The 144,179-nt window shown below is 33.2% G+C and overlaps 6 protein-coding genes, 2 long non-coding RNA genes and 1 other non-coding gene across 25 annotated transcripts in view; 4 read left to right on the top strand and 5 right to left on the bottom strand.

Annotated features, from left to right (window-relative positions):
* Nucleotides 1-1,978, top strand: part of LOC132602984 (bHLH transcription factor RHL1-like) — a 6,917-nt gene extending 4,939 nt beyond the window's left edge. The window contains exon 8 of the mRNA XM_060315822.1: nt 1,081-1,978. Within this exon, the coding sequence (XP_060171805.1) occupies nt 1,081-1,410 (330 nt within the window). The 3' untranslated portion in view covers nt 1,411-1,978. The remainder of the gene's footprint in view (nt 1-1,080) is intronic.
* Nucleotides 1,979-28,214: 26,236 nt separating this feature from the next.
* Nucleotides 28,215-31,324, bottom strand: LOC132602077 (uncharacterized). Its single transcript, XM_060315097.1, has 3 exons — nt 31,168-31,324; nt 29,250-29,387; nt 28,215-28,634 (listed from the first exon to the last, which is right to left on the bottom strand). Exons 1-3 carry the CDS (start codon nt 31,249-31,251, stop codon nt 28,503-28,505), a joined length of 354 nt encoding a protein of 117 aa, XP_060171080.1. The 5' UTR covers nt 31,252-31,324; the 3' UTR covers nt 28,215-28,502.
* A 22,125-nt stretch (nt 31,325-53,449) lies between these two features.
* On the top strand, nt 53,450-75,457 carry LOC132602982 (uncharacterized). Of its 9 annotated transcripts, none has more exons than XR_009567910.1 (6): nt 53,450-53,684; nt 53,919-55,989; nt 56,126-56,193; nt 58,840-58,954; nt 73,006-73,070; nt 74,949-75,457. It is a non-coding gene; the product is annotated as an uncharacterized LOC132602982 (long non-coding RNA). The 9 variants fall into 9 exon arrangements; XR_009567914.1 differs by adding an exon at nt 57,872-57,921 and having other exon boundaries at nt 53,451-55,989; XR_009567913.1 differs by having other exon boundaries at nt 53,452-54,195; nt 55,185-55,989.
* LOC132602983 (uncharacterized) lies at nt 66,221-72,129 on the bottom strand. Its single transcript, XR_009567918.1, has 3 exons — nt 71,103-72,129; nt 67,259-67,718; nt 66,221-66,390 (listed from the first exon to the last, which is right to left on the bottom strand). It is a non-coding gene; the product is annotated as an uncharacterized LOC132602983 (long non-coding RNA).
* Nucleotides 75,458-82,774: 7,317 nt separating the features above from the next.
* Nucleotides 82,775-82,877, top strand: LOC132604681 (U6 spliceosomal RNA). The gene has a single exon (XR_009568795.1). It is a non-coding gene; the product is annotated as a U6 spliceosomal RNA (small nuclear RNA).
* A 21,645-nt stretch (nt 82,878-104,522) lies between these two features.
* On the bottom strand, nt 104,523-106,298 carry LOC132602981 (CBL-interacting serine/threonine-protein kinase 6). The gene has a single exon (XM_060315821.1). The coding sequence runs from the start codon at nt 105,959-105,961 to the stop codon at nt 104,660-104,662; it is 1,302 nt and encodes a 433-aa protein (XP_060171804.1). The 5' UTR covers nt 105,962-106,298; the 3' UTR covers nt 104,523-104,659.
* A 5,900-nt stretch (nt 106,299-112,198) lies between these two features.
* LOC132601199 (uncharacterized) lies at nt 112,199-112,984 on the top strand. The gene has a single exon (XM_060314308.1). The coding sequence runs from the start codon at nt 112,199-112,201 to the stop codon at nt 112,982-112,984; it is 786 nt and encodes a 261-aa protein (XP_060170291.1).
* Nucleotides 112,985-113,836: 852 nt separating this feature from the next.
* On the bottom strand, nt 113,837-119,360 carry LOC132602979 (protein PHOSPHATE STARVATION RESPONSE 1-like). 9 transcript variants are annotated; one of them, XR_009567907.1, is made up of 6 exons: nt 118,108-119,342; nt 117,774-117,984; nt 117,582-117,658; nt 117,446-117,485; nt 115,572-115,679; nt 113,837-114,385 (listed from the first exon to the last, which is right to left on the bottom strand). XR_009567907.1 is itself a non-coding variant. In XM_060315816.1 (5 exons), exons 1-4 carry the CDS (start codon nt 118,141-118,143, stop codon nt 115,587-115,589), a joined length of 417 nt encoding a protein of 138 aa, XP_060171799.1. In that variant the 5' UTR covers nt 118,144-119,342; the 3' UTR covers nt 113,837-114,385; nt 115,572-115,586. The 9 variants fall into 9 exon arrangements, 5 of the variants coding, with proteins under 5 accessions (XP_060171799.1, XP_060171801.1, XP_060171800.1 ...); XR_009567905.1 differs by lacking the exon at nt 117,446-117,485 and adding an exon at nt 114,623-114,658; XR_009567908.1 differs by lacking the exon at nt 113,837-114,385 and adding an exon at nt 114,549-114,765.
* A 10,545-nt stretch (nt 119,361-129,905) lies between these two features.
* On the bottom strand, nt 129,906-130,806 carry LOC132601198 (5'-3' exoribonuclease 2-like). Its single transcript, XM_060314307.1, has 2 exons — nt 130,556-130,806; nt 129,906-130,452 (listed from the first exon to the last, which is right to left on the bottom strand). The coding sequence occupies exons 1-2, from the start codon at nt 130,804-130,806 to the stop codon at nt 129,906-129,908; spliced, it is 798 nt and encodes a 265-aa protein (XP_060170290.1).
* Nucleotides 130,807-144,179: the final 13,373 nt, after the last annotated feature.

Genomic DNA, 144,179 nt, shown 5'->3' with positions numbered 1-144,179 from the left:
GTAGTCCATGATCACTTGAGTTAATATGAATTTAAACTTCTTTAATCATCATCTCAATATTTGATCTAAGATAAAATCCCCCCCCCCCCCCCCAAAAAAAAACCTCTACCCCGCAACCCCGCACCCCCCGCCCTCCAAAGAACCAAAAAAATCATACCCCATCCTCCCTTGATCTCCTTTATGAGATGTCTCTCAAAATTCTCTGTCAGCATAATGCGACAAAAACATAAAGTATCACGCGTGCCTACATATGTTCCCCCTTCCATAGCCCTTTTCCCCATCTTAGCCAAACACCTTTCCACTTTTCTTTCGCAATATTTAGTAATAAAAAGTAAATTTTATTTGCAGTATTTATACAATACAAGTAATAGAAAAGTATACATCTTAATAATATATTTGTCAATTACATCATGATTAAGTGGTGATATATATTTTCTCTTTAACTTTAATTGTTAGATTTGATATAAATATCAAGTACGGATAATTATTTGCATCCCTTTTTCATTTTATATAATACTTTTTTTTATTTTTTTACTTTTGTAAAATCCGTTTGAAAACTTCAATTTCAAATGAAAAGCTTTTATGTTCACACAATGGGGGATCTTGGGGGTTCGAATTCACCTGCATGCTTTTTCGATCGAGTTCGTCATACGGGGCTTGTCTAGTTTATCTCTCCTGTGTGTTTGCGGGCTATTACATTGGAGGGGGTTTACTTTGTGCGCACCCAAAAGATAGGAGATGCGGGTTCACTTGTCATAAAAAAAAAGATCACATATTTCAAAAAATGTTTGACCATACGAATATTATGACATGTTTAAAACTATAAACTTTAAAAGGATTTTCTGTAGTCATATGAAGTTGGAAAGAAAGAAACATGGAGGTAATATATAACACAACATTAGACTATCATTTTGTGTAACCATTCGTATAATTTACCCTATAGTAGTACCAAGTTTTGTCTGCTGAGAGAATTAATCCACAACTATTATTTGAATTGTTTTTTAACCGACCTGCTTATCTTAATAGTAATATTTGCACTGGCAACTATGGAAGTTAAACTCATGTTATTGCCTTATACAGGGAAGAGGTAACGGAACGGCATCCTCATCTAACAACGACACTATGACGGTAACGGAGCACCAGGTAGCTAAACTGATGGAAGAAGATATGGGATCAGCCATGCAGTATCTCCAAGGAAAAGGCTTATGTCTCATGCCTATATCCTTAGCTACAGCTATCTCAACTGCCACGTGTCACTCCAGGAACCCCATGATCCCTAACGGCAACAACCGAGGTGGTGGCGAGGCTGGTGGCCCAACCTCTCCTAACATGTCGGCTTTGACTGTCCAGTCAAACACGATCACTAACGTCGGAATTGATCCCTCCGTTAAAGACGCTACTGAAGCTTAAGCTAGCGTTTGGTCATAGATTTTATGAAACCTGAAAAAAAAAAAAAAAGTTTTTGATGTTGTGTTGAAAAATAGTTTTTTGAAAGTTATGTTTGGAGATACATTTTATCTGGAAAAAAAGTTAAAGTTTTGAAAAATCATTTTTGGAACTTGAAATTTTTTCTTTAAAATGTTTTCTAAAACTTGGACAAAAAAAACTTTCAAAATCTATGGCCAAACAGGAGCTAAGAGTTTCTTTGGAGTTCTTTTAACGGCGTTGACTGTTTCACTGACCCGTTATCTACGGAGAAGAAAATGTGAAAATAGTGCTGATGGTTTCTCTTTTTATCAGCCGTCAAGTCTACCAAAATAAGGGTCTTTAGTCTTTATCTTTTTTTTTTTTTTTTATCATGTAAAAAAAGAGAGAAAAAAGAAAGAAGAAGAGAGAACCAAGAATGACATCGTATTTAGGTAGACTTGGCTTAAGTAAGCTTAGCTTAAGCTAACAACAGGAATGCCAATGCTCAGTGGCAACTAAGGACTCATGTTTCTTTTAATATTTTCTTCTTAATGATGATCTTTTTTATTTATATTCTTTTGTTTTTTCTGTTTTACTTAATTTAGTATTTCTACTTGGAAGGGTTATATTAATTATATATATGTAATGATGAGTTGTGATGATGGTATTATGATATAGTAGGTTATATTAATTATATATATGTAATGATGAGTTGTGATGATGGTATTATGATATAGTAGATGATTATGAATGATTAAATGACCCAAACCATGAAAAAAGATGAATAAATTTACGGAATTCAAGCATTGGAAAAATTGGGTTTTGATTCTTTCTCATTTCATGGAAAAGGTTTGACAGCTTTGAGGTTTTGCTTTATCCTTTTCTTCTTTTATGTTCTGATTGATCTCATTATTTTAGTATCACTCTGTCTTTAGTACTTTTTGGGGAATTCGATTGCTTTGCTTTGTGGTATTCTATTGAATAATTTACCATCATTTCGGTTAATATGTATTTTGTATAATAATTCCAATAAATAATAGGCCCTCCTTTGACTTTAGAAAAAGAATTAGTTCCACTTTAAAGAGGTCTTCTTTTGCTTTTATAGGAAGAGAAGAAAGATAGAATAGGTAAGTTTATTGTATCAAAGGCATTGAAAAAGATTGGACTTTTTGGAACTTCTTGATGTTTTTCTTTTGGAAGAAAGAAGTCAAGGAACTTTTGCTTTCTTATCAGACAAAAGAAGGAAAAAAATAGACGAGAGAAAATTGACAGAAAGAAAAGATTAGCACTAATCTTTTACCCCCCCTCCCCCCTCCCCCCGCCCCCCAAAAAAAAGGTTAGAGTGCGATTGATAAAATTTCTTCATCATTACGTAAAGGTTTTGGATTTGAGTTCTAGAAATGATTTTTTTTTTTGATAGAGTACAACCACAACAACATATCCAGTGAAATCCAACAAGTGATGTCTGGGAAAGATGGTGTGTACACAAGGGCAGATCCAGCATTTAGGATGGGGGTGGCATGACACCCCCTAGATTAATAATTTTTTATATACTTTTTTGTAATTTGCTTAAATTAAGTTAAATATTTGATCCTGCCACCCCAGTCGTAAATTAGACAAAGGTACCACGGCTGGAAGACACAAGTTTGAATCTATATTGAACATTTTCCGACTCTCATTTTTCTTTGTGCTTTTTACCTCCTTTGTACTAGTAATTCTCTTTTCGGCTCTCCCAATTTTTTATTTATCTTTTTATTATTTATGTTGCCTTTCCTATTTTCTATTATTTTATCTATGGTCTCTAGCGAGAACACACAAATAAAAACTTCAAAATTTCTTAAATTAAGCATTTCTCTTAATCTCAAATTTGTGAGTATTTAAATCGAAAAACTTAGCTCTCAATGGGAATTTTGGATTGAGATCAAAATTCAATTTTTTTTTTAATATAATTTCTTTTGTTTATACTCCTCCGTCCATGTTTACTTGTCTATATTTGACTTGGGACACTCCTAATAAGCAATAAATAAAATGAGAAATGAATTGGAGTACTTAATAATAAGGTAAAATTGGTATAAAATGGCAAATTATGTCTTGGTTTTTCAAATTATATAACTTGTAAAAGTGGACATATATTTTTAGTAATGGACAAATAAAAAGGATGGAGGAAGTGTATTATAAAAATTTATGTTATTCTATAATTGTTAAATTCAATTTAAATTACTTTACTACTTAAATTGTGATGGAAATTTCGTAACCACTGCTTAGAAAAAACATGAAATTTATGATTTATTTTTGAGAACTTGTAGTTTATCTAATTCTACATTTACTCATGGGGTGTATTTACCTATTGAAAAGTTTTTCTATTATTTTTCTTATTTTGATTGGTGTAATTCCCTTATTGAAGATGTTATTTTACTTGTGCAGATTCATTTTTTAATATACACAAGAGAGACAAGTCCCTTGATGAAAATCTTAATTTTACTTCTGTTGTTAATGGGTGTGATTCCTTGTTTAAGATGTTAATTATATTTGTTTCTTGATTTTTGAGATGTAATTTTCATATTTGCAAATAAAAAAAAAGCCTATTAAGTTGACCCGAATAAATCAAAAAGAGATGGACCCGATCCAAATACACATTTCTAACAAGATATACATTGAAGAAAACTGTGACACCCGCTATCTTCAAATCCTAGATCTGCCTCTGTGTGTACACAACCTTATCCCTACCTTGTGAAGGTAGAGAGGTTGTTTCCAATAGACCCTCGGCTCGAGTAAAGCATATCAAACAGGTATGAAAAGAAAATATAGTAAAAGAATAATGGAGAAAAATATAATAACAACAACAAATAATACAATAAGCGATGTAAAGAAAACAAAAGCTAATATCGAAGAATCAGAGAGTAGGGAAATAATAGTAATAAAATTGGTAAAGGGAACTAAAAAAGTGCATGACTGTCCATTAACCCTCTTCCCTAATCCTAGTATACTTTCCCTTTTTAACGAGTTAATCTAAATGAATTCAGATTAGTTAAAACTCCAAAACGTATATAGGAAATAGAATATAGTAATTCTTTGAATTTGTAAATTAGAGACTTTTGATTAGGGGTGTACATGGACCGAGTTAGTTCGGATTTTTTAAAGACTAAACCAAACCAATTGCATCAGGTTTTTAAATCTATACACCAAACCAAACCAACAAAAGTCGGGTTTTTCAACCTCGGGTTTTCTCGGTTTTTTCAGGTTGCTCAGGTTTTTCGAATTTTTTCCGGTAAAGTTTTCATACAAAACATATAACTTGTACTTCAAATATTTCTTTAGTCTTAGTAAGATACGACTATCTAATTAAGATATTTATTAAGAAAATAACACAAAACGTGATGAGAGATGACATTGTACTAAAATATTCAACGAAAAAAATTAATGAAATTGCATAAAATAAAATTGTCATAATCTAAAAGTACTAAATCATGCTACAATAAATACAACTAATTTATAAGACATGTAGAAAATGATCATAATCTTAAAGTACTAAGTCATGCTAAAATAAGTACGGTCAATAACTATTAATTACATGACTAGATATTAAAGAAAAAAATAAAATAAAATTAAGATCATAATTTTATTTTATGTACGGTCTACTTTTGATATAGAAAATTTTATGTACGGTCTATTTTAAGTCTTTGCTTCTGTCGGCAGGAAAACATGTTTCTCTTGCTTAACGTTCATGCAAACGTGTTAATTTATGCTTTTTTACACCTCTTTTTCGTGTTTGTAGACTCGTATTTTAAGCTATTTTCCTCTTTTACTTGCACGTTTAAATGTAACTTCTTTTATGTTTATTTTCTTTTCCATAAAATCAATAGTTCAAAATTTACCATAACAAATGCTCCCTATTAGTGAAAAAAATCAGGTTTAAACTAATCAAAGGTCTTGGGTTTCAACTATGTGAATGGAATCGCTTTTAGTAGGGAGAGCTTTATCGTCAAAGTGGACCTTCCGGCACGACTATATATTAGTCGGGCCTAAAGTATATATCGAACACTGAGTGATAAATAAAAAAGAATTCTGTAAATTGTTTAAACGATGAGGTGAATATGTTAGGGTTTGTCCGAAATTTCCTACTTATTTGGATTCTGCCATAATTATGTTTTATTTCAAAAAGGTTTTCTTGATGGAAAAGGCTTTCTTGCTGGAAAAGATCTCTTCCATATTTGAATAATCTTTTCTTGGAGGAAAAGTTTCGGACTTATATAAATTTCAAGATCCGTCTCATACAAGAAAACACAATAGCATCTACAATATAGTCATTAAATAATCTTGTTTAGGGGGAGATAATTCTCTCAATAAATTTTATGATTTTTTATATTAATTTTTTCATATGTAGGTCAATTGATCAAACTCTATTAGAATATTATGTCTTTTTAGTATATTTTGTTTAGGTTTACAGTTGATAGCTTGCGCATGACGCCATCTTCTTTCGAACCCAACAGAATATTCATAATCTAAAGTCATTGAGTTCATAATGAAATTGATATTGTTTCACTTTCAAGTTCTAGAATACTTACTTTAGTTGAGAGAGTATGAGAGATTATTAGGCTCGCCATTGACAAAGAACAAATTATTTAGTTGAAGTTGCTTCGTAGTTTATCCACTTATTAAGCTGCCTATCGTTAATAGTTAATACCATAATTAACTCTGTATCACGAATATAGAAATTATTATACATTTATTATTATGCTTATTATACGTTGAATATATATCGATGATAATATGAATTATGAGAGTTAGACGAGTGAATTCCTTAATACTCTGGAAAGGGAACGCAAATCTAACCATTACTTTCTCTATTTAACGAAAAAGAAAAAAAGAGTGCTGGTCAAATCTGCATCTCTATCAAGTGATGATGTGTTCGATACATTTTGATCAATGACGATTCTCAGTAGCATATGTAAGATCTCGATGCTTACTAGATGAGATTCAATAAAAAATAAAAAATAAAATTGGATATTTTTTTTTAGAAGGAGGTAGAACTGAACTACCTGTAGAATTCCACAAGTGGCATGGGACAAATTAAATTTGTCTATTTGAGCAGGCCACTTCCCAAAATGGAATATGAATTCGACAAACAGATGATTCCAATTTTATGAATTATATTGAATAGACTTATTATGTTAAATTCTAGACCAAGTAGGTGAAAGATATAAGTTGCTAGCGATATAGTCAAATTCAACAAGTTTTTCAGTCAACAAATATGATAACTTGATCACTTTAGGTCTTTGGCTTATTTACTCACTCTTATTTTCAAATGACTAATAATTGACAAATATGATTGACATGATTGAATTTTTTGTTTCTATTGGGTAGTTGGTCATATAAGCAAACACAAAATTCCACTACTCACCTACTAATTTAAATTAAAGAAAATATGAACACGTATTTATTTTTCTCATACTTTTCTATTGTCCTTTTTCTTTTACTCATACCATGGAATATAAAGGTCCGGAACCAAAATGACCCAAAAAAAAACATTTTGAACTAAAATACTCCAATAAAAAAAAAGTTACCGAACTACCTTTAGCGCAGTAATTTACTGCGCTATAGTGTTAGTCTTTTTTTTTTCGGCCCTTTTGGTTAACTCTTCTTCCATTACACTTTTTAACGTACTTTAATCATAGATTAATCATGCTTCGGGACCCCGAAACCTCAATATTTTATATAGAACCCTACTTATTTTTGTGCGATTAATAAGGTAGGATCAATACATCAAGGATACACAAAAGTTCGGATGCCCGTTTTAGTGGTTGAAAAGTGCTCGAACGCCATTTTCATTTGAAGGCTCGGTGTCATTAGCTTGAAGTTCTTTACGAATACTTAAACTTGTTCATTAATAATTAATCAAAAGTCAGTCAAAATGGCAGCATTCATACAAAAAAAAAAAAAAAAAACTTAATTAAATTGCATCATTCATAACCTTGAGTAGATGAAAATACTTAAACTTGTTCATTAATAAGAAACCCAAACTTTTAAAAATACAATCATCAAAGTAAGAAAAAAACTTAAAAAACATTCATCAATTAATGTTCTTGAGTTGATCTTCCGCCACCACCGCGAGATGTGCCACCACCACTAGATCTACCACCACGAGAGGTACTTCCACTGCGAGATGTAGTTTGACCACCATGCCGTAAGGGACACTTGCGCTTATCATGACCAACATAATTGCAAAATGAGCATTTTCGAGTGTATCTCCTCGGTGGAACATCCATTTCATTATGAATACGCGAGTATGCATTCTTTCTGAATTTACGGATAAATGTTTTATTTGCAACCATTGAAAATGGATCTGGTGGCTAATAACTCTCACTACCAAGTGGGTAGAACCTTCCAGCATATGTTCTTACATAACATTCAACTGTATATTCCTCAGCCATGTACAGGGAGACGTTCTTTCCCATTGCGACAAACCACTTGAAGGCATGAGAACATGACATGTGATATGATTGTCACTTGCCGCATGTGCATGTTCTTGGAATCTCACAAATTGTGTGGACGTTACCTCATTTACCTTGGTGCACACTTGTTGTGAGTTCAAATATGCGCTCTGCAGAGTTGTACTCTATCCGGTCATGTTTCTGAGCCTTATATTTGTGGTACTCGAACAGTTTTGACGGTTTTGGCATCCATCTTAGACCTGCTGCTGCACGTGCTTTGGCCTCTTTTGATCTATTGACGAACCGCTCCACAACCTGCTTAAATGTCATTCTGACCATTGCGGTGATGGGTAGTCCCCGTGCAGATTTTAACAAGCCATTGAATGACTCAGAGTTGTTTGTTGTCAGCATACCCCATCGCCTACCTTCATCCTGGTGTAATGTCCATTTGTCTTTATCAATTGCATTCAACCAGTGGAAGGCTTCCTCATTCGCCCGCCTAACAATGTCCATCTGCAGGTTAAACTTTTTCTTCTGATGCTCTGTTGCAGCCGCCTACATCCAATTGCAAAGTTCTGGGGTTCGATATGCCTTTTGGAAGTTGTCCTTCAAATGCCTTAAACAATAACGATGGTAGGCAAAGGGTGGTTGCCACCCCTGCAAATTGAACATATTGTGCAATATGCCAACATTTATGTTTGATATCACACATATTCCCATGCGATCCTTAATAACGTGGTGCCTTAAGTTGTCCAAAAACATACCCCACGTACTAATGCTCTCATTATCCGCAATTGCAAAAGCTAGAGGGAATATAGCTCCATTTGCATCCATTCCAACCGCTATTAGCAGCTTTATGTCATACTTCTCGTACACATGTGTTCCATATATTGATATTACAGGCCGACAATGAGCAAAACCATCAATGCATGGTTTGAATACCCAAAACACAAAATCAAAAATATTACCGGGCACACCAGGCTTCGATTTGAGCTTCCATTCAACAACAGTACCATGATTGAAGTGTTGTAGAGCTGCCATGTATCTCGGCAACTTCTTGAAAGAGCCCTCCCAATTGCCATAGACTATCTCATATGCACGCCTACGCCCAAGATACGCCTTCCTCCTAGTAACAGTTTTGCTATATACTTTCAGGACGGCTGTAATACAATCTTTAATAGGGAACCTGAAAAAGTTGAAATATCAGCATATAACAACGAGGAACATTATATTAACACCAAAAATAAAATAAACTTAGGCGAAGGGGATACCTTGGGTTTTTTCCAATGTCGCCAACTAATACACGCGCAATCAAATTAGTATCTAGATTGCAATGATCATCTGGGAGGTCACTCGTATCACAAGTGTGCTTTGTCTATAACTTTGAAATAGTCCACATCTTTTCAGCAGTTGCCTTACCACGGAGCATCCATTCGTAGCCTTGATATTTTCGCTTGCAGACCAATCGCCAAAGTTTTCGTGTGGAATCGTCAACTTTAAACTCCTTCATCCCCTGGATGTAATAAATCTTAACAGCCCTTTGCAATGATTTTTTCGAGCTGAAAATCACGCCATTTTCAATATGAGCCTTTTGTTTTAAAAGATCCACTGGCTTTTTCCACAAACTTCGCCGAATATGATCATCATCCCTAGTAAAGACAAAGGCATCTGGGCGATCTTGAAGATAATCAAGATAGGGGATCTCATCGGAATGCCACTGAATCGGGTCGACTCTTGCTGTTGAAATTGGCTTTGCGGCTGAACCAGAGTCGACTCTTGTTGTTCAAATGGTTGCTGTGAATTCAGTTCCTCCTGGTGTGCCGGACTGTTCATCATGTCTTGTAACAGTTCTACTTGATGTTGAGGATTAGTTCCAACCTCAATCTCATCGTCACTTTCCTCCGCATTAGGTATTTTCTCACTATCGCTGGATGATGTCACTATATAATTCGGATAATCCGGACCATCCATAGTAGGCCTTTGCCTATAATTTGGTGCAACCACCACATTCTCCCTACATAAGAAATTAGGGTATTTTAACTACTACACATCAAATAACACTATTGATGTTAAAAAAAAATAGACGTACCGATAGTAATCAACTGCACCGAAACTTGAGAAAGGACCATCGTTTTGAGTTGTTGGATAGGCTGAGGATGTTCCAACCTGATTCATCCATCCCGATTGAGGTCCGATATGATCCATATCAGGTGTATAGCCCCTAAATAATATAATTGACATCATTAGTAGCATTCAAGTGCCACCATTGCCCATCAAATTGCTGACTTAAACTATCTACAGGCATTTGGCTAGTCAAAATGCTTTCATAAGTACTCATGTCAGGGTAATTTTGTTGATAAGTAGGTTCCGCTTGAGTGACTTCGGCCTGAATTATAGACGGGGCTTCCCGACGAGGTCTATTTCGGGCTTCCCGAGGAGCCCTACCCATGAATTCAAGTCGATTAATGGGGACCTTCTCTATATACATTTCAAGGACATTTAAAGTTATGCATTGCCTATAATCATAAGGCGCCTTCAAATAATTAGTCAATGAACCATCGTCTTGAATGTACCACTGTCCATAACTAGTTACACCTTGCGGCGTAAATGACATTGGATATTTTCCAATTATATTTAGATCAAAATCACTTCTACTAACTTTTAGTCTATTATACAAGGCTTGGAGTAGTTTTGAGAATTTTAAGTCAAGTGGAAACTTAACATGGTGTTTTGGGGGAGAATCATAGCGCAAATTATTTTCCTCAAATATAATTTGTCCGTCCTAGAATAAAGAAACTCTAATTTTTGGAACATCTGCCATATTTTGAATAATTTAGGAGGAATACAAAATGCAAAAACTGGATGAAACTTAGAATTTTTTCCCTTATACGAACTCGGTATTAATAAGATTTGAAGTTTGAATATAGAACTAACGCATGCATGCAATTAGTGTGTCTTGTAGTGTTACGTCAAATCAAATTAAGTACGGAATGTCGCATAACGCATGAATTAACTGCGCTATGTCAGGTCTCGGTAGAATAACGCGGTAAAATAATGCGTTATTCTGTCACAACGCAGTAAAATACTGCGTTATTCTGCCACAACACAGTAAAATATTGCGTTATGACAGAATAACGCAGTAATTTACTGCGTTATACGGTCATAACGCAGTATTTTACAGCGTTATACCGCTGTAGTGTATTGTCACCTCAACTGTCAAACAGAAAAACGTCATAATTCGAATCAAACTTTAAGTGTTATATAACGTAATTTGACGAATAGTTGTTACCAACCACACAAAATTGAGTTACTATGTCATTTTTTTGACCAATTTAGAGATATTAGTCGTGTTATATCGTTCACTCCAGCAAACATATTTGAAGCAATGGGTAGGACCTGGGAACTAGATGATGATGATTTTTATTACTCAAATAATCCTAACGACAGATTCAATCGAGAATACAATAATAAAATGAGAGAGGAGTGGGATTGGCGTGTTAGGGAGGCTACAACACTGGGGATCAGTAGGGCTTAAACGCCCAAAAAAACGTGCTATGTCAATGCCTCGCGGAACTCCACAAGAGTTTAATTTTGCTCTTAATCGTTTTTGCGAAGAGAACAATCGGATGGAAATACGTTACCATAGGGTAGAATATGGTATGCATGGTAGCACAAGATTTAGATCCAAGTGGGATTCGGACTGTGAAATGTCCGATGAAGATTAATATTTTTCTTATAATAAGGTAAGTAGGTAGGATCATAAAGACCCTCCCTCCCCCCCCCCCCCCCCGAGGGTACTTGGGGGTTTGCAACTATATAAGTAGCCCTTTCTTTTGTTATTAGACTACACCATATTCAATGTCGAGTAGTAGAAACTCAACTTGGTCTTTACTCCTTTCAAAAGAACCAAATAGCAGTGATGATGAGAGTTCAAATCATAGCAGTTTTTCGAGCGATACAAGTGATTTCAAACTAGATGAGTTAAATCACCACCTTCTTATAGAGCGTAATGATGATTTCTGCAGCATGAAATATTCAGATCCGCGGGAATATTATTGCGGTTTACGCCGAGAATGGTCACATCGGCTTGCCGAATCAGAACGTCTTGTTCGTGACTTGGAAAATCTCAACGCTCCAATCCCAACAAGGTACTCCTTAACCATGCCTCAAGTAGGTCCAGAAACTTACGAGCTTGCCATGCAAAGGATTAGAAAAGAAAACAACAGAATGCTGGCAAGACGATGTAGATTTTACATGCTAAAGTTAGCCGAAGAACAAGCATCATTAACCGGTAGAGAACTAACTGTTACTGAAAAAAGATGTGTCTTAAGAAACCGCCAATATTTTTCTGAGGACGATATTGAGGACTTGTACTCTGATGATGATTTAGAATGTTGCGATTTTAGTTTTAAGTTTAATTTATGATGATGCTGTTATTTTGAAGAATATTGGTATGTTAAGTGTTTTCATCTACTCAAGGTTATGAATGATGCAATTTAATTAAGTTTTTTTTTTTGTATGAATGCTGCCATTTTGACTAACTTTTGATTAATTATTAATGAACAAGTTTAAGTATTCGTAAAGAACTTCAAGCTAATGACACCGAGCCTTCAAACGAAAATGGCGTTCGAGCACTTTTCAACCACTAAAACGACCATCCGAACTTTTGTGTATCCTTGATGTATTGATCCTACCTTATTAATCGCACAAAAATAAATAGGGTTCTATATAAAATATTGAGGTTTCGGGGTCCCGAAGCATGATGTCAACATATAATTCTAATATGCTAAGTTAATTTGTACTCTTAGTCCATCTTTGAGGTCAACATATAATTCTAATATAGTTTAACTACCATATATTTCCTATATAAAGGGGTCAAAACTAGACATATTAATTAGTTGAGGTTAAAGGTAACTAGTCATATACCATGACTTGTGTCTTTGCCCGTTTACGAACTGGTTTATACCTTTATCGGTAGCTTTACAGACGCATACACATGAAATAAGTAGTAGGCTTTGGTGGCCGTAAATACTCGATGTAGGTGACATAAATCTCCAGGTACGCTCATAAGATAATGGGACATGTACAACTTAGTTCGTGATGGGTCATGTGGAACATATTTTGAATGAGAAAATTTGAGTGTACGAACAAAGTTCCATGTTCCATATGGATGGCTAAAAAGGACATAAGCTACTTATAAGGTGTAGATATAAATTTTAATAGTATGAGACCTTTTGAAAAAATATCGCGTGAGTTTAATCTTAAGCAGATAATAGCGCTACATATTAAGAGTATCTTTGAACTCTTTTTGTCTAACAGGATCAACTGATCATGAGAAAAAAAGAGGGCAAAAAATTCAAGTCTAGAATGTTTTAATTCAGATGAGAAGTTTTCCAGTCATGAGATGTGCCCTTGGTGTTATATATGTATTAATCAGCCTTTTAAACTTTCTGGTGTAATTATAATTTACTAAACCAAAAAGTTTGCTTGTAATCAAAAGCAAAGTTTCTTAATTTGCCCCGCAAAATTTGATGAAAAAAAAATGTAGGAGAAAAGATCCCAAAGAGAATTAAATATCTATGAAGATTCCAAAATGAAGAAAACCTTTTTGAAAGAAATAGAAAAGGTTGCTTTCTTGTTGCTATTTTAACAAATAGAAACGCGATAATAAATATTAAACAAAAAAATGAGAAGATTAATTAGTTCAATGTTGGAAAGGGTAAAATTCACAAATAGCTAGTTTTTGACTTCTGTAATTGAAAAATTCGACTATCATGAAATTTTAATTTTCACAAGCGAAACTCCAAGACATTTGAGAAATAGTCGTATTGTCGTGGAGTTTTATCTGTGAAATTTAAAACTTCATCACGATGACTATTTTTTTTTAAATGAAGACGAAAAATGATCAGCAAACTCAATTTCTACGGTTGGAAATGGTTTGAGTCCCATTTTCTATAGGAACCCTTATGTTTTTAAGTTCCTAACCTAACAATTTACATATTTGGATGCACGTTCACATAAAAGGGTTTGGTAATAGTTTCTAAAATTAGGATAATGACATGCTACACACAAACTATTTTATCATAAAAAAAGATATTACATGCTATTTATGAAATTAATTAGAATTTCATAAAGATAATTTCTTCGGAATAAAGATTTGAATTTGTCTATAGCTAAAGGAATTTCAATTTCGTGTTTCTCTTAAGTCAACTAGTTCACGATGGCACGTCAATTTGGTGGCAAGTAATATAAAACCAAAAAATAATCATTTAATAAAGATCAATTTTCAATTTTCTCAAAGCTGCAGTATAAAATGTCTTTTTTTTTTTTTTTTTTGGTGGGGGGGATTGTTTGTGGGTAGAAAAAATAATATCTAAAGATTGAGAGGTTTGTAAGAATTTTACATTATCAATCATTTAAAAGATAGATTCATGTATTTATTCATGATAATAAGAATTTAGTATCTTGAAAAATGAGGTAGGTTATGCTACAACATGTTAAAATGCAAAAAGAAATAGGGAATTATTTTAAATAGCCACCCAAAAAACACTGACAGTTGTATAATATATGGTTAACTAATGTATAATTTCTACTTTATTAGAAGCACCGGTGCTTCTTTCGTCGTCCGTCTGTGGACTCCCCCCCAACATAAAAAATAAAATAAAATTGGGCCTCATATTTTAAACAGGCCCTAAAAAAATTGTAAAAAAAATAAAAAATTGTGGGCCCTATATTCAACAACATCCAGTATTAAAAAAATTGTGGGCCCCATATTAAACAACATTCAGTATTAAAAAAAAGTGGAACCCACCACATCCAAACTAAAAAAAAAGTGGAATCCCCCACATCCAAACTCACGGGAAAAAAAAAGTGGACCCCATATTAACAAAATCAAGCAATATTGAAAAAAAAAAGTGAATCTCATATTTTTGGGCCCCATATTAAACAGGCCCTAAAAAAAATTAAAAAAAAATTGTGGGCCCCATATTCAACAACATCCAGTATTAAAAAAATTAAAAAAAATTGTGGGCCCCATATTAACAACATCCAGTATTAAAAAAAATTGTAAAAAAAATTGTGTGCCCCATATTAAACAACATCCAGTATTAAAAAAAGTGGAACCCACCACATCCAAACTCACGGGAAAAAAAAAGTGGACCCCATATTAACAAAATCAAGCAATATTGAAAAAAAAGTGAATCCCATATTTTTGGGCTCCATATTAAACAGGCCCTAAAAAAATTAAAAAAAAAATTATGGGCCCCATATTCAACAACATCCAGTATTAAAAAATTTAAAAAATTGTGGGCTCCATATTCAACAACATCCAGTATTAAAAAAAAATTGTAAAAAAAATTGTGGGCCCCATATTAAACAACATCCAGTATTAAAAAAAAGTGGAACCCATCACATCCAAACTCACGGGAAAAAAAAGTGGACCCCATATTAACAAAATCAAGCAATATTGAAAAAAAAAAAGTGAATCCCATATTTTTGAGCCCCATATTAAACAGGCCCTAAAAAAAATTGTAAAATAAAATAAAATTGTAGGCCCCATATTAAACAACATCCAGTATTAAAAAAAATTGTAAAAAAAAATTGTGGGCCCCATATTAAACAACATCCAGTATAAAAAAAATAGTGCAGACTTTGTATTCTTAGCAAACACTAATATAATAAAGTTTTAGATACGGAGCACAAATTATAATGTTATATCAATCATGTTTTGAATATAGTATATATATATAAAAAAAAAATTAAAAAAAATTGGGCCTCATATTAAACAGGCCCATAAAAAAAATTATAAAAAAAAAATTGTGGACCCCATATATATTGACCGCATACTAAACAACATCAAGCAATATATAAAAAAAAAAAGTGGAACCCACCATCTCCAAACTCACGGTAAAAAAAAGTGGACCCCATATTTACAAAATCAAGCAATATCAAAAAAAAATTGAACCCCATATTCAAAAAAAATAATGTCAAAAAAGACTTTGTATTCGTAGTAAACACTAATATAATAAAGTTTTAGATACGGAGTACAAACTACAATGTTATATTAATCGTGTTTTGAACATAGTATATATATATATATGTGCATAAAATAATGCAAATTAATAATGTCCAAAAAAAAAAAGTGCACCCCATATTAAAAAATCAAACAATATTCATGTAATTTCCAAAGTATCTCATTAAGTCAATAATGATGGATTCATTACCGCGTGCGTATCAATCCGGAGCAAATGAAATTAATGTACAGTAACATACTTAAAATACTTATATATTAAAATAAGATAGAATTTAATTACTTTTTCATTTTTTTCTTACTCTAATAAATGTGAAAAAAATTGTAGGCCCCATATTAAACACCATGCATATTTGTAGCAAACACTAATATAATAAAGTTTTAAATATGGAGCACAAACTACAATGTTATATCAATCGTGTTTTGAACATAGTATCCCATATTGACAAAATCAAGCAATATATATATATATAAAAAAAAAGTGAATCCCATATTAAAAAAATAAACAATGTCAAAAAAAAAAAAGTGCAGACTTTGTATTCTTAGCAAACACTAATATAATAAAGTTTTAGATACGGAGCACAAATTACAATGTTATATCAATCGTGTTTTGAACATAGTATATATATATATATATATATATATATATATATATATATATATATATACATAAAAATAATGCAAACTAATAATGTCCAAAAGGGTGGGCCCCATACTAAACGACACCAAGCAATATAAAAAATAAAAATAAAAAAAGAAGAAACTATATAAAAGCATGGGTTTAGACCCATGCTTCATCGTCCGTTGTCCCTTTTAAAAAAAAAAAATGTAACTGACCACATCCAAACTAACAGGAATCCCATATTAATAAAACAAACAATGTTAAAAAACAAATGCTTAGAAAATCAAACAATTAAATCAATAATGATGGACTTTTTAGAATAAGGAAAAAATCAATTTCTACTTTGTTTCGTTTTAAACATGTAAAATTAATTTAATAATTTGAATTAGAATTATCTAAATCAAAATTTGACAAAAAATAATAAGTATTTTACACCGTTAAATTAATCGAATTAAAATTGAAAGTATCAACTGATGCTTAAATATTGCTATTGTTTTATCTCAAAGAGAGGAAAATAGTTTCTTTTTAAACAAGTCTTCTCTTTTAAAGAGTATTAATAAATTTTCGTAGCAAACACGAATAAAATAAAATTCTAGATACGGAGCACAAACTATAATGTTATATTAATCGTATTTTGAACATAATATATATATATATATATATATATATATATATATATTATCATTATCTAAACGCAACTACATATACATAGATACACTATAATCCGAAGTGTTGGGCCCGTGCGCAGCACGAGTATAGGCCATCTAGTATAATAATATATGTACATCGACTAACAACTAAAAATATTTTTTGCCAAACAGTCAAATGTAAACTTCCCCAAAAATGTTAAATAGGAGGTTACATAATTAACTGTTATTACTTATGATTTAGCAAGTAGAATCCACCACAAATTTATCAACTGTCTAAGACAAGAGTTCTTTTAAAAACTACGTATACACTAAAGCCACCACTAGCCATCAATTTTTGAGCTAGAAATTTGGTTGACAAAATAATATAAAACCAACTAAAAAAAACATGTTATTGACTCTTAAAATTGTATAACAGGTCAAACTAACTTTAATGGACAGAATACTCCAAAACATTATTCCATGTATTTTCAACTGAAAAAATTAACAAATAGTCACTTTTTATAGCTTGTTTGGCAAAACTTATTTTTCTCCAAAAAGTGCTTATTTTAAAAAGGTGTTTGGCCAAGCTCTTGGGAGAAAATAAGTACTTTTAGGGAGTAGCAGAAACAGTTTTTCAGAAGCTAAAAACACTTTTTAAAAGCTTTCCCAAACGCTAATTGCTGCTCAAAAATATTTTTTAAATTAATTAGTCAGACACAAACTGCTTCTCACAAAAAGTACTTTTTTAAAAAGCCATTTTTTAAAAAAAAGTACTTCTCAAAATAAGCTGATTTTAGAAGCTCGGCCAAACATGCTATAATAGCATAGCCATTCTCGTGGAATTGCAAAATCTACAAGTGAAATTCAATCATGATAATGTCTTGAAATTTCATTAATAGAATTTTAAACTCCAGAATAGTCAGAGGAGAACTAGAATTTAGCTACAAGGTCCGACCGAACCCGACAGTTTTGGTCCAAATCCAAGCCCCGCCAAGAAACGTGTGTATTTATTATTTATGACAATTGCATCAACAAGTCTTTGGCTAACTAAGCAAATATTGTTATAAATATCCCAAGTAGTGGATACCCATTAAGTTATAAATATCCCAAAATATCCCAAAATATCTCAAAATATCCCATGTCCTGTTGCTCTTATAAATAGGATGCACAGATGCAATGTTGAAAGAGCAGAAGTAATATAATCTGATATCTCTCTACATATTCTCTCTACATATTTCTCCTGTGTATTTACTTCATAGTTTTATTTCATAATATGTTATCAGCACGAGCCTCAGCCATCTTGAGCAAATACTTTGAAAGCCTCGAAGGTGCAATTCTTGGAATTACACTGAGTACAAGTCGTTGCCTCCTGGAGATAAAGTAAAGGACTTGCAGTACTTATTTAGTCTAAACAGTTCAGGTAACATGTTCCAAGTATTTTTCTATCTTTGTTTTGATGGTTGATTGTTGTTGACTTTAACAACTATGAAAATTTTAAACTGATTTTTGGGAGAAGCTCACCATCAACGTAGTAAGAAACATGGCCTTTCTTTTTTTAAATATTACTATGGAATATAGCACTTCGGCCTCTTTTTGCCAAAATATCTTGAAACCAAAGTTGCTGAAGGCCTTATGCCAATATTCTACTGGAAGGTTAGTTCGCAAATATGAATTGATTAAATGAGTTTATATCCGTGAACACCAGAAGTGGTAATATTTTTACAGGCTTATTGTGTTTATGATTGAAGATGTGTTAGAGAAAAATTCTCCACATTATATGTATGCCTCGATTTGCTCCTGAAGTAGCAATATCTTAAAAGAGGCTATAAGCTATCACGATTTGATATGCTTAAGGCGCGTTCAGATAATTATGTTTTATTCCTGAAGAATTAAAACTTTTGATAAATGTTATAAATATAGATTCATTCCCTGAAGTGAATGTGATAATATGTAGTAAAGCCTATAAATATAAACATGCATTTGATTGTGAAAATATCATGATCCATCTCCAGAAGAGGTAGAATAATTGAAAAGAAATATTCTGAATATTATATGCTTTTCTCCCGAAGTACTAAACTCATAATTTTGCTCCACGAGTAGCAAACTTTCAATTCTACTCTAGAAGTAGTAAGCCTATGTATTTTACTCCTGAAGTAGTAAGGTTTTTAATTCTACTCCTGAAACAACTCTGAAATCTACTCCCGAAGTAGTAGAATTCAGAAATTTACTCCTGAATTAGTCAACCTTTAAACTTTACTCCCGAAGTGGTAAAACTTGAAACTTTACTCCCGAAGCAGTAAAACTCTGAAACTTTACTCCTGAAGCAGAAAAAATTACCAAAATATCTGAGAAATACTTTGAAGCAATATTTTCTTGTGTTTGAGCAAAATAACGAGCTATTGATGAGCGTCGTATTTCAAGCACATTTAAATAATCAGGTTTCATTCCCCGAAGTGAATGAACAAATACCACAACTTATCTCCTGGAGGGATAAAATACAAGGAATGTAGATGTTATATTCTGGTGGTATGAAAGTCAGACATTGCTATATGTACCTGTCGTACGTCGAAACATATTTCTAAGGCAAAAGGAAGAAGAGTAGAATGTTTTCTCCTATAACCACATTAATACATTATGGTCAGTTGTTATTGATTTCCTTGAAGGAAATAACAATTAATGTATTTCTTTATGAAGGATTTGATTATTATGTGTTTGAGCTTAGATACAAAATTCTCAGTTAATGATGAATCTCCCTGAAGGAGATGTTTGAAATATTGAAGTTTAGAATTCAATGTTTATTTCATGACACCAGTAGTGTCGAAATTTGCTTTAATGGTACCAGAAGTATTTAAGAAATATTTGGTAATAGAAATTAATGATCAAAGGCTCCAGAAGAGCTAATTATTTATTTACAAGTATCATGACACTAGCAGTGTCCAAATAATATATGATTATGGTGAACAAATTGATGTCTCTCGAAGAGCTTATATATGATAGTACCATTCATCTCAGATCATAATTATTTCGATCGGAAAATAAATTATAGTAAACCTGAAGTTTACTAGCGAGAAAAATGGTCATCATATTGAGACTACAGATGATTGGAAGATTGAATATCTCCAACTTATTACGGGTCGGGTCACGTGTGTAAAGCGTTACCCGAGCATGATGAGATCGCATGTCACAATAAACCAGAAGTTTTGACATAAAATTTTATGCAATAGTAAACCAGAAGTTTATTAAAAGAAATAGCACTCGTCATAGTAAACTTGAAGTTTACGGGTACAGATAATTTTATCAGTTGACAAGACTATTTTGATCGTCCTGATTTAAATCTGATGTGCTAATTGAGTATTAAAAAACATATTGAAGAACTAGAAGATTCTTCAAGAATTTGTTTGTGTTGTTTGTTCTCATAATAAGTTGATTTATATCTAAGTTGGTTTGGCATTGGATGCCTCCATAATACAGCTAAACCATTGCTTATGAGAACAGAGTTTCAGATGTTGGTCTGAGATATGATATATTGCATACAACAGCACTTGTATGCTTCAGATCAATAAATTTTGATAAATTCTCCCCTCATATTTGGTTCAGGGTCAGGAACTAGATATTTTCATCTTTTAGCATTTGATGTGCGGTACATGATTAATGGATATACCATGATGCACACAGATGGATTTTCCCAAAGAAAATGGGGACATATGTCACTAAAATAAGGGGGAGAGAATAAGCAGCTAAGAAATATGTTGTGAATTATCATCAGTATGATCCTCAGATAATTCAAGTCAAATGCTGGAAGCATTTGCTGACCTAACTATTTCATATTTCATCTGCAAAATGCTCTTAATGTCCCTGAAGGACAAAGTCTACAGCGTGCATGGAGCATGGTAGACCAATCGGTTCCAGATATAATAATCCTTGAAAAAGGGAGGAGCAAATGATCATAATAAGGAGGCAATGTGCTCTTGAAGAGCTACGACATAACACTTCATAAACCTTATAGGAGGTTCAGGTACCTGAAAATAATGAAGTGATGAGATCTCAGTAAGTTATGTCGAATTGCGAACCGATACAACATGATATCTTGTCGACAATATGCAATATAGCGCGCAATATTGTATAAGGTTGTGAGGATTTGATTTCTACGTCTCTTAAAGCATGTTGACGTAGAATAATTACCAAGTAAAATGATCCATCTTGGTAAACGTAATGTTTATTGGGCCAGCAGTCCAAACAACAGAAGATGTCACATTAATTATACTGATGGATGCTGTCACGGCCTATGTGGCTTACTTGATGAAATTTATATGAAAATTCCTGAAGGATATAAAATGCCTGAAGCATTTGGTTTAAAGTCTCGGGAAATGTATTCAATCAGATTACAAAGATCATTATATGGTTTAAAAAAATCAGGGCGTATGTGGTATAATCGCCTAAGTGAGTACTTGATAAATGAAGGATATATAAATGATGCCATTTGTCCATGTGTTTTTATTAAGAAAACAAAATCAGGGTTCATTATACTTGCTGTTTATGTTGATGACATAAACCTCATTGGAACTCCAGAAGAGCTCCAAAAGGTGATTGAATATTTGAAGAAAGAATTTGAGATGAAAGATCTCGGAAAGACAAAACTCTGTCTTGGTCTGCAAATTGAACATTTCGCAAAAGGGATCTTTATACATCAATCTGCCTATACTGAGAAAGTTTTAAATCGGTTTTACATGGACAATGCGCATCCTTTAAGTACTCCTATGGTTGTTCGCTCACTTGAAGTGAGCAAAGATCCGTTCCGACCTCAGGAAGAAAACGAAGAGCTACTTGGTCCTGAAGTACCATATCTTAGTGCAATAGGTGCACTTATGTATCTTGCTAATGTTACAAGAACTGACATAGCATTTTCTGTTAATTTGCTAGCAAGATATAGCTCTTCTCCTACACGGAGGCATTGGAACGGGATTAAGCATATATTACGATATCTGAAGGGAACTAGCGATATGGGTCTGTTTTATACTAACAAAGGTAGTACAGATCTTGTTGGTTATGCAGATGTAGGTTATTTATCTGATCCACATAAAGTTCGATCTCAAACGGGCTATCTGTTTACATGCGGAGGTACTGCTATATCATGGCGATCGACCAAGCAGTCCATTGTTGCTACTTCTTCAAATCATGCTGAGATAATCGCTATTCATGAAGCAAGTAGAGAATGTGTGTGGTTGAGATCAGTGATACATTTCATCAGAGAAAGATGTGGCTTGAAGTGTGATACAAAAATACCCACAGTATTATATGAAGATAATGCTGCATGCATAGCTCAATTAAAAGGAGGTTTCATAAAAGGAGATAGAACAAAGCACATTTCACCAAAGTTATTTTTCACACATGATCTCCAGAAGAATGGTGATATTGATGTGCAACAAATCCGTTCAAGTGACAATCCTGCAGATTTGTTCACTAAATCTTTGCCAACTTCAACTCTTGAGAAGATGATATTCAAGATTGGAATGCGAAGACTCCGACATCTGAATCTTGGTCTTCGTCAGGGGGAGTGAAATACGCGTTGTACTCTTTTTTCCTTAACCAAGTTTTGTCCCATTGGGTTTTCTTGGTAAGGTTTTTAATGAGGCAGCTCTCAAAGCGTATTTCTAGATATGTGCACTGTTTTTCCTTCATTAGGAATTTTTCCCACAGGGTTTTTTTTTTTAATAAGGTTTAACGAGGTACATCATCTATTAATGGACATCCAAGGGGGAGTGTTATAAATATCGCAAGTAGTGGATATCCATTAAGTTATAAATATCCCAAAATATCTCGAAATATCCCATGTCCTGTTGCTCCTATAAATAGGATGCACAGATGCAATGTTGAAAGAGCAGAAGTAATATAATCTGATATCTCTCTACATATTCTCTCTACATATTTCTCCTGTGTATTTACTTCATAGTTTTATTTCATAATAAATATGACTTATTTTGGACTATTGCCATCATGTTTAATTAGCTGTTGACAATTCAGTGAACACGCGGTTTTGACCTTTGTTTTTGCTATAATTATTCTGAGAGAAAAATAATTTAATTTCAAAATCTCAACATCAAAGAAAGAAAAGAAATTTGTCCATATTGCACAATAATTTTAAAGTAAATGTGTCTTAATCCATTGCTTAGGGTTGGTGTTTAGGCTAAATAATTTAAGGTTAAACATTGGTGTTATGTTACTGGACGGAAAGGGAAAGCCACGAACCATAAATCTAATAATATTGCACTTGAATAAACAACAATGTCTAGTTTTATTCCACTTGACTTAATAAATTATAACACAGCCAAACAGTTAAAAAGGTTGACTAATACATACGCCAACTTTTGTTTTAACCTTTCTTGTTAAGTCAAAAAAGACAGGCAGTCGTTAGATAGTAGAAAACATGTAAATATGAAGAATTCGTTAACCAATTAATTCCAAAGAAGTGTTAACAAAGAACTCTTTCCTGAATTAAGTACTTTGGCATCCTTTTCACTTGTATGAATCATTCAACTTATGGTTACAGGGGTGACTCGATTATAAGGACAATAAAGTAATCACTTCGGGCACCAATTTTTTTGGGGACTCATTTTTTCCTTAAAGATATATTTTTCAAAAATAAAATTGATAAAATCTTATCTAAGATCAATAAATGTCTCAAGATAGATTGAATGGATTAGTTATATTATCAATTGAAAAAGAATTGTCAAAACACATCGATTATAAAACAATAATTAATGACTTCGCGTCTAAAAAAACTAGAAAAGTAGTCTTTAAATAAAAATATTTATGATAGTATTTCCTTTGAAAAGAATAAGCCTCTCTCTGAAGTTTGGTTTTAAGCCCCCAATATTGTTGACTAATTCTAATTTTGATGAAAAATTACTCCAAAAAATTTCACCAAGTATTCCTTTGAAACATTGCCGTTGTAGTTGTAACGTGAAGAAAACCTTGTCGATATTACAGAGTAAAAATGAGAACAGATTTTCTAGCACCAATATAAATGAAATAATACCTCTGTATTTGAAATTCATTACAAAATCAAAGATTTGCCAAATCTAGCAAGACTTATGAATAATTTAACAACATAAATAGAATGACGATAATACCAAGTCTTGTCAATCCGGCAAAACATGTGAAGACTACACAACAAGTTTCCCCAATTTGGCAAAATTTGTGAACAATTTAACAAGATATGTAGCATGAGGAGAGTATCAAGTCTTGCCTGTCCGACAAAACTAATGAACAATTGAACAACAATACAAGTTTCACCAATCTTAAAAACTTGTTAACAATTGAACAAGATAGTTAGCAGGAAGCTAGTATCAAGTCTGGGCAGTCATGCAAAACTTGAGAACAGTTGAACAACATAATATGCAAATTTTGCTAATCCTCTGGACTTGTAAACAATTAACAAAATAGGTAGAATGGAAATTCTATCAAATTTATTCCTTACACCGCGTAACTCATGAAGAAAGCTAACATTTGTCAATCCGGCAAGACTTGTACATAATTTAACAAAACATGTAGATTGATGATTGTAATTTTTTAATTCTTACGGGTGTTGGCCCTGAAGCTATTTTTGCACAAATTCTTAAACATGGACAAAATTTAAACATCAACCTTAAACTATCCTATTTGTGCAAATCTTCAGGCGTAGATATATTTGAGTGACTTAATAATGTAGCTCCATGTATATTAATCAAATTCTTTATTAATAAAGTGAAACCAAATTTTGATTCTTTCAATTAGGCTTAGGACATCAAATAATGAAAAGCTTAGAACAACTCGGCTATCCGTAAATTAAACAAACTAGGCAAATATGGCACTGTTCGAATTGCATTAGCAATTACCAATTGCAGGAGCTTGTGAAAACTAAGGTGTTTGGACATACAAAGTATTGACTTGAATATTGATATTCAGTATAAATAATCAGAGTAGAACTTAGAAGTTCCAATAAAAACATCTTCCCAAATGTCAGCAAGCATCACAATCCACAATATCACATATTGTTTTGTCAGCGATCCTCGGGTTTTGGTCTAGTTGTAAGAGTAGTGTGCACAATGTGTAGGTTACGCACACACCACGAGTCCAAACCCAGCCAGAGACGGTGAGTTCATCATCCACGGATAGACTTTCAAACCATGCACCAACTAGCCTACTAGGATTTATCAGTTATCAGAAAATATTGCTTCTCAGCATAATTAGAAGCATAAACTGGAGCAAGACTGCATCATTTTATGCAGTTGTAAAAACTAAAAACTACTTTCTGTCTTTCTTTATGTTATAGAACAAGCAACTTAAAAAGGATCTATCATATAGTCATAACAAATAAGCAGAACCTAGCAAGAGACAATGTGTTAGATCAGTGACTTAAGTCTTATAGGGAATCTGTTAGATTGAATGGCATTGCAGAGAGAGATCAGATGAATATATTTTCTAACACTGCAGAAACTTAACAAACAAGGCATATGCAAACTTACGCAGGCATATCAGAACGAGCGCGTAAGCAGGTAAAAAGGAACATATGGTATCCTCAATACACAGAACGTATGGTATCCTCAATACACATACTTCTATGAAAATGTATCGAGTTAGAAACTTCCATAGCTGAAAGATCAGTTGGATAAATGTGCAGATACTCCTGGACAAGGTTTCCAAATGGTTAAACCAGGAGTTGTCTGGGTTCCGTCCACTTATAGTTTGAGTGGAAGATTCGACCAAAAACTGGTAAAAACTGCTAAAAGTAATAAACTAGACTTAATCAAAACACTAGAAATAGGAAAAAAAAAAAACTAAAGTAACAAACAAATCTGTGATTTTTTCAAGCTTTAGATATCTGATATTGCCGAGGGTCTATCGGAAACAGCCTCCCTACCTTCACAAGGTAACGGTAAGGTCTTGCATACACACTACCCTCTCCAGACCCTATTTCTGGGATTACACTAAGTATATTGTTCTACTGTTTTTGGAGGATTGAGTAGTAAGCATATCATCATTTATAAAAGTATAAATGAGGAAAAGGCGAGAGGAGGATTGGTCTGAGTTTACTGTTAAGAGTAGGATAAACTTTGGGAAAACACAGAAATTCATCTTCATTTGTCAGAACTATGGTTAAATCCGGACAACAAATGGGAGAGAGAAGACATGATTTGTTCTCCTACTATATGAAAATAACCCATGGGATGAACCTGTGCTTACTAAATTTAACTCTGTTTATGCGCTTCAGAATTCATAAATGGAACTATAATAACAACTTGTTCATACACTATAGAGAGGCGGTTGAACCAGTGGTACAACCAGTTGGACACCTTAAAATGGAGACCGGTGGTCTCTTTAGTTCAATATCCAATCCAGCTTTAAAACATTGTTCCAGGAAAGAAACGGGACTGTAGTTACTCAGAGAGGAGAACTATCAACACAGGAATAAAGTCAAGTCCCCAGCAAATTAGCAATGATAAAGCTCAAAAGTTAGTTTACCAGTATCAGAATGAAATGGACCTAAATAAAGCGGAATGCATATATAGAGTACTCACATAGGCAGACCATATAGTTTGGAACTGACTCATAGGTTATTGATTGAATGATATAGTTTACTTCTAATGATCTGCTTAGCTTTGGTTTAACCATCAAAATACACTACAGCTTCTTAGGGTAAACGAATGTCCCATTCACTATTTCACACACTAGATACAAATAGGCAACTGTTAATGAATAAAAACAGTCATTGCAGGAAGACATTCCAAATTTAACACAAATAAATACAAGATTCAACGTATTCTCTACTGGATACTTGCTTTCGACTCTTTTTTTTTTTTTTTTTTTTTTTTAGCAGTGGTGTTTGTTCAAGCCAACTTGCTCGCACCTCGACTGTTCCATCATATACACTTTGGTTATCTCTAGATTTGATAGTAGGTTAGCGAAACTCAATACTTATATTTATATAGCTTGTGTAAAGGTCTAAGGACAAAAAAGGAAATGCGAAGGTACAGTGGAACTGGGACCAAAGCAATGGGGGGTGCATCAGTGGATCCGGTCTCTGAATGGACTGTTCCCCGAGAAGAGACCGCGCTCGAAGACCCTATATGGAAATCACTCGGTATGGACAAAAGGAATGTAATCCGTATGAGATGACTGAAATGCTTAAACTCAAGGAAGAGTTCTTTTCAGACTTGGGAGAAGTAGTTGCAGTAAATGGAATGTAGAACTAAAATACGGTGGCTCACTAATTATATTAGATGCAACATAGATGAAAGAAGAATTTTTCCACAGACAAGAATGCTTAGCAGAGCTAAATTCACACTAGACACTCCTAATAGAATCTCAATCTAAACAAATTTGAAATAGAACTTTATGAAAATAAGAGAGATTAACTTTCTTTTTGAAGTTTTTAGTACTCCAGTGTGAGCCTCCAACGTCATAGGTGTGAAATTGTAAGCTAAATTGTTCCTCTTTTGTCCCACTACACTCAATGGAAAAACACAATTACCTTCAGCTCACATAATTATTACAGGGAAGCTTTAAGATATTGACAAGGAATCAAAAAAGAACAAACAAGAAGCAAAAGACAGAAGTTCAAAGAAGCTGAAAGGGAGCTCTTCCTTCTAGGAAGAAAAAGAGCAGGTAAGTTAATCAGATTGTTGACTACATGGAAAGGAAATAGTCATGTAACTCCACCTATGAGAAGCAATATCAAGAAATATATCTTAGTAGAATGCTCGTTCTGCAGCCAAGACAAGACATCAAAACTATATATACTTACACTCTGCAGATTAAAATACGTTCCCAGAATCTCCTTAACTTGAGTTTGAACTAGGAACCCATACCAAAAGAAGCTCAAAGGGAGCTCTTCTTGCTAGGGATTCTTGCTTCGAAGTTTCTTATTGTTCAAACCAAGAATCATCAAACAAATTTACCACGACAATGATTAGCACATTCGCTTATCACTTCCTTAGGGGCCAAGCATTAAACCCCTGCGAGAAGTTCAAGCCAAACCAATTGGCGGAATTACTTCAAACCTTTTAAGAACAGTCTTTAGTCCCCTCTCAAAGAGAACTGAAGAGAGAATGAGAAAATCCAATAAACTACTAAGTTTCACTAATCAAGACTTATTACTAACCATTCACATGAAAACATAATAGATAAAAAGCCAGCGCAATAAGATGGTGAAAATCCAATAAGCATGTTATTGCTTTTGTAAACCACACATACACAATTCATTGCTCCTCACCTACCAATTTTACTTTTTACAACTACTCATGATGTAATTGAAAGTTTCCCATCACTATACAAACGCAAAATTTTACCAAAGACCAATGTCGAGAAACCACTTGTCGATATCCAGAATAGCCACAAATGTGCTATCAACAAGAACAAGGGGGTTTGAAAGTATAAGGCTGTGGAAGTGACAACGGACCTCTCCTTGATTGATCATTATCATCCAAAAGTCTCTGAACTTTCTTCTTAGAACAGTACTGCCTATCAAAATGCTTCACCTATCAGACAAAACACATACTAATTAATAAACCTAAAACACCAGGGTATAATCCCAGAAAGTTAATATGTTTATTAGTTTGTTACACTGCAAAGATATTTGAAAAATGAAGGAAACTGAGTTCTTTGTTCTAAACTTTACTTTATTTTAAGGCAATCTGAAGAAATGCATTTTCTATCAACTTTCTCAACACCCAATAAAGTCCTCCAGAAAACTAGGAACCGTTTGGCCATAAAAGTTATTCAATTTTTCCGGAATATTTAGTCACTTTATTTGAAAATCAGTGTTTGGCCATGAAAATCGAACTTGAAGTTGTATTTCAAATTCGGAAAACAGCTTATAACCTGTTTTCCAACTCAACTTTCACTTCCAAAGTTACATTTAAGTACATTCAAGCATGAACATTATTCCGAATATTCTTAGCAAAGTGAAAATATTTGGAATCTACGGCCAAACGCCTACTAAAACCCACCACTTCAATCAACCAATCCATCACGCATCAATCCCAAACTATTTGGATTAGACTAGCTAACTGAACTATTTATATCCATCCATTTCATTCCAAAACAAATTAAAATTCAACATTCTTAACGTCGTTGAGATTAAAAGAACTTACCCAAGTTGGTCTGCATTGCTTCACATATTCCTGCCTAGTTTTCTTGCAGTCAACTGGGTATAACAGCCCGACAGTCGCGATTTCAGTAGGCTTCTTGTTTGCTTCTTTCTCCAGGCATGAGTAAAATGCATCTCTCGCCTTCAAACCACAAAATTCACTCCCTTCTATTAGCTTTATCAATATCAATCATAATTCATATAAACATCAAAATAAAAAAATTACTACAGCAGGTCCAACAGAATCCAGTGGTTTCAAGTTTCAACTCGTAATCACACACACAGACACGGCATTGATAGAATCATAGAATGCATGTCTCGCCTTCAAACCACAAATTCACTCCCTTCTATTAGCTTTATATATCAAAAATTGATCATAATTCATATGAACATTTAAAAAAAAAAAAAAAAAAAAAAAAAAGGTCCAACCGAATCCAGTGATTTCAGCTCGTAATCACACACACATCCAGGGAATGCATCTCTCGCCTTCAAATCACAAATTCACTCCGTTCTATTAGCTTAATGGAAGATGATCATAATTCATATGATCATCAAAATAAGACAAAAAACTTACAGCAGGTCCAACCGAAATCAGTGGTTTCAGCTCGTAATCACACACACACACATCCAGGCATAGATAGAATGCATCTCTCGCCTTAAAACCACAAATTCACTCCCTTCTATTAGCCTAATCAGATACTGATCCTAATTCATATAAACATTTAAAAAAAAAAAATTACTACAGCAGGGCCAACTTAATCACGCTCGTAATCACACGCGAAAGCATCCGGGCATAGATAGAATGCATCTCTCACCTTCAAACCTTAAATTCACTCCTTTCTATTAGCTTTATATCAAAATTGATAATAGTTCATACGAACATCAAAATAAAACAAAAGAAATTACTACAGACGGTCCAACAGAACTCAGTGATCATAAATCTCACACACACACATATACTCACTCCGTCCCAATTTATGTGGCACCTTTCGAATTTTGAGAGTCAAACAATTTTTTTTTTTTACTGCAATTTTTTCATATGCCTTTTGAAAATTTTCAATATTTAATTATTGTGACTTATACTACTTCTTACGTAGTTTCCAAACATGTAAATTTTATAAAAACCTAAAGATTATATGCTCGAAGTCATGGTCAAAATAAAACAGTTTGACTCTCGAAATTTCAACTGTGCCACATAAATTGCGACAGAGGGAGTATTTATCAAAATTGATCATAATTCACAGACAAAAAAAAAAAAATCTTCCAACACACACACACCAAAGTAGTCTTTTTAGTCCCTCAGTTATGGATAAATTATCATTTTAGTCCTTATGATATTGGACTAAGCACATTAAACCTTCAACTAATTGATCGTGCCCTTTCGATCCGTTTCCTTGTGAATATTCACAAATTTACCATAATCATTAACCATTTCATAGCTTAATTATTCACGTGTCAGGTTAAGTTTGTCCAGTTACCCCATATTTAATAGTAAATATAATACTATAAATAGTCAAATGTAATACATTTTCTACATGAGGGAACCAATAACACACGTTTTAACAAATTGAAGTTTAAATATGTTGGATCATATATCACATTAAACCTTTAATTAATTGAATTGTGCACTTTTGATCCCTTTACTCGTGAATATTCACAAATTTACCATAATTATTAACCATTTTATAGGTTAATTACTCACGTGTTACGTTAACTTTGTTACTCCATATTGGACTATAATATAATACTACAAAAATAGTCAAATGTAATACATTTTCTACGTGAGAGGACCAATAACATATGTTTAAATTAATTGAAAGTTAAATATGCTGAATCATATATCACAAGGACGAAAAGCAGAGATTACAATAACTTAAGGACCAAAAATAGAATTTACAATAACTTAAGGACCTAAAGTGTACCTTGTAGCAAGAAATTCTAGCTTTAGTGAGAACATCAGTGTGGATTTTGTCAGTAATTTGTGATGTATAAGCTTCCAATGCCATTTTTAAACTGCAAATTCGAATAACTGTAAAAAAAAAATACGTATTCTATTTGGTGTTTAAGTAGAGTTTTTTTTTCCTTGAAGAACAAGCTAGAATGTTGGATTAGAAGCTAATACAGGCCAAATAACTGGGCTGGATTATTATTAAAAGCTTAATGGGCCTATGTAGTTGGGCCACTTGGGTTGAACTATTTGAACCAAACAAATATCACGAGCCTTTGAAGAAATTGCACGGTTCGTCCTTCATTTTAAAAAAAAAAAAAAAAAAATTACAAGGCAAGGCTTCGCGAAAATTCTGTCTTATAAGGCAGAATTTAGTTATGCCTTACAGAGTTTGCCTTGCGAGATTTTACAAGGCGATTTTTTTTTTGAACTACTTTTGTCTGAATAGGCCTAATTTTGCTCCAAGTTCTACCTTGCAATTTTTTTATTTTTTTTTGGACTGAGCCAGGTTCGAACCCAAAACCTCGGGGTATTTTAAGCGAAGGACAAAATTTAAAAACCAACAATTTGAGGGACAAAATTTTAAAGGTCACCCCCGAATAAGGCAATCGTGCAAATTGACCTTTGTTCTTCAAATGGGTTAGTCTTTAATTTTCTCCCTTCAAAATTGAACTTATGCTTAGCGAGGCATAAATTCTTTAAGTGTTCCGTCATATCTTGTGAGATATTATGATGCGAAAATATAATCTATGCCTTGCGAAAAGTTGTTTGTTTTGAGGGGAAAAAATTAAAGACCGGCACAAAATGGGACGAAACTGCAAATGACCCATTACATCCTTAGTCAAGGTATTAGACTTATGAACATTTATTCTCTTATCCCACTAATAATATTCACATTTATTCTCTTATTCTTATCTTTATCCTTTATTTTCTCATTTCTCTTTCTTCTTTAACTAAAATACACCCAATTATTTTTAATTCTCTCTCTTATTCAATTAACTTATACACCGTAATTACTTATGAAATTTCACACTCCTAAATCTCAATACCCATTTTTACTAATTTTTTGTTGTTCCGACTCTTTGCTACTACTTTACATTGAGCATCCACAAATAAAAAATAATACGTACAATATACAAAATATAATTTATTATACAGTGTATAATAAAATTATATGAGTATATAAAATTTCATATATTGTGTATAATCAAATTATACGAGTTATATCTAAATTATTATAATAGGTGTAATAAAATATACTAATATTATTCTATGTATAATATTTTTATTATACTACGTATAATAAAAATCGCAAGTCATATCCAAAACAAGCCATGAACACTTAAACTATTGTACTTGTGTTCAATATCCCATCCTCATCATGTTCAATCAAAGCTACGATTTTATTTTTCATGGATATATGAACAATGAAAGGAGACTAGAATAAGAAGAAGTAGAAAAGGTAAAAAGAAAAATGCTGGGAAAATTTTATTCAAAATATGGAGGAAGTATGAAACGGTAAAAAAGTAGTTACAAGTATATGCATGAACAAAAAATCAGGGATTGACTTTATTCATGTGGAAATGGTTTTCATATAAATAGCAATTTGGTTTATTATAAAAAGTTTTACCTGCCATGTAATGTTCATTTAATTTACTTGCTAAGAGAATGTAAATATTATTATATCATTGTCTACTTAAGTTTTTTTCCCTATTTATCACTTTCATCACTTCTATTCAAATAAAAATATATAATTACATATTTATAAAATTTGCTTAATCACCAAAGTATTTTTCTACACTCGATACTAATCAATTACTTTCTTCATCCCAAAATAAGTGTCACTTTAGCTCATTTTACATTCATTAACAAAAACAACAAATATAAGGTACTCCATCCATTCCATAATAAGTGGGTTTTAAGCTCATGAACACCCCTTAAGAAATTGCTCACTCCTAGAAAAGTAGGTGTTTTTACTAACTTACCCCTAATCAAGTTTTACTACTTTTAGAAAAAGAAAAGGTAGTTAATGAATATTAACTATTTAAATAAGGATAATCTTGGAAGAATCAGCCCAAAGTCTTCTTGAAATCCTAAAGCACCACTTATTTTGGAAAAAAATTAAAATGCCTAAAACACCACTTATTATGGCTTGGATGGAGTATAATTTACTAAGTTAACCCTATTTAAGTATTTATTAGATGTTTCTTGAGAAATGAACACTATTAAGAAAAAATAGTTCTTTAATATATGGTATAGTTGGAGAAAATTATTTTTTCCTGTATTTTCTAAAGCAACACTTATTTTAGAATAATCTTTTTCGCTAAAGTGTCACTTATTTCAAGACGAATAGAGTATATCTAATCAACTAACTCAAACACGCTCTAAGAGTCACGAGGGGATTCAAGGAGTTGAAAACTTTCGGATTGTAGTAGTTCGTCAATTCCATTGAGACCTATAAAAATATGAGATTTATAATTTTGAAAATAAAATAAGTTAATCGATAGATATGTAAATACTTTTTTTTACAGAAACAATATTATATCTTAAACTTAAAAAATGTAGTGGTGGTGGTTGCTATCAGATATCCGCATTTGTTGGCGAAAAGTCTCAATCAAATTTCTTAACGTCTCCCCTCCAAAATTGTCGGTTAAATCACAAGTCTTCTAGTGGCTCCCTCCAAATTTTTTAATTTTATTTTATGATTTTGTGTTTTCTAATCTTTTAACTCTTAAGACTTTCATATATCCAATTTTTTTGTCGTGTCAAATGACTTTTTCAATGATGAAATAATTTGGCATTTGACACATTATTCTAAAATGCTCCATCCACAATGTATTGATGATATCAAATTTGAAGAAATCTCTCGTTTGTTCGCCCATTATTTGACAATGATGTCACGACAACAGTAAGTATATAATCTGAATTCAACTACACATGTAATGATTATCAAGATACTCCCTCCGTCTTATAATAAGTGTCACTTTAGATAAAAACATAATAAGTGTCACTTTAGACAAAAAAAAATTATCTCATAATAAGCGTCACTTTAGAAAATCAAGACATAAATTTGTTAGTTTTTTCCAATTCTACTCTTAGACAAAAACTAACAAGTTAAAGTAACATCTAAATGATGATTGGAAAAACCACATAGTAACTTGATATTATTGGATTTTCCAATGTCAAAAGGTTCACTACTTGTGTAAGCTCTAATCAAGAGGAAAAATATTTTATTTTTATTATATAGGGGTTATTTAGTAAACTTCACATTGCATTGTTGGTTTTTAATATGCGCGTTTTTGGCTAAAATGACACTTATTATAGAACGGAGGGAGTATTATTTTTAGATTCAAACACCAGTTAATTAAACTATATTTTCACAGAATCTAAATTTATTTTGATTATCTTAGTTTTAAAGTAATAAAACATAATTTCCGTTTATATAATTAGTAATATTGTCTACAAAATATTAGAGAATTTTTTAAATTTACATGGTATTAATTATATAAATTGTTTCTTTGATGAATTGCAATCTAAAAGCTAATGGTGATGGAGCTCGCAGCGATAGTGTTGGCAAGTGATTAGTGGTGGTGTTTGTACGATGGATGTGGTGGTAGAGGCGCGTTGGTGGTATGACTGGTGGTAACGGTGATCGGGATATTAATAGCGCGGTAGAAGTGGTTGATACAGTGTCCAGGGTTTGGCGACTTACCCATTCAGTGACTTTGGCACTGGACGTTTCCAAAATGGGGACTATCGGGTAAATTCAATATAATAGACGCCTGTTGGCATTCCAGTCTTCCTTCTCCTTTCAGGACTTATCCGAAAGAGAATTCAGTACTTCTTGATCGTGAATATTTGAACTGGTTGTTTGTTGTTCAAGAATTTTTGTTTGGTCATGGTTGTGTGGCGGAGGTGTGTTAAATTAAGATGGTTGATAGAAATAGTATGTTACGTTCTGGATGTGATTGATTGACATTGATGATGATGGTCGGTGGTGATAATAAATAGAATAGAGGTAAAATATCTATTCTCATGAATCTTTGAAGTGAACATATTAATAATTTAAGACTCTGTATAAAATTTAAACGTCGAATTATAAAAGCTAATAAGTGATTGCAAAAGAAAAAATGAAAATAATTTAGATGTTTTTGAAAGCTTAATGGAGTTCAATGCTATCTTTTTTTCTTTTATACTTTGCTCTATTGACAATGATTCTATGGGGATGATGTACTCTAGATAATTTAAGCTATGTACTAAACTTTAGTTAATTAATATTAATATCTTTCGGCCATAAATTAAATTTGGGTCACACAGACCCTTTAAATAACAGAAATGATTAAAGCTCTCAAGTCTCAATTACCCATAAAACAGTAAGAAAATATTTTTAAAATGTCCTCGAAGGTGGAGCTAATCACTAATTTTCTTGATTACCGCCCCGCCTGGTTGCCAGGAACCTGGCTTATCACTACCTTTAGTAAAGTGCTGGCCGTTAAATCACTTTAACAATTTTTTATTTCACAAAAGGAAAACGCATGCCCCCCCTGTTTTAGAAATCCTTTCCTTTTTTGATTACAAAGTTCTCGGAGTCCGGAAACAAAATGCCTCAAAAAATAAATCATGTGGAATCAAAATATCTCAATAAAAAAAAAGTGATAAAAATATCTTTAGCGCAGTAATTTACTACACTAAAGCAGCTTACGGAGACGGAGCCTTTAACTGCTTTAGCGTAGTATTTTACTGCGTTATAGAAGTAGTTAAAAAAAAAAAATCAATAACGCAGTAAAATACTGCGTTATAGAAACAGTACCAAAAAGAAAAAAAATTGGCCAACTTTATTTTTTGCAACACTTAGTGTTTTTTTTCCATACTTTGACCAATGATTAGTCGTGTGTCAAGACTCCGAAACGTCAATATTTTATATAAAACCTGATTTTTTTTCTGCGTACAATAATGTAGGCTCAATACATCAAGGATACGTAAACGTTCAGATCGTCATTTTAGGGGTTGAAAAGGTGCCCAAAGTAAGTTTTGTTTGAAAAAACTCAGTGTTTGACTGTAAGGTTATTTTAATCAACTTTATTTGTCGAGAAAATTAGTCAGCTTTATTTTCAAAAATTGAAACCGCAGAAGTGAAATTGACATTCACAGCTACATTACCCCGCAGAAGTGAAATTGACTAATCATTGGTCAAAGTATGGAAAAAACACTAAGCGCTGCAAAGAAAAGATTTATTAAAATAAGATGTTGCGATCTTTTTATGGAAAAAAACACTAAGTTCCTTAAGCGTGTTATTTTTTAATGCGTAACTTTCTTTCGAATATGTTGCAAAAAAAAAAATCGCGTAAATCGGACGTCCAAGCGCAAAAAACCGCATATATTCGAAATAAAGTTACATTTTAAAAAATAACACACTTAAATCTAAACCCTAAAAATAAAAAACTTTAAGCTAATGACAACAAGTCTTCAAACAAAAATGGACGTCTATGTATATAGAACACTTAAACCTAAAATTTACAAACAAAACTTACTTCGGGCACCTTTTCAACCCCTAAAATGACGATCCGAACGTTTACGTATCCTTGATATATTGAGCCTACATTATTGTACGCAGAAAAAAATATCAGGTTCTAGATAAAATATTGACGTTTCGGAGTCTTGACACGCGACTAATCATTGGTCAAAGTATGGAAAAAAACACTAAGTGTTGCAAAAAATAAAGTTGGCCAATTTTTTTTTTGGTACTGTTTCTATAACGCAGTATTTTACTGCGTTATAGATTTTTTTTTTTAACAGCTTTTATAACTCAGTAAAATACTGCGCTAAAGCAGTTAACGGCTCCGTCTCTGTGAACTGCTTTAGCACAGTAAATTACTGCGCTAAAGATAATTTTATAACATTTTTTTTATTGGGGTATTTTGATTCAAAGTGATTTTTTTTGGGGCATTTTGGTTCCGGACTCCTAGTTCTCGTACCTGCGCGATGCGCGGAAAATTTTGAAGAATATATTTATTGACAAATTGTGATATGGCTTGTTAAGTACATTGGATCATATATTACTTTAACAAAATTCAATTGTCATCTCATTTTTTATTGCAATGTACTTAATAACAAAACCTTTATACAATTAGAAAAGACGGATGATAAGTGCGAACATTTTGTTAGTTCCTTAAATAGATATGGAATTTCTTTTATTTTCTTCATAATTAATTGATCAAAATTATATTATCATTTTTATGGGTGAAATTCATTCTTTTGAACTTTTTAAGTACCTATTTACCCCTCTAAATTATTAATCTTTCTCTTGTTTTCTCTTTTTAATAGCCCTCACATTCAACACGCACGCCCCCCCCCCCCCCCCCCTCCTTTCTTTACCATTAGCAAGAGCTTGTTTCGGTTGCATATCATAAGGAACAATTGTATCAAATACAGTATCCGAAAGTACTGAACATATATTATGGACTTAACTTTAATTATAGAATAAGTGAAGTAGAAATATAAAAAATAAATTTGAACATATAAAATTTTGATAATTGAGCACAATTACATTTTTATTAGAAATTATTAGTATAAGTAATTTTTGATAATAGTAACCAAAACTCAAAATTTCATTTACTTATGAGAATGAAAGAGGACAAAACACCTTTTAAACATATATTAATGCATGTAATATAACAGAATAGTTATTAAAATTAAAGATATGTTTATAACAATTCCCTAATGATTCGATATTGTACTTTAAATGACTTTCAGAAAATGATGAGTTTATTACACTATTAACATATCATTTCAAATTCAATTTTGGCTTTTATATATATTTATATTCTTATGCTTAAATTTTACATTATCGGCAAAAGCTATCACATTCTTTTTAATTTAAAAGACAAATAAATATGTTATAGGCAACACAATCGTTATCCCCTCACCCCCACTCCCACGCCACCCCCCACTGATTTGTTTCCACGCCTGATAATGCCCTATCCCTATTCCCTGCTGCTATCTTATTTTTGTTTTTCATCATGTTAATGTTTTTATTCCTTAAGTTATTTTATAAATTCATTTTATAATTTTTCAATTTTAATTTAGTGTTGATAGTTTTAATCTTTTAATTTCAAAACAGTTTTTTCAATTTGCTGCTGCTCTTATGTTCGTTTTTTTTTTTTTCATTTTAAAAGATGCTTCTTTAAGATGATAATTACCACATAAAAAAGAACTAAACCTTTATATAAATTATCATATATATATATATCAAATTCTAATGTTCAAATATTTTTATCTTTCAATTCATATTTAAATCAAGTATTTTATTTTATTTTTCATTTCAGATCAAATTCAATTTTATTTATCTAAATTCAAAAACTTATATTACAATTCTTATTAACCTTAAAGTTGGAGGTGAAGGGTGTATATTTTTCACAAAACTAAAAATATACACCCTTCACCTCCAACTTTAAGGTTTTGGGTACGAGTCACCAAGGGTAGAGGCGAAGCCAGAATTCGAAGCTTGTGGGTTCGAGATTCTAATTCATTTAAGTTACTGGGTTCTAAATTAACAATTTATACATATTCAATGAATTTTTCAACACAAATACAAATACAAAGTTTAGACTAAAGTTACTGGGTTTAGCCGAACACCCGAATACTATGCTAGCTCCGTCCCTAACCAAGGTGTAACACCCCGTACCTTGGAACTAAGTTTAGACTCATATCATTAGAGTTTTAGTGGAAAAACTGAAGGTTTGAACGTTTTGCGAAAATGGTTGATAGGCCTACTTCGGGCAGCCATAAATCCTTGATTAGTTGGGAATTTGGGAAAGTACCCTTAATGAAAGTTGTAGTATGTAGAAATACATTTCTAACGATATAAGGACCAAGCCAATCAGAGATCGGACCAAGGAGATATGATCGTCTCAATATGGCTAATAGTAAGGCACTTAAAATTCTATAGAATCGGCTAAGTTTTCGATAAGTCTGACTTCCAGTCAAATTTAGTGAAAATCCATTGGGAATTTGAAGAAACTTAAAACACGAAAGTTGTATCCCTCTGAAATAGCTTTCCAACGGTATATTGTGGAGCCCAAACAGAGTTCTGTACAAGAAGTTATGACCATTTTACCGAACACTGCGTAGAACCAACACACGCCACATTTCTGGGCGCGTGGGGGCGCGTGCGATGTCCCCGCATCGCAGGCCGATCGCTCAAATCTGAGTATCGACCTGCAGAATGTCGCGCGATGATCCCGCATCGCGGAACCATCGCGTAACAGGTCGGGTTCGGGTCAAAAAGTCGGGATTTCGCATTTTAAGTTATATTTAAGCTTGGGGTTTATTTTCCTAACACCCCTAGTCACGAAAAATTACCCTAAAGTCAGGAAGAACAAGTCCCAAGCCTCAAGAACCCTACAAGGTAAGTTTTATCATGATTTTAGGTTGAATTCAAGTCCCTAATCTCTTTCTAACTTAAGTAAACCCTTCTAATCATTCCAAGTCAATTCTAATATATATCCTTGTAATCTAAGCAAGAAATCATTGTTCATAAACTAGGGTTTGGAAAACCCATCTCAAGGTTCAAGAATTCAAGATTTTGGAAATCTTTAATTCAAGTTTGGAGCATTACCAGGTATGTAGAGTTGCTATCTACGTGTGGGAACATCATTGTTCTTCCCCACGCCTCCTAATCCATAAAGTATGAAACTTTACAAAACTAGGGTTTCTATTCTATACTATGCTCATGATAACCCTAGGTCTATGTCCATGATTATATTATGTATAAATTATTATAATTCCATCATTGAATTCTTAATATTTCTTTATGATTATTGAGAATCCGTCCGTAATCCATGAAAACCCGTGTCTCGTATTCCATGGGTTCTTACATGCATGTTTTTAAATAAAAATGATTATTTCATGAATATCCTACATGTCTACAAGTTTTCATGCAACTATATTATATAATTACTTTCATGCTATGATACAAGATACATACATACTAAATACAAGTTATTTCATGAAACCATATTTACAAGTTATTTCATGAAACCATGTTTACAAGTTATTTCGTGAAATCATGATTGCAAGACAAGTACAAGTTAATTCACGAAAATCATAGGTTTCTTAGCCAACTATATTATGTTCATGTTTTTGGGAGTTGCACGAATTACCGAGAAGGCTCAGATAGCCTGAAACTACGTAGCCACCGTAGGACAAGGATCGCTCTGCCCAGATAGGACGATACCTTAATTTTACACTGAATGGATCTATCAGGCACGTTACCACCTTATACCCTGGCAAGGTATGAGGGTTCTACTGGTCCGGCGAGGTACCAGACTCCACGTACCCACGTGGTGATATCACATGTCGGTTTATGAAATGCTCTCTCTCTCTCTCTCTCTCTCTCTCTATATATATATATATATATATATATATATATATATATATATATATATATATATATATATATATATATATATATATATACCAATGCTCATGCTCATGTTCGTGTCCAGGTTTTTAGTTTCAGTTCTTATCATGTTATTCCATGTCCCATGTTATTTCTTTCAGTTGCTTTATATACTAGTACATTGAATGTGCTGACGTCCCCTTTCTATTGCCCGGGGGCCTGCATTTCACGATGCAGGTATTGATTGACAGGACAACAGATTTGCTCGTTAGGACATTGCTCGTATCAGCTTTTGGTGAGCCCCATCTCATTCGGGGTTGTGTATTTACTTCTATTTATGTCAATTATGCATTTAAGGTATGCCGAGGGCCTTGTCCCGGTGAACAGTTTAGCAGACAGATTCGTGTCAGAGGTTTCATAGACTAGTCAGTTGTCATGTTCAGTTGAGTTGGTCTTAATGGCTACATTACCATAATTCCGCATTCATGATATAATAATAATAATAATAATAATAATAATATTTTCAGACTTATGATTATTGAACTCCATGTTTTCACAATTCATGCATGTTTACTTTATATTCCGCATCAGTTCATGTCCTATGTAGACTCAGCAAGTCATGTGGTTCGCTCGGTCACATGCAGCAAGGCACCGAGTGTCGTGTTACGCCCAGGCCATGGTTCGGGGTGTGACACAAGGGAGCAAAAAAAATGAAGCCCTGGTCTACGGAAGGGTAAAAAAAGAACTCCTACCATGCTCTCTTTATCAATTCATGTGATCTATCAATACCTTTTCTACAAGGGAACTGCAGGCCCAACTTTTCGAGTGTGCATAAGGTAAGTAAACCGTAATAGGCACGCCCCGTGTGGTGACCTCGACCGAAAAAGAATGCGGAAGGTTCAAACCTGAAACTCTCCATTTGGGAGATCACATGTTCAACCAACGCGGCCTCCCTTGCAAGCTGCTATCACTAATTGAAGAGGCAAATAACTCATATGTTACCATAGATTTTGTTAGAAAAAGGTCAATTTTACTCTTAAATTATTTAAAATGGGATAATTTTGCCCTGTGTTCTATTTCTAGCACAAAACTTATCTTTATTATTAATCATTTAGCTTAAAATAGGTGAAAACTTTACATGGTGTAAATAACATCTAAGAGGTATTTACCTATAGTGGCGGACCCAGGATTCAATGGTCGTGGGTGCTCACCTTAAAATTAAAAAAAAAATTCTTTGACTGGGATTTGAACTCGGCTCCTTCATGGCTTAGCATAAAGTCTACAACCTTTTAACCAGAGCACTAAGTTCTTTAATTGCTTCTTGGGTGCTATTTATTATATTATATTAAATTTTCAATATTTATTATATGTCTACATAGAGTATCCGCCACGGCTAATAGGTGCTCGAGCACAAAAAATCAATACAGGGGTCCCCCTGTTTACCTACGGTAATTATAATTTAAGTTAATTACATATCACAACTCTTCTATGTATTTAATTACCTATCGTAGTTATACTATATATTTAAAGAAAAATACAAGAAGAATATAACTAGGCATTCTGTTTTAGAACTGAAATGGCAATAAAAGTCACATTCTATCCGCCGAAAAAACTTTTCCTCCACCGCCACTTCCTCCTCCATGTCGCTGTCACCTCTGTTTTTCCACTTCGGGCTTGGCACTGGAAGTGTCAGCGACAAAGGGAGATGCTGAAACCCTAGTTGACTGGACGGTGAAAGCAACAGACCGAGAGACAGGAAATTGTATAGCGGCCTTGGCGACGTGCACATCCAAACGGCAGCGGCGATGACGGAAAAGCCGAAAACGATGGCGGTGGAATGTTCTGTTGATGCGGCTGAGGTAGCGGAAAACCATGGTTGTTGCGGCGGTGCATCGAGGTTGTTCCATTGCGCTGCCCTCCATCAGAACTGGTCGTTTCCTTCTCCAGATCTAGTCAGGTTCCTCTCTAAAGTCCAGCGAAATTCAAAATCCGGCGTCTCCTTCCCCAGGTCTGGCCTGTTTCTTCTCCAAAGTTCGTCGACATCCGAGGTTCGGCCATGGATGATTTGAGTGTACCTCTCAGATTTGAGTGTATTTTATTTCTTATATTTCTCAGATCTTGCCGGATTTTGAGTGTATTCCTAATTTCTTAGGGTAAATACAATGTATTTCTGTATTTTGAAAGAGTTTTTTTTTTTTTTTTTTTGTATTTTCGCTTGTCTTGTTTAAATACAGTGAATCGAATACATTCTATTTTGGCTCGCAACATTTTTTGATACAGCCGAGTTACGTATCTGAATACAGCGGAATACACATTATAGCTGGTAATTAGTAGCTACGAAATATAAATACCTAAACTATAGTTACATCATGTTAGAAGCCTACAAACAATAGTCGTTTACGTAAATTACTCAAAAATGATACCGTCGTTAGCGCAGGAGTATGAGCGAAGCCACAATGGAGCTTTTGGTTTGGCAGAACCCAATAGTTTTAACTAAATCTTGTATTTGTGTTGAAAAATTACTTAATATGTATAAATAATTTATCTAGCAGTTGCCTTTTGTAAAATCCAAATTCATATACTCAAAACCCTAACTCTGTTTCGGCCAAGTACCTCAAAAGTGTTATCTCCCTGGCAATTGCTCTAGGTCGGATGAAAAAATGACCAATTTTACCCCTAATTCCTAAACTACATAAATTGAGATACTTTATGGGAAAATAGCACTCTATGTCTATTTGGAGAAAATATTTACCCGAAATGTCCCATGTTTTTAATATTACCTGGAATGGCTCTTTTATAAATTATTATACACTTTTATACAAGGTTTATATGTACATTGCTTACGGTAAGTGTATAATGTTGTATATCGTGTGTATAAATAGTGTTGCAAAAAAAGAGTTGCCTTGCGGATGTAAATTAAAAATATAGCTACGTGGATTTAAGATTTTATCTGGATTTTATATTATTGAAATTATATATCTTACGTTTCTTATTTTTTAAATAATTTAAACTATTAGTTATAGTAACTTCTAATACCAACTTGTTATAGGTTGTTTTTAAACATACTTTGATAAAAATTTAAATAATCCGATCTTCGAACGTTGAGTCAAGACATAGGGCATTAAAATGAAAAAGAGAAAAAGAAAAGATTAAAATGGAAAACATAAGAAAAAGTACAAGGGATCGTTTGGTATGATGGATAAGAAAAAATAATCTTGGGATAAAAATTTAGTACCATCATATTTCTTCTTTAGTTACTAATCCTCGGATAAGTTATTCCAGAATTAAAAATAGTAATGAGATAAGTTATCCTTGACAGAGGTGAAATAACAATCTCAGGATAAAATAATAAAAATGACACAAAATAACCCTGAGGTCCCTCAAATTCTTTTTCTATTAAATAAAGTGGAGCATATTTTTGTAAATAAATAATTTTTTCTTAAAAATTATGCAATGCATATTACTTTTAATACAACAAATCAAATAATCAATAAAAAATAATACTCATCCTAATATAATTAATCTCACCATAACTAATCCCATCATAACTTATCTTTCGACCAAACGGAAAAAGTGAGATTTTCGTATTAAACAAAATTAATCCTCGGGTGCTGATTTATTTATCATGTCTCCTGGAGTGACGCAGCGCCATAGCTGGTCCAACTTTCGATGACATGTTCATGCGGTGGTCCCACGTCTAACAACGGTCAACAATCATCCACAACAGTCAAATCACAATAGCAAATATTTATAGATATAGGTTTGTTTGGTTCGAGAAATTAAAAAAATCTAATGTTATTAAATAATGTAAAAGATTTGTTAATTGTCTAGTTGTAAGTAGCTCCAAGGCTATAGATAAAGGATTATCTCGAAACGACCAAAGTATTGATGATGATTTTCTAATTTTGCAAAATAGAATGTAATACGATGAGACAAAATGCAATAGAAATAAAGAGAAGGAATGAATTATTTACTCTTAACGAGTAAAGTGAACCCTTTTATTTTGAATCAATTAAATTTTCCCAAGTAGGATCGCACCTATGATCAGTTGCTTAATAGTCGACAGCTCTACTATTAAGCTACCGAAGAACAACAGGAGATTCGAGCGATCTCGTATTATTCAATTCTTGTTTCCAACGCATGACCTGTATGAGCTTGATGCTTCTGTGGAACTCCTGGAGCTTCTAATAATATTCTTTTAGCTATAAAAATGACACTAATTTCTTATTAATTCACCCTCAGAATAATAATACCTTTCTTAATGTAAATATAATTTAACTTAGAACCGTTATTTTACTCTTAATGATAGATTTTATGGCAAGACAAATTTAACTTAAATCACATATTTAAAAGTTTATAATCATAAAATATTATGAAGGGGAGCCTTGGCGTAATTGGTAAAGTTTTTGCCATGTGACCAGGAGGTCACGGGTTCGAGCCGTGGAAACATCCTTTTGCAGAAATGCAAGGTAAGGCTGCGTACAATAGACTCCGTCTTAGACTTTTTCGACTACTTCGAATGTGGTCCGGCCTTTCCCCGGACCCCGCGCATAGCGAGAGCTTAGTGCACCGGACTGCTCTTTTTTAATCATAAAATATTATTATTAATTTAAGATCATAAAGCACAATTTTTGTTAATATTAAGGCCAATCAAACTACACTATATATATTATTAGTTGCTTTGTATAAAAAATTACCCTGGCATAACTACATTAAGAATCTCTTTGTTATAATTTTTTTTCTTAATTATATAATATTTGAAATTATTTGACTCTATTTTTGTAACGTGTGTGATCTATTAAGAAAATATTTCTTATTTTAGATTTTTGTCATTCTCATAGCAAATATGAAATATCAAATTAAGATAGCGTTTGGCCATAGATTTAAAAAAAAATATATATATGGAAAACTTGATTTGGGTGAAGTTTTTCAAATTTTGAAAATGTGTTTGGCCATAGATTTTCAAAACATATTTCACTTTTTGTTTTGAAAAACCTTTAACTATTATTTATACCCATAAGTTTTCAAAACTATCAAGAATACCCAACCATAAAAAACATACATACTTGCTAATCTCAAATTATGCAGAACATGATATTTTAATAACATCTGCTAATCACACACTTACTAGCTACTCCATTTCAAGTTACAATACAAAGATCCATTTTTATCTTCGCAACGAATTTCTACAGTTGGCAGAGCAATTTTCCCTAGGGTTTCTTCTTCTACTGTTTGGGCACAACTTAGCTCATTCACTTTATAGAAAAGAATGATTTAATTGTGGAAACATGGTAGATACAACTTCAAAAGAGGAACATGATAGATAGAATTAATTGAGTTATAAATAGATGAGGCATTTTAATAAAATATAAAAGTTTGGGATAGTTTTTAAAAGTCTTGAAAAGGCCAAAACATAGATCTTGGCTCAAAAATAGGTTTGAACCAGAATTTGAGATTCGAAGATTTGTTTTCAAAATCTGTCAAAATTTTATGGCCAAACAAAGATTTGAAAACAAATCTTCAAAATATGCTCCCAAAATCTGGAGCTAAGCGTTAAACGCTTAAAGATCTCATCTGTCTGTCCATCCATGTGTCTTTTTGCTATAAATCGTGTGAACCAGATGTGTTTGGATGGTCGTTATCTATTTCCACTACAAGACAGTGTATCTATAGCTACGGAATCTAAGCTATGAATTTCAAAATCGTAGCTCTTGCCTAGTAATAGCCACAAAAATTTGAATTTCATAGCTATCTACAAATTTGTAAAATTTCTTAGCCACGAAATCAAATTGACAAAGCTAATTCGTCATTTTTGTTATAATAGCTAACAATCGTGGCAATAACTACCCAAATAGCTACAACTTTATTGCTACAATAAATTTTTATAGCTGATCATAGGCTTTTGCCACGCGATAAAAGTTACCATAGCAATAGTAACCTTTTAGTCGCAATATATTAGTTGAAACAAAGTGTTGTAGCTAAATAAGTATTTTTGCTTCAAGTTATAAAAATTTGTGGCAATAGGTAAATGATATAGCCACATATTCTTTGCTATAGTAAAATTTTGTAGCTAATCATTAATTTTTGCCACAAATTGAAACTTAATATTGCAATAATACCCTTTTAGCCACAAATATTTATGTAAAACAAAATATTGTAGCTAAATAACTCTTTTTGCTTCAAGTTATAAAATATTGTGGCAATATTTAAATGATATAACCACAAATTGTTTGCTATACTTTAGTTTCTTAGTTAATCATTATTTTTTGTCACGAGTTGAAACTTATTGTAGCAACCATAACCTTCTTGTCACAAAAAGTTATTTAAAACAAAATGTTGTTAGCTTAGGTTTTTTTTTTTTTTTTTTTGGCTTCGAGTACTCAACAACCATGGCAATAGTGGCTTAATAGTTACAAGTATTTATCATGGCCATAGATTTATAAAATTTCAGCGCTAATCATGGTTGTTTACAACGAGTTGATATTTAATGTACCAATAGTAATCTTTTTGCCACATTTTATATTTTTCATCATACAATTGTAGTTATCATAAGGGAAGTACTAATATAATGACAATAAATTAGTTGTAACAAAATTTTATAGTTAGATGAATAGTTATAGAACTATTTCTGTACACGTGCTTTCTGAGGGATTTCTACATCATGTATAGGTATAATTGCTTGCATAAACAAGTTCTTATATGATACTCCCTCCGATCCATTTAACTTGTCGTCCTTATTAAAAATAGATGGTCCAAAATAGTTGTCATTTTAAAAAAATTAAGATATGATTAATTTTTTTTCCCACCTTTATCCTCACTCAATAAATGTAGAGAGATATTAATGTTGTCAAAAAGACAATAGTGTTAAATTGAGATCAAATAATAAATAAAAATAATTTTGCCAAATTACCCTTCTAGTCAATATTTTCTTAAGGGGCTTGCAAAAAATATCATACATGTAAAATGGACTTGGGGGAGTATCATAAAATCAAGTATTCATCAATATTCTGAATAAAAGACAAACTCATAAAATACGTGCGAAGAGTAAATTAAAGAGACAAAGTTTATGATAAAACCAACACCATGAGAGATAATACTTTATCGATCTAGTGTAATTAGGGGTGTTAATCGTTCGATCCGATTCGATTTTATAGGGTCTTCCTTGTAAGCTTCAAATATAATTTCAATAATTAAATAGGTGAAATCATATATAATTAATTTTTATTAAGTAATTAATAGAATTTAAACAAAACTTCATGAAGTCTCACTGAACTTCATCTTGATCAAGTGCTTCGAGAATTGTTATTTAACTCAAACATGCTCTATCAGAACAATACCTTTATCAATTTATCAATTTTACAACTTGTAAGTTTTAAATAAATAAGTGATTATATTAATTTTGATTAACTAATTATATCAAACTTAAGCAAAACTTAAATAAGTCTCATTGAAGCTTCATCTTTATCGAGTGTTTCGAGAATTGTTATTTGACTCGAACATGTTCCATCAGAATAATACCTTTATAAAATTAGAGGTGTTAATCATTCGATTCCATTCAGTTTTACAGGGCCTTACTTGTAAATTTCAAATATAATTTTAATAAATAGGTGATTATATCTAATTAATTTTGATTAACTAATTATATCGAATTTGAGCAAAACTTTATGAAGTCCCACTGAAACTTCATCTTAATCAAGTGGTCTGAGAATTGTTATTTTACCCAGACTTGTTCTATCATAATAATACCTTTATAGATCTTGTGCAATTAACAACATTAATTGTTAGATTTACAGCTTGTAAGTTTCAAACATAATTTGAATAAACAAGTGATTATATTAACTTCGATTAGCTAATTAAATCAAATATAAAACTTCAATAGGTCTAATTGAAGCTTCATCTTAATCAAGTATTTCAAGAATGGTTATTTGGCTCGCATATGATCTATTAGAACAATACATTTACCAATTTAGTGTAATTAGATGTGTTCATCATTCGTCTCAATTTCAATTTACAGGATCTTACTTATACGTTTCAAATATTATGTAAATAAATACGTGATTCTATCAAATTACTGATTATATTCAATTTAAATATATAAAACTTCACTAAGCCTCACTCAAATTTTATCTCTGATCAAGTATATCGAGAATTGTCATTTTATTCGGACCTAATCTATCTGAATAATACCTTTCCGATCTACTATTAATTTGAATTAATTAATAATTATTGTTAATATAACTGTAATTAGTTGAACTAAGGATTCATAATTGAATATAGTTATTATAGAAGTGTATCTATACCATAATTTATATCTAATACATATTAACTTTAAATATTTTTTTTCAAAAAATAAAAATAAAATAATGTTCATTGATTAAAGTTACACAATAAATAAGTAAATCTAATACTGTACATCGATTAGCAATTTATAATTACCTAAAGAAAATTCTTATCAAAACTTCTTTTCTGTTGTTATTTTTATTAGGAGGGAAACATGAATTCACAAAATTGAAAAGAGAGCACAAATTAACAAAAAAAAAAAAAAAGGTTCCCTCCCAATTATTTCCCTCTATTTTGTTTGGGCCTAAATTAAAGCCTTCTTTTCCTTTTAGAGGGAGTAGTTGGAAAAAATTAAACTGATGACTAAAGAGATTAGAGAGCCAAAAACCCTAAACTCTCAAAAGAAAGCCAAAGCCGTTCTTGGTAGAAAGGTTTGTCTTCTTCCTCTGTCTCAATCATCAATTTCAACTGGGGGTGGACACTGGGCCAATCCGAAATCCAAACCGAAATCTGAACTTTTAAAATATTTAGTTTGGATATTTGAATTATGAATTGGACTTCGGATTTTACTTTTATAATTTATGGATTTCGTACTACAGATTTTTGGATATCCGAAAATTCGAAATTTTTATACCTTATATCTAACCCTACCTATATCATATGTGTCCAGTACTAATAAGTCCGGTTTCTAATCCAATAGATTAGTACCTAAGGCCCTACCCATTAAAATATTAAGTCCAATATATAATTCTCAACTAAATCAAATATAATATCGGGCTTTCTTACTTCTCAAGTCTCATGTTAGTGTCACCCACAGTAGAGTTCTTTGTTATTTTTCCAGATGACTACTTACATTTTATTTTGTTCGTTTTCACTTTTCCAGAATGCTTTTATTTGGTATGAATTTACTATGTTGGACATGACTTGGATTTGTTAATCCTAATTTGAACTGGAACGCTTTTTTTCACTGAGCAATTAAGATTTAGATTTACTTTTGTGGAACTAACACATGAATTTCGTTCCTAATAAGTTTGCCTTAAGTCTTAAGAGTCAAATCCGAAAATCCGAAATATCCAAACCGAATGATCCGAAACCGAACTTAAAATATCCAATCTAATCCGGACTTATTTGAATTGGATTTGGATTGTAATTTCTTCAATCCGAAAACCAAATATCCAAACCAAAAATTTTATATCCAATAATTTTATATTCAATCCGATGATCCGAACGCCCACCCCTAATTTCAACCTTCACTTTTTAATTTTATTTTAGATTTCAATCACCAATTTCCAATCACTTTTCTTGTTCTTAGATTATCAACGTATATCCCTCTTAGCTACTTTAGACTGGAGTATCGTTTTTATTCAACTTTGGTTAAAAACTGCACTTCTTCAACGAATTCTTTTGTGGGTCTCAAAAGATAGTACAATTTTGCTTTCAAAAAGTTTCTTTCTGTTGCATGTTATTGGTATATTTTTTGCACCTTGTTTCATTTATCATATTTTAAAAGAATTCTTTAATTAATTAACAAAACAATTGTACAACACAGAAGGTATATCTTTTTTATCTTGGATTTTGTGCTTTGTTTTTTGTTACGTTTTCTTAAGATTTGTCTCGTACCTACAAAATAAAAAGAACTCGCTCGAAATTCAGTGTAATGGGTAAGAGATGCATATGATATCATTAGCTCTATTGTTATGGACCATCTCTTTTAATTGAATGTACTGATTTTTATTGCTGTGATTTATCTCTTCTTTAAAAAAGAATTATGCATCATTCTACTTATTGAGTTGTTTTGCTCATTTTTTTTTTTAATAAGAAATTATAGTCTCCTAGTTCTACTCGATTGTGAACGTTAGATGTAAACTAATCTAGATGTCTTTAAATATATATATTTGCATATATGTTTCATTATTTTTTGATTGTAGGATCAATTTGACCAATTAAAAAAGCAGCAAAAAAAAGGAGAAACTTCTTCGTGCATATGGCTTTGAAAAAAATACTAGTGAATATTTTGGTGGTAGAATAACGGAAGTATAAAACAGAAAGCAATTAAAATTGATCGGAAAAGAAGCGAACGATTTCGGAGAAGAAGTTAAAAGGGGAGCTAAGGAGTAAATTGAAAAAAGAAGAAAGAAACATATAATAAGATAGCAGAGTTGAGTAAACGATGGAAGAATTTCAATTGTTGGTTGCAAACGTAAGTAGCTTATTTATAGATTTTTAAATTACCAATCCAGTAAATATGTGATTTTTTGAGAAAAAAAATATTCATATTAACAAAAAAAACTTAAATTATTTAAATGAATACTTTATTTTATCATTTTTTATTTGTTTTCTTAGTTGTTATTGTAGCTTGTGGAGCAGTGACAGAAGCATCAAATTCGATGGGGACATGAAGAATTATTTTTTCTCTTGTAAAAGTATATTGATATGTTTGAATAAAGTGATGTTTCAGTATTTTAGATGACATTGTTGAACTTTTGTTACATCTTTTTTCTAATATATTGTATTTATTACACAATTGAAGATATTCTGCTACGATATTGTCTATAAATTTCATGTCAAAAATGAATTCTCAGCTACATTATATGGCTAACAATGTCGGTGGCAAATATTTCAATTAGTAGCTATGAAATTTTTGAATTTATAGCTAAACATACATATTATTTCCACGCATATGAGAATACGGATACATATTTTATTTTCATAGCAAATGAAGAAAATCTTTTGCTACAATTTTGTCTCTTGTGACAAAAAGTATAGACTTTTAGCTATGAACTTTTGAGTTGTAGCTAGACATGTACTCCTATAATTACCACGCATCAAAACATGGCTATAAATTTATGATTTTCGTAGCAAATGAAGATTCTTTTTAGTTATAATGCTATTTATTTCATAGCTAAAGGCATGGCCTCTTAGCTACAATATGAAAATATTTGTGGCAAATACTTTAACTCATAGCTATAAATTGTTTAGTTTGTAACTAAATACGACTGCTATTGCCATGAAACTAAGCTATAGAAATAGCCATAAAATTTGAGTTTGCGTGGCAAACAAATTAAATCTTTTGCTACAATACAACACCTTGTGGCAACAATATGAAGACAACTACAAATTTTGTCCGTCGTGGCAAAAGATTAAAATCACTTGCTATAAGTATATTTTTCGTGGCAGGAATTTTCTACCTTCGTAGCTACAACACAAAAAAACTCGTAGCAATAAGTAAATTGCTTAGCCACGGACCATGTAAAGTTTGTAGCTAACTTTTAGCTACGCTACATTTTGCTACAGATGCCACGGAAAAAAAATTGTGGCTAAAAGTTTTAGCCATAAAAAATTTCATCTTTAGCTACAACGTATTTTGTAACAATAGATCCCTTGTGTTGTAGTGTTCATTGTATTGTTACTTAATATAATGTTTGTTTTGATTGTTACTTAAATTTTATTGTATCGTATTGGCAAATTTATTGCCATGTAACAACAAAAATTTCCATTTATGTAATGATTGATTTGATATGATCGCATTTTTTCTTCTTCTCATCTTGCTCTTATTTATTAGTCTTTCCTTCCCGATTTATGTGGTACTTTTCGATTTTTAAGCGTCAATTTTGACTAATATTTGAATCTAAAGTGGATTAATTATTTTATTTATTATAGCCATCAATCCAGACTTTTACCTCCGGTGGTGATGAGGGCAAATTGAATTAGATCAATTAATATTTTAATATTAAAATTTAGATATTAAAAAACTATATGAAAAGTAATATAAGTTGCAACTTTTCTCATTTAATATGGTGATAGAAAATATCTTTTAATGTACCAGTCCAAGCTCATATAATTTGAATCTTGAAAATACGAGTGGAGGAAGTATTCAATAGTCCTCAACTACCCGTTACCATAATTTTTGTTTATTTTATACTCCCTCCGTCACATAATAAGTGTCACCTTAGCCAAAAACACGCATGTTAAGAAACTAATGATGCAATGTGAAGTTTACTAAATTACCCCTATATAATAAAAATAAACTAGTTTTTTCTTCTGATTAGAGCATGCACAAGTAATAAACCTTTTGACATTGAAAATCTCACAATACCAAGTTACAACGTAGCTTTTCCAATCATCATTTAGATGTTATTTTAACTTGTAGTTTTTGTCTAAGGGTAGAGTTGGAAAAATTAGCCAATTTATGTTTTGATTTCCTAAGATGACATTTATTATGGGATAATTTTTTTTGCTAAGGTGATATTTATTATGAGACGGAGCGAGTAATAACTCTATCTTGTATCCTATTTTCTTTGTAACCGTGAGTTTATGTTTTAGATTGTTCCCTGGCATTGTTAGACGAATAAATATAATTTATTCAAATGCTATATTCATCAAAATAATACGGTATAATACAATAAGATACATGAAACAATATATATATAATAATCATCCGGACAAGTCGTTACTGTTTGGCCACGTAGCTCCAATCACAAAGGACAGGCGAGTCCGGCATCGACACCAGCCAACCCCACAAAACCACTACACCTACACCCTAATATAATCAATATTCCTCTATATATCATCAACTTGATTTATAATCCATTTGTGTGTTATGTTATATTACAATTAGTCAACTAGTGGTTGTAAATAAAAAGTCATTTTGTATTGCCGCCATGCCACAGGACCCCATTATCTCCTTCCCTTTCTTTCCCTACATTTTCTCTATCTGGCAAAGTTTATGTAATGGGGTTCTTTCGTATGTGTTCTATCTCTATCCATTGCATGTACTAAATTAAAAGAAAGATTGTATCGAGAGGAAACAAGTTAAGATCTCTTTTTTTTTTTTTTTTTGTTCTTCTAGTGATACTACTAGTAGCAGTCAAGTTTAGGGTGTGAAAATATATGTTCAACACAATTCAAAGATAACCTTCAAACCCTAATCGTATCTCACAACAGATTCAATATTTAGACGTTGTGAATTCTTAGTTTTTGTGGTAAAGTTTTAAGGGTTTGTGTTGTTTTCTTTTTGTATAAAAGGGGTTTATCTTTGGTTTCAGATCTGATTTGGCATATGTATATGGTCATGTGAAAGGGTTTTCTTGATGGTGTGAAGCAAAAAGAGAATGGGAGACAGAGAGAATCAAGACTGACAGAAGAGAGTGAGCACACGCAGACAAATTGTATAAAGATTTATATCATTGTTATTTGCGTGTGCTCACTTCTCTTTCTGTCACCTCTCTCTCTATGCTTTATTTTCCCTCATTTCCTTGGTTCCACCACTTAAGAGGAGTGGAAAGAGTTCAGATAAATCTCGCCTTAAGATCTTATCAAGGGGTAAGGTTTGCGACTCTGCTCGTACGCCACCACTTCAGACTTCAGGGATTACATTTAATATGTTATTATTTTTATAGTATTTTATCATGGCTTCTTTACTTTTGTCACTCCTTATTTGACCTTTTTTGTCACTTCTTATTATATGTTGCTATTAATGTCTATTATTATTGTTGTCTTGGTACCTTTTCTTGAGCCGAGGGTCTGTCGGAAACAGTTTTCCTACCTCCCAAGTTAGAAATAAGGTCTACGTACACTCTACCCTCCCCAGACCTACCATGTGAGAGTATATTGGGTATGTTGTTGTTGTTGTTGTTGTTGTTATTTGACCCTTTTTTGTCATGCTTTTTCCTGAGCCAAGAGTTCGGAAACAGGCTCTCTACCTCCTAAGGTAGAGGTAAGGTCCTCCCAAACCCCACCGGGTATGTTGTTGTTGTTGTTGTATTGAATATGTTATCATTTTATAACAAATGATGAACTCCTATAAAAATTTTGTTTCCACTACTAGCAGAGGCGACTCTAAGTATATAACTCAACCTCTAATCAAATGCACCATTTAACTTTTTTATAGCATGTGTTCCAACATATAGTATTATACTAATTTTAGAAAATATATACATAAAATGTCTAGTTTTACAAAGAGACCATCTGTTTACGTGCTCCATTTTTTACCCCTAAAATCGCCCCCGGCTACTAACCATCTATATCATAATATTTGTTGAAGCAGCATACATGTAAGATGATGTATATTTTTCAATAAACTCTATATGTTTCTATCTCTTCTTGTGTTAAGCTAACATCCGTCTGAAGAAAATAAACAGTAAAGCTAAGCTATAGATGGATTACTGCTGATGGACACGACATTTCAATAACTTTATTGAATCTCCCCTTCTTTATCTCTATATATGACACCTTGCACACACACACAAAAGAAAAAGACACATTGCACCACAATATAATTGCCACTCAATGTAATATTTTTTTGAGATTAGACAGAAAAAAGAAGAAGAAGAAGATGAAGTTTATCAAAAATTCTGAGGTTCAGATCAGGTAAGTGTCTGAGGTTTTTGGGGTTCCTTTTTGTATGTAATAATTCTGCTAATTAAATATTGTACTTAGCGTGTCCTTTCATGTACTTATAATTATATCGCTGATTAAAGAGGACGAGTGTAGATTTGAGAGGTACGCCTGTTATACTGTTCTATCTCAACGGAAAATTAATTTCTTTTGCTAAAATCTAGAAAGAAAAAAAAAAAGAAGAAATCAACCACTGTTCTAGATCTAACAGAAAATTTTCCCGTTTCTTCTCTTTTCTTGGTTTTGCTCTTGACAATCTTGCTTTTTCTTGCTTTATTTTTCCTGCTATGGGGTGTAATCTGAGACTTGAAATGAGCCTGAAGTGTCATGATGACCGCCTTGAAGTACAATTTTCATCTATATGTGAAGGCTAGGCTATTATAAGTGGCATTGCTCTCACGATCCATTGCGATTGACCCTTTCTTACCCCGATTAAAGAAAAAGGACTAAAGTGAGCACAAACTTCCTGGTAAAAGGATTACTCTTTCAGAATATTTGTATTTACATTTAAAGATAGTCTTTTAACTTGATGAATCTGTGGATTCCTTTTTTTCTTTTTGTTGAGTATGAGGGATTTAGTTAAATTTATGTGGGTTCTTGTAATATTTTATGTAGGTTTGAATATGATTCTTATTGTTGATAAGATTTTGTTTCCTTTTAGAAGATATACACAATATCCAGTCTTTGCTATGAAGTGTGGAGAAAATTTTCCATGTAGAGGTTAGAATATTGGAGTACATCAATAATGAACTTTATTCAAGTTTGAATTTCATTTATTTTTTAAGAATCCATTAGTTCTTTGTTAAGAGTATGTCGCATTGTAATTACACTAAAATATTCTAGCCCCTATTGACAGCCATTAATATTGCCTGATGGTGGGAACATCAAGCAGCTTTTTGGGGAAATTAACTTTGCTTTATGCAGGTATTTTGATTAATCATTTCTTTTCTTTTGATTCCACTATATTGCAAGCCCTAAAATATCTTCGGATTCATGTAAACAATGCAAAAGTAGGGCATAATGGAAAAAAAAGATCCATGTAGATAATCCAGTAGATAGGATTAAGTTTTAGTACTTTAATAGAGGTTCGATTTTTTCTTGGAGTCTTTTGGTCTTGTGAGAGATTTATGTACAATCTAGAAATATGATAAAACTTCTCATACTTTTTTATTTTATTTTAATACTCCATATTGGACTGTTAATAAGTAGTTGAGTATTGTCTTACCTATCATTTCATACTAATAGTTTTAGAGCCCGTTTGGATTGGCTTACAGCTTAAAGCTGTTTGCAGCTTATAAGCTGAAAAAAATAAGTTGGGTAGTCCAACTTATTTTTTTTGGCTTATAAGTTGTTTTCAGCTTATAAGCCGCTTTAGATAAACTAAGTCAAATGGGTCCAATTATTTTTTTGAGCTTATTTTAAGCATAAAATGACTTTAAGCTGGCCAGCCAAACACTCAAAAAAGCTGAAAACAGCTTATAAGCCAACTTATAAGCCAATCCAAACGGGCTCTTAGTATTATCCTTGTAGGTCCTTGTCTTTTGGTTCCTGGTACTATTTGTTGTTGCTTGTACTATGATTATCAAATTATTTTACTTTGTATAGTATTTCACCATGCCTTTTTTTTTTTCCACCTTTCACCATGCCTTTTATACTGCTTTGAATTGCTTGTTCTTATCGCCAGTACTATTTGATTGCTTTTTTTACTATGTTTTTTATCCTATTATGTTGCTGCTAGTACTACTTATTATTACTGTTTATTATTCCGGATGCTTTTTCATCTCTCTTTGAGCCGGGGGTCTATCGGAAATAGCCTCTCTACCCGTCAAAAGGTTGAGGTAAGGTCTGCGTATACTCTACCCTCCCCACACCCCACCTGATGGGATTATACTGGGTATGTTCTTGTATTCCATATTGGACTGAGATTTACTTCCCCATATGTGGGATTACATGGGTATGTTATTTTTTGACTGAGATTTACTTAAATAAAGCAACGTTATTCATATAATTGGCCTCAATTTTTTTGGATTGAGACGCTATTTTGTTGTTATAGTGGTATGGTTTTCTCTATTATCAGGTGGGTGGATATGTTTGACACAATTGCAGACTTTTAGGATTGCAATGTTGAGCTGTTTTTTTCTTGAACATTCTACAACTATGAAGGTCTAAAAGTACACTGATAACTTTTGCGAATGTTTTTAATACATGTTCGGATATTCCCCCAACAATTGTCCAAAATTTTTGTGATGAAAATGATTTCACATTTCTCTTTGAAATTGTGTGGCTTTATCAATTCTGTATGTTAAAAAAAGTATAGATATTGTACATATGGATTATGGTGTTACTGAAGTGACTAGCGTATGAGCCTCGTTTGTCCGAATTCCGATTGATATCGATACATTTTGGATTAATTTGATATTTTGTGGACAATATGCACTCCTGATAGATGGCGCCTTTATCTTTTTAGCTCTTTAGAAGTATCATTTAAAAAAAAAATCTGGTCTCCTTTTTTATTTATTTATTTTTTTAGCAGTATCAGTTATTAGTTTATTTTAGCAATTGACCATTAGATGTGGCTTTATATGGTAATTTGACACCATAGGCATGTTGAGAGGGATGATGATGTTAGTTGTCACTATGGCGCTTTGCATGGTAAGTTGTTTATTGACTACCAATTTATTGGAGAACATGTTAGCTAGACATTTTGTGAGGACTTAGTATGTTTTAATTTGCTAGAAACTTGGTAGAGGAATAATGTTTGAACAGTCTAATTTTACATGACACATCTATAAATTCCAAGCTGGGGAGTCCTTTACACCTTATGCAATTTTCTTTAATGGAGAATTAGCAACTAGTATGACTTCTTACTGAAGATAGAGAGCTAGCAATGATTTCTCTCAACAATATTAAGGAATTAAAAACGTTTTTAATACTGGAAAGTGGGATATTTGCCAAATATTAGCCAATTCTAATGTCCTTGAGTGCACAACTTCTTTTGCCATCTTTGCTAGTTGCACTTGAATATGTATACTCACTAGTTTAGCAACACATTGACAGAAAAAATGTTGTCGTGCTTGCCTATCATTATATAAATCTGCCCTATTGTTATTTGTCAGTGAAGGTATATATAGTTGACGTCGACTTGTTTCAGACTTAGGCATACTATATTATCAAAGACTCATTTAAGGTACTCTTAAGCCTTGAAGCTTAGAAAAGCTCAAGGAAAGTGCTTCGTCTCGCTTAAGTTGCGCTTCAGTGTAGGCAAGACACTAAGGTGTGTGCCCATGAGTTCTATCTTGAAAGCAAAAGAGGTATTAATCGTTTAGGAAAATATTATAAATGAATCTTTTACTTTTTTCTTCCATTACGTATATATCTTTACTTGTTTCTTCATTGTGCCTTTGTTTACTAAAGCCTACACTTTAATTGCGGCTTTGCGCTTAAACTCCTAATAGACTTGAGTGCTTTTAAAAGCTTTTCACCTTTGACAACACTGGAGGCATAGTAATTGTTGTTCTGCCGGCCCTGATGTTGGTTGGTAACCAAACAACTATTGCTTGTACACTGCAGAACCTCAAGGTGAACTATAGGCATGTCGAGCATTTCATGTCAACGATAAGAATAAGCACAGCCAGAGCCAAGTGCATGAGGTTATATTGGCTTTATTGATTAACTTCTTGATATGGTAAGCCTCAATTGTGACCCCTTTTTGCTTTTCTCCCTTAGTGATTTGAATATAACTGGACTATGAGAAAAATTTTGGGGTTGTTGTGCGAAGATTTATGATTTGATTATCTAAGGTTTAGGTATCAGTAGAGAAATATAATCATCGCTTGAGGATCACCTTCAATTAGCTCTTACTTGAATTTGAATTATTATCTTCTCTCTCTCTCTCTCTCTCTCTCTCTCTCTCTCTCTCTCTCTCTCTCTCTCTCTCTCTCTCTCTCTCTCTCTCTCTCTCTCTCTCTCTCTCTCTCTCTCTCTCTCTCTCTCTCTCTCTAACTTTAACCACGAGTCACTATTTTATCTTCTCATTTATCTACGTGACATGTTTCTGGAATTTGAATTGTGACTTGTACAATTTTACTTGATCTTAGTATGTACTTGCCATTTTATGCATGCCTGAAATCTTTCAAACTCTAGCTAGTCATACTTCGAACTAAGTCTCTTGGAGTTCATTGATGTAATAACAAGAGTACAATGCCTGATAGCAAGATGATTCATTTAGTTTCTTTCACTTGGTTGAATCTGATGAGATGATAAATATTTGACCACTTGTTGTGAAGACCAGTGTAACGTTAATGGGACTTGCCAATTGTCGTATAAATTGTTCCGTCAATCCGTCTGTCAACTAAACTTCAGCCTTAGAATACCTAGTTATTTTACTTGTATATTAGGTGATTTACCAAATCTGGAAGGTGTAAAATCCTAATCAATCCTTTACTTAGCAAAACATAGATTTGGTGAGAAATGGATTAAACTAATTGACCTGTTATTCGATCATAAGTGAAGCGGATCTTAATCTGATGAGAATGAAAACCGAAATAAACTATATCTTGTTTCTGTTTGTGAGGAGAATGAATAAGAAGGAAAAAGTTCATCCATAGAGGATAAGGTTTTGAACAAAGTGACAGACTTCAACTACATCGAAGTCTTTGTTATGTCTGAAAGAAGAAGACCATCTCGGATCAGATTAACAGTTGTGATATTTTCAAACAGCTGTGATATTTTCACAAAATATACAGCTAAGATATTCTTGGAAACTTCCTAGCATAGAGTAAAGTATATTCTCAGAAAGTTTGTTATTCTAGCAGCCAACAGAAAGTAGACAAAAATGTATAGAATTTAATATTTATTTTTTATTTTTTCATTCATCTACTTGTATAAATCCACTGTTTGTGTACAAGGAATATACATAGAAAGTTCCCATCTACATTTCTTTATGGTATCAGAGCAGTAGATCTTAATCTCTGCATTTGATCTTTCTATTCAATTCTTCAGTCTCTTTTCATCACAAATTCTGAATCATGACGGGAGGAATCACTGAATCAACTGGTAAAACTCAAAATAACTCAAACACAAATGTTGGAAATGGACTTATTCCAGCAACTCTTTATTTCTTCACTGTTTAGATGCACCCGGCATGAACCTGGTTAACAACTCCTTTGATGGAAGAGGGTATCAGGGGTGGAGAAGATTAGTGCTTATTGCACTCTCAGCCAAAAACAAGCTAGGCTTCATCAGTGAGATGATTGCTGAACTGGTTCAACAACCCAGGATCATTCATCACAGATCAGATGTAATGACATAGTTACATCTTGGCTTTTTAACTCTTTGTCCAAGGACATAGCCCATTCTGTGATCTACTCCAGGACTGCAAAAGTTTTGTGGACTGATCTGGAACAAAGATTTGGACAATCTAATGGTGCTAAGTTATACCAGCTGCAAAAGGAAATCACATGATTAGTTCAAGGATCCAATAATGTGGCTGGTTATTTCACAAAATTGAAAAGGCTATGAGATGAGTTGGATTCTCTCAACTCAGACATTGTTTGTATTTGTGTCTGTGTTTGTAATGGTAAACACAAAATGCTCAAGTCTATGGAGGACCAGAGACTCATTCAATTTTTAATGGGTTTGAATGATGTCTATGGTTCAGCAAGAGAAAATATCCTAATGATAAATCCATTGCCAGGAATCAATAATGCTTACTCACTTTTGCTACAAGATGAAAACTAGAGGGAAGTCTATGTGAACCCTCAATTTTCTTCTAATGGTTCATCCTTCATGGCAAGAAATCAAAACATGGGACAACAAAAATTTGGGAACCAAACTCAGAGATTTGGTTACCCAACACAAAATCAACACAGAACTGGTAATCAGTATCAAGGGCAAAGGGCAAAGGACAACTGCTCAAAGGAACAATCGAACACAAAGGAGAATTGAGGTGAGAAGGAAAAAGTTTAACCCCAATGTAGCTTGCGGTCACTGTTTGAAAGTTGGGCATGTAGTAGATGATTGTTACAGACTAATTAGTTATCCAAATGATTTCCAATTTACCAACAACAACAAAGATGTTCAAGGGGAAATTAGAGGGAAAGCAACAGTTACAGAGGAAGAATTTTCTAACCTAAGCATTGCAAATGATGTAGTTGAAGCAAATGGGCTAAATCAGCTCAGTAAGGAACAGTTGACACATTATGCACATTTTCAAACAAACACAAGGTGGTGCATCAAGCAGCAACACATCAGAGATAAATGCAAATGCAGTTGCTGGTATAATTACTAAATATTTTGGAACCTGTTTCTTAGTTTACAACACTAAATCTTGGATTATAAACACTGGTGCTTCTGAGCACATGTGCTTTGATTCAAGTTCCTTTCTTAAACTTACACCTCTGCCTTTTCCTCTAAGTATCAATTTACCAAACTCTTACAAGATAACAGTAACAAATATAGGAACTATTAGAATCTAGCCCCATATTACACTCTATATAATGTTCTTTTGTTCCTTCTTTCAGATATAATCTATTATCCGTGCATAGGTTTTGTGTTCAACTCTCTTGTGCCCTCAATTTTGGAATTTCTAGGTGTGTAATGCAGGCCCCTTTAATGAGGAGGGTACAAGCTTTTGGTAAATCTAGGGAAGGTCTTTTTGTGTTGGAACCTACCAAGTCTAGAAGTAGAATTTTGTTACAATCATGTAGTTTCTTTACCAGAAGGAAAATTTTCTAGTCCTAGTTCAGTTTGTGTTCCTTTTTCTGCTAGTGCAATTTCTAATGTAGCCTTATGGCATGCAAGACTTCGTCATTTACTATATCCAGCAATGAAAAAGTTCAGTTTCATATCTTTTCCTTTTAATTGTATTTGTACTTGTGATATTTGTCCTCTTGCAAGGCAAACTAGAAAACCTTTTCCTACTAGTCAAATTAGTTCTACCAGAATTTTTGAACTAATTCATATTGATACTTAGGGACCTTTTAAGATTTCCACATATAATGGTTATAAGTATTTCCTCACTATCGTGGATGATTTTAGTAGAGGAACATGGGCTTACTTGTTGATTGTTAAAAGTAACGTACGCTTTCTCAGTTTTAAAGGACTTCTTATTAATGGTTGAAAGACAGTTTGATGTAAAAGTAAAGAAAATTAGATCAGACAATGCCATAGAATTAGGAAAAGGGATAGAGGAAGCCAGTTTTCTAAAATCACAAGGCATAGTTCATCAAACTTCATGTGTTGCAACCTCTCAACAAAATGAGATTGTTAAGAGGAAGTACATACATTTATTATAAACAGCAAGGGTGATAACAACACGGATAGCGGAAGACTATATATATATATATATATATATGATTCTAGAGAGAGAAGAAAACAAGTTCAAGCATTTGATACTTAAAACGTTATTTAATAGTGAAGGAAAGAGTTGAATCAATTAAAAAGAAGAAGAAAATGAGGGAGGGAACTCAAACGAGGAATCTTACCATTGAAGGATCCAAGTTATGGTTCAAAGTAGAACAAAAAGGGCAAACCCTAAAGAGAACTTCAAAGGTCTCCACAAGCCACAAGGCTAATATATTAATATTAATCAAACTTAGTTACAATGAAAGAAAACACCCTTTTATATAGGAGTCTAAAAAGGGCAAACCTTAAAGAGAACTTCAAAGGTCTCCACAAGCCACAAGGCTAATATATTAATATTAATCAACCTTAGTTACAATGAAAGAAAACACCCCTTTATATAGGAGTCTAAAAAGGGTTTTCATCCCCTTGAAACTATCAATGGACTAGTTAAACTACATTAAATAGGCTGAAATTTCCTAGGTGCCTAGAATACTAAAAATACTTTGTTCAATAAAGCTTTAAAGGTAGTCAAACTAGAGTAAATATGGTGCAATTTCCTAGGTGCATAGAACACTACAAACACTTTGTCCAATAAAGCATTAAAGCTAGTCAACATAGCATTAAATAGCTTCTAGAACACTCAATTGGGTTGTTGGACTTGCTCCTTCATTGGACAGATTTTGGGCCACAATCCAAAAGATCTACTTTGGGCTGGAGCTCTTCTTTCAAATGTAGACATGTTTTCATTACTAATTGAAGCCCAATAAAGCGTTTTGATATTTCCTAGTCTTCAATTGAGTTAAGCTTTCATGGATGCTATCATTCTCCCCCTCTTAAAGAACATTCGTCCTCGAATCTTGACACTGACAGTAGATTCTCCTTCAATGGATTTGAGCTTCTATGGTTGCTATCATTCTCTGCCTTTTAAAGAAGATTCACCCTTGAATCTTGACATTGATCTTCAACCAATAATTATAATAAGTAGGAAAACACAACAATCACTTGGTAAAAATAACACAAGGTTGTGACTATACTACCGTTTAACCCACTTAGTTTTATATGCACAAACACTCCTTTTAAATATCCAAGTATAGCATCAGCTAAGAGGAAAATGTAATCACCAACACAAGCACTAAAAACACAATTCATAAGCTCTTTAAACTGTAAAGGGTCATTAGCTAGACCAAAAGGAAAACATACCATATTTGCTCTTGCTAAATAACTTAACCTCACCATTAGATATACCATAATCAAGATATGGATCAAAAGTAATTTCCTTGAGAACTGGCTTGGAATGAACATGGAAAAAAGGATCTACAAAACAAGATAAATATATTGTGAAGTTGGAAACATGTGAGCAGTGAGCACTTATCCTTTTCCACATTTGAGCTACTACATTCTGCACCTTGCTCAAATTTCTCAATATCTAATGCATCAAAAGCTTCATGTGTCTCATTGTCTTCATGGATAACTTCATAACCTCTGCTTCTTTCATTGGAATCCCAAAGTGGACAAAAATGTACAGTAAACTCATGTTTAGTATCATCCCACAATGGGTTATCCCATACTTTAAAACCTTGACCAATGAGATTGTCTTCTTCAAGTGAAGTGTCATCATCCTTTACACAAGGTTCGTCCTTAATATTCTGCATGAAAGGAGACGTAAGACTAAAATAAGAAAGAGTTAGTTAATTGGCATATGAACAAGATTCATCCTCTCTCAATTTTCTTTTTTGTATTTGTTCACTCAACTTATCTCGTCCCTCACTTTCATCGCATTGTGGCAAATTCCTCACATAAGAAGAATAGTCAACAAGGTCATGTTCCCTCCAAATCTGAGCCACATCTCCACTTAAAAATCGGACCTTGTCAAATTGTAGTACAAGTTCAACTTCATTTGCCTACAAATAGATCATCAATTAGGTCATACCACATGAGATCATTAAGCTCAACCTTTTATTCCACTTGATGTTGCTTCCATAGATCACCGACATTTTCACCTTTCAAATCTTCTTTGAAGATAGAATCTCCCTTCAGTTGTTGTTCCAACACTTCAATGGGTTCTTCTTTAATAACCTGCACATTTGGAACATAAACACTAGAAAAAGAATGCATTAATTGGTTAGAGCTTGAACAAGAATCTTTCACACTTATGCACTCTAATTTTTCAATATTTTATTTTTCCTCATCTCTCAAATGCACTTGTTCACTCTCTATTTTACCTCGTGAACTCATTTCATTCAATTCTATCTACTCTTTTCTAGTTCTTGATAACTCACTCTTCACTTCCTCTCCTTTTTCCTCTCTCGAGTTGTCAAGTTGCTCACCCTTACTTCTCTCTTTCTTTTGTCTCTCCTCCTCGCTTTTGTTTGAATTGAAAAAGGATCCAACCGATGAAGAAACACTCCCTTGATTTTCTTGGAAGAATATGTTATTTGAAGTATCATAAGCACCCTCATACTTGCCAAGAATTCCTCTACTATCATTCGGAGGACTTCTAATATCAACTCTGATTTTTGGTATTTTACAAGCACTTGATGTGTCCCTTTGGTCCTTCTTTTCATATGCCTTGCGCTTCAACTCACCCTCTTTAGATGAAAGATAGTTTGAAGATGTTCTTGTGGGATTATGTTGTTTCTTCTTTCTTTCATCCCACTCATCATTTGCTTTCTTGATCGCTTCATAGAGTTTTCGTAACCAGTAAAAGGTATCTTCATCTCTTTCTTTTAATTTTTTTGTCTTCTTACTTTCTTTTGGCATTCATGGATGTAGCCATAACCTCCAAAAGACTTGCAAATTACTTAATTACAAACAAAATATTGTTAGAAGCAAAAGGACCTCACCAAAAGAATCAAACCATTACGTTTTATCACTCAAGTATTGGCTCTCAACACTCGTGTATCACACCAATAGGCTTTTACACTAAAAGAATCTCACCACTCTTGGCTTTTACCACTCAAGGACTGCTCCTCAAAGTTCTTCAATAAACCAACAACTCAAACGTTTCAAAGTAAGCTTCAAAGCTTGGTTCAAGAATGGATTTTATGTCAAACAAAGAAAAGGACTAGAAAACTATAATGGGCTGGAAACAAAGAAATACACAATGAAAATAAAGAGAAAAGTACAGAACAAATTGGCACGAAATAAAGAAATAGGCACAAAATTGCTAGACAACTCTTAAGTATGAATAAATACTTCAAGTATCTAGTAAGAGAACAAATAGAAAACTAAATGTAAGGAATAACCACTTTCAAAAAAAGATCTAAAACATATCAATGAGTTTTTATCCAAATGTGTTGTAATGATCTTTGCAATCCTCAAAGTTGTCATACCCCTACCAGGAGTATGACGGGCTCTGACTCGTAGGCTGGGAACCACATGACTTATCTATTACTTTGAACATTATAAACCATAACTCAAAGAACACCTGCATGCAGAAAAGGCCCAACATAGGAATATCCGATCATTCAGCACATATGTTCATATGCGGACCGACAAGGTCGCCACAACATAGTGTATATCATAAAGCCGACAAGGCTAACAGTAAAGTATCAAGAGCTCAAAATAACGCCGACAAGGCCACCAATATATTATACAACAATATGAACTGGTGAAGCTATAAAACATCTAATTGTACACACACGTCTACGAGCCTCTACATAAAATACAAATGATCATAAGGATAATACCATATAGACTGCAGCTCCGAAGTAAGTGGAGTGCTCCTGAGAATTCGCTGATAGAGCACCTATGGGTCTGATCCGTCTCCCTGCCTACCTGCGGGCATGAGCGCAGCGTTCACAAGAAAGAGACGTCAGTACGAATAATGTACTGAGTATGTAAGACATGAATAACAACATAATATAGATATGAAAGGGAACATGGAATAAGGGAGATAACCTGTACATCTGGATGCCTCATAAGGCGGTGTCATGCATGCTGAGCCTTTTACAAAAAACATTTTTATACATATATATAGTACCATTCCCGGCCATTAAGGCTCGGTGTCATATATATAGTATCATGCCCGACCATTAAGGCTCGGTGTTATCATCATTAGCCCGCGTCCGGGCCTCCCGCGTCCGAGGCAATATCATAACATGCCCACTGCAGTGGTGTGCACATCTACGTGCCATGCCCGACCGACTATAGCGCGGCGCGGTGTGAGAAAATACATACATATATATAAAACATGCATAAGAGCCCAATCAAAAGCCACAACTATATCGGAGTGACGTAAGGTCCGTAGCCTCCGATTATATTATGGATCAATCATCATCGTTTATCCCACCTTGAAGGAACAAGGGTCATAAGGTGAGATTACCAACAATGAAGGAAATTAAGAAATTGCAAAGTAAGCTCAATCACCTTATAATAATATAAAGCTCATGTACTTGGAAATCTCTATGAATAAAACCATCGCATAATAACATGAAATCCGTATGCCTTGGAGCTTTGATAAATAAATCCCTCATAATCATCGTCATGGTTATCATAATTTTTTTTTTCATCTTTAGCACCATAAAAACTTTAAGAATCATGAATCTCTAACATTCTTGGAAATGAGGATTTTTATAGAATTCATGTATGGGTTGGTAGGAAAAGAATCATGCCTTTAAAAGAAAGAGGAATAGCCTTAACATACCTTGGAGATCAATTCTCTACTTCTCCAACTCACTTCCTGTCTTGTAATTTACTAAAGTTTGCTTGTAGTCTCGTAATCTACATATAAAACAATTTACACTGTTGTTAGGCTCATCCTCATATACTCGTCTTAAGCCTTCAGTTTAAATCCATTTAGAATCTGTCGAAATTCGGGCAGCATCTCCCCTGTTTATATGCCTAGCCTGAAATCACAATACCAACAACCAACAACAATAACGACAATACCAACATCAACAACAATAATATCAACACCAAGATGCTCCATAAACATCCCACACGATGTTTATTCAATTTCTCCATCAACAATTCATTATACGATCATTTAATAACTCTATCTCCGTAAATAAACTGAAATTAATATTAATAAGGCGAGATTCATACATTATTCTTGCTATAGCAGCATTATCTTCAATATTCACTTTGAATCCAAGCCAATTCCACTGCAAAACGATACTATAATCACACTACATGTTATTCGGACCTTGATTAATACTTTGTAACTTGAAATTACTCAAAATCCTCACTTTTATATGATATATAGGCTCTCATATGTTTGATGAACTTTCAAGAGCATTTGGGAAATTTTTTGTGAAGAAAAAATGGGGTTTTGCCCCATATATAGTATGCTAAAGTCGGCAGCACTGTAGCAACTACTGTAGCACCACTGTAGCACCGCGACCTACTCTGTCCGCCTAACTTGTAACGTCCATAATTATCTACTCCGACGTCGTATCGATGATCAGTTTGTTGCGTTGGAAACTAGACTCGACGAACTTCATTTTAGGATTTTGAAATACCTTAAAACTCCTAATATACTAGGAGATATACCCCTCCAAATGTGACTAAAAATCTGCCCAAAATCCTGTCAACTTTTTCCAAATTTTCGTCAAACTTATTTTCTTCGATTTGTTTGATCCCGAAACTCACCATACATGATATTTATCACTAATCATACTTGATAATGGTCATGTCCTTTGGTTTCTAAGGTTGTCCTTCCCGGTTACAACTTACAAGATCATAATTCATCCTTTACTTAAACAATATACTTAATAATGCTTTGTTCCTTACACTCCAAAGTTGTTTTACCTAGCTATAGCTCGACATACTTACATTCAAATTTAACCAGTGCTTCTTTGAGATACGGGGTGTAACACTGAAAGTGCAGGGTGTAACAAAAGTGACTTTTGAGTTCCTTGATGAGCAAAAGTCAAAGAATCTTTAAAACTAATGGGATTTTCAAGAGATAACAACCACAATGGACCAATAATTTAGAGTCACCAAATCACAAGATAAAACATCGAAGAAATCAAGAACAAGTAAAGATAACTTAGAGAGTACTGTTCACGACACTGTTCACTTGAACAGACTTTTTTGGTTACTATTCACGTGCTACAGTACTTTTTTTTTTTTCCTTTTTTCAGTTTTTTTTTAATCTAGAATTCAAATCAATAGATCGGGTGAGTATAAGAATACCCAACCATCCAAAGCTCTTATACCACTTGATAACAGCACGAATAGCAGAATACTTTAGAATTAAAAGTTAGAAAGGGGAAAGGATTGATTCATGAGAGAGAAGAGAACAAGTTCAAGTATTTGATACTTAAAACGTTATTTAATAGTGAAAGAAAGAGTTGAATCAATTGACAAGAAAAAGAAAATGAGGGAGAGAACTCAAACGAGGAATCTTACCATTGAAGGATCAAAGTTACGATTTAAAGTAGAACAAAAAGGGCAAACCCTAAAGAGAACCTCAAAGGTCTCCACAAGCCGCAAGCCTAATATATTAATCAAACTTAGTTACAATGAAAGAAAACACCCCTTAATATTGGAGTCTAAAAAGGGTTTTCATCCCCTTAAAACTATCTATGGACTAGTCAAACTACATTAAATATACTGAAATTTCCTAGGCGCCTAGAATACTAAAAATACTCTGTTCAATAAAGCTTTAAATGTAGTCAAACTTGAGTAAATATGGTGCAATTTCCTAGGTGCACAGAATACTACAAACACTTTGTCCAATAAAGCATTAAAGGTAGTTAATATATCATTAAATAGCTTCTAGAACACTAAATTGGGCTATTGGACTTGCTCCTTCATTGGACAGATTTTGGGCCACAATCCAAAAGATCTACTTTGGGCTGGAGATCTTCTTCCAAATGTAGACATGTTTTCATTACTAATTGAAGCTCAATAAAGCGTCTTGATATTTCCTGGTCTTCAATTGAGTTAAGCTTTCATGAATGCTATCAAAGGGCCTTATTGTTTCAATCAAATCTTCCTAAAGCCTACTGGGGTGAATGCATATTGACTGCTACACACTTAATCAACAGAATTCCTTCTAATGTTCTTAAGGGAAAGACTCTTTATCATCTTTTTTTTGGCAAATCACCAAACTATAGTAACTTAAGAACTTTTGGGTGTCTATGTTATGCTTCTACTTTGAAGGGGAACAGAAATAAACTTGATCCTAGAGCTACAGCCTGTGTGTTTCTGGGCTATCCACAAGGTCAAAAGGGATATAAGTTGCTTGAACTGTCTACTAGAAAAGTGATTGTGTCCAGAGATGTGCATTTCCTTGAAACTATTTTCCCTTTTTTCTGATCTTCTACTGTTTCTCCAACCATTTTTCCTAGATAGACACCTAGTTTTGAACAAGATATGTCAATTTCACCATCTACCCTTTCCATCTCTAATCCTAGTCCACAACCATCTAATCCTCTTATTTCTTAATCTATTCCCCAATCATCTCCTATTATTGACCATACTACCCAATCAACTCCACCATATGATTCTTCTCATCAAAATACACCTAATGCCTCACCTGCACCTATTCCACATATTCCACACATTATCCCTACTCTACCAACAAGGCAATCAACTAGAATGCATAAAACACCTGCATATCTAGATGATTTCATTTGTAATCATGTTTACCTCACAAATGTCTCCAAAACTTGCTTTTCTCAACCCTCTACCTTTTCTTTTGGAGCTTTGTCTTTACCAAACCAACAACTATAGGGATCCATTACTACTATTACAAATCCTACTGGTTATAATCAAGCTTCTCTCCACCCTGGATGGAAAGAAGCCATGAACAAGGAACTGCAAACATTAGAGGACAACAATACTTGGAAGGTGGTTATTTTGCCTATTGGAAGAAAGGCTTTGCCTTGTAAATGAGTGTATAAGTTCAAGCAGCATTCAAATGGTTCTCTTGAAAGACTAAAAGCCAGACTAGTTATCAGAAGAGACATACAAGCGGATGGTTTGGACTATAATGAGACTTTTCCCCTGTTGTTAAGATGACAACTATCAGATGTCTTCTAATAGTTGCAATCAAAAGGGGTTGGCCTATTTTCAGGTTGATGTGAACAATGCATTCTTGCATAGAGATTTTCAAGAAGAAGTCTACATGAAATTTCTAGCAGGAATGCTTGCACCTAGTCCTAATCATCTTTGTAGGCTAAGAAAATCATTATATGGGCTCAAGCAAGCTTCAAGACAATAGTATTCCAAACTTGTAGGTGCCCTAAGTTTCAAAGGTTACTGTGCTTCTTTGAATGACTACTCTTTTTTTTAAAAAAAAAGAGGAAACGTCATTTCAGTTATTGTTGTCTATGTTGATGATATTCTCTTCAATGGGAGTGATCCCTTAGAGTTTGAAGCAATCAAGCTTTTTCTCAATACTGAATTCAAAATCAAGGTTCTAGGTGAATTACTCTAATTTATAGGGTTGGAAATTCTACGAGAACCACAAGGATTTATAGTAAGTCAAAGAAAATTCACAATGGAACTATTACAGGAGTTTGATTGTGACAATTTACCTGTAGTTTCATCTTCTCTTGATCCTTCATCAAAGATTTGTGCATCATCAGGCCCTTTACTTGCTGATCCAACAATCTACAGACGAGTTGTTGGAAAACTCAATTATCTTACCCATACAAGGTCGGACTTGTCTATTGCAGTATCGACTTTGAGTCAATATATGCTACAACTTTGTATGGGTCATTTCATGGCTGCTTTGCGTGTATCGCGTTATCTACGAGTTAATCCTGGTCAAGGTTTGTTCTTTAACTGGATCCATCATTTTCCCTCATTGCCTTTTGCATTGCCGACTGGGCATCCTGCAAAGACACACGCAAATCTGTCAGTGGCTTATAAGCTTAGGAGGAGCACCTATTTCTTGTAAATCGAAGAAACGCATTACAAGAAAGTATAGAAATGGCAACAAAAAATTTAATATTTGGCAACTACTTAGTTTATTGTTGGCAAATGATTTTTTTTTTTGTTGCCAAAGAATTTAATTTTGTTGTCATAGTATTGGTTATTGTTGCAAAAAGTACTTTTAGCAATAAAAAAAAAGTTGTTGCATGTTGCAATAACAACCGTTGGGAAAAGTAATTTTGGCAACAAAAAAAAATTGTTGCCAAAAGTACTTTTTGCAACAAAAATAATTTTGTTGCCAAATATATATTTTCTTGTAGTGAGACTTCTATTTCCTTGTCCTCAGCTGAATCGGAGTATAGATCTATGAGAAGGGTTACAACAGAACTTACCCGGTTAACTCATATTCTTGAATATCTTTCCATCACTCCATCTTTGCTTGTTCCTGTTCACTCTGATAGCAAGGATACTATACACATTGCTCGGGATCCGGTCTTCCACGAGAGGACTAAGCATGTTGAACTCGATTGCCACTTCGTACGGCAACAATTTCTTTCAGGTTTGATAACACTCTCTTTCGTACCATCGAAAGCTCAACTTGTCGATTTGTTTACAAAAGCCCTCTCCAGTCCATCTCATCATTCGATTTTATCCAAGTTGGGAGTCACTTCTCTCCTCTCCACCTTGAAAGGGGGGGGGGGGGTGATGAGGATGAAAGTCGAAATAAACTATCTCTTGTTTCTGTTTGTGAGGAGAATGAAGAAGAAGGAAAAATTTCATCCATGGAAGATAAGGTTTTGAACAAAGTGACAAAGACTTCAACTACATCAAAGTCTTTGTTATGTATGAAAGAAGAAGAAGAAGAAGAAGCTCTTGGGCCATTGGATGAACAAGAAGAAAGCATTGGGACACTTATTCTTTAGCCCAACAAAACAAAACAAGAAATGGGACCAACAAAACTGAAGCACAAACAGGCCATCTCGGATCAGATTAACTGCTGTGATATTTTCACAAAATATACAATTGTGATATTCTTGGAAACTTCCTAGCATAGAGTAGTGTATATTTTCATAAAGTTGTTATTCTAGCAGCCAATGGAAGTAGACAAAAATGTATAGGATTTAATATTTATTTTTTATTTTTTCATTCATCTACTTGTATAAATACACATTTTGTGTACAAGGAATATACACAGAAAATTCGCTTATACATTCCGTGCTTTTAACCCAACTCAAGCCAAAGAAAATTATTCAATGGTCACCGTTATCCGCTTTTGGTCCCAAATCTTTGGGGTTGCTTTTCCTATAAACGTTGGTTACATTTCTTTATGTTATTTGTACTAGTAACCGGTTTATGGATGAGTGCTCTTAGAGTAGTCGGTACGTTTCTTTATAATCAAATAGTTATGTGGTGTTTATCATCTATTGCTGCCTTAGGTGAACCTTATCAGCTAAAGTATTTTGCTTACACAAAATTGTCGATTCCTTTTCATTGCATCCACCTTCTGCATTTGCATACATGAATTTGAATGCAACTTCTGAAATGCATTCCGTTTTATAGCAGGCTTGGGTCGAAATACTGAAATACATGGATAAAATTCAGCGCACCATTGCTTCAAATATAATAAGGTAAGCGATCCATTCTCCTCCACTATTATTTTGGTTACATATCCCTTGCTTAAAGCTTCGGGTGTTTGGGCATGCTATTGTGTTTTTCACATTTAAAGCAATGTCCTAAAGATTATTGCCTATCAGAAAGGTTGTGGTTTGACAAAAAAGTTTAACCGGAAAAAACTTGGTGCTTGTGATTTGTCGGTGTTACCATCATTAGTGAAATAAAGGTGGACCAAAGGTATGAAAATATGAGAACAGGTTTGTGGAACAATTTGCAAAAGAAATCAATAAATTGGCGTGGGCTAGCAAATAATATGTAGTTGATTTGTCTGTAAAACATATGTAGCTGCAAATAAAATAGAAAACTGAAGTATGGAAAATTCCTTTTATCATCTCTATTGGGGTTCAACCAAGAAGCGAGGATGCTAGTACTATATATGGATCCCTATTATGGAATGATCCGAACTTCCATTACTCGACTTGAAATAGTTGGAACTTCTAGCATCTATTACGGAGTTAGTTGTTACAATTAGGAAATAGAAAAAATTTCGTTAATTAACCTGAACTTGGAACTGGATATTCATGTATTTGGAAGTTGTCATTCGATAATATATAGGCAATCACATAACATAGCAAAGTGTTAGATAATCCGAAATTTGAATGGTTCAAGAGTTGAATCACATAAAGAACTACCCAATCTAGTTGTGGCTTGCAACTTATCATGGTTGCATTTTTATAGGTGGCATAGAGGTGGCAATTAGCTCATGAAAACATGACCAGCCCCACCCGTTGGGTCATTTATTAACTCAGTTCATTCTGATCCTTCCAAATTTGTCCAACCTGCCCATTTGACACTCCTAGGTGTGATTGTGATCTTGCCTTGTTAGACCCGTGTTCTCTTCGTTCACCAAATTCGAATATAAGCAGACTTGCTGAATACCTTTTTTTTCATTTTTTCATTTTATTTTTACGGGAACCACCCAGCTTCCAAACTCGGATCTTTAAACCTATGTTTGATCAAGCAACATCCCCTATTCAAGTTTTTCAAATGTAGTGTATTTTTTATAAGTTGAATTTATATTTGAGTTTGTTATCTCTCCTGTTGGTTTGGTTGATGTTTTTCTATTTCATTTTCAAATGAAGTATTCAATTAGTCAATGATGCACACCTTATCTCCTTATTATTTGTCTGCCTTTTACTGAATATGAAGTTGAAATGAGTCTTTTTCTTTTTTCTTTTTTTCTCAGTTTCTTTTTGAGTTGTAAATAAAATTCCCCCCTTTGATTTTTCAACTTCTTTAAATTGTAAACGCAAAAGTAATATTTTCTATAAGAAAATTTGCAGTTATAATCATTAGATCTTGTTGATAGTTGTAAATTTACCTTTCCTTGAGTACTATTTCTGACCCCTGTTAAAGAGTGCAATCTCTCCTCTCAATTACCTGCCTCTTTGAGAATTAAAGAGTATAATTGTTCCCCTCAATTACCCCAGTTTCATGCTAACAAATTACTTGGCTAGACAAATTGAAACATGTCGCTTGATTATATTCAATTACAACCAAATCCAATTAAAAGGTGATTTTAAACAGGTTTTATATCACAAATCTGAATTTATTGGCACATATATGGCTGTCGCTATTACACAAGGGCATATTTACAATGTCTAACCGGAAGGAACTTTGATCTTAATTTTAAAATTTTTTGTAGATTTAAAGGGTAAGGGACATTATCAAGTTGATTCTATTAAGAACATTGTTCTTATGTGTGGAAATGTACTTTTTTTTTTTTTTGTTTTCAATTTCGTTTGATGTTTTCATATTTTCCAACCTCTTGTAGGAGTTTCAAACAACTTTGGTGGTGCTGATTCTTTTTTCTTTGTTAAATCTTCCCTCAGATCAGCGTGGAAACTGAAGTACCTCATCGGGTGCTACCAGAGAATTATATAGTCGATTTCAACTTGTTTGGTATTGAGGCATACTTACAGTTGGTTGGTGTACAATATCAATAATTAGTAGTGATGGAGATCGAAGCACAATTTTAGTACCTCGAAGATGATTCGTGTCTAACCAAGTTGAAGGACTAGTCAGAGGGTTCAATTTCTAGATTATGGTTGCACTTGTGACTACACCAAACGTACCAAGCACGCATAAATAATATGTTACACCAAGAAATTTTCTGAAAGGAAAGATCTATCCCGTCCGTGTTCATGTGGTAGCATTTTTTTGTGTTTGTAGATGGGAAATTTCGTGTCTAACCAAGTTGAAGAATTAGCTATATGAATTCTCTATGTACTGTGTTATGAATTCTCTGTACCTGTACTGTTTTATGAATCATCTATAATTATATACTTTAGGAACTCTTGTAAAGATTACTATATATAGGTAAGATCATTTATATCTGAAATCTCGTAGTACTATTCTTATAATTTTAATTATGTGTCATATACAGAAAGAGTGAAATAAAAAAATTTCATTGAAAAGAAATGTTTACCTATAAAATGCAGTTAGTGATTATGCTAAGGAAATTCTCGAAGCACTTCCTAAGCTTGGTCTCCTCTTTAAGCAGTACATTTTAAACATATTAAATTGAATATTCATAGAAGTGTTAAGGACTAAATTGGAGGTACTATTTTCAGAGGGATTTTTACAGATGAACAAGAAAATTGGAGCTTCAAGGGCTATCTTTAGCAACGAAATGGGTTATCAAGAACTAGAAGTGGAGACATATTGTCTACTTATTGTTCAATTTATTAAAAAGGAGGAATATACAATGTTACTTTCTTATCGTTATTATTGAATACAAAGTGTTTAGCGGAAACCAACAAAGCTACAATTGAACATACTTCCTCCGTCCCATAATAAGTGTCACCTTAGCCAAACTTTTTTATCCCATAATAAGTGTCACCTTAGGAAACCAAAACATAAATTGGCTAGTTTCTTCCAATTCTACCCTTAGACAATAAAGTAACATCTAAATGATAATTGAAAAAGCCACATAGTAACTTGGTATTATTGGATTCCTAATGTCAAAAGATTTGCTTCTTGTGCATGCTCTAATCAAAAGGTAAAAGTAATTAATTTTTATTATATATGGGTAATTTGGTAAACTTCACATTGCATTATTGGTTTCTTAATATGCGTGTTTTTGACTAAGATGACACTTATATGGGACGGAGGGAGTATTTGGATAGAGACGAATAAATGCGCTCAACTTTCTGGATTTCTGACAAATAAAGGTCATAAACATAACAAATACTTGATAATTTGAGAAGTTGCAACCAAGGAAATGAATTTTCTTCCCTGGTTGATTCAACTCAGGTAATCATGAAATATTTTAACACATTTATTATCTTTCCCCGTATACCAAAGAAATTAAAAGAGCATCTAGAATTTCATAGTGACTAGCGATTTAGAAATTAGAAGCTGTTCTATGAAGAAATTAGAGGTACTGGCAAATCAATGGACTTGGTTTGTTTTTTCTGCATGTGGATGTAAATTTTTTTATCAAGAGAGAGGAGTGGTTGAAAATTCCACATTTCATTTAGAGATAATTAAGCACGAATTGTCAATACGTAGTTCAGTAAGGAGTTGTTTGGTTTGATAATAAGTTACACTAGAATTAGGGGTGTACAAAGTAAACCGACAAACCGCACCAAACCGATAAACCGAGTCAAACCGAGAAAAAAACCCGACTAGTGGTTTGGTTTGACTTGGTTTGATGTTGAAAAAAAAAACCCGATCATAATTGGTTTGGTTTGGTTTTAGCTAAAAAAAGTCAAACCGAACCAAACCAACCCGACATTACATTTATTCAATTTTTAAAATATTTATTTGTAATGTAATTTATAAATATTTCTTAAAAATTTTCGTAGCTTTTAATCTATTATCATATTATTAAAGCTTGAATAGAATTTTGAATGCGAATAAGTTTTATATCCTATGGATGTTAGTAACTCATATAAAATCTAAACCAAAACCAAGTCAACACTAATACTAACAAAAGAAATTCAATTTACCACTAGGAATGACAATAATGTTGGATAAATAATATTGGATATCTATTCTTTAGTTTTGCGTAATTGGTTTAGAGAGTGAAAATACATAACTTAAGTTTTTTTTTCTTGTCATGTAAATAATACTTATTAGCTGTACTTATTTTAGTATGACTTAGTATTTTTAGATTATGGTCATTTTCTTTATGATTTATTAATTAGCAATATTTATTTTAACCGATTTTATTATCTTTTGTTGAATATTTTAATACAACGTCATCACTCTACTCACATTTTGTGTTATTTTTTTATGAAACACCTTAATTACATAGTTGTATCTTACTAGGACTAAAGAAATATTTGAAGTAAAAGTTATATATTTTGTATCAACAATATTCCGGAAAAAAAAACCCGAATAACCCGAGACAAACCGAGGTTGAAAAACCCGAATCTTATTGGTTTGGTTTGGTGTATAAATTTAAAAACCCGATGCAATTGATTTGGTTTGGTGTTTAAAAAATCCGAACCAACCCGATCCATGTACACCCCTAACTAGAATAGTAATAATCTGATTGTTAGGGGACATATTTCTATTAATAAGCTTTTTATCATTGAGAATAAGATAAACAACGTATAATATAGAATATATATTTGGTTTAATAGTAAATAAATATGTATAAATTTTAGTTTTTAATTTTAACTTTAACTTTTAAAATGGACATTGTGAGAAGAGTTTTAGTTCATCTTAATTTGTCATTTGAATGTCTTATCGTGACTCGGGAGATTAGCTAATATGCCGTTTTTGGGAGGTTACATTGAGGGTGATTTGCACAAATAGCTAGGCTATTTTTGGATAGGTATTTAAAAATTATTTTCGATTTTGATAAATGTTCAAAAATGACCTTTTTAAGTTTGATGAAAGAATAATAAACACTTCCTTAAGTTGAGTGGTATAGATGGTAAAGTGACGGGGCAACTGTAACATGAACGTTATGACAAATCAATAGGATTTCGTGTTACATTCAACTTAGCTATTTTGTTGGATAACTTACAAACTTTATCAGATTGTCATGATGTTTAGTTTTCACTCATGGTATCTCGCTTAAACTTATTTTGATTTACTCTAGTAAATTGCATGATTTCTAGTCTTCACTCATATACCTCATTTAAACTTATTTTGATTTGTCATGATTTTTAGTTTTTACTCGTGGTATCCATAAACTTCATACAACAGTTCGCTATCAATTTTTTTATACCAATCAAATAATCAACAAGTTTGTAGAGAAACTATCTAAAGAAGAAAGTCAAGTCTGAATCGTGTTAGCATGAAAAAATAAGATAAGGTGTAAATTATAAAAGAGCACATATATTAAGGGTGTAAATTGCAAATTAATCCATTTTTTTAAGTGGCTTTCATCCATTATTACTTTGTAAGATAAATGAATTATCTTGAGTGGCTTTATTGAAACAAAACAAAAATAAGTAATTTTACTAAGTAATTTCGTTAAGTTGATTGGCCGTTCGAGGAATTGACTCTCAAGAGAAATGCTTCAAATTGATGCTTGACACTAAATGAAAACATGTCTCCTAGCAAAGAATCCCATTTAAAATACGTGGTAAATTCTAATAGTCTCTTTTTCAAACCAACAAATTTCATATATAGCGATTATAATATCATTTTGTTTTTCAAAATTATTTAAATTGACAACACTTTGTGCATCCAATGCAATACATCTAGAGTCTAGACATTTTGCCATTGATCTCTCATGATAATTGAATCTTATCTTATAATATTAGGTGTATGTCGTATATTTAAAAATATGTGTCATCATTTCAATAAGAAATATCATATGACTTCATTTCAATTAATTTAACCATTCTTAGTCTGGACATATGAACTTTAGTTGCATTCTTGAAACGGCCAAAACCAGTACAATATGTAGTTTCACTTGTACAATTTTTAAATGCCAGCATAGTATGTTAGGGTATTTTCATGTTTTAGGCATGAATATTTTTATTCAAATTTATTTTCACATTAAAAACTAGCTATTTTTCAATTACATTATAAATAAAAACTAATTATTAAAAAAGCCACCTAAAGGAAAAGGTCTCCAGATAATAGAATGTTCTTTTGATAAGTTAGACTACCATTTGTGAAAAAAGAGAAAAAGTTAGGATTCTTAGGAATGTTTTTAGAAATGAAAACTACCATTTTATGAATTTCCAAAGTCATTAAGAAGTTTCGTATGCTTTTGAAAAGGCAAAGCTTAATACTGTTGAAATATAATAATTCGATGGAATTAAAAGTGTAAAATAGAAATTAAGCTATTATTGTATATTACTTTGAGATCGCTATTCGCTCGCAAAGGGAAATGAAGAGATGGGTGGTCCAGGAACAGCAAGGAATTAAGGCAAGAATCCCATCTTTGCTATTGGAATTTTCGACACAATTTGCTATCGGACTTTTCAGCACAACCTATTTTGAGGAAATTAAGGCAAAATGAAAGGCAAATTCCATCTTTGCTTCTAGAGTTGTCAACACAATTTTTTTTAAGGAAATTAAGGTGAAGTGCAAGACAAGAATTCAATATACATGCATGTCTCATGACCAACTATATATTCAGTACCTGTTTTGATTTATTAGTGGTAAAAAGAAAAATGTTGGGAAAATTTTCAGAGCAGATAGAAATAAATGCACCGCAAGTGAAGTGTGGAATCTCTATGGAACTCTTCAATTTGCTAAATTTGTTGTTTAAAAACTCCCACAAATTGCTGAAAAAGTTGAGCTAATTGAAGGCAATGCTGGCCCTGGTTCAGTCCTGCAAGTTTGTAAGTTATTTTACTTCAACATCCTATTAAAAAATCGGATAATCGTAATTTTAGTCTCACGATTAGTCGATTATTAGTAAATTCTGATCTTGATCTATCTGATATGAGAAATTTGACCTTTTAAAAACAAAAAACAGAGTTTTACTTGTAGAAGTTAAAATTCTATTTTAATGATAAAGGCTGAATAGTGGCTATTTTTCAAGGGTTGAAAAGGTTATTTTTCAACTAAAGTAGCTAAAAAGTAGCTATCTATGAATTCCCCCTCCCCCAATGTCTGTTTTTGGTCCTTTATGTAAAAAATATATTATATTAAGACTCTTATCAAATTATATATCCTCAAATATCAAGTAATAATATTACACATGAATAACTAAGTAGTGGAAGGTTTATAATGTGGCAAATTCGTAAAGAATCAAAGGCAGAAGGAATAAAAGTGCAGTAATTTATTAATTGAAAGTTCAACGTGCTTAGTCAGATATCATAATGAACAAAATCAAATTTTATAAATAATTAAGGGATAAAAAGTGTTATTCCCCCTTCAGAAAATCATCTTTTTTTACATTCCCTTGATTATTACTGCTTTTTTCGTATAAATTTCTTTGGAATGGATTAGGCGTCTAGATATTTGTCCTGATTTTTTTTTTAATTTATAAATATTTGGTTTTACTTTTTCTCTTAAATAATCTGAAACTTTTTCTTGAAATGAACATATAAATATTCCACCAATCCATGTTAAAGAAAGTTTTGTATCTCTTTTGGTATATTTTTGTACAATTTTTTTTTTTTTTGACTCACGTAACCAGGTTTGCAACTTTGCTTGGACAAAATTATATTAGGGACACCTGGTAATACTCCACATAAAGAGAGATTCATATCAATCGACGATGAAAAACGAGTGAAGATAGTAGAGATTTTTGAAGGTGGATTTCTTGTTCTAGGATTCAATTTCTATTTGATCAGGTGGGAAGTTTTGGAGAAGGATGAAAATTCGTCCATAATCAAAATTACACTGGATTTTGAGACTAAGGATATTGAAAATATTCATCTTTCTATTGGCAACCTTCAAATGTTTGTGACCATCATGAAAGCTTCTGCTGATTATTTGAAGAACAAGTAAAAGCTAATACTAATATGTTATTGGAATTAATGCATTTTCATATTTTATATAGTTATTGCTCTTTCAAGCGATGTATTGTATTATTTCCGCTGATGAATATATAAAACGTTACATTGGGTCCTTTTTTCTCCTCCAAATTTATGAACTTTGACGTGTACATTTGCAATGAGACGAATGAGCAAGCTCAGTTCTTAATTAATTAATATGTTTTGATGTATGATCGTATTTTAAAATTATATCTCATGCACCTCAAAAAGAAATAGTATACGTATAACTTCATTTCCATTAATTTAGTTTGATATTTTCTTTTTTGTTTCCCCCATTGTTTGGTATCTATTTTGAGGCCTGACTAATTCGAATTCAGATCAGAAAGTTTCACTTTGAGGTAAAGCGGTTCCTACTACATACGACTCCATTCTCAGGCCTCGAAACCGAGACTTCTAACTAAGGATGGAGATTATTGGAAGGAAACTTGCCACTCTCAAAGTTATGCCACTTTTCAGGGTGGAACTCACTAATTTAAGAACAAAATTAATGCAAAACACAAACATGTTAGATTTTAGCCAAAACCATGAGAAGTATTAATCTGAAAGGAGAATAATATAATCCCACTTGATAGTTTCTTCAATGGGAAAAGGACACGGTATGACAACCAGCAAAAAAAAAAAAAGACCCCAAAAGATCCAATTTTAAGTAAATTACCCGAAATAGCCCTTAGGCCCAAAATAAAGACAAGCCTCAATTAATTAAAAAAATTCACTCTACACTCGCTCTCACTTTACCACAAATACGAAGATCAGCACTGAGGATAAGAGTGAGTGAGTTCCTTACTTGAAAACAAAAAGGTTCCTTTTCGAAATCAATAAGGTTTATATTTTAGAGTATTTTTTCTTTTCTTTTCTTTTCTGCCTCCATTTTTTCCCAAACAAGCAATAGTATTAGTCTTTGGCCCATAAATCCAAGATTTACCAAAAAAAAAAAAATTGAATAGGAGATAAAGACAAGACCAGATGCGATTCAATAAAGTTTGTAATCTAAGCTATATTTTAACAAGAGGTCTTATATTTGCTTTGACAAAATTCATGTAAACTTTTATTTGAGGTTATTTTCTAGCTTTTTGAGATACAAAATTATTATGAAATATTGTGTTCCTTCAAAAAGTATCCCAAAAACATATATAATGTGTGAATAATTAGTGAGTATACGTTGATTATATATTTATTATACACAAATTATACAATAATGATAAATTTTTTATAAACATACAGTAGTGACACATTTTCTATACAACAATGATAAGTTCTATTCATATGCACGAATAGTAGAAAAAAAGGCTACGAAATTGAATTATTTTGAAAAGGCTAAAAAATGTCTTTATAACTTCTTGGGCCATCCGGTGTCAATAGTTTCACCCAGATGGCTATTTATGTCTTTGTCCCTTGTTCAATCGAAGTAATTGCACAATTTTCCCTCCAAATGGGCTTGTCTTTAATTTTTGCCTTTCAAAATCGAACCTATGCTTAGTAAGGCATAAGTTATTTTAGGATGCGGGCATAACTTGTGGATATTATGATGTGTAACTTATGTCCATCATTTTGAAGGACAAAAATTAAAGAACAGCACAAACAGGGACAAAACTGCAAATGACCCTGTTCAATCAAGTTAAATAAGAAGGTCGGCCCATTACGGTTTTAAGGAGTCCAGGCCCGTGCCAGCGAAAACTCCCAACTAAGCAAGCTATTTATCCCACATCGAATGTTGCGGAACATTAGCAGTTATCCTTGTCCCTTCGGGGACATCCGATAAAATTGAAACAATACAGAGAAGATTAGCATGGCCCCTGAGCAAGGATGACACGCACAAATTGAGAAATGGTCCAAATTTTTTTTTCTCAACCAATCCACCAATTTTTCGGGTCCAAGATTTTTCTCCAATTTCTTGGTGGTCCATTTTCTCTGGTTTTGTTTATATGTATGTTAAAAGCTTCTTGCTTTAGAAATATTGACTTTAACGTTATGAAGACTGTAATTTTTTTAATTTTTTTTTGAGCTATTTTGGGCTTGGCAGATTTAGGTCAAATGGCAAAGGTTCTACCTTTTTATAAAATTTATGTCAATTTTATACATGTCAAAATACTTTCTGAGATAGAGGAAATGTGTGTCGTTGGACATGTTATTTAAACATTTAAACAGAAGTGTAAAGCTGTGGAAAGATATTTCTGTTATTTGTTGGAAATTAAAATAATGAATCCAATCTTTCGATAATTACTCTTGCAAACCTAAATAGAGTACTATGGCCTGGTTATGCATACGTGATGATGCTCTTCGAAATTGGACATTATGTTGTCTCACATTCTTAAATAATTGTCTCAAGTTTGTCAAAAAAATTTTTTAATCTTGATCTATTCTGGTGGATGTGGTGATGTATCACCACTTAGATTTTTAGGTGGCAGTTTAAATTGGAGTTTGATCTGGAAAATAAGCATCCTTATACTCTAAACAAACTAAATATTTTTCCTCATAACTTTGAACAAGTGAACCACTAGGAACATAGTTCTTTCAGTTTTCCTGTGGCTTTAGTCTTTGATTCGATAACTTTTGATGTTTATACTCATAAATCAGTGTTAAGTGAGTGTTAAGTACTTGTAGCTAAAGCAAATTTGTTGTAGGTGATTAATACAATTTAAAGAGCTTTTGCTCCAAAGAAGTCTCCACACAATTTTGGACACCTTAAGCATTTGGCGAGTGGATAAATTAGGTACACATTGGTAAGTCACTCCTTACTATCTCTATGGAAACTTAGAGAAGAAGGGATTTTGTGTGGTTTGTTAGAGGATAGAAGGCACAATATGTAATCTGAAACGGATGGCGGGGGGTTTTCCCACCAAAAAGTATTCAGTGACTATTTCTCACGGGATGTCGGCGGAAAAATCTGAATAGTAGGGTTTTCACACAGAAAAATTATGAAGTTTCTTAGAGTTTCAATGGCAACTTGTTTCCCGCCGTGTGTTTTTTCTAGTAATCTGATTCGGTGGGAAAATCATGTTTTATAGCACAAATTTTTCATTGAATGTTGATGGAAAAAATCTATGTTTCTAGTAGTGCGAGGTCCGCCAGAAAAATATAACACGATAGAAGAATTCGCGCTATCGCGTAAGATCCTTGAATCAACCACGACGAGGGAGAAAGGACTTTCGGGTGGATATGGAAAAATTTTAATTTTCAAATTGTAACCTTATCAAAGACTTTGAGATAAAAGTTTTCTAGAAATGCATCTTTGTTATTTAAATGTTTTACCGTGAGATAACCAATATGCCACTTTTCAGTGTGGAATTTGGGTGGAATCTACTAATCTAATACTCTAAAAAATATAGCAAGTTTTTTTCCGTTAAAAATAGGGAGAAAAAACAAACAAATACTGGTTTTAGCCAAAACCATGAGAAGCATCTATTTTAATCTTGAAGGAGAGCAAAATACTGAAGAAGAAGTTCGCCCAACCAAGTAAAATTAAGAAGGCCGGCCCATTGTGGTTGAGTCCAGGCCATATGGGCTTGTTGAGATGTAACAGAACTCAATTTTCTAAGAAGAAACAAGTAAGTAATTTATACTTGGCATACCTTACTATGTTACATATTTATGGAACATAACTATAATTTTTAATAATTAAGTTTAGTAGCTATAATATTATATTTTTACAACTTATAGCTACCCACTTTTCTACCAATTAACTTACCACTCCCCACACCCCTATTTTTTAGCTGCACACTTTCTCTCTCCCCCTTTTTCCTAAATATACACGTTTCTAACTCCCCATCTCCCCTAATTTCGTGCTTTTCAAATCAGTTTCTGAATTCTTTCACTTCCTTTTTTTACTCTGTATTAATTTCTCATTAATTTCAACCTTTTACCCCCAAAATTCAACTCTATTTCCTAAAATATGTAAGATTTTCTGTTATTTTTGTGTTTTAAACGACGAATATATATTTGAATTCATCTGTTGAAATATCGAATTCAAGTTGAGTTCATAATTGAGGTAACAACGTTTTCACTGCAACTTTTTTTTTTCTGAAATTTTGAAAAATATATGAAAAATATATCTGAAATATAGTCAACAGAAACCAGAATAAGTAATATTGAACATATTAATCAAAATATAATTAAAAACTATAGCCAAAATATAGTCATAATTGAGTTCATAATTGAGGTAGCAACGTTTTCACTGCAACTTTTTCTTTTTTCTGAAATTTTTCTAAATATAGTCAAAATATATCTTAAATATAGTCAACAGAAACCAGAATAAGTAATATTGAACATAATAATCAAAATACAATTAAAAATATAGCCAAAATATATATGAAAAATAACTAAAAAGTTCAGAAAAATATAAAAAATAAAAAAGTTGCAAATACACGGTGAAACGTGTAATTCAGTTGATGAACAAATCAAGCTTTGCATGATTTATGGAACATTAAAAAGAGATTTTTTTTAGTTATATTTTGGGAAAAAATGTGAAGAGAGTTTTTGAATTCAAATTTTATGTGAATGATTAGATGTTGAATGAGCTATGTGATTAGATATGGAAGAGAATAAGATTTGCGTGATTTATGGAATATTAAAAACAGATTTCTATTTAGTTTGAAAAAGATTTTTTCCCTTAAATGGAGGCATTATTTGCTCAACAGTTCCGTGTATTTAGTCTATATTTTGGCTATATTTATGCGACGCGTCCAGGACCTAAATATAGGAAAAACCAGCTACGAATTGTAAATAATGAACTTGTAGTTATAACTTGTTAGAAGCAGCTAAAAGGTAGCTATTTGTGAAAATTTTACAACAAGTAAACCATAGTCCAGTATCGTGCCAACGAAAAAACACGACTCTTGTTGTTCACTCTTAACAACAAGAAACTCTTTTCTACAAGTTCATTATGGTAAAAATTGACTTGCTTTGCATGTTTACATCAATCACATTAATTTATTATGATTAACTAATTTAATAAAGTAAAAGTTATATTAATTAATCATGATTAAGTAAAAAAAAATCTTTATGCAAGCACATATTTTCAATATATTAATTTGGTGTAAACAAACAATGCATATAACTTTTTAACGTTCACTATTAGGTCTTGAATTGTTAGAAAATTATATGGAGAATTGAATGAAATTTGAGACGTGTTAAAAACATTAGCCTTAATAATACCTTTGTCATATAATGAAGATAATCAGGCGTATCCTCTAAGATGAGCAGGAACAACAGATTTTTAGAAGAGAAAGAACCTAGAAGAGGAGATAGAAAAATTTAAAACAATTGTATTTAGCTCTCCAAAACAATGATCTCGTACATATAAGTATAAAATTAACAGGTATTATATAGAATCATACTCTATTTTATAGAATCATACTCTATTAAATCAGCACTGGCTAGTTTTGACCAGTGTCTTAAGAGGCAGGGGCGCGAGACGAGGCGTTTTACTCAGCACTGGGCGAGGCGTAAGCCCCGAAATAGGGGAGTAAGTTTCGTGGATCTACGGGGCGTATATCTCATGTATCTTAAATTTTATAATTTTATTACTAGGAAAAACAAGCAAATCATTAAAAATATGCAAATAAATCAACAATAATATTAAAAAAAACTATGACAATTATTATTTGAGAAAGGCAACAACACAAAAATGATAATAGGCTAGATAATTTTTAAAAGGAAATCTTCATCATCAATCTCCACATCTATTAGTCCGTCAACTAATATTTGCACCAATATTTATTTATATATATATATCAAAGAAGGAGAAGGATAAAAAAAAGTGTAAGAGCAATGACAAAAATTGAATAAAGTTCTTTCAGGAACATAGTGATATGAAATTTCTATTCTATCAATTTCAGACATAATCATTTAAAAGACTATTTATGACAGTGTTATTTTCTATGAGAGTTGCTTTATTTATTTATATATTTTAGGAAAAATCACTACAACATGAAACATGATAACATGAAGTATAAATATCACTACACCAATAATAAATATCATAATCTATAGAAAAATAATTTTAAATTGAAAAAAAATCAATTTAACGCCCTGGGCAGGAATTACGCTTTTGTGTCCAGGATTTATGCCCTATGAATCTATGCCTTTATTTGAGCCCTAGAGCATTTTTGGTATGCTCGGCCCCGGGACTCGCCCCCAAAACGCCTTTGAAAATGGTTTTGACCATCAATTTTCCAAAAGGTGACGTACGAAATCACAGGCCAAATTTCTGTATCGCGCGCGGGGTGTCGACCCATTTTGCTTTGCGGCCCAATTCTCTTGTGCGTGCGAACCTAATTCATTTTCTTTCTCTTTATTAAAATCGCTAAAAAGTCAATTGTCAATGACGTTAAAAAATAAAAAATAAAAAGAAGAAGATCTTTACAATCCATGAGGGATACCTCCTTTTGAAATGCCTATTTGCTTTTTCCAACATGAACTTGATGGATCGTTCATCATTTGTGATGTCAGTTATTATTTCTTCTAAATTTTGATTGTATTAAAACTATAATATTCATAATTGAACACCAACAGTCAACATAGTGAAGATTTTAAGGTATAACATTACATCATCATACATAGTCTATAATTAAATAAAACACTCCAACTTGTTCACAGTTCCATCATTGACAGTAGTTTAATGAGATTGTCAATCTCAATTATATGATTCAATCATTGCTGTCTTGATTAGCTAATTTTGTTTAATTTTGAATAAAACCTGGACCATTCATTCCAAAAACTCCAGAATATTATTCAAAAAAACATTAATCTAAGCAATTGACTGTTAATAATAAACTTAAGTTTATGTTATTAACAAAATGGTCACTTCAGATCTAAATATGTCCCAAATTGAAGATTCTTGATCACAAAACTGTTTGGCCTTACACTTATATACTTTCTCTATTCATTTAATTTAATAAATGTGTGAATATTTTGTCTTTTTTAAAGTCTTAAGGTAAACGTCATGTTTTGTATCGAAAGTTCAAGGTATCATTGTTGTTTTGAGTAAGTATAATAATGGAGATTCTTTGTCGCCTTAATTAGATTGTGATTTTCAAGAGTCTAATATATGAATCCAATCTATATTACATATAATTATGATGTCATATAATTGACCCATAAATTTGTTTTTTAGGGCCGGGTTGGTCGGGGGTGATTATTGTATTAGGCAAAAAATCGGCTGGGGGTCGCATACGAGATCGAGCACTCCTGCAAAATTGGGGAACCCTCACAGTTGTTACCCATTCCCACCAACTCCAGTCACATCCGCAATTCTAGATCAGAGAGCCACTGACTATGCTAGCGTTAGGGGCAAGCTCACGTTATATCACCCGTACGTTAGGGTTGAAAAGTCTTATTTTGGTTTCTATATAGGTAGCTTATCATGTAAGCTAAGGCACTTCCATCTCATCTACTGTAACTTATCTCTTACTTTATTCTTTTAAGAAATATACATCCGGGTAGGTTAATTATTTTGATACACATATCTATCTTGCTTGATTTTATCATTTCTTAGGCTCGGTTCTTTCAATCTAACTCTTATAATCATGAATACTAACCCAAAAGGAGAGTTTTCGGGATTAGATACGAACCACTTGTCTTAAAACCATTGACATACAAATCTTTAACTGATTATCCGTTTTCACCGAAAAATAGTTTAGCGCCTTTCGTGGGGATTGACAGTTGTGGCGTTGTCCTGATTCGCAGCAGAAATTCTCTTTCCAGATGCTCTAGTAAAGTCATTATACGCAAATAGATATGTCTGAGGTGTCACACCCCAATCCTGATAGGGCATGATGGGCACCCGACCCTTACTTAGAGCCGAGCGAACCCGCTGTTTCTCATTATACTCATAATCTCAGAGGACTCTTAAGTCATGAATGAAATGCATAATGATACATCGGCTTGCAGAGCCGCTTGCAAGACTGACAGGCTATATACGTGACTCTGTCTGCAAAGTCTCTAACATAAATCAATATACCATAACATAGATACTCTGACTCGGCAACACTCCGGAAAGAAATGAAGCTCGCCAATCCAGCTGGAACTTCTTCTAGCAATATCCTCTACTCATCTGTATATACCTGCGTGGCATGAAATGCAGCGTCCACAAGAAGGGACGTCAGTACGAAAAATGTACTGAGTATGTAAGGCATGAGTAACAACATAACATAGATATGAAAAGTAACAAGGAATAAGAAAGATAACCTGTACATCTGAATGCCTCGTAAGGCGGATGTCATGCATGCTTAGCCTTTGAAAAAAAAACATTTTATACATATACATAGTACCATGCCCGACCATTAAGGCTCGGTGTCATATATATAGTATCATGCCCGACCATTAAGGCTCGGTGTTATCATCATTAGCTCGCGTCCGGGCCTCCCGCGTCCAGGGCAATATCATAACATGCCCACTGCAGTGGTGTGCACATCTACGTGCCTGCCCGGCCGGCTATAGCGCGGTGCGGTGTGACAAAATACATACATATATATATATAAAGCATGCATGAGAGCCCAATCAAAAGTCACCACTATATCGGAGTGACGTAAGATCGGTAGCCTCCGATTATATTATGGATCAATCATTGTCGTTTATCCCACCTTGAAGGAACAATTATTATAAGGTGAGATTACCAACAATGAAGGAAAATTAAGCTCGATCACCTCATAATAACATAAAACTCATGTACATGGAAATCTCTATGAATGAAAATCATCTCATAAAAGCATTGATCTCATAACTTGAGAATTTTAGCCATAAAATCATCATCATCATAATCATCATAGAAAATATCCTTATCTTTGACATCATCATTATCATCGTAAAAACATGTTCATCGCTGTTATCATAAGAGCTCACAGAATCATAAATCTCTGGTTTGGAAAATACGACATTTTGAGAAAACAACTATGAATTATTAGGAAAGGAATTATGCCTTGGAGTCGTAAACATTTAACTTTTGAAAACGAGGAAGATATGGAAACATTTATGAAGCCATAGCACCATAATCATGCCTTTATAAGCTCAATAATATTATAAGGATCACGAAATTCATGGACTTCTAGCATTTGCGGAATCAATGATATTATGAGTACGACACAAAGGTTTATAGCGAAAGGATCATGCCTTTAGAAAGAAGGGGACTAGCCTTAACATACATGGAAGACAATTTCTGGACTTCCAATTTACTTCCTGTCTTGCAATTCACTTAAGATCATTCGTCACCTCATAATCTACATATATAACCATTCATACCATTGTTAGGCTCGTCATCATGCTTGTCTCAAGACTTTAATTAAAATCCTTTTTTTCTTAGATTCTGTCGAAATTCGGGCAGCATCTCCCCTGTTTATATGCCTAGCCTGAAATCATTATATCAACAACCAATCAACAACAACAATACCAACATCATCAACACCATTATCCATACCAATATATTTCCTAAAACATCCCACACGATGTATTCTAAATTTCTCAACCAACCAACTTGTGATACGACTATTTAATAATTTTATTTCCGTAAAGAGGCCGAAATTAATACCAACATCACAACAACAACGACATCCGCAATATTCCACAAGATAAATATATATATATTTCTATCCAAAATTCTCTTCAAACTTCAATCCATAAATCAACAACATCAACACAACAAACTATAACATTTATTCTTGCAAATATTCCTTAATCAATGTTAATAATGAGAAGATTCAATGATTCATACCTTTTATTTACTGAAGTGGCAGGATCTTCAATATTTACTTGTTCCCAAGCTCCCTCCAACACCAAAACGAATTTATAGTCGCGTCTACGCGTTGTCCGGACCTCGATTGATATTCCGTAACTTGAAGTTTGCTCAAAATCCTCACTTTTATGTGGCACAAAGGCCCCTCTGGTTTGCTGAAAATTCTGGAACAATTTGGAGAGTTTTGATGATGAAAATGGGGGTTTTTAGCCCTTTTATAGTGGGTTGGGCCAGCGGTACTGTAGCAGTACTGTAGCGCCCTGTTTCTGCGTTGGCAGCTTAGTTTCTAACGCTTATAATTCTCTACTCCGATGTCTTATCAATGAGCGGTTTGTTGCATTATAAACTAGACTCGACGAACTTCATTTTAGGCTTTTGTTTCACCTTAAAACTCCTAATATGCTAGGAGATATGCCCCTCCAAAGTTGACTAAAAATCTGCCCAACATTTCTCAAATTTTCGTCAAACTTATTTTCTTCAATTTGCTTGATCTCGAAATCTTCCGAAACTCTCCATACATGATATTTATCATTTATTATACTTGATAATGACCATGTTCTTGTGTTTCAAAATAGTCTTTCCCGATTACGACTTACGAAATCATAATCATCCTTTACTTAAACAATATACTTAATAATGCCTTGTTCCTCATACTCCAAAGTTGTTTTACCTAGCCATAACTCGATATACTTACATTCAAATTTTAACCAGTGCTTCTCCGAGGTACGGGGTGTAACATGAGTCAAGTGGCAGATCGAGCAATATACAAGGGTTCAAGGACACACAGATGTTGGTAAGGGGTATAAAGGACCTGGTGGAGGTATAAGTGTCCGAGCATGGTAAGGAACCCTTTTGGGAGAATAGGAGTAGTAGAGATGGGACACCGCATAGACAGCCTAGCATGGAGCGAAGCAAAGGCGTCCTAAACGCCGATGAAGCAGAGCAACCACACAAGTGCACGTTCAGAAGAATGGGTCGAGCACAATCTTAACTTGACGAGCAAATACCTGTTCAAAAGACGGGTTCCTTGATGAGTGAAGTACTGATGGCCATGCTCAAGGCACATGATGAGAGGATGCAACACATGGAAAGGGCCATGACTACCATAGCTAAACACTCTAGGGCTGGGACTCCGACATCTAATCAGAACATGGATAAAATCCCTACTATCTCACAAACTAAAAAGGCCGAGGCAACGAAAGAATGGTTGGATGCATATACCGAGGAGTTACTCAGGGTCGAAAGAGAAATGAATGAAAGAATGAACCAAATCCCAGGAGCCCCATCCGCGATGAAAGGCGTGGGAGCCAGAAAGTATGATATACCGCCGTACCAGGAAACGCAGCCCTCGCGCCCATTCCCAGAAAATGCAAAATGTCGGACATGCCCAAATACGACTATACCCCTGATCCTGAAGAGCTTATAATGTTATTTGAAGCAGCCGTCACAGGGCACGACCTTAAGCAGCACGAGATCGAATCAGTCATGCTGAAGAAATTTAATCAGACACTCATAAAGGGAGCACTATCCTGGTATACTCATTTACCTGAATATACACTGACATATATACACCCATTTGAAATAGCGTTTCGATGTGTTGTTTTCCATCTCTTTCCATCTATTGTTTCTCTCTAGTGTTTATTTGAATATTGTGGTTTGCTTCACTTTTGGTGAAGTTTTTTTTTTTTTTTTTAATTAAACAGAATATTTAGATAAATAAAAAGGGTATTTAGCTAATTTAACTTTTAAATTTTGGAGTTCATGCTTTTAATATAACTAGTTTCTCGACACGTGCGCTGCACGTGTATGCCCTGACGAGTTATATAGCACACGATTTTGTAAAGTAAAAGTAATATTAATTTATTGAGTTTAAGGTAAATAATGAATAACATATAAATTTCTCCGAATGATAAATGTGAAATGTCATATAGTGACCTACTTATCGAGCTTGGATATCATTTGAACATACAAAAATGAATAATCCAAAATTAATTAGGTACACATGATCATTTTTATTTAATTAGATTTTGTGTGGTACAGACATGTAGTGAAGTGTAACTCTACTTCCTTATGAATGATATTCCTAGTGTATGTTCTTTTCATCCGTTTCAATTTCTCCGTCATGATTAGGACTCTTCTTGTTGACACTGATATTTCTCTTGAAAATGATACATACAATTGATCATGCGAGAAAATATGTTGCGGTAGATTCAATCCAACAATTAGAATCGTTGGGCGCTGTGTTTTATTTGTTGTTATCACAAAAAATAAACATATAGGAAAAATCTTCAAGGTTTTGAGAAAATGCACACTTACTCTGGATTTGAGATCAACAATTCTTAAAAATCCTATGAGTTTCACAAGCCATTACCTTTAATGCAATAGTATTCTTATAGTAAATTTTGAATGCAAAAAAGTATACACTACACTACTAACATGATCGGTACTTGATATTATGAAATTCCCTAACTATAAAAGAAACAAAAGAATTTAGTACTGTAATTTTAATGCATAACATCTTATATAAGTACATAAGGGTTGCATTCTTGGTATACTTTTTTCCATAAACAAAATCCCATTCACGTATCACATAAATTAATTAATGTCACTAACTATCATGAATGTTTTTTGTGTCGAGCATGTCGAATTTTTCTTTTTTTTTTCTCAGTAGGGGTGATAAGATTCGAATTCAACTCCTTTGTTGATCTAATTTGATTTTTAATGAATTGTGTGACAACTAAATTTAAAAGTTTAATATTTTTTAAATTAATAGAGTATTAAACAACGTCTCCTGTCACGGCCACCTGTGAAATTTAACACCCAAAAATCCAAAAAGCTACATGCTCTGTTTGCTCTGATAAAAAACATTTTCTTTCTTCATCCTGATCCATAAGAAAACATGTTATGGTGAATTGTCATCTTGATTCTTCTTTTGCATTTTCTATTTGCTGTTGGATCCTTTAATTTTTTATTAATAGAAAATAACCTCTCGATAGTTTAATTGGTTAAAAAAAACATCTTGATTCTTGAGTGCTCTAAAGAAAAACTCAATAAGTGTAAATAAAAGTTTAATATCATAAGTAGCACCCTCACCACACTCAAATAGTTGATTTTTTCAATCATACATGTATGCCACAAACATATTTTAAATGAGTTGCTACGAACTTATTTTAATTATGTGCTCTTGAAAATTGATCATGATGGGACTAATCTAAAAAAAATTTATTGTGGTATCAAATTGTGGTCAAAAGCAGATTTCAATAAACCTGAATCTGTTTTATAATTGAAAAAATAGAAAAACATTTAAATAGAAATGTAGAAGAAGCAGAAAATTATTCTGAGACCATAATTTAAAGTAAACTTCATATAATTTCATGCATGTAACATATATATACTAACTATTTTGCATTTTGGCGAATGAATAACAACCATGACCTTAAAAAATGTATTATTCCTGATCGTAATAATACGCACAATATATATTTCGAACGCACAATATATATTTCGAGATCACAACTTTTAGAAAGTGTCTATCCCATCATACATAGAATTGGATATTATTTAAAAATATATAGAGTAGTAATAGTATATAAGTAAATATAGTGTTTTACAGAAGGAAAAAAATAACCCGATATTTGTCACTTTTTGTCGAGGTCGTATGTCATCATCTTAATTCACCATTACGAACAATGATGATTGTAATAGCAGAACACTTTCATTCTTGTGCATCCTCATCCCATTGCAGAACACTGTATTCACTATTTTTTTTCCTTGGTAAATTCTCTTTACAATAGTAAAATAGAAAGAAAAGATGAGAACATTTACTGAGAAATTGATCTCTAATATCTGTGATCTCTAAATAAAACGCAAAATGACAACTTTTTTTAAACGGTGAGAAGATGAGAACATTTACTGGGAAATTGATCTCTAATATTTGTGATCTCTAAAAAAAAAAAAGCAAAATGACAACTTTTTCTAAACGGTGGGATCCCGTAGCCAAAGCGTTTTTTCATTTTTTTTTTGCGTTGGTTTATTAGGTGTTTTTCTTTTCTTTCAATAAATTGAGTAATTAGGTTTTTAAGTCAATAAGGGTATTTAGATAATTTAACTTTCAAGTTAACGAGTTCATGCTTTTAATATAATATAGAAGATTGTTACACTATTATCATATATGTTGAGTAATTAGTACTTCATCTATCTCAAATTATTTATCGTGGTTACTAAAAATACTTGTGTCAAACGATTTGTCATTTTAGAAGTTCAAAACACAATTAATTACCTTTTTTCACATTTTATCCTAAATAGAATTTTGTCATTAATGAAGATAACACACAAATAGAGTAAACATTTAATGGAGAGAGATTATAACTTACACATAATTAAGAGTAAAGTTAGTCATATACCCCTCCTAATTAATATTTTCTTAAGGACCATGTAAAGCACAAAAGATACAAATAATTTGAGGCAGAGGGAGTATTTTAGCAATTTTTTTACCTTCAAAGCAGAAACCAAAAAAGAGGCAAAAGGAAATAAAAAGTGTGAGTGAGATTTTATAGGCCGCCATATCTCTCTCTTCGTGTCAGTCTGCTCCGAGTCTCTTTCACAAGCAAAAGTAGTATTGCTCCTAGTCTCTTTCAGAAGCAGAAGTAATAATTGCTACTGTTTGAAATAGCGTTTCCGTGTTAATCACATACTATAATATATTCTCATTTGAAATAGTGTTCCCGTGTGTTATTCTCCATCTCTTTCCATCTATTGTTAGTCTCTAGTGTTCATTTGTGAATATTGTGATTTGCTTCACTTTTGGTGCTTTCATTGAGGTTATAATGGCAGACACTCGATTAAAGCTCTGGAAGATGGTCAAAAAGGATTATCGCGAGAGTTTTCCAAGATGCGGAGTGCCATGAATGAGCAAATCAAATTGATCCAAGACACCCTTGCTCAAATGTCCACTCTCGGAGGCCAAATGCATAACGGCGAGTCTTCGAAACAAGGGTCTTCCGGTGTCCATCACAAACCAGCTACATTTGTCCATGGTGATAACCCGCCTTTCCAGGTAATTCAAATGGAAAAAGGTTCTTTGTAGCTCGATATTCAGTCTCAGATGAATCTGTACTGTTTTGCAAGTTTTTTATGTGGTGTGTGTGATTGTAATGGTGTTTCTACATGGGATATAATGGAATAGGCTTGATTTTATCATTTCTTAGGCTCGGTTCTTTCAATCTAACTCTTGTAATCTCGAATACTAACCCAAAAGGAGAGTTTCCGGGATTGGATACGACCCACATGTCTTTAAACTCTTAAAATACAAATCTCTAACTGATTATCTGTTTTCACTGGAAAACAATCATCATAATTATTTACTTCATCTACTTTAATTTATATGACATAGTAAACGAATTTATGTCATACTATTTGAAACCTTGGATCGGTACGGAGTTTAAGAAAGAAATAAAATTTGTGATCTTAAACATATCATGATATTTGTGTTTCGTAAAAATATTTCCAAGACCAAAAATTTTATTCCTTTGATCCTTTCAAGCTGCCAGGTTTATTAGAGCTCTTTTGATCCTGAAGTTGAGGTTTATTTTAGCAAGCTTCGTTTGCCATGAACCCCATTGAAAGAGATATGATATAATGCAATTGCAATCTCAAAGTCAAAGCACAAATTAATAACGAAACAAGCCATTATTTTAATTTGTGGCTTCTGTGTTTCAGCAGTTCAACCTAATTAATGAAAACAATTCTTGTTTTCTTAGCCAATGTTCAGTTCTGGAAGTTGAAAACCATCGATGTCTGTATCATAGATGCAACATACGTACATCTTACGCTTCTTCATCAACTAATAATAAATAGTTCTCGGCGGGTTGATACCGTATACGGTCCCTCAGTTTTCACTTTATAGCGTTAAAATTATTAAAACTATTGTCATGAAACTAAGTATCACAAAATTATCAAAAAGTCACTAAACATTGCCTACATATCACATATAGTGACTTTTTGGTTAAAAAGAAATTAGTTTAGTGACTTTTTGTGATTCTTAGCAAAGTTTAAATGATTCTTTTGTTATAAGAAATAGTTTTTGACTCTATGTGATACTTGAATAAATATCGTGATTGTTATGTTATAGAATATAGTATAGTAACTCTTTATGAGTACAATAAAAGCTTAATGAAACCTAGACTAAAGTACTAATGGTGATCTTTGAATCTCGCTGAATAGAAAATGTGATACAAGGAGATAGGACGCAATATTATATAATCTTAAGTGTTAAGGAGCAAAATGTCCAACCCAAACAGAATCATATCTTCTTAGTATATTTCGAACTTACAATCAATTGGTTAACACTTAAACGCTCTACTATTTAGCTATGGACTCTCGTAAAGTTCAATTCTCGTTCTCAAGCTTCTTTTAGATACTAGTAATTCTACTATAAGCTATTGACCGTGTAAAGTTCAATCCCTGTACCCTTAGGTTTCAACTAGATTCTAGTGATTCCTATAGAGCTATCGACTAGGCGTTTGGCCATAAGAATTATTTTTGGTATTCCGGATTTTTTTTTTCACTTTTTTCACCTTTCAGCGTTTGTCCATAAAAATTCCGAATGCAACTTGAAGTTGTATTCCGGAATACCAAAAACTCAAAAAACTTGTTTTTCAAAAAAATTCACTTTTTTTACTTTTTTACAACTACATTTCATCAAAAATTACAATTTCAAAAACTATGGCCAAACACAACTCCAAAATTCTAAAAAAAGTGAAATATTTTTTGATTTCTATGGACAAACAGGGCCTTAAAGTTTAATTCCCATCCTCAAATTTTTGCCAGATACTAATGATTCTACTACTAAGCTACTGATTCAATTTCCGTCCTCAAGTTTCAACAAGGTACTAATGATCAATACAAATGCCACTTGTTATTCTAGCACTTTGAATAACCTGATTTGTGAAAATGACACTACTTGCTTTTGATATCATGACGTAGAATTTGGTTGGTTGCCCTATAGCTAAATAGCTAGGGATGTCTTATGTAAATTGATTTATTTCTGGCCAATGGTCATGGACCCCAATTGATGTCTCTCATACTTGTTCTTCTAATTTTGGGTATCGACCATCTAAGTTGTAGGACTTTTATCTTTGTTCTCGACAATTGTTACCTCTTGGAAAACCGATGATTGTATCAGAATAACATTAATACAATTTAAACTTTTCCATTGGTTAGTTATAAATAATTTTAAGGGCTATAGAATAAAAAAATTATCTCGGAACTGCACTCAAATTTAATGGTTATTTTCTAATCTCGCAAAATAGAATGTATAAGATGAAATGAGATGCATGATTATTTACTCTTAAGGAGCAAAGACAACCCCTATATTCTGAACTAAAAAGTTCAGCATCAATCATATCTACATTGGTAGAATTTGAACTTAAAATCAATTGGTTAACATGAGGAGCACCTTACGACCGAGCCACAGGCCTAGCAATGTTCAATCCCCATTTTCAAATAAGAGTTACTGGTGATTCTACTACAGAGTTACTGACCTCGACCTCGAGCTCGCAAAGTTCAATTCCCGTCCTTAAATTTCAACTAGATGCTAGTTATTTTACTATTGAGCTACCAACCTCGTAAAGTTCAATTCATGTCCTTAAGTTTCAACTAAATACTAATTAGTATTTTGCTATTAAGCTACCGACCTCGTAAAGTTCAATTCCCGTTCTAAAATTCAACAAAGTCCGGTGATTCTACTATAGTGCTACCGATCTCGTAAAGTTCAATTCTTGTCCTGCTCATGTTTCAAACTAGATACTCGTGATTCCATAACTGAATTATCGACCTTGTAAAGTTCAACTCCCTCAAGTCTCAAACTAGATACTTGTAGTGGTTTTACCACCGAGTTACCAACTGATGGTAGTCTAGAAATACAGATTTTTAGCTATATTTCGCCTTTTATTTACTACACTTTAATTGTGTTTGAGATATAATATTATAATATTATACTTATTACGTGAATTTTATTGTATAGGACTTCATTCCGAGCTAATGAGCTAAATCAGAGTTAAACGAGTAAGGAAACCACCAATACGAGGAAATAAAGAGTTACAATGATTGGCTCATGATTCTAATCATTATGATGTAAATGAGTGGATGAAGTAACATTTAATACTCCCTCCATTCCATAATAAGTGACTCTTTTAGCTCATGCACATCCTTTAAAAAATTGCTTACTCCTAGAAAATTATGAGTATTTTTACTAACTTACCTCTAATTAATGCTTAGAAAAAGAAAGTTATTTAATGATTTTTTATTATAAATAAGGATAAGTTTGGAAGAATAGGATTAATTTCTTCTTGAAATCCTAAAGCGTCACTTATTTTGAAACAAAATAAAAAGCCTAAAAGGTCACTTAATATGAAATGGAGGGAGTATTAATGTACGCATGAATTGGCAATTGAATTTGAAGTTGAAGACATGGCAACCAATCAAAATGGAGGACACATTATTTTTATCTATGTGGCATCGGGTTGATCAAGAGCAGCAATCAAACAATTGAAACATCAATGAAAACGGGACTTTTGAACCATGGAGCATTGGAGGTGCGTAGAAGAGGATTTGACGGCCTGAATCCGTTACTTTTCATCACGATTTGATTCAATACGGAAGTTTAGATCAATCATCGATTGTAATGTTTTCTACTTCTATTTTTTCTATGTTCTTTTATTTTATTATGGAATAGTTTTCTAATAGGGTTTCGACAGACATGATGTATTGATTGACGTTTTTAGATTCAATTCTTTTATTGTTTGAATTCGCTAACAGGGGTTTGAATTTAATTGCAGAGTTATTTACTATTTTATTTAATCGAAAGAAGAATAGTTTGGTGAATATATTTGCATTATTTTGTTTGGCTTTGAGTGGCGATTCTTCTAAGTAATTGAAAGAGCTTCTTGAATTATTAGTTGAACCAAGAGAGAAAAATATTCGAGAGACGTTTTCCTTAAGAATAAACCCTTCATGTTTTCTTGCATATGTTCACAGGGTTTTCATTAGTCTTGAATTCATGGATAGTAGTTTTACTTGATTTTTTGAGATATTCTTGAATGCTTTAATCGGTAGAGAAAGTGTTTTATGAATTATCCTAATATAAATCTGATTTAGCTCATGATTGAATGATTTATTGAGTAATTGGAAGATACTCTTGAATAATTTATCTTGGGTTATAAGCTGACGATATTCGTGAGAAGTCGTCTGAAGATCTATTTCTATCCATAGTTTTTGAACATTCTCAGGGCTTGCATTAGTTTAATTTGTGAAATCTGAATAAATAATCGGAAGATGTGTATTAGATTTTTAAGTAAACGAATTACTTAGTGAATTCGAAAAACTCAATAAAATCTAGAAGATAATGATAAAACAAATCGGAGCTAGTTGCTAAAATCCTGCATCTGTCTTGTCTACTACCCTTACTTCGCATATTAATAGTAACCTTTGGTTTCGTTGTCAATTGTCTTTAAGCACGTTCGTAGTCAATAATCGTGATTGATACTCACAACAAACTCAAGTTTTGATCACCTGAATAATACTAAGCAAGATTTGTTTGAGTAATTGTATGATTGAAATACTATACTATCTTTAATTACTGAAGCGCTTAAATTATACTGTATTTTGCGCTCGTCACAGACATCCTAAAGTTCAATTTCCTTCTTCAAATTTCAACAGGGTACTAGTTATTGTAGCACTTGAATAGTCTGATATGTGAAAATGACACTACTTTTGCCCTATAACTACCTCTAGCTTTATAGGGATGTCCTATATATATAATGTTGATTTAATAGTTTCCAGCCATGGCCATGGACCCCAAATCATGTCTCTCTCAAGTCTGTTCTTCTTAACTTTTAGACCTCAAGTTGTAGATAGGTGAGTCACATCCTCGTAATTAAAAATTACCTACTTTAAAGACAGTTTGGCTTTACTTTCACAGTGGAATTTAATGGTGTAGCTGTATATTTTATAGAGTTAGGTGGTGATATTTTGTGCACATATTACTATTGAAGCTTAAGCCTTCAGTTGATTATGCATATTATATATAGGGTCAAATTTTTAGTTGATGTTAAGTGTAAATTAAAAACTCAAAATGCTTTATAAACATATACAACATAATACTTCCTTAGATGCATCGTAATTAATTAGTAATTGTTTCATTTAGAGTCCGGAGCCAAAATGACGTATTTTTGCAGTCATTAGCCCAAAATAGTATACTTTTTTTTAGATCAAAATGGGTATTTCGTTGGATAACCAACGAAATACCCACACACACTGTTCCGGTGCCGAATAAATTGTTGCATTTACTTGGCACCAGAACAGTGTGTGTGGGTATTTCGTTGGATAACCAACGAAATACCCATTTTGGTCTAAAAAAAAACATACTATTTTGGGCAAATGGCTGCAAAAATACGTCATTTTGGCTCCGGACTCGTTTAATTTACATGTAACTATCATGTTTAGATAAAAAGAAAATAAGAGAAACACTATTAGCCCATGCTATAAAGAACGATAACTTTCTTAATTTGAAAATAACTTAACTTTTCTTTTGGAATTAATTGAAATTGAACTTCTTATTTATCTTTCATTACAACCTTTTACGGAAAAGTCAAGCCACACAAAATATAAAATATTCACGAGCATCAAATTTGTATTCAGTCAAGCTATGCCAATAAAGAGTGATGCAGGAGGTAAGATAGTAACCAAACCACCACCCAAAGGAACATGGTTAGGGAATAGAATATACTTACATTCGAGGTAAACGGTATTTTATGTAAACGATGTGAAAATTACCAATCAAATGAAAAAAGTACTAAGATAAGATAAAGTAGGTTAATAAGATAAGTACTACTCTAACTGACGAAACCTTTTTAATCACTTGTGGAGATACTTCCACTTGATCTTTTTGGAGGACAATAATTTGGAAAGTGGCTTTTCAGTCATATAGTTTAATTAGGCATGAAATTTAAGAAAGAGATGGAAACTTTTGAAATTTATAATCTAAAACAAGTCATAAATATTTGTGTGACTGTAAAGATAAAATTTTAAGTTAAATTATATCTAAATATAAAAATATATCTTTTTTTTTCTTTTACGGACTAAAAAAGAAAGCATCTTTTTCTTGTGAACTCACAAGTCACTCCATTGAAACAGTAAAAGTAAAAAACAAATTGATCCTTCATAGAAGGACAAACGAAAGGGAATAACTCATGGGAGCTCATTTGGATGAGCATTTGAAGTTTGGGGTGAGGGGGGTGGAGAAAAAGATTTCGTGAAAGTTTTGAATCATCAATATAATTAATGTTGAATGTAAATAATTGAAGAAACAATCACAGGTAGATAAGAATATGGTAATCTTCAGGGTATTATTTTTTTTTTTTAAAAAAGGGTCATATATTTTGTCTAGGGGTTGTTTGTTTATAGGGATTAAGTAGGTTATCACAGCATAAAATTTGAGATTAAATAATTTGTTCAGTATCAAGATAAAATTTCCACCAAAATTATGGGATTATCTATTGCTAATTATGATCATAGATAGGATAACGGGGGAGAATGTCAATTGTTCAAAGTTGAGGGAGAGTTTGATTTTTAAAGCAAAATTGGGGAGGGTAAATGATTTTCACCCATTAAATTAATCATAAATAGTCACTACAAGAAAGTATAGAAATCGCAACAAAATTTTTTATATTTAGCAATAACTTAATTTTATTGTTGGCAAATGATTTTTTTGTTGCCAAAGAATTTAATTTTGTTGCCATAGTATTGATTATTGTTGCAAAAATTATTTTTGGCAACAAAAAAAAAGTTGTTGCATGCTGTTGCAATAACAGCCGTTGGGAAAAGTTCATGCAACAAAATATTTTTTTTTTGTTGCCAAAAGTACTTTTTGCAACAATAATTAACTTATGGCAACAACAAAAAATTTTTTTGCCAAATATAATTTTTCTTGTAGTGAATATAGAGCTTAATACTGGAAAAAAATTAATCTCTATATCACTAATGGTTTGTATAACTTATATTCCGCAACTTAGATCTTTTTATACGATAGAATAGCGATTAAAAATTGTGTATCAACAATACCTTAATTAGCATACATCGCATTAGAATTCTTATATTATTATTATCCGCATAATAATCCAGATATCGATATTTAGCACATTATAATATGCCAGGAGCCACATGATTCCTTAATAGTTAATGCAGATGAAATCTCCTCTCTTTTTCGACCACATGATAAAAAGATTTCAAAGACGTTTGTGAGATTTGAACTAATTATTTTAACATTTGATTGTAATATGGTTGCATCAATTGAAGAATATACTTTCATGCACATGCTGTTTATTTATATTAAACGACTTAGCAATTTTTATGCAATTTTAATCTCCATATAGATCTAAATCTACATTTCGCATATTTCTTCATTGACGCAACTTGATGGTCGATTAATCTACTCATTGAGATTAAGAAAATTTTAACTTATCCTTCACATTTCAATTTCTTTGAACATCAAGGTTTTATCGGTTGGTTGGTTTACTATATTAACAAAAATAATCTCACTATAAAGTTATACATAAGTTGTACTTACAATAATTGATAGAGTGTAGAATAGAATATTATTGATTCTGATTGCTAATACCTACGTAATAATAATAGGAATAAGACTAGCTAAATAACCCCCCCCCCCCCCCCCAAAAAAAAAAAAAAAAAATTCAAAGTAGTCAATCAATGTACAAAGTCGGGCGGACTGGTTTCATATTAAACCAATACTTTCGGCACGGAATACAAAGTTACGTGTAAACATTCTCCAAAATTACAATAAATATAGATATGAACATAAAATATTTACATAATTAGTACTCCTGCCGTCTCAATTTATGTGATGACATTTGATCGAAAACAAAGTTAAAAAAAGAAAGGAAGATTTTTGAACTTGTAATCTAAAATAAGTCATAAATACTTGTGTGATTACAAATCATTTCATTAATTGAGGGTAAAATAAGTATTATAAAATTAACTTATTACCAATATAGAATTATGTCTTCTTTTTTTTTTTAACTGGCTAAATTGGGACAAACGAAGTACATGACTTTTAATCTTCATACATATAATGCTAAAACTAGATCTCACTTCTTCATTTATGGAATGAGATAATCTTTTTTGAAATGGAAAAAATCATGGCATTTCACCTCATGCAACGCACATCCAAATTAATTGAAATTTAAAAATGAATACTAGGTAAGAAATCAACAAAAACAATGTGATAATTAACTCATTTGACATGTAGAAAGGAATTCCTGCCCTACACACTCGCACCTCACAATAATTTTATCTTCACTATTTAAATTCCTTATCTTTCAATATTTCTGTTTTTCTTTAACCATTACGTTTCTTTATCTTCACTATTTAAATAAGCTCATTGCACCTTTCAACGTCACAAAGGAGACAATATGATACTGAATACAATTATATGGACCATTTGCCTACCAGACAATTGTTTTTAGTGGACTAACAATTACATAAACAACAGGAAAAAAACACTTTTGCAAGTTGCATCACACTTAGTAGAAAAAATGATTCAACAATCAAATTCTTGATTCAAAGAATCATGCAAAACAAACATCACAACAGACACAAAACCATCATAAAGCACACAGATTTAGAACAGATTGAAACAACCAAAGGAAATGCAAATTGCAAAAAAACACAAAAGACATTCACAGTTCAAGAACTTTCTTGACATTCAGCCTCTAAATTAATAATCTAACATGAAAAACAGTAACAATACACATAAACAAACTAATAAAAAATTCCCAATATTGGGAATTTTAAATCTGAATCTACACCTTATTATTTATCTTCAAGCAAGTGTAGAATTCTTCTCTGTTGTTGCTGAAGTCCAAACAATGTCCTTAAGTGCAGGCCTAAGCTCTTTGCTGCAGAATTGGTTGTACTCCAAGGTATCACCACTAGATTTTTTCACTTCTACAACCAAAAATGAATTTGTCACAGCAAAAATATCAGCATTAATTCCCAATTTACCCTTCCTACCACTCTCTTGACCTTGCAACCTAACACAACCATCACTTTTTTTCACACTAAAATTCGAAATTTTCGCCACTTCTTCTAATTTCTCAATCACACTACTAGCTGGCCTAGTAGTCGCGAATATCATCTGTTCCTTCTCCTCCTTCTTCTTCTCCTCGAATAAGGGTGACAAATCAAACCCTTCAGATAACGAAATTATGTGAAATGCATTTAACGTCTCAACTTCCTCAGTACCCTTGCAATTGTGATCACTTATCGTGATAAATTCTTCTTCCTCTTTTGTCCTTAGGGTTTTTGGCACGGATTTCTTGAACCACGTCGAATCCATGATTTTCGACGTGGTGATTCTTGAATTCGGGTTAGGATCCAACATCTTTGTGATCAATCTCCTTGCTTCTGATGAAAACCAAGGTGGGCATTTGAAATCACCCCGGTAAATTTTTTTATACATAGCCATGATATTTTCATCATGGAATGGTAAAAAACCGGCTAGTAACACATACAGAATTACACCACATGACCAAATATCAGCTTTTGCACCATCATAGCCTTTTTTACCTATAACTTCAGGAGCAACATAAGCAGGGGTCCCACATGTTGTATGCAACAAGCCATCTTGTCTTAAATGGTCAGTAAATGCACTTAGCCCAAAATCAGTTACCTTAAGATTCCCTTCTTCATCTAACAACAAATTTTCAGGCTTTAAATCTCTATGATAAACCCCACGGCTATGACAGAAATCAATGGCTGAGATTAATTGCTGAAAATAGCCTCTAGCCACATCCTCTCTTAACCTGCCTTTCGCGATTTTCGCGAAAAGCTCGCCTCCTTTAACGAACTCCATGGCGAAGTAAATCTTTGTTTTACTTGCCATGACTTCGTGGAGCTCGACTATATTCGGATTTTTCACCATCTTCATAACGCAGATTTCACGTTTGATTTGCTCCATCATACCGACTTTAATCACCTTTTCTTTGCCTACCACTTTCATAGCAACGTTTTTGCCATTTTGCACGTTACGTGCACAGTAAACTTTCGCGAATGTACCATGACCTAAAAGACGTCCTAGTTCGTATTTCCCATGCAAAGCTGCACATCTCTCCTCAGGTGCCATTCTTTTTGGAACAAAAAAACTACGTTTTTTTTTTGGTTGGAAAATAGACTAAAGATCGCAAAAGGTATTTGTTTATGTTATAAAAATATAAAATATTTACCCGTCTTCAACGTGTTTCCGGTGACAATTCCGGCCACTAGTGACTGGAATTTGGGATTTTCCTGCAACCAAAAGGGGATTAGAAAACGGAGAGAATTTCATCTTTCTGCATTCCCTAGCTATATTCCAATTAATTGGAAAGAAAAAATTTAAGGGAGTTTTATTCCTAGGGTTTATAGAAAAAAAGAAGTGAATTAATAGGTTTCTTGTTGTTTCTCTAATCTTTCTGAATGGAGTCTCTAAGCATAAATTTATAGGTGGCTCAAGGGTAAAGCCGTCTTTTCAATAAAGGGCTAATAGCGTTTTTGATCCTTCAATTGTGAGTAAATTCTAAATTTCGTCCTTGTGGTATTTGATGAAGCATATTTAACCTTCAACTAATTGAGATGTGTATCTTTAGTCCTTTTATGTAAAAAAATATGTTATATTTGAACTACTTTTAGAAGTATATTATCATCAAATATGAGATAATAATACAAGTTTAATATGACACCTCAGTAACTAAGCAGGGATCAAAACTGCACCGTTCATGCTTAGTCAGATATCACAAACACCGAAATTAAAATAGAACCAATAATTGAGGAACCCTTTTGCAAATACATAGAGTTGTTAAGATCCGACGGCGCATAGTTTTGTTGATTTGACACGTGTCAAGATCTTAAGAAGTTAGAAGGAATCTTGAGGATATTTTAGGCAATTATAGAGTGAAACGGGTAAGAACAGGTAGGATTCAAGTAGGTTCGGTTTATTAGTGACGTGAAGAATTTGGTCACTTTAAAATTTGGTATTTTTTATGACTATTTTGCCCTTGCACTCGGATTAAGTTTGCCGCATTTGGTTATAGTCTTCAATAATTATAGGGAGTTTTGGTTAAATAGCTAAATATAGAGTAACCTAAAATGGCTATGATTTGACTTCTTTTTTTTTTTTTTTTTTTTTTTTTTGTGTTTTGTTTGTTCATCACTGAGGATGATACGACTATTGAGGCTAAATTATTGAGGCTTTGGTACAGGGGTATAGTTGTAAAATTATATTTTCACCCAAAATATGGAATTAGCGGGTTCATCTTTGGAAGGTTTGTCAAAAAAATACTTAAAAAAGTTATACACTTCATATTTTTACTAATTTCTGTTTGTTTTTGTTTTCTTATTTGGTATGTTTTTCTTTTAAAAAAAAAAAAGAAATCCGATGACTTGATTTAGTAAGTCAAACCATCTAATTTTGATGGGCATGATCTTTTCTAGATTTTTTTTTAAACTATGCCCAGTGTATTTCTACAAGTGTGGTCCGGAGAAGGTAAGATGTACGTAGAACTTAATCTTATCTTTATAAGGTAAAGAGGCGATTGTGATTGACCCTCGACTCAAATAAAGTCAAACTTATATTTTAGAATTAAATGTGTTAAATTACAATAGTGTAATTGAACAAGTTGTAAAAATATTGAAAGACAAACCTATTAATTTGTATGTATATTAGCTGTACCCAAGTAGGTTAATATTTTCACTTTTTGGTATTTTACCTTTTATAAAATAAAAAATCCAAAACTTGTGGCCAAAACTTGAAGTACCTCAATACTATTGGTGGCAGATTGCAATAATTGAAAATTTTGTCATTTTGTGACTGACAACCAGAGGGTAAGCTGACGAGGACTCTAGAATTTATCTCTTCACCGTGGGTCCTACTAATTGAATCCTATAAATTTGAATCAAGTAAATATCCATCATTATAATATAAGAACAATATAATATTATATTATACTCTTCTTTTTTATTTTCTAACTTTACGTGAAAAACGAGGTGGTATAAGATAGTACTGGATCCGTCCGTTTTTAGTTGTACATATTTAACTTGTCACACTCTTAAGTAGCAATTAATAAAATAATAATTTTATTATCTCACATTTAATTATTTTAAATTATATAAATAATTAAAATTAATTAAACATATTTTAAAAATTGTACAATCACTAATAATTTCTTTAAGTCTCAATCCAATAATTAATAATAATAGTAAAATAGATATGAAATGGTAAATTATTTCTCAATATTTTAAACTGGAGCAATAAAAATGAACATCTATTTTTTATATACTGAATAAGTAAAAATGGACAGATAGAGTACTGTATAATCTATGCACATGGATCGAGTAATTTGTCTCTTTAACCAAGAAAAAACATTTCTAATTTTCATGGTTCAATATTTTTTACAATAAATTAGGTAGATATATTTGGAAGCTCTCCGCTAAATAAGCATTTTACAGAAAACCGACAAGAAATTTCGCTAATCACTGACCGTTTTGATCCATTGAAACAATTCGATAAATCTCGTAAATCGTCTTAGGAGACCCGAATTGGAATTCATCGGTACCAATGCACAAGCTTCCAAAATAAAATGTGATCTTTTCGTTGTATCAATATATTTTCTTATTAGTTTATTTTAAGAAAATTACATGTATTTTAACCTTTCATTTTACTTTTATTTGTATTATTATGACTACATAAATGTCGTTGTATATCTAATACCATAAATTTTAGATATATATTTGTTTGATTTAGTGTCTAATAAAATACCGTTATACAAATTGAACTAGGGTTAGTATTTATATTAGATATGATTAGACATGTAGGCTATCTATTTATCTTTAATTTAGTTTCTGAAATAAACTACTAAGTACTAGTTAATGTGTAACTATATTTATAGAGAGAGAATAAATTTACAATTTTAATTTCTTGATATATTAAGAGAAAAAATGATCAAAAGAGATCCAATTATGAAGGTATTCTTATAATCTCACATTCATTTAGATAGCAATAGAATAAATTTACAATTTTAATTTCTTGATATATTAAGAGAAAAAAGATCAACAGAGATCCAATTATGAAGGTATTCTTATAATCCCACATTCATTTAGATAGCAATACATTCATTTTTAAATTTCATTTGCAATCAAATACCGTTAAATAGATTGAAATGGGGGCACATTATATAAGAGAAAATTGGACAGGTAGGCTATCTATTTAGTTTCTAAAATAATCTATGAAGTACTAACTAATGTGTTCCTATAGTTATAGTGAAAGAATCTATCATTAATTTCTCAGTATATTTAGAAAAAGAAGATGACAGGTAATCCAATTATCAAATTATTCTTATAGTAACACATTCACTTTAGATGTTAACAAATCACCTTCTCACCTAACAATTTAATAGTTTACCCTATTGTGTGGTCCTAATCCTAGTCATACTTTTACCTTTCAGTTATGGTAATTTATTTCATTCAGAGAAATATCAGTAAAATAATTATGACTCGTTCCAATTCATGTTCTAACTTAAAACAAACTCTCCACTTTTATCTCACAATTTAAGTTGTATTAATACAGGTTCAAGTTAACTGAACTCCTGATTATTACTATTCAGTTGAGTTTTTCTCGTCCTATGTTACTTACGTTTAAGAAAAATAAAAAAAAAGGCACTTCATTAATTTCTTAAGTCAACTCACTTAATTAAATGAAAAATAAAAAAAGGGCCCTGAATTGTTAGAAATAGAGCAATTATCTCATTCATTTACTCCAGTTAGTTAATCAATAGAAGATACACACAGATTTTTGGAACAAATATGCACCAACTATTAGCCAAGTGGAGCAGATATGCCCTGAACTATTAAAATTACAACAATTATGAAGTTTGCTTACTTTTCATTTTAGCCTAGTGAAGCAGATTCCCTCTCCACTAATGGACTTCATATCATATGTAAATTAGCGTAAAATAATATTTCTTCTCCTAAGTTAAAAGTTGAGATTGTAAAAATATATTGTCAGTAACAAATTAACAATATAACACAATTAGTGAACTAAATCAAAATAATAATTTCCGTAACAATATAATACAATTAGTGAACTAAATCAAAATATCTAGGAATTTCCACTAATTGAGAATGCGTTTAGCTGAAAATTTGAATCTTTTAATTGAAGGGTTCCGCTGAAAATTTAAATTTTGTTTGACTTTTTATCTGTTTAAATGGGTTCATATTAATAAATAAAACTTTAAATTGATTTTTATAGTCCCTTAAAAAGTACAGCAAATCGCAGAGAATATCCAAAGCACATGAGAATATCCACTGAACCTCTAATCAGTTTAAAAATAAAACAGATAAGTTTTCTATTACTTAATATTGGTGGACAGTATTTTTTTTTTTTTGAAGAAAATTATAAAAATATAAATACGCCATGTGATAGAAATAGCAGAAATTTCCTAGAAGTTGTTGTTCTGCAGGTTCATATCAAGTACTATGATTTTGGACATGATTTAAATTAGAGGAAGAAGCCATGAATGATGAAAGTAGAAGAAAATAGATGAGGTCATTTAAAAGACATCGTGCTTCATATTTGCCGGCCAAAAATGGACAATTTTGACACCATTTTGCACGTAAAATGTTGTCTAGAATAATTTTCAACTAAATTAATCCCACCAATTAAAAGCAAGCCTTTCTTTTCTTTATTTTCCAAATTGGCTACTAATTGAATGCAAGAGATATAATACACGTGGCTCAAAGTTAAATTAATCGGGTAAAAAAGTATCGAATATCTTATGATTGTAATATCAACTAAAAAAAGGAAGAGGAAACTATATAAGATCACAAGACCTATATAGGTGAGATCAATTTGTCGGGATTAAAGTTTAATCATATTATTGTGTCCGAGATATATTTATAAGTCAATGGAAAATGTAGAGAACTTTTAGCGCTAGAAAAATTAACTTATGTTTTTCTTATTATATTAGATTAAGATGAGATTAAATAGAGCGGCGTGAATGTTATATTGAGAATTCACAGGGAAGGGACCACAGTTTCAAGCATAACTAAAAATTACAAATATTTAAATTTTAGCCGCTTTGAAATGAAGCTTCAGACTTGAGACCTCAACTCTAATCCTTAGGGTTTGAGGAATTAGCAAAACCTATCATCATACCTCAAACTTGAAGTTTGATCAATTATAATAAAGGAGAGGGAGAAGGGGAAGAAGCGCTCGTTTGACCTGAAGTTTGCCCCTAGTCAAAGCTAAAATTTAAATATTTCGAAACAATTGGCTAGATTATTAATAGCACTTGTAAAAGCGGATACCTGATGCAAATTTACCAATTCATACATTCTTCCAAATTTATTTGAGATTGAGGCATATTTTGCATAAGCACTTATGGGCATGTTTGGTTTGACCTATTTACCTGCTTTCAATTTTTTGACAAAATCAATATGAGAAGACCACTTTTAAAGCTAATAATTAATTAGTTATTATGCAAGAGGAGGGATGGATAGACTTGTTTCCTCTCGGCGCACGTTAGCATAGGGTACGCCACACCATGGGTAAGACGAGCAAGCCTACAAATCCACCGGAAAAGGTTGGTAGTACGATGACAATACAACAAGGAGTAGAATCTGGGAAGCGTAATGATGGAGTGAAATCAATTCGAGGTACCGGTCCGGCAACAACAAACTTGAAAACTAGGGCAATTAGTGAAATTGAGAAATCAGGGCCAATTCCGATTAGATCCTTGACTAAAGAAGGGGGGGGGGGGGGGGGGGGATATAAGTCACCAAATATGAGAGGAGGTCCAAATCAAAACATGACACTAACACCAGTGAAGGACCGGGGAACTACATCTACTGAGATGGTGGATGTAACCATAAAAGCGCAGAGGAAGCAGTTAGAAGCTAATTCGGAGACTGATAGAACCCAGGACAAGACAAACCATAGTCCACATAAGTCCAAAGCAGCGTTGGATAGGGAGAATGTACTCGATTTGATTGACATCACTTGTTCCTAGTCGAGTGGAGGAAGGAAATCATGGGCAGATGAGGTGGACCATATGGATGCGCATCCAGCTGAGGTGAGTGAGTCTGTGGCATCTGTCTGGGATAATTTTGAAGTCACTAAGATTTCTAATGCGGGATTCAAACTTGATTATGTAAGGCCTGTTAGTGAGGGTGATCAACTCATAGTTGAAATTAAAGAGGAAGATATCACCTCTAGATTGAATATTGGAAGTATGCAGTGGTTTGCTATGTGCTCGGAGCTCATCCACCTTTCGCAGTACTTAATGGCTATATTCAGAGACAATGGGGGAAATGGGGCATCAATAAAATAGCAATGTTGAAGAATGGAATAGTGTTGGTGCGGTTTGACAGTGCTGAGGGGAAAAATGAAGTAATCCATGGTGGCATATACCATTTCGATAACAAGCCACTGATAGTAAAAGCTTGGGATGCAACTATGGAATTTTTTAGAGAGAAACTGTATTATGTTCCAATTTGGATCAAGCTGCCTAGACTTGATTTCAAATACTGGAGTTCCAAGAGCCTCAGCAAGATAGGTAGTCTTGTAAGTAAGCCACTCATGGTTGACAAGAACACTGAGAAAAAGGTAGGCTTAAATTTTGCTAAGTTAGTGGTGAAAGTTAAAATTGGTAGTACACTGCCAGATCTGATATATTTTAGAAATGAATGGGGGAATGTTATAGAGCAGAAGGTGACATATGATTGGAAACCATCAGTGTGTTTTATATGCCAGAAGTATGGGCATACTGCTGAAATGTGTAGAAGGAATAAGGCTAATGAGAAGAAGGAGGAACCTCAAATCAAAGAAAGCATAACAAAGGAGACTATTAGTGATGGGGTGAAGCAAAAACAGCTTGAAGTAAGTGAAGGAAGGAAAATTGAAAATAATCCAACTCAGCAAGGAAGATGGAGGAAACAGGTAGGAAGGAGGAAAACTCAACAAGTAAACCAGGTTCAAGCAACCATAAGTGGAACAAAGGCAGTTGAGGTTGCCAACTCTTTTCAACCACTTGAGATTGCTAGGAAGGATAATGATATGCAAGCCACTAAAGTTGGCCAGACTGAAAGGACTAAGAATTACCCCTCAGGTCATGGTTAAAATGTTAAGTTGGAATGTAAGAGGCCTTAATGGCCTCAATAAGCAGAAGAAGGTAAGACTCTTCTGCAATTAGTAGGAAGTTGCACTAGTTGGGTTGTTAGAAATAAAAATTAAAGTCAATAAGGTAAATACAATAGCTGATAGTATGTTTAATGGATGGCATCACCACAGGAACCATGAATCCCACTATAACAGGAGGATTTGGGTTGTGTGGAGGCTGGTTTTATGTTATCATATTACAGGAGATGGCACAAGCTGTTACATGTAGGGTGAAATTCATCCCTCTGCAACTTGAGTTTGTGGAAATATTTTTGTATGCTTATAATATGAAACACTACAAAAAAATTGGATTTAGCGACGGACGTAATCCGTCGGTAAACATCATATATCCGTTGCTAAACCGATATAGCGACGGAATTGAATCCGTCGGTAAAATCCTCGTAGCTAACCATTTGCCGACAAAACAAATGAATCCCTCGCAAGTTTAATGACGGATTGGCGACGGATTTTATCTGTTGCCAATATGAGCGACGCATGAAATCGTCCGTCGCTAATTCTATGAGTTATTTCGTCGTTTCATCTAATTGGCGATCAATAGTTTTCGTCGCTAATTCCGTAGCCAATTCTTTTAATACACATTTCTGTATTCCGTTTGGCGACGAAAATAATTTGTCGCAACATTAGATTTTGTATTAGTTATAGCTACCGAAATCCGTCGCAATTTTTTTTATTGGTTTTATATTATATTTTAAATACACCTGTCCAAGCATATATTAGAGACTCATATAATAACTTAATTCAAAAAACTAATATTCTATAAGGTCCAAAATACATAGCAGAATGCAAATCAAGTTCAAAGCATCCACAACGATAATATCCTAAACCAAAAATCCAAAATCATATGCAACAACCATATAATCCAAACAACAAAACTAACTAATGAGAGACTGGAGAGCCACAATCATCACCAGAAACCGATGCATGAACTTGATCAATGTTGGCAGTAGCTGGAGCTGGAACTATAGGTGTCATAGTTGATGGATGGTCATTAGGAGTGTCTGTCTGAGAAGAGACTGAAGGACTCAATCCACGTACTCGCTCAATAATTATAGGAAGCAAGCGATCAGTCAGTGCAGGAATTATGCTATCAGTCAGTGCAGGAATTAATTGCGTCACTAACTCATCCAAATTTCCAGTCACTGTTTGTTAAGCATTCGGAGGTGGTACTAGGATGTAGCATCAGAATTAGAAAAGGGACGAAGATTCGGCCCGTAATATATTTGTGCTTGAGATCCAAGACCATATATTCTTCTTTTCTTTACCCCTCCTGCGGCTTCGTAATGGGCTTCACATTGATCAACTTCAGATTGAGTTTGTTTGTAGTATTTCTTGATATTTTTCCTGTAAAAGAGAGATAATTAGTGAAACTCATTTCACTAACAGTAAGCACATGTACAAGAACCATTAAAGATAGCAAGAATAATGCCCTAAAAGCTTCAATAGAATTCAAAATATCTATGCTCACTGAAGGAAGCAAACAAAGCTTTTTCCCATTTTTTTTAACCTGTGATAACTTCAGAGAACAAGCAAAAGTTTAATTGCCCATCAAAAAACAAAAAATTCACATGCGTCCACAACCTATGTTACGCGGATCCTCCATTTGCCTCGATGTACCTGTATCCAACGGGTTTGACTCAATATGATACAATGTCATATTCGAAATTCACATGCACTTCATCTTGCAGAAACAACAGAGCCTAATTCTCTAAGAATATATGCCACTACAAAGAAAGATACAAAAGGCATTATTCATCACTGTTCATTCTTTACTAGAGAAGGCATCTTTGACTCTGAAGTGATCACTCCATATTTCAAATAATCCTAAAAATTGCAAAGCCATTATAGAAAAGATTGATTAAAGTAAAATGGCATGTTGTATACAATGGTTATTCTCGTGGTAAAACAAGCACTTATTACAGCCTGAATGTGATTCACTGGTGCAGACCTCAGTAACTTTAATTATTGCATTTGCTAGTAATAGCTAACCAAAATTACTAAAACTCATTAACAACAAACAAACTTGAATTGCATTAACCAACAGAGAGATGTCTAGGCAGTTGATTAACCTTGAGATTCTACCATCAACTATTTCATTCTGCAATCTATATAATTATATAAAGCAGTTTCTGAAATTATGAGGAATCATTAAACACTACAATGTTCTGTGCTTGTTTTAATGAGCTTCACTTTCAACCAACACTCTCACTCAATCTAGGACTCCTTTCCCTCTACCTCGCTCACTTCTTTCTGGTTCACTTAGACACTGTCTAACTAAATTGCAAAGCAAGCTCGCAGTCTAGTAAAAAGAAAATCAACTTTCTAAATAATGATATAGCTAAAATTATCTATAATGCTGCCTACTTTGAGAAAACAACAACAGAATTATTGATTTACTCTACTAAAGGAATATAACTTTTCAGAAAACATATTTGTTAACAAACAAAAACTGAAGTGAAATCAGACAGTATAAGCATAATATACTACTGAAAGAAACTTCCTATAGAAGATTATAGAATGTTGGACTCACATGCACGATTCGGGCTCACTCACCAACAAAATATTTTCCATTATGACCGTGTGTATGGACGTGCAAATGTACCTCACTTGGTGTTGGATCTCGACCCTTTTTAACAGCCTATACAAGAAAAAAATCCACATAGTTTAGTAACTTCCAAAACCAACAAAATAAGTAATTGGTAGCAAAAGGTAGTATGCTCACTTTAGTGATGTATGAAGCCTATGCATGGAAAAATAAGATCATCATGCTCAAATTCATTACTGGAGGCTGTACTAATGGTCAATTTAGCAGTGGAAATGAGTTGGTATAAATTTGGTTCATGTCTGAAGGAGTCCCTCCATGTTGTTGCTGGTTTCAGTTGGAATAGCATCTAACTTGCCATATTTCCAATATACATCAGCAACCAGGGGTAAAATGGGAAATATGGTGCTAAACTGGTTTTTTCTGGTTTTTGGTGGAGGAAAGATGAAGATGTGTATCATGGACCATGAAGGAAATTAGATGGTGCACATTTGGTTGTTCAGGATTTTGGTCCTAAAAATTGCAATGCTTCAAGCTAGGTTCAAAACCGTAGGATTTGATACTAGTTTCGTGTTGCTTGTATTTACAGATGGAGTGCGATCAGTCATGATCTGTGTATTGACCGGTTTGGTATTAGCACTAAGTGCTCAGTCTGCAGAGAGTTTGTCAATATATGGAAAGGGAATTTATTGGAACAGGTCTGAAGGCACAAGGGGTAAATTTGACATTGAGGTGCACATCCGGCCTTGGCAGATTGCTGGTTTCTTAAATGGCTCTAAAGTTTTCAGGATTGGTGGAGTGGGAATTTAAACAAGGAGAGATGCAGCTGCAGCTACAGGCCATGCCTACAGGAGATTTTGTTTAGTATGCAAACAACAGGTTTTACTAGTTATTTGGTTTGCAGGTTCTCTACAACAGCTGGAACAGAACAAGGAACACAGAGAGGAACATACTATGAGAATCAGCTATGGGAAAGAGTTGACTATGGAACACCTTTTTGCTGGTTTTTAGCAGAGGTAATATGTGCAGCAGTGGAGCTAAAGATGCATCATGGATCTTGGTACTGTTATGCAGACACAACAATGGCACAACACAGTATATGGAGATGGAATGATCCTGCAGGCCTACGACTATGACAAGCGTGAGAAATTCCCAAAAGAACTTGCCAACAGAAACAGACTACAACGGATGTGGCATTCACCTTGATGATGGCAATTTAGTTAGGCAAAGGCCAAATTCACATAATTAACTTACAACTGAGAAACAGACTACAACTGAGACAGTAACAAATAAAGACCAGATCCGAGACTCATTGCTCCAAAACCTAGTTGATAACTCACATGTCCGAATCTTTTGGATATAACACAAAATAGAACTTGCAGAGCATTCTGTTGCTACAGCAAAGGAAAGCTCATCTATCATGCACTAGAAAACTACCATATGAATAGCTTCCTAAGAATAATTTCATCATCTGCTACCATGCATATATAGATTGAGGAATGTATGTGTGATTAGATACATTACTTCACTATATACACATGATAGTTGCCTCAAATCAAAGATGGTACTTGAAATCACATGAGATTAAATACAAAACAATAAGTTGACATATGAATAAATAATTAAAACATGCAAACACATACACACGCATGCACTCGCTTATGAACAAGAATGTTTTAGATCTCAAGTACTTAAAAAAAAATTAGACATCTACCGGCTCAAAATATTTACACAGCTTTACAACAAGCAAAGTTAATTCCAGAATAAGAACCAAACACCTTTTTAAAAGGAGAAAAGATAAAATGGAAAATGAAAAAAATAAAAGACACGTGTAAGCAAAAGAGTGAGAAATTTCTAAATACCATCTGATGCTTCTGGTTTATATCTAGCTGTTCGATATTTCTGCATTCTAGGAAAATGGTTCACAATCATCGATAAAGAAATACAACAGGTCCATCTCTAAAGGGAACCAACTTGAGGACATGAGATAGCACAAACCTGCAAATGGCTTTTTACGTGATAGATGGTCAAACCTTCAACTTTCATCAATTTTAGCACCTCTTTGGGAGTACCTCCTGCAGTTCATGTAAAATCACTGAGTCAGACAACAGTCTAAGACTAAAAGTTGTGTTCTGATGCACAACAAGAAGAGCTTCATCAAAAATGATGCACAACAAGGAGAGGAATCACTTTCACTTCCACCAAGCTTGTTGACTGCTTCCACAAAGGCTTCATGAAGTTCTGGTGTCCAACGCATGCGTTGCTTTGTTACAGCACCACTTTCAGCGGATGATGAAGGAGCAATAGCCGAAGTTTCTACAGACATAGCTGGGATTTGCTGTGATGCTTGGACTTGCTGCATTGGGAAATTTAAAGGTTGTTTTTCCTCCTGATATTGCATCTTTGATCACGCAACAGACAAAATAAGAATGGGTCTCCTCTTTTCACCAGTAAGAAGAGTAAGAACAACAAATGTAAATAATGAGGAACAAAAATTCAGCAGTTAGTGCAGAATAAAACTGACTTTCGGCTCTGAGTCGGCAATGCTTGTATCAGCCATAATGTCGTTCCAATTAGAAGCCAGAGCATCTTCATAATTGATTACAAGGTCGGCCCATTCCTGCCAATCACTTAGTTTATTGCTACAAGCTACCTGGATATTCTGGACAGGGAATGGATCAAGGAAATTAGGCAATGGATCTATACACCAGGGTTCATTGTTTTCAATCAAATATTGGCTTGATGTTGTGGATTGAAGAACTCCCGAATGAGGTGGTGTCGTGATGTTAGTTCCAGCAGTAGCTTCAAGAAAGGGAACTTCTGGGACTCAAGATTAGGCTCCTCCTCCATTGAAGGATTAGACTCCTCCTCTATTGAAGGTTCACAATGATGAGACGATTCAGGTTCAGTATTTATCAAAAAGCGAATCAATACGAAACTGGTTTTGACACGAGTCAGAAACTTAACAGACACCACGAATGGTATTGGAGTTGTTTACTTTCTCTTCACTAATCACATAGCTTACTACCTAAAAACAAAACCAATAGGCGACACACACACAAAAGGTATACTTCACACAATCGCAATTTTTCCCCAAAATTTAGGTTCTTTAACAATACGTAAGTCAAAGCATAAACATTAAACATAATAGAAAAAGAAACGAAAAAACAGATATGGAAGAACAAAAGCTCAATCATTAACAGAAGAACAAAAATGGAAGAACCCCAGATGAATAAAACACTAAAGAATGAATCAAAAAGCTAAAAAAAATGGTAATACTCATAGATTATTGAGGAAATTAGGCAGATGAATAAAGACACAAACTTTCCTTCATAAACATTCTTAATAAGCAAAAATCAAGGCTTTTAATCTAAGAAAGAACATTCCTTTTACTCATCAGCAAAGCAAACAAAGATCCAACAAGCTAATTTTTTTTTCCCGAAAAACAAGCTAAATAGTTAAAAGAAGATTTAAAAAAAACAGAAGCTTCATGCATTACCAAAGAATAAAAATGGAAGAAACCCAGATGAATACAACACTAAACAATGAATCAAAAATGCTACTAATACTTACAGATTATTGAAGAAATTAATTAGCCAGATGAAAAGAACATGTTTTTATGTTCTTGAAAACGAAGAGAAACCCTATCTAACAGAAAAGGGAAGAGAAAAGGGAAGGAAAGACAAACCTAAGTAGAGGCGGAGAGAGCAAGACAAGTTTCAGTGATTTTGTGTGTTTGAAGAAAGTTCTAGGGTTTTGAAGTTTTAGTGTGTTTATTAGAGACCATGTTTTATTTCTTTGATAAAAATAAAATTTTATTTTTTTTGCTGACAATTTTACCAACGGATTGGTTCCGTCGCTAAGATTAACATTAAATTTTACCATTTTTTAAGTTAACAACGGAAATATCCGTAGCAATTGGTATTAAAATATGGTGATACATACATATTATCTAACGACAGACATAATCGGTCGCTACATCCGTCGCTAAGCTGTAATAATTTTTGCCGCCAACAATTGTCGTAAATTTTGTAGCTAAAATAAAGGCGCTTAATTTTAGCGCCTAAATATAGCGACGGATATTAAATTCTGTCGCTAGTCCGTCGTTAGTTTAGATATCATTTCGTTTTTCCTTTTTTTGGCGACAAAATTGTAATTTCGTAGGTAATCCGTCGTTACATAGCGACGGCATAAATTGTGTCGCTAAAATCCGTCCCTAAAACCAGTTTTTTTTGTAGTGAAAGAAGATAAGAAGGAGCTGTGGGATCACTTAAGCCAATTGAGTAGGAATCATAAGGAGCCTTGGATAGTATTGGGAGATTTTAATGTTGTGCTTCATAGAGAAGATAGATTGGGAGGAAATCCAGTTACTCTAGTTGAGGTGACAGATTTCCAAAACTGTATTGATAGTTGTGGATTGGAGGAAAAGGCCAATTCAGGATGTCAATATACCTGGAATGATAAACAGGATGCTAGGATTTTTGAAAGATTGACAGAGTGTTAGTTAATAGAGAACGAGTGGACCATATGCTTGATATAATTGCACATGTTCTACTAGAGAGTATTAGTGATCACTGCCCTTTAGTGATTTAGATGTTGCAGTCATCCTCTAGGAAGATGAAATCCTTCAACTATTGTAATGTATGGAGTACCCATCCAGATTCTAGAGATATAATCCAAACCTGTTGGAATCAACATATTGAGGGGTGTAGAATGTTTCAGGTAGTCAAGAAACTTAAGTCACTCAAACATAAGTTGAGAGTGTTACATAAACAGAGCTTCTGTAATTTGGTTCAACAAGCAAATCAAGACAGAGAGGTAATTGGGAGAATTCAAATGCAACTGCAACTGACACCAATCAATGCTGCTATACAGAAGGAGGAAAAGGAGTTAAGTGCCAAGTTCAGAAGATCACTATACTTGGCTGAATCAATATTATTGCAGAGAAGCAAAGCAACTTAGATTAGGCAAGGAGATAACAACACTAAATATTTCTTCTCTGTGATTGAGAAGAGGAAGTTGATTCAAACTATCACTCAGATCCAGGATAAACATCAGCAAAGACAGCATGACCAAGCACAAGTAGCAGAGGTTTTTGTGAGGTACTATCAACAACTCTTAGGAGATTCTAGGGATCCTAGGAAGCATGTTGATGCTAGGATATTTGCCCAAGGTCCTAAGGTGTCAATAGAACAGCAATGTGCCTTATTATAACCATTCATTAAGTATGAGATTGAGAAAGAAATATTTAGTATAAGGATAAATAAAATCCCAGACCCTGATGGGTATGGAGAAAGATTTTATAGAGCAGCTTAGGATGTAATTGGTGAAGATGTTTGTGAAGCTTTCTTGGAATTCTTCAAAACTAGTAAAATTCTGAAACAATTAAATGCCACTATAATCTCAATTATTCCCAAAGTAGATAACCCAGTTAATGCAAGTCAGTACAGGCCAATTGCATGTTGCAATGTCCTGTATAAGTGTATTTCCAAACTGTTATGTAGTTGGCTTAATACTGTATTACCAACAATAGTGAACCCTACATAAGCTGCTTTGGTACAAAAGAGATCACTAGTTCAAAATGTACTTATATGCCTTACTGAGACACTACAATAGAAAAACTACTCCAAGGTGCCTAATGAAAATTGATTTGAGGAAGGCTTATGATATGGTTAAATGAGAGTTTGTGACGGAGATGCTGGAGAGATTTGGATTCCTTCCAAAATTTACTCATTTGGTGATGGAGTGTGTAACTACAACTTGGTTCTCTGTCAAAGTTAATGGAGAGGGATATGGGTTCTTCCCAGGTAGAAGAGGGTTAAGTCAATGTGACCCAGTTTCACCTCTCCTCTTTGTCCTGGTAATGGAGTATTTCTCAAGACTCATGGCAAGGATGAGTAAGTTGCCTGATTTCAGATATCACTCGATGTGCAAGGAACAACAGCTTACTCACCTCACTTTTGCTGATGATCTAATGATACTTTGCGAAGGGACAGAGGCTTCAGTAATTAGAGTCATGGAGGTCATACAATGTTTCACAGATACCATTGGTTTAACTGCAAATAGTGACAAGTCAAGCATATTCATTGCAGGGGTAAAGGACAATGTCAAAGGAAGGCTGTTAGAGATTACAGGTTTTGTAGTAGGCACTTTTCCAATAAAATACCTTGGGTTGCCTTTGTCTCACAAGAAATGGAGTAAGATGGAATGCCATCAGTTATGCCTTAAGATCACTGAGAAGACCAAGGCCTCAGCTACTAGACACCTGTGATATGCAGGTAGAATCCAAGTACTTAATTCAGTGTTATTTTCCTTGTATAATTTTTAGGGATCAGTATTCTTACTTCCTCAAAGTGTACTGAAACCAGTGGACAAGCGATGTAGAGAGTTCCTATAGGGCTCTAAAGAGGAAGGAAGGAAGATTGCATTAGTAGCTCGGCATGATCTATGCTGGCCAAAGAAACAGGGTGGTTTGAATGTGAAAAACTGCAGATTGTGGAACATTGCATCTGTAGAGAAATTAATCTGGCAATCTATGCATAGCAAGGAGCAACTGTGGGTAAGATGGATGCATAGTATTTATATGAAGGATGAGGTAGATTTTTGGAATCATGTCCCAAAGCAAGACTGTAGCTGGTATTGGAAGCAACTTCACAAGATAAAACTGAGCATGATCAATTGGTACTTACAAGATAGGTACTGTCTCACAAGCAATGGCAAATATTCTATGACAATAGAGTGCTGGTATGGCTGGCAATGCAGTAGAGATTTCTAACTAGAGCAAGGTTGAGTCGATTGGGCATTGGCTGTGATGTGTGATGCGCATAAATAAGAAGACTCAGTACACCTATTTGTGGACTGTGAATGGGCTAAAGAGTTGTGGGATTGAATACAAGATTGGTTGGGGATCAAGGTGCAGTAGGCGGATCTAGGATTTGAAGGTGGCGGGTGCCATAATTTTCTTCAATGTACATCTTATTAGGAACGTGTATTTGGGTGGGGTCCATCTCTTTTTTGTTTATTCGGGTCAATTTAATAGGCTTTTTTCTATTTGCAAATATGAAAATTACATCTCAAAAATCGAGAAACGAATATAATTAGCATCTTAAACAAGAAATCACACCTATTAACAATAGAAGTAAAATTAACATTTTCACTAAGGGACTTGCATCTCTTATGTATATTAAAAAATGAATTTGCACAATAAAATAACATCTTCAATAAGGGAATTACACCAATCAAAATAAGAAAAATAATAGAAAAATTCTTCAATAGGTAAATACACCCCATAAGTAAATGTAGAATTAGATAAACTACAAGTTCTCAAAAATGAATCATAAATATCATGTTTTTTCTAAGAAGTGCTTACGAAATTTTCATCACAACTTAAGCAGTAAAGTGATTTAAATTGAATTTAACAATTATAGAATTTTAAATTGAATTTACAATTATAGAATAGCATAAATTTTTATAATACACTCCCTCCGTCCATTTTATTTGTCCATTATACTAAAAATATATGTTCACTTTTACTTGTAAGTTATATAGTTTTAAAAACCAAGACATAATTTACCATTTTATACCTATTTTACCCTTATTATTAAGTACTCTAATTCATTTCTCATTTTATTTATTGCTTATTCAGGGTGTCCCAACTCAAATATAGACAAGTAAACATGGACGGAGGGAGTAATAAACAAAAGAAATTATAAAAAAAAAAACTGAATTTTGATCTCAATCCAAAATTCCCATTGAAAGCCAAGTTTTTTGATTTAAATACTCATAGATTTGAGATTAAGAGAAATGCTTAATTTAAGAGATTTTGAAGTTTCTATTTGTGTGTTCTCGCTAGAGATCATAGATAAAATAATAGAAAAGAGGAAAGACAATATAAATAATAAAAAAATAAATAGAAAATTGGGAGAGCCGAAAAGGGAATAACTGGTACAAAGGAAGTAAAAAGCACAAAGAAAAACGGGAGTCAGGAAATGTTCAAGATAGATTCAAACTTGTGTCTACTAGTCGTGACACCTTTGTCTAATTTACGACTGAGGGTGGCAGGATTAAATATTTAACCTAATTTAAACAAATCACAACATAAGTATATAAAAAATTTATTAATCTAGGGGGTGCCATGCCACCCCCACCCGAAAGGGTGGATCCGCCCAGTTGGGGAGTGTCCAGCTAACTCTACAACAATTCAAGCAGATGAGATGGAGTAAGTTTAAACGAGAAACAGTAGTTGTTGGAGATGGAGTTGTGTTATACCATATATGGCAAGCTAGAAATGGGAAAATTTTCAAAGGGCAGAGTGTACATAGAGATTTTGTCATTCAACAGATAAAGGCAATAGTTAGGGAGAGAGTTCGACTCTTCTTTATCTTTTTTTTCCCAAGCGACCCTAAATGGCATTAATTAGGGCGTCCACTATTCAAGACAAGTTTGTCACCAATTGAGTCTCGGAATAATATTTTTTTTCACTAATTAAGAATACATGAAAAACTCTAGTATACTAATTAAAGGGGTCAAGGTTTAAGTTTTTCAATAATTTCCTTAACTTGTTGTGAAATGATTTCTCTTTCATCGTGTGAATCAATCATATCAGCAAGAATTCATACCTGCTTCGTTAGGAATTTATACAAGAGAATTTTAAAATAGAATATTATATTCTTAATTTAAATGTATGATCTAAATTAATTTTTGAACTCTTTTGGTGTTTCATTAGACTTTTTTGTTATATTAAAGGAATTCAGCAATTTATATATTTATATATTATAACAAAAACAATTTACTCTTGCAATATTTGCACAATTTAATTTTCATGAAAAGGAATATAGGGGTCGTTTTGGTTCATGAGATAAGGTGTGATGTGATATCCATGTGTAAGTCTCAGAAGAGATTTATACTTTGTTTGTGTTGGGCTAAACGGTCCAAAGATACTGTTAACATGATATGATATTGTCCGCTTTGGGCCAAGTCCGCACGGTTTTTCCCCAAAAGGCCTCACATCATTAAGAGTATTCAACTTCTTATAAGTAGCTCCTTTTTTTTTCCAGCTACCAATGTGATACTTTGTTCGCACACCCAACAGTTTGGTCGAAGGTATAAAATAATCCTGAGATAAATTTATACTTTCAACTAAACAAAGTATAAATTTAGTCTCAAAATTAATTCTGAATATCCCATCATACTAGGTACTGTTATTTTATCCCACAACCATCAATTATCGAAATGGGGTGAAATATTTTCACTGATAAAATGATAGAAAAGAGACGAGGACTTTGGTTTGAAAGAATATGAGATAATAATTCATGAATAAAATACGAGATTATTTCCCACGTTTGGTTGATTTTGTTACTATGAAATTAGTAATTTTGAGGTTGTTTATATTATAATGGTGATATTATTTTTATGTCTTATCCAATGTGAAATAACAATTCTAAGATCACTAACCTTGTAAGTGTTTTTAAAAAATTCACTAAATAAGCATAAACAATTTATTTCGAGCTCAACAAACCAACTGAATCGGGGTTGAATTGCGATCTCAGGCTCACAACATTTAGATCTTGAATTCATCTCCGCAAATATATCACATAAAATGAGACGAAAGGAGTATTATCTACTATTAATATAATTTGAGTCTACTTCAACTTCACCAAAAAGGGGTAGGCATCACGCTTGCTTCAACAATTTAAACAATCATTTTCTCTTTTAAAAAATTTATATAAGTAACGTTTTGCATGTGAGATATTTGAAGATTATAACTATCATGAGAGTAGATCTTCAATGATGAAAAAAAGACAATTGAGACAGCTAAAACATTGTTATTTTTTTTTTCCAAATCTCTACTTAACACAGAAGCAGAGTACTCAATCGATTAGCCAAAAGAAAAATTGTTTATTATTTTTCTGATGGAGAAATCAATTTTCTTAGGTGGTATCAAATGTATCATAAATTCATGTCGGTAATCATATGCCATTATCAAACATAAGCAATTAAGCAGTGATTAAATTCATTTACATGATTAATCAGATTCCTATTTAGACAGGTTTCTTCTGATTCAGGTTTTAGTCTATTTTAATTATTAAAAAAAAAACGAAAGAAATGGAGTAATTTGTTAATGGGTCCTATTCTATTTGATGATAGTTTACTATTCTGGGAATAAAGTTAGTTGTATTAGTGACATTTGGTCTTGTTGGTATCCCATTGACATCAAGCAACTGAAACTGGTATTCAACGTTTGTAAATATGTATGAGAAAAAGAAAAAAAAAACATTTCTAAAGAGTATTAAATACCTCAAAAAAAAAAATCTAATGCCAATGATTGACGGCGGGTCAAAGATAATGGCTTATAGTTAAGTTGGTCAAAGCAGATAATACATGTCATGGGCTTAGATTATGACGGTTTTTTCCAAACCGTATGTTTCTTATATGAATTTGTCTGGTAATGAAAAACTTTTTGGTATGAAATTTAACGTTTTACTCTTTTTCGATGACTTATTGAATCAGAATTAGGCGAGGTAGCAAAATTTGAATAACGAAGAGTTAAACAAAATATGAATTGTCCTTTACAATTCATTTTACATCTATTTATTTTTCGTTATTAAGATCTTAGTATGGAATAGTGGGAAAAGGGTAGGTGAATAATCTGTAAGAGAATGTTTTCCTTGATTATTCTGTTCCCTTGAATGGGTTGATATACATGATTTACAACATAATTGTAGGCTACAAATTAGGAACTAATTTGACTAAATAATTCTAACATATGCTATCCTAAAATAGAAGATTACAAAATATATTTCACTAAATAATATTACATAATCTAACACACCTCCGCAGTTGAAGCGGGAGGTTTATGAACGGTTAAGCTGTCCCGAAAATCATCAAATAGTACGCGCGGAAGACCTTTGGTGAAGATGTCAGCAATCTGATAACGGGACGGAACATGTAGGACACGAACTTCGCCACGTCTAACCTTTTCACGAACAAAGTATCCATTTCAATATGCTTGGTACGTTGATGTTGTACCGGATTTCCAAACAAGTAAATGGCACTCACATTATCACAATAGACCAAAGTTGCTTTACGAATAGGACAATTGAGTTCAAGCAAAAGATTACGAATCCAACAAGATTCAGAGACAACATTAGCAACCCCTCTGTATTCTGCTTCAGCACTTGACCTGGATAGAGTAGGTTGGCGCTTGGAAGACCAAGAAATCAAGTTATCCCCAAGATAGACACAATAACCCGTTGTGGAGCGTCGAGTGTCTGGACATCCTCCCCAATCAGCATCTGTATATGATAGTAGTGACTGTAGAGAGGATTTGTATAAATGTGTGCCAAAGTCAATCGTACCTCGAATGTAACGCAAGATGCGTTTTAATGCTTCCATATGCTGGACTTTAGGGTTATGCATAAACAAGCAAACCTGTTGAACGGCGTATGATATGTCCGGCCGAGTGAATGTCAAGTATTGCAAAGCACCGGCCAGACGACGATACTTCGTAGGATCCTCATACGGGGCGCTTGAAGAAGCGCTGAGTTTGCCCTTTGTGTCAACCGGAGTGGGGCAAGGCTTACACTGTGACATGCCTGCTCTGTCAAGAATATCCTCTGCATAAGAACTCTGAGACATAAAGAGACTATTTTTGTCCCAGGAGACAGCAATCCCCAAAAAATAGCTCAACGGACCCAAGTCTTTCATTGCAAATTTCATAGCTAACTTGGACATAATACCGAGTCTGAGAGAGTCTGAAGATGTAGTTAGAATAATATCATCCACATATAACAAAATGTAAGCAATATCATTTCCATGACAATAAGTGAAGAGAGAGTTGTCAGATGTACTATGCGAGAAACCAATGGTTGCCACATACTCAGCAAAACGCTGATACCAAGCCTGTGGTGCCTGCTTCAAACCATAAAGAGACTTACGTAAGAGACAGACATGATCAGGATGAGCCGGATCCCGGAATCCCAGAGGCTGATACATATAGACGGTCTCATTCAAGTTGCCGTGTAAGAAAGCATTCTTTACATCAAGTTGGTGAATGGGCCAAGAGTGAGATAAAGCAATAGTAAGAACCACACGGATAGTTGCCGGATTGACCACCGGACTGAAAGTCTCGTCACAATCAACACCTTCCCGTTGAGACCTGCCATCACCTACAAGACGGGCTTTATGCCTCTCAAAAGAACCATCAGATTTCTTTTTATGCCGAAAAATCCATAAAGACCGAATAATATTAGCATTTGGAGGACGAGGGACCAACTCTCAAGTCTTTCTATCAATATGAGCATTATATTCATCTTGCATAGCATTTTTCCAATTCGGGTCATTAAGGGCACCAACGGGATTCCGAGGAATGGGGGAGATGGAATTGTTGGTGACACTTAAGGCTTGATTATGGTATTTCAAGTTCGGCTTAAAAATACCATGTTGACTACGTGTAGTCATGTGATGAACGGGTGGGTGCTGGCAGGGAGGGTGCTGCTGCCGTGGTGGGGCAGCGTGGGAGAGGGAGGGTTGGCAGTGGGGGGACTGCCGTGGGGGCCGTGGCAGTGGGCTGAAGAGGCTGGCGGGCAGCTGGGGCAGTGGAGGTGGACTGCTGGGCAGTCGACGATGAAGGAGAGGAGGTGGGGAGGCTCGGGTGGTGGGTTGTACGAGAGGGAGGGGGCTGTATTGGCGGAGCAGTGGCCTGGTCATGCAACAATTGAATTCTCAATGGGGAATTATCATCATCCAAAAATTCATATGAGGTAGGAGATGGAGTATTTATTTGTGAAAATGGAAAGGAATTTTCATCAAACCACACATGCTGGGCTATGATTATTTTTCGGCTCGCTAAGTCATAGCATTTGTACCCCCGATGATTGGAAGGATATCCTAGGAAGACACACGGAGTGGACCTAGACCGCAACTTATGAATTTGTGTGGAGGGAAAGAGAGGAAGGCATAGACAGCCAAAGACTCGGAGATGAGAGTAGGATGGATTCTTTTGATAAAGAATGTGAGTGGGTGTCTTATATGCTAAGAGTTTAGAAGGGAGAATATTGTTGAGGTACGTTGCCATGGCCAAGGCGTGATGCCAATAGGAGGGGGGCATAGATGCATGGGCAAGGAGTGTACGAACAATATTATTGATGGATTTAATTTTCCGTTTCGCCTTACCATTTTGGGGGGAAGTGTGGGGACAAGAAAAGCGGAAAAGCATCCCGTTTTGTTCACAAAACTTATGAAAAGGACCATTGTCAAATTCACGCCCGTTGTCACATTGAAAGGTTTTGATTTCTTTTTCAAACTGAGTGCGAATGAAAGTCCGGAAAGACAAGAAGCAATTATAAACTTGGGACTTTGTTTTGATGGGAAAAGTCCAAAGAAAATTAGTGTAATTGTCAAGAAATAAAACATAATATTTGTGACTTGAAGAGCTAAGAACAGGTGAAGTCCATAAATCACTGTGAACAATGTCAAAGGGCATAGTAGTAGTTGAAAGAGAGTCATAAAAAGGCAATTTAATTAATTTCCCCAGAGGGCAAGAATGACAAACATTGTTTCGAGCCTTATTACATTCAATCAAATTACTACTACGTAAAGAACTAAGAATAACATCCCCTGGATGACCTAAACGGGAGTGCCATATATGAGGAGATATGACACTAAAAGCAGATGGTGCGGAAGACGACATGGCTCGAAAATTTTTGAAGAATGGATAAAGATCACCTGAACTCTCACATCTCATGAGTTTGCTCCCCGTCCGTAAATCCTTCACATAAAAACCAAAAGGATCAAATTCAACAGAAACCATATTATCGATAGTAAATTTACGAACGGAAATAAGGTTTTTGATGAGTTTAGGTGCATGTAAGACATTTTTCAGTTTTAAAGAGGGATTTTCTTGAAGGGATGTATGACCATAACCACGAATTGGAATCATGTTACCATTACCAACAACAATGCCATTATTTTTGCTCAATTGATAATAAGGCGAGAGAGTACCTTGGGAGTTGGTCATATGAGATGTGGCTCCGGTGTCCATGTACCAATTCTTGTCATCGGGCAGATTCAACGACATTGTGTGCATAGCTTGATCAATATCTGTGGGCGCATACCCACTATGTGATGACGAGGCTGACGAGTGAAACGACTGTGGAGGGCGAGGACCAAGAACTCCCTGCTGCGAAGGAGCTGGACGCGACTGCTGCCAGCCGTGGGGCTGCTGCCACCCAGCCGTGGGGTACGGGCACGGTGGAGTGGCCCACGGCTGTTGCCCCAAGCTGCCCACGGTGGAAAATACCATGACGGGGCAGTGGGTCCCTGCTACTGTGACGCGGCAGGCTGGTATGCCTGTGCATTGGTGCGGCTGCCCCCACCGCTGCTTTGTCCATTGCCGCTGCCACCGCGGTTGTTGCGGTTGCCGCCGCTGCGACCGCGGTTATTTTTCTTTCCACGATTCTGTGAATTCCCACGATTGTTGAAGTTATTTGCAGAGTTATTGGGCTGTCCATTTCCTGAGAAATTCTGAGGAGTAACATTGTGGGAAACAAGAGCAGCATTCGAGTCGGAGTCGTGAATGGCGTCCTCGGCATGGCTATCTTCCTCAAGCTCAAGCATCGACCGGACAACGTCAAAAGATGGGAGAGGAGTATGGTGCTGCACCGTCGGGCGAAAAGTTTTATATTCCTCCGACAACCCTCGCAGAAGACGAAGCACAAGTCGTTCGTCGAAAACTTTGTGACCGACGTTGGTGAGATTGTCTACAAGAACTTTCAGCCTGGTGCAGTATGCTTTCACATTCGGAAAATCCACCAATTTTGTGTTGGTGAATTTTGCATCAAGAGCAAGAGCCCTAGCCGATTTTTTTGTCCTGAAAGAGATGAACAAGACGGTCCCAAGCTTCGGCTGCGGTGTCCTCTTGATGAATGATCGTGTTGAGAAGATCATTCGATATTGTACCATATATCCATTGCCGAACAATGTCATCTAGCCGTTCCCATAGGGCCTTAGCAGCAAGTTTTTCGGCTGCAGTTACCGGTGGTGGCACGGTGGGGGAGGCAGGAGGTAGGATGTGGTCAATGACCAAGTTTGCGCGACAATGGAGCTTGAAGAGGGTAGCCCAGTTATTGTATTGGCTTCCTTCGTAGTCAAGCACAATAGGAATGCATGATTTGATGATATTGGTGACGGTAGTCGCAGGATGCAACTTGGAGGTGTCAGCCATGGAGAAGAGGAGGGGGAATAGCCGAAGGAGAGGAAAACGAATATGGGGGGGGGGGGGGGGGGCAAGGGGAGGTCGGCGGCCAAGGGTTAGGGTTTTAGGATGCTAGGGTGTTTAGGAGAACCTAGTCTGATACCATGTAAGAGAATGTTTTCCTTGATTATTCTGTTCCCTTGAATGGGTTGATATACATGATTTACAACATAATTGTAGGTTACAAATTATGCACTAATTTGACTAAATAATTCTAACATATGCTATCCTAAGATAGAAGATTACAAAATATATTTGACTAAATAATATTACATAATCTAACATAATCATTAGTTAAAGCATCTAAAGGTGTTTAATAACTGCCGCATAAATTCATGTACCCACCGTTGAATGCATCAAACTTATGTATTATCAAAATGAAACATTTTCTTTTAGATTCCCATTTTCAATGTGTATATAAAATAAAAGATAGAGCGCAACATTTAGATCTTGAATTCATCTCCGCAAATATATCACATAAAATGAGACGAAAGGAGTATTATCTACTATCATTTTCTCTTTTAAAAAATTTATATAAGTAACGTATTTGCATGTGAGATATTTGAAGATTATAACTATCATGAGAGTAGATCTTCAATGATGAAAAAAAGACAATTGAGACAGCTAAAACATTGTTATTTTTTTTTTCCAAATCTCTACTTAACACAGAAGCAGAGTACTCAATCGATTAGCCAAAAGAAAATTTGTTTATTATTTTTCTGATGGAGAAATCAATTTTCTTAGGTGGTATCAAATGTATCATAAATTCATGTCGGTAATCATATGCCATTATCAAACATAAGCAATTAAGCAGTGATTAAATTCATTTACATGATTAATCAGCTTCCTATTTAGACAGGTTTCTTCTGATTCAGGTTTTAGTCTATTTTAATTATTAAAAAAAAAACGAAAGAAATGGAGTAATCTGTTAATGGGTCCTATTCTATTTGATGATAGTTTACTATTCTGGGAATAAAGTTAGTTGTATTAGTGACATTTGGTCTTGTTGGTATCCCATTGACATCAAGCAACTGAAACTGGTATTCAACGTTTGTAAATATGTAGGAGAAAAAAGAAAGAAAAAACAACCATTTCTAAAGAGTATTAAATACCTCAAAAAAAAAAATCTAATGCCAATGATTGAGGGCGGGTCAAAGATAATGGCTTATAGCTATGTTGGTCAAAGCAGACAATACATGTCATGGGCTTAGATTGTGATGTTTTTTTCCAAACCGTATGTTTCTTATATGAATTTGTCTGGTAATGAAAAACTTTTTGGTATGAAATTTAACGTTTTACTCTTTTTTCCAAACATTTTCTTTTAGATTCCAATATTCAATGTGAATATAAAATAAAAGATAGAGCGATCGAATACTAAATTCCAATAGTTAAAGTTTATTACACATTGGAAAGTTTAGTATCTTTATTTCCAAATTATTTTGTACATAACTTATATCACAAAAGAGGGTGGGGAATTAACAATGATAATACATTCAAGACTTTTTCAAATACAATTCGTTCAAAGCCCAAACTACCAAATTTATAACAATTTCAAAAAAGTAGATTTAGGGCCTGTTTGGAAAGCCACCCAGGTAATTGGAATTGGGTGTAATTACACAGTTTGACCTGTTTGTTTGACCAGGTAATTACACAGTTAGGTGGGAATTGGGTGTAATTGACAGGGTGTAATTGACAGGGTGTAATTACACTCTCCAATTCTCAAGGGGGGCTAAGAATTGGGTGTAATTACACCCTGTAATTACAGAGTTATTTTTTAGTTTATTTCTTTTTTATTTTATTTTATTTATTTTCTTTTTTATTTTATTTTAATTTCTTTGCTTTTCTAATTTATTTTTTTATTTCTATTAATTAATTTATTTTTTATTTTTACTTTTTAATTATTTTTATTTTTTAAAATATATTTTTCTTTTTATATTATTTATATTTCATTTCCTTTCTTCTCATTTCCAACCTTTACTTCTTGTAGTTCCATGTAATTGCTCGTATTTTTTTATTTTATTTTATTTTATTCATTTCGCATAACAGTATTATTATTCTAATTTTTGAAACTACATCTCTTAATATTAGAAAGAATGAGTCATTAACGAACTTGACATATAATGAGTGACGTTATTAAAGTATAATTTCGTTGTGAATGTGGTTATAGACTTATATTTTCCCTTTCTTTTGAATTATAGGAGTATTTACTTATGTTACGTTGGAACTTACTTATGTAATGTTGGATAATTCGTCACTAATTTTTTTTTTGGATAATTCGTCACTAATTAGTTGGGTAAATTGGATTCACGATGAATTTTTATTATTTGGTGACAAAAGTTATCCGTCACTAATTTCTAATTTTTTTAATAGTGCTGGTGCAAGAGACGTAATTAATCATGGTTAATCCTAAATGGTAACGTTTTATTTTGTTTCGTATTGTAGAATATTGTTGGAATTAAACCAAGATTTCTACTCCAAAGTTGTTTGGATTGGTATTTGGTATTTATTTAAATCATACTTAGCTAGGATTTATTTGTCTAGTTCATATTGGAATGGGTTTTTTAATCCTAGTGTATGTTGGTTTTCTAGTATTATAAATAGGGATGCTATGTCACATATTTTATTGTAGTGAGATTCAAGAGTTTTGAGTTACTAAGTAAAGTCTCCTACCTTCTCTCTTTAGTTTGATAAATTTCTTTTATATAACCATTGTTGAGTCTTCCGCTTATGCTTATATTATTCCTTTGAGTATTTTTATTTCCTTCAAATTGGTGTCAGAGCTTGTGAGAGATCCGATCAGAGCATGTGTGAGATCCAATCAAAGCCTCGTGTGAGATCTGACATTATAAAAGAATATGAATATTTCATATTTACCGAATTGTCCTGTTTTTGTGTTTGATGGAAAAATAATTTTGAGAGTTGGTATCAACAGATGAAGAATTTCTTCAATGTTGTTGGACTATGGTCCATTATTGATGAAGGGTTCGTGGAAACCCCAGAAGGCACAGCATTGACTGGTGAAGCAGCTACACAATTGGAGAAAAATATGCAATTGAATTATAAGGCATTCTACTACCTCAATAGCAAAGTCCGATTGCATGTATATAACAAATATTTGCATGCAAAATCAGCAAAAGAAGCTTGGACAATATTGGTGAAATCATATAGGCGTGCTGCAGATGTGAAGAGAGAGAAACTTCAAGAGCTTTGGAGACAGTATAAGTTGGCCTAGATGAAACCAACAGAATCTGTCAAAGAATTTTTTACAAGAATTATAAAAATAGTTAATGATATGAAGGACAATGGAGAAGTATTGGAAGATGTTAAAGTTGTTGAGAAGATATTGCAGTCTTTAATATTAGAATTTCACATTAAGAAAATAGATATTGAGGCAAACCAGGATCTTAATACGTTGAGAGTTGATGATCTAGAAGATGAATTGGTGGCATATAAGATGTCATTGAATCAGCAAACATATGAGATAGTGGATGAGGCATTGCAAACAAAGGATGAACCAAAAGATAAAGAAGAGTCATCGAATTTGGCAGAAATAAATGAAGAAGGCCAGAATTCAGAAATTATAGAGAAAAGAGGAGAAGGTAGAGGTAATTTTTGTTGTGGTATAGATGTCTTTGATTGCAATGCAGAGTTCAAAAATGGTCAAATTGATTTATCAATGATTTCTAGGATAGCTAAAAAGGATAATTTGATTGGGACTGATGCTCTTTCGGTAGAGGCTACTAGTGTTTTAAGTAATGAGATATGTAATAGACATGATTGGTCTATACAAGGTGGGGCGATTGAAAAAGGAATAGAAGCACCCACCATTATCACACAAGAAAAATTATTTGAAGGTATTGAAGATGAATCTGGTGATGAAACAAGCAAAAGAGTACATCAAGAGCAAGTTTTTAATGATCTGCCCAAAATTGAAGCAAAAATAATTAAGGGTCCAGATCCACAATTGTCGTGCATGATTTTGGATATTGAAGACGCAATCAATTTTGAACCATTATCTGAGATTGTATATTTTGAGGAGCTTGAAGAAAAATTATTTGTTGATGATACTGCTCTACCACCTATTGAAAGGTCAACTAGAGTCGGATGGGCACGCAAGACCAAGCACAAATCAAATGAAGAAGCAGATGATTTTAAATCAAGACGAGTTATTGAAGGATACAAAAAGAAGAACAAATATTCTCATGATATTTTGAAGATGGAGAAAGTGAAATTAACTTTGAATCTTGTTGAAGAGAAACTGAAGTTGACTAAAGATGGCACTCGCAAGTTTGTCGATGCTACGTACTTCAGGAAATTGTTCGAGAGTCTGAGGTGGTCGACTTTTACAAGATATGATACTGTTAAGGGCACGCTCAAGTTTGAAAATCTTGGTTTAAGGGAGGCTATGTTGGAATTAAACCAAGATTTCTACTCCAAAGTTGTTTAGGATTGGTATTTGGTATTTATTTAATTCATACTTAGTTAGGATTTATTTGTCTAGTTCATATTGGAATGAGTTTTTTAATCCTAGTGTATGTTGGTTTTCTAGTCTTATAAATAGGGATGCTATGTCACATATTTTATTGTAGTGAGATTCAAGAGTTTTGAGTTATTAAGTAAAGTCTCCTACCTTCTCTCTTTGATAAATTTCTTTTATATAAAGCCATTGTTGAGTCTTCCGCTTGTGCTTATATTATTCCTTTGAGTATTTTTATTTCCTTAAATATGTTTTCAAATCCAACTTTAAGACGTCACTCCTTAGATGCACACTTGAATGGACTAAGTTTTCTAAATCATGTTTTGCATGTTTATATAAGCTCTTTCAACCCTTTAAATATTACAAAATTATCTTATATAGAGTTATTATATCAATTTCATAGTATTAATGCCTGGATGAATATCATCGATGTATGTAGACCAAGAGAACCAAAATAATAAATAATAAAAGTGAAGCCGTATCAAAATTTGATTTATATAAGTAGACATAGGAGATGTTGTTTGCAAAAGATTCAACTTTATTTCCGCAGCTTAAATGAAACTTAAAATTAATCAATTTTCGAGTCTGACCAAGAAGAAATCTCCAAAAGTAGAGGGCAAAAAGGTCACCACCATAGCGAATTCAGGATTTTCATTAAGAGAATTCAGAATATAAATAAATAAACATACCAAGAAGCAAAGAAAATTCAACATCTATATACACAAAAAATAATTTGACCCTTATATATATACAATATAATTTTCTGGTAAAGGAGATTCGGATGAACCTCATTTTGCACTCCCTAGCTCCGCCACAGGTCATGACCCTAAGCCCATGACATGTATTGTTCACTTTGACCCAACAAACCTTACGAATTTGTCCCTTACACTACGACATCATTGAGTATAAAAAAACATGCATACCATGTGAACTTGTATTATGTCTTTTATATAGAGCTCTTTACTTCCTCTTCCATTCTAATATATATGTAATTCGCCTAAGATGTCCAGTGCATGAGACCCCCTTCCTCGAAAGTTTGTCAGTCGTCCTTCTCTTTTGACTCGTCCTCATCGGCCCTCACAAGTAATTAAGAACTTTAGTGTTAATTTGCATGCGTGAATCATTAATCACATTGAGTTACATGCCACTAAAATTGAGATACATGCCACTAAAATTGAGATACATGTGTACCCAAATATACCTCCAAGGTTCAATTATTTGAAAAGAAAAGGACGAAAAGAAGCTTGTACATCTCCACATGGGGTTTCCAAGATTCTTGAGATGCCAGGATAATATGCACAATGGATCTTCTACAACTTGATTTTTATGATCTGTACCGCAAATTAAACCTTCCCCATGCAATCCGACACCAGTAGCCTGCATGAAAGGAAAAAGGAAAAAAGAAAAAGAAAGAAAGATATAGATAAAAGAGTTTTAGCCATACATATATCATAAAGTATAAGAAATTTTTATACTATCAGTTCACTTTTATCGATTGTGGCAGGTAATCTCTATTATTTTCAAGATTACGAATCTCATGCATATTTTAAGGAAGTAATTGCTTGTAAATATCATTTGAGTGACTTGATAGTGTAAAATATTCTTTAAAATGACGGTGTTATAATTTAAACTCAAATTAAAATGATGCGGTACTGTTGTGCGGATCCTTCATTTGTTTTTACATACTCGTGTTCAACGGGCGGAGGTGGAGCTAGAATTTAAGTAACGGGTTCATTCGGATTTAGTTTTCTAACGAGACGGAGAACATACTATATATATGTGAAAATTCACTAGAATTTTAATAATATTTTATTTGAATTCATAATTTTTAAGATACAATGAATTAAATGTAAAGAACCTTAAAATCAAACCCATCAAGTTAAAATATTATGTGAGATACGCAGGGAGAGCTGCATTATTCAAGGGGGATCATTTGACACCCCTTAGTTAGAAATTAGTATAAATAGGTCAATTTTTGTAATGTACATATACTATACGTTGAATCCCTTTATCTTCTATTCATATGTTTTCTTTATAATTTGAATTCTTTTACTAAAAATTTGCTCCGCAATTGCAGTTACATACCCATAAATGCGTTCGAGCAATAAAGGTACTGAATAAAAGTAATATGATTAATTCATTAGGATTTGTTTGGTTTGAGATGTACAAAAGGCGATGTTTAGATATAAAACACTACAAGGTTATTAGTCAGGTGTGGTCCAATTTCATCTGACACACTAACGCCAAGTTTCAGAAAAAGAAAAGTCATTTCCCCCCAAACAATCCCTGTTTGCTATGACCTCTAGGTAAAATTAGCATTCTTTTTATTTAACCATAATATATGGTTTAATGCTATTGTTTATTTATGGCAATGAAATTCGAACATATCTTGTCTGTTACGTTTATCCTGTCATATTTATTTGTACCAATAATTTCATGTTAAAAATTAAATTATTAGAGTCGTGATCATATGTCTATGCTGCTGTGTCGTTCAAATTGAGGCAATAGTTTGGTAAATGGACCCTAATTAAATACGAGTTACAAATATTCCTTGTTGGTTTATAGGAAATGGAGAATTTAATGAATCTGTTCATTTGTTTGTATTCCTGTGCAACCACAAGTGTATCCTATGCTTTTGCGGTGTTCACGTGAAATTAGGCTGTGATTGATATGGGGATTATATTATACATCTTGATATTTTGTATTACTAATATTCCAAAAAAAAAAAAGAAGGGAGAAATCCCTAGTTATAACTCTATGGGGTGAAATCCAGGGTTGATAGGTGGACCAGTCAGAAGGTGACACATGGAGGTACTAACTCGAACTGGTACCTTATATTCTTAAAAAGATTATAATCTAAAAACTAATTTCGTTATATGCTAGTATCTCTCCGTGTTTTCTCGAAAGCATAAAATGTATGTGCACTCTGTTTAAGGACTCACAACATCCTCTATTAAGTTTTGTCACACATCATTCATGGTTGCACACAAAGTAGTTTTGCTACCATATTTAACACCCTAGTCCAATATTAAACATCTACGTTGGACCCAGTCTTGCACGACATTTAAAACATGTATTTTAATTGTGTTTTCTCGATGTGGGATTCACATAGAGTGTAGCGTAAACAACACGTTAGAAACTCGACGTTTTCATTGAGATTCAACTTATCATTAATTACTAATGTTACACGAAGTGACTATTACATCATGTATAACAGTCCAATTGTCTATGTTGGACCTAGACTTTAACGGTTTTAAAAGTGTCATAGATCTTAAATTTTTTCTGAAGTGAAAGTGTTACAAAAAAGAAAGGTAATTAAAAAAATAATGCTACAATTTTTTTTGAACATTAATGTTACAACATAGTCAAGAGTATGGAAAAAAAAAAGATTCAAGATAGGATTGCACGTTTATGTACAGCGTAGTGTAATATATGTATTACGACTAGTAGTCCACTATTATTGATCTTATTTTATACGTGTGGTGATGAACTAATAATTGGGAGGAAAAAAAAATAAGTGTGGGATCCCCAGATATGACATACCTTTATTATTATTAATTATTATGAATTATTAAATGATATTATTTTAATTATTTTGATGCACTTTTTCTTGGCTTTATTATCTTGATGTCATCTCCAAGATCCAATGAAAAAAAGCAGAATGTTTTCTCATATATTTAAATATCATATCAAAGCAGGAAAAATTGGTTGGATGTTTCTGATTCTTTGATTCACCAAGAGACAGGGAAGTCAATAATGTCATCAAAATTTATTTTTTTCAGCTAATTTTTTGTTATAATAAAATTATAAATATATTGTAAAGCATGGGCGGAGGAATTTAACTTGGAAAAGAAAGGCAAGCAAAATGTAGTTTTGTCACAATGTCCTTAAGGTCACATGGCATAGTTTATTTGTATTTAAAAAGCATATCAGTTTCCTAAAAAAGATTCCCTTAAATAATTCGAGAGGGGAAAATTAGAAAATCCACGATAAAGTATGCTGCTTTTTTAAAGCCAATTAAAGAGAAACAAATGTATGACTTTCTTTATATTTTAATCAAGAATTTGACCAATTATTGCATTAAAATTGTAATCAGAACATTAAATATTGAAATAATTACTAAATAAAAATCAGATAACAAAAGTTAGGCAGATTAATCTTCTTCTTCTTTTTTTCCTGAGATGTTTAATCAAAACCTCAAACTGGACTTGTTAAATTCGTTTTCTTGGTGAAATAACTCAATCTTTTTGCCAGTAGTAGTAGTAATTTATGATTAATATATCAGTCAATTGATAATAATAGTTAGACATACCTACACATACAAAGTTGAGTAACCTATTAATTTTATTGCAAATTTGCATTCTAAATTTTATCCGTATATACGATTATTCAAATTGACTAATAATTGTATAAGCGAGATTAACTTCCAAAAAAAATTATTTTAAATCCTTCTATTTAAATATGCTAGAATCAAATGTCAATAATGTGCTTCAAGTTGGAATTTGGGATATCCTTTCGACTTTCAAGTAAAAGATACATGATTTTTGTAGCTTGTTCGGCCAACTTTTTAAAAGTCAAAAATGCTTATGTTTTTAACTTTTAAATAGAAGCTGAAGAAAGTAGATTTCTGAAAAATAATTTTATTTTTATTTTTTTAAAGAACAAAATTACCAATATCACCAAATTAATTTGTAGTGACTTCCGACACTTAAAATACTTTTTAGAAAATATTGGTTAGACACAAATTATTATAAAAAAAATTGATTTTCAAATGATTTAGCTAAATACAAACCCTACTCTCATAAAACTCTTTTTCTAAATACACTTTTACTAAAAAGTATAGTATTTATTCAGCAGTTTGGTCCAACATGCTATAAGTTCAATTAAACAATTTGTTTTCAATTTAAATTAGGTATACATATGTAAAAAATAAAAGACTGTTAACTTATAATAAAATTATATTGAACCCATTAACTTTAGACCTTGAATTTATTAAATTATATTGAACCCATTAACTTTAGACCTTGAATTTATTTTAAAAAGACGGTTTGATAAGATTTGGTTGATTGACAAAATAACAACCAAAGGTTCATCTTCTTTTCCTCCATTCAATTAGGTTCTCACTAAGCCAAGTATTAAACCCTCCGAATATAGCAAGTTCATCAAAATTACGGATAAGAAATTTAATCATAGTTAAACTCTGAAAAAGAAATTAAACCTTCCATTTAATTTTCATATGTTTCCAATACAAATCTTGAAATTTGACGTAACAAGAAACAATTGAATCGTTAAATACTCCTTCTGTCTCATTTTAATTGTCGTTTCAGTTCTTTACACCCATTAAGAAAAAATACAAGGTATAACTTACTAAATTACTCCTATTTAATATAAATATCTTGATCTCTTCTTCTTAAATATTACGCCGATAAGGATATAGTTGGAAATAATTGTCAACTTTAATCTTAAATTTCTAAAGTGAAAATTATTTTTGAATAACTTTTTTGAGCTAAATTAATTGTTAATTTGGGATAAAGGAAGTAGTTATTAAAATATTAATCTTTTTTGCTGGCCTAGAAAACCTTACATTAAATCTAGCTATCCCACCAACCTTACAGTCGTCACTGTTAAGAACATATGGAACATTCAGATCTATGGGGTGAAATCCATTAGGATTGAATTTGACTGGTTTAGGTACCCAATAGGTACAACTCTCGGTTTAGGTACCCCAGAGGAAAGTGTGGCAAAGTTTGGGAGCTATCTATGACTTAAGCCTTTATTTAAGGTTTGCCTATGGTAAGACCAAGTGGAGAGCTAGAGAAATCGGAAAGAAATAGTAGCCTCACACTATTGATTGAAAGGTATTCAAAAATTAAAAGTTGACAACCAATCTTTTTTTGTTCCTCTTAAAGTCAACCAATCAATACCTCACAAGCTTCAATGTGTCTTCTTCTTCAACATTTAAGTTACAATATTGATAGGCCATGTTGGATAATGTTCAAATTACATCTACCGATATGTTAGAGTGAAATATTTTTCTCTTTTGGTCTTTTTTTGGACATCCAGAGTTGCTTTTCAAAAAAATCGTGAGAGTGTGATAATATTCACATCCCTCGTTTTGAGTATTTACGCTGCAAATTATGTTTTGAGACTCGGTATCAGTCAATATTATCATTTGAGACCTTTTAACATGGTTTGGATTGGAATTCAATGGGCTCAGATAAGTTTCGACACCATTAGACCAAATTGTGGAAGTGCAAATTTTCTGCCATCTAATGCCTACAGTACTTGCAGTTCCTATACTTTTCAACACAAATTAAACTACCAAGTGAAGTCAAACAAGTTAGGATTAACTTGAGATATGAACTTAGGATTAACTTGAGATATGAACTTGGTGAGTGTGACTAGAAGTCTTTGATTGTGTGCTTAATTTGTCCCTGCAATAAAAGCAATACAGATATTCCTTACATTTAGCACTAAAAAACATCATTTGTGTAAGGAATCATCAAAATACGATGATGACACTAAGTAACAATTAAGAAGGTAACATATCTTGTCTAGGAAACATAGGTATGTTGAGATGACATAGTGATGTAAACCTCAATAAAATTTGGAAATGTGACTTTAAGTTAATGTAAATGAGAGATTGAAACACCCTCAAAAGTTAGTGATGGGATGGATATAATATTGTCCATCTTTAACAGGTAGTTTTGGATTTGAGCTTTGGTCACAAAACAATTCTGAGAGCGCTTTCCTCTTTAATGTGTTATACGTTTTGCGAATATAAATTAGTCGGATTCCTAATGCTAATAATGAATACAGGGTGGGAACCAAAAAAAGATATATTAAAACAAAAAAGACAATTGCACATTATTATTTTGGACGATCTTTTCGTACCACTTTGCTCGACCTATTTACTATATATCCAATGTCCTAAAAAGACTAGATCATGTTTTGTAAATTAATCTCAAATTCAACAGTATTTGGCAAACTGAAATTAATATAAGAATGGTGCTTTGAATTATTTTTAGTTCATGTGACTTCAAAGAGAAAAAATCTATAGCTTCTATCAATTTTCGATTAAAAGGCTAATTAAACATTGTTTTCCTATAAATCAACAGTCAGTGGTAATTAAGATTCTTGGATAAATGAGAGAATTTCTACAGTTTAAAGTTGGTTTGAAATTCGACTTTTTAGAACACAAAAGTGAAGGAAAAAATCAACTGTACGTCACCAAAAAAAAAAAAAAAACCAGCCTCATAAGTTATCTTGTTAAATTTGGTGTAATTTTACCAAAGTTAAATAAAATTGGACAAAGAGTCCTTGCGCATTAATCTTGTTATATTGCGCGTCTGTATTTTAATTTTAATCACAATTGAAAAAATTGCGTAACATGTTGAAAATTATGGATCCTTTTCAAAAGAAGTTGCCGTATGCTTTAGAACTAAGGAACTAACAAAGTGAAGGGAAAGAAAAAGAATACAAAAGTGAAAAGGGGAAAGAAAAGCTAGTTAAAAGGAAAATTAGTGCTCTGAAACTTTTATATACTAACGTTGTAAAAGTATTTTTACACTATTAACTTATTAAGTTCTCTAAAATATAACTATGGGTACTTGCGTATAATAAGTGCAACTAATTACCTCAAAAATAAATCGGACAATCTGTTACAAGCTAAACTATAATAGTGATATAAAAAAACATTACACTTTCAGAGTACATACGTTAAATTTCTGTCAATTTTGCTTCTATCTTTATACTGTTGAAAAATATCAGAAGATCTAGAAACCTAAACATTATAGTTTTGGTTTTTATCAGCAGTTTCTTTTTGCATGGAATGATAGAAATTTGATCTAACATGACCTTAGTAATGATTTATCATGGCACATTATTTTGCACCATATGTAATGAATGTGATGTAACATGATCACACATAAATCATCAGAAAAAGAATTCCTTGCACGTATTTGCTTCTTCGCTTGGTATGGGTGACCATCACAAATTATGATGGACTGGAAACAACCTTGAATAAAAGTTCATCTTTATTATGTCTAGTAGTTAATAGGTTTTTGTTCTCACCCAGTATTCGGTAACTATATTCATTGGCCAGACTAGATTCAAATTCAAGCAGGGAAATCCAACATTAAATAGGAGTAAATGCTCTCTAATAAAGGCGGTTACATACTCAAGGTTCGAACCTGAGATCTCTGATTAAAGATGAAAAAATACATATCGCTCCACCACAATTCTTGTTTGTCGAATTAGCTGTAGTTCGTTCATATAACTAAAATATGTATGTTAGGTCAACTTATTGCTAAGTTATAATTATAAATTTAGCAATTAAAACCTCATCTATATATCATGTTAATATGAAAATGAATGGTATTGAATGTTTGTCATTAATTTCAACCAAAAATATGATTCTGAAAAACATGCGACACAGCCCACATGTGTTAGTGACGCCTACTTCTACAACTAGTACTAGTAAATGAAGCCTCACTTCTGAATTTAACATACAGTTAGAGGAGGATCCATGTGTGGTTAGCTTAAAACTCTGTGACAATAGTTATTTTTCAATTAAGTGCTGAAAAGTGGCCGATGAATACTGTTTTAACAGTATTTTCTCCATTCTTAGGGCTCAAACCTGTTTTGATGGTTTTAGTTTGGAAAACTTATGTAAATGTATCCTTCGGCCAACTAGTTTACCAACATGGCAGAAGTATACACCATCTATACACTTTGGCTGTATATGTTGTGTATAGGTATATGTATTGTATGTATAGTGTATGTATATTATATGTATAATATATGTATAGTGTGTGTATATATATATATATATATATATATATAGTACAGAATATACACTACCTAT

Source organism: Lycium barbarum, chromosome 7 (assembly GCF_019175385.1).
Source record: "Lycium barbarum isolate Lr01 chromosome 7, ASM1917538v2, whole genome shotgun sequence".
Taxonomy (NCBI): Eukaryota; Viridiplantae; Streptophyta; class Magnoliopsida; order Solanales; family Solanaceae; genus Lycium; species Lycium barbarum.
This window is presented reverse-complemented; position numbering and strand designations above follow the sequence as displayed.

Excerpts from the sequence above, each read along its gene's own strand:
- LOC132602077 (XM_060315097.1), bottom strand. The coding sequence starts at position 31,251 with ATGGCATTGGAAGCTTATACATCACAAATTACTGACAAAATCCACACT. Across the intron at positions 29,388-31,167 it reads CTAGAATTTCTTGCTACAAG|GCGAGAGATGCATTTTACTC; the intron begins GTACACTTTAGG and ends TGTGGTTTGAAG. Across the intron at positions 28,635-29,249 it reads AGCAATGCAGACCAACTTGG|GTGAAGCATTTTGATAGGCA; the intron begins GTAAGTTCTTTT and ends TTTGTCTGATAG.
- LOC132602981 (XM_060315821.1), bottom strand. The coding sequence starts at position 105,961 with ATGGCACCTGAGGAGAGATGTGCAGCTTTGCATGGGAAATACGAACTA.
- LOC132601199 (XM_060314308.1), top strand. The coding sequence starts at position 112,199 with ATGTTGAAGAATGGAATAGTGTTGGTGCGGTTTGACAGTGCTGAGGGG.
- LOC132602979 (XM_060315816.1), bottom strand. The coding sequence starts at position 118,143 with ATGGCTGATACAAGCATTGCCGACTCAGAGCCGAAA. Across the intron at positions 117,985-118,107 it reads TTGCCGACTCAGAGCCGAAA|ATGCAATATCAGGAGGAAAA; the intron begins GTCAGTTTTATT and ends GCGTGATCAAAG. Across the intron at positions 117,659-117,773 it reads CAAGCTTGGTGGAAGTGAAA|GAGGTACTCCCAAAGAGGTG; the intron begins GTGATTCCTCTC and ends CATGAACTGCAG.
- LOC132601198 (XM_060314307.1), bottom strand. The coding sequence starts at position 130,806 with ATGGCTGACACCTCCAAGTTGCATCCTGCGACTACCGTCACCAATATC. Across the intron at positions 130,453-130,555 it reads CGGCTAGATGACATTGTTCG|GACAAAAAAATCGGCTAGGG; the intron begins GCAATGGATATA and ends CATCTCTTTCAG.